Raw genomic sequence first — 121,136 nt, 5'->3', positions numbered from 1 at the left:
TATCCAAAAAGTACAATATATGACAAAAGGTCATGTGAAGGGGAGAAACTGGAGGTGCCACATCACAATGTGGTTCTGTTGGAGTATGTAAGTAAGGCCCAAATGAATCAGGAACGGAATAGACCTTAGCTTTGACGCATGTGAATAAATTGGGTTTTTGCTGACATCTTGAGGACATGTTTATAACAGCTTCTTCACTTGATTTTCAAACGCTCCTCAGTAAACCTCAATATTCAAAAGCGATTCAGTGTATTTGATTCAGCCTAAAAAGCACCAGCTTGTTGTCAGTGTGAACTCCCATACAAAAAAAGTATTTAAAATATATATTTGGGTGCATTTTAAGGATACATGTAATATTTAAAATTGGCCTAACATATTTTTCAAAAATATATTTAAAGGTCAAATGCAGCCATTTAAATATATATATATTTTTTATATATCAAATCATTTCTGGGTAACAATTAAGTACCTTACTGTGATTTTTTTCAATTAGCAAAGAGAAATTTCTCAAGCTAGAATTTTGCTGGGACTGTCTGGGAGTGGTCTGAGTAAGGAGGGGAAAACTCAAAACTAGCTATTATTGGCAGAGAGGTTTGGAACTATTTCTTATTGGTCTATTAACTAATTTACCTCCTGGTGATGTCACCAGGCAGGTCAAAGCTCCATCCCACCAAAACAGGCTAACATTTCAGGCGGTCTTTTCAAACAGCTTTTACACTAAACGGGCATTATCATAATTTTCACAATTTCACAGTATTATACCAACCTCATAGTGTGGAAGTGTATATTTCCACATCACATTTTTGACATACAGTGTATATTGCATATTTACATGTCCCTCCTTCCAGGATGCTACTCCTTCCTCCTTCCTCCTTGCATATGCGTCTTCCTCCTCCTCCCAGTGGGAGGAGATAGAGGTGTAGAGGTGTTAAGAACCCAGCATGTAGGGGAATGAAGAAAAAACAAGAAAAGACATTCTAAAATGCACACAGCACATGCGAGCGGTTTCATGAGCTAGGTTTCCATCCAATTGGTGACAGATTTTAACGTGAATATTCACAAATCTGCATAAAAACAGTCTGCACACTTTCCCACCAGAGATGTGTTTCCATCAACTGTCTTTTTGCAGATATAAGGCTGTGCATGATGACATGCACATAAAAATAACTTTTGGGGACCGAGTGGCGCAGCGGTCTAAGACACTGCATCGCAGTGCTAGAGGCATCACTACAGACCCAGGTTCGATCCAGGGCTGTATCACAACCGGCCTTGATCGGGAGTCCCATAGGGCGGCGCATAATTGGCCCAAAGTCGTCTGGGTTAGGGTGAGGGTTTGGCCGTCATTGTAAATAAGAATTTGTTCTTAACTGACTTGCCTAGTTAAATAAAGGTTAAATAAAGGTTAAATAAAATAAACAAATAAAAAATGTACCTGTTAAAAAATATGTTAAATGGGTTTCCATCATATTTTCAGCTGTTGGTGTTGTCACACAAAAAAGGAAGTGTTTTAAGCTATAGTGAATGTTCCCACTTTGGAATGACACCTTAGCTATCAGCTAACAGATACAGTGCGGGTATAGCCTACATCACATGTCAAACTCATTCCACGGAGGGCCGATGGTCTGTTTTCTCTCCTCCCTTGTACTTGATTGATGAATTAAGGTCACTAATTAGTAAGGAATTCCCCTCACCTGGTTGTTTAGGTCTTAATTGAAAGGAAAAACCAAAATCCAGCAGGATTGTAGGCAGATTGATGTACACTGCTCAAAAAAATAAAGGGAACACTTAAACAACACAATGTAACTCCAAGTCAATCACACTTCTGTGATATCAAACTGTCCACTTAGGAAGCAACACTGATTGACAATAAATTTCACATGCTGTTGTGCAAATGGAATAGACAACAGGTGGAAATTATAGGCAATTAGCAAGACACCCCCAATAAAGGAGTGGTTCTGCAGGTGGGGACCACAGACCACTTCTCAGTTCCTATGCTTCCTGGTTGATGTTTTGGTCACTTTTGAATGCTGGCGGTGCTTTCACTCTAGTGGTAGCATGAGACGGAGTCTACAACCCACACAAGTGGCTCAGGTAGTGCAGCTCATCCAGGATGGCACATCAATGTGAGCTGTGGCAAGAAGGTTTGCTGTGTCTGTCAGCGTAGTGTCCAGAGCTTGGAGGCACTACCAGGAGACAGGCCAGTACATCAGGAGACGTAGAGGAGGCCGTAGGAGGGCAACAACCCAGCAGCAGGACCGCTACCTCCGCCTTTGTGCAAGGAGGAGCAGGAGAAGCACTGCCAGAGCCCTGCAAAATGACCTCCAGCAAGCCACAAATGTGCATGTGTCTGCTCAAACGGTCAGAAACAGACTCCATGAGGGTGGTATGAGGGCCCGACATCCACAGGTGGGGGTTGTGCTTACAGCCCAACACCGTGCAGGACGTTTGGCATTTGCCAGAGAACACCAAGATTGGCAAATTCGCCACTGGTGCCCTGTGCTCTTCACAGATGAAAGCAGGTTCACACTGAGCACGTGACAGACGTGACAGAGTCTGGAGACGCCGTGGAGAACGTTCTGCTGCCTGCAACATCCTCCAGCATGACCGGTTTGGCGGTGGGTCAGTCATGGTGTGGGGTGGCATTTCTTTGGGGGGCCGCACAGCCCTCCATGTGCTCTCTGCCATTAGGTACCGAGATGAGATCCTCAGACCCCTTGTGAGACCATATGCTGGTGCAGTTGGCCCTGGGTTCGTCCTAATGCAAGACAATGCTAGACCTCATGTGGCTGGAGTGTGTCAGCAGTTCCTGCAAGAGGAAGGCATTGATGCTATGGACTGGCCCGCCCGTTCCCCAGACCTGAATCCAATTGAGCACATCTGGGACATCATGTCTCGCTCCATCCACCAACGCCACGTTGTACCACAGACTGTCCAGGAGTTGGCGGATGCTTTAGTCCAGGTCTGGGAGGAGATCCCTCAGGAGACCATCCGCCACCTCATCAGGAGCATGCCCAGGCGTTGTAGGGAGGTCATACAGGCACGTGGAGGCCACACACACTACTGAGCCTCATTTTGACTTGTTTTAAGGACATTACATCAAAGTTGGATCAGCCTGTAGTGTGGTTTTCCACTTTAATTTTGAGTGTGACTCCAAATCCAGACCTCCATGGGTTGATCAATTGGATTTCCATTGATTATTTTTGTGTGATTTTGTTGTCAGCACATTCAACTATGTAAAGAAAAAATGATTTAATAAGATTATTTCTTTCATTCAGATCTAGGATGTGTTGTTTAAGTGTTCCCTTTATTTTTTTGAGCAGTATATTATCTGGAACATAGGGGTCTATTAAGTCCACACCAGAGTGGATTCAGAAAATGAAGAACTAGCCTTGATGCATTCGTTAAAGTTAATACTGAGGGGACCAAAGCTTTGCCAATGAAGGAAGTGATGTCAATAGTATAGGATGCAAGCGAGGGCATTCAGGATGTGCGATGGTGCATTTAAAACTACACCGGTTGAGGCTTCACAAGTAGATACTGGGGAAATGCCACTATCCCTTAGAAGAGTTAAGCCAGCCCTGGCATACTGGTTGAAGGGTAGTACGGTATACCATCATACACTGACAGTACTGGAAGAGTGCTGGAAGAGTACTGGAAGAGTGCTGGGAATATGAACGATATCCTGTCTGGGTTGCCCCCCCCCCCCCTTGTCTGGGTTGCCCCCCCCCCCCCTTGGGTTGTGTCGTGGCGGAGATCTTTGTGGGCTATACTCGGCCTTGTCCCGGGATGGTATGTTGGTGGTGGGAGATATCCCTCCAGTGGTGTGGGGGCTGTGCTTTGGCAAAGTGGGTGGGGTTATATCCTACCTCTTTGGCCCTGTCCGGGGGTTTCATCGGATGGGGCCACAGTGTCTCCTGACCCCTCCTGTCTCAGCCTCCAGTATTTATCTGCAGTAGTTTATGTGTCGGGGGACTAGGGTCAGTCTGTCACATCTGGAGTATTTCTCCTGTCTTTTCCAGTGTCCTGTGTGAATTTAAATATGCTCGCTCTAATTCTCTCTTTCTCTCTTTCTTTCTCTCTCTCGGAGGACCTGAGCCCTAGGACCATGCCTCAGGACTACCTGGCTTGATGACTCCTTGCTGTCCCCAGTTCACCTGGCCGTGCTGCTGCTCCAGTTCCAACTGTTCTGCCTGCAGCTATGGAACCCTGACCTGTTCACCGGACGTGCTACCTGTCCCAGACCTGCTGTTTTCAACTCTCTAGAGACAGCAGGAGCAGTAGAGATACTCTCAAAGATCCGCTATGAAAAAACCAACTGACACTTACTCTTGTGTTACTGACTTGTTGCACCCTCGACAACTACTATGATTATTATTATTTGACCATGCTGGTCATTTATGAACATTTGAACATCTAGGCCATGTGCTGTTATAATCTCCACCCGGCACAGCCAGAAGAGGACTGGCCACCCCTCATAGCCTGGTTCCTCTCTAGGTTTCTTCCTAGCTTTTGGCCTTTCTAGGGAGTTTTTCCTAGCCACCGTGCTTCTACACCTGCATTGCTTGCTGTTTGGGGGTTTTAGGCTGGGTTTCTGTACAGCACATTGTGACATCAGCTGATGTAAGAAGGGCTATATAAATACATTTTATTTTATTTGATATCAAAAGAGAGGTTTTGGCCCAGAGATTGGAAAAAGGGTTGATGAATATGGACTCAGAGATGTTGTTATATGGCCATCTGTGGCAATAGGAAATGTTCCACCATGTTGATCTGAGCCTGACAGAAGAAAATAAACAGTGGTGGGAAGAAGATAATGTAGGAACAATAGTGGGTATAATATGATAGTAATACGTTTTATTCTTGTCTTGCAGTGTATACAGATGGTTCAAAGGATCCCATGAATGGGAAGACAGGAGCAGGTGTATTTATTCCTGATTTCAATATTAATCTATGCAAGAGACTAACTAATGATTAACTGTATATTCAACAGAAATGGTTGCGATAATTGTTGGATTCCAATGGATAGAGGAGGCACAACCAAGAAGACTAGTAATATGTTGGGACTCTGCATCAGTATAGTGTATCTTAAGATCTGGAACGTCAGAACTTGAGGATTTATGGGTAGAAATAATAATGCTGTTGTTTGGGTTACAAAGAAATGGTATTGAAATTCAGTTCGGTTGGATTCTGGCTCATACAGGAGAATGGAAATGATACAGTAGATATAATAGCAGAAAGAGCAGTGAGAAAGAATATTGTGGATATAAGGGTGCAGTTGGGTAGAGGGGAAAATAAAACATTCATTCTGGAAAATGGGTTAGATTGCTGGCAGAGACAATGGGATGAAAGTAGTAAGGGCAGACATTGTTATAATACAATGAAATCTGCACGGGAGATAGTGTCATATAATGGGAACAGAAGGGAGGAGGTTATGTTGTGTGGGATGAGATTAGGGTTTGCGGGATTGAATTCATCTTTGAAATTGATAGGGAAACATGGTCCTGGAATGTGTAATGGTTGTATGGTAGAGGAAACGGTTGATCATGTATTATTATTTTGTGAAATGTATGATGTAGAAAGGGAGAGGTTGTTTGATAGGGTCAGAGAGGTTGGACGGGAATGGGTGGTATTTTGGGTGGGAGTGATGGTCGTAGTGAGATTTGTAGGGAATTATTTTATTTGAAATTCAGGGTTAGTTATTAAGAGAATATGGGGGTATAGATAGGTCGTGACCGGCCTTACACTCCAGTACAGTAGGTGGCGGTGTACACACCTGCCAGTTGGTTGCGATTTGCCAAATGAAGAAGAAGAAGAAGAAGAAGAAGGAGAAGAAGAAGAAGAAGAAGAAGAAGGAGAAGAAGAAGAAGAAGGAGAAGAAGAAGAACCAGCAGCCCTCCATGGAATGACTTTGACACCCCTGGCCTACGTGATGAGATTATTATGGACACGGTTATTATAGTACGATTATTTATATTTGCTGAACGGCAGCCAAGAATTGATGATCATGTCACCAGAATAAACCCTCCATATTTATTGAAAAGGAGCATCAAGCTCATCCTCTTTCATTTTAACCACCCTGGGAAGTTCATCATAACTTTCATCTGTAGCCTAGTAAACTGCATGATTTCCCGAGTCGTAGTGGGAGGACCACACAACATGTCATCCTATTATGCTTATTATATCAATATTTGCTCATAAAAGCGTTTCCACTGACATTTCTCGCATAATTCGTTTTACCAACACAAAAAGATCCCATCTTGTCTAGCATATTTTGTTTTGTCGACATTTGGAAAGTTTAGCGACAAATTAGCTTTTTCCATTAGGCATGTTGTGAAGTTATTTAATCGGACGTACTTTACTCGCATAAAAAGGGTGGATGGAAACCTGGTTAGTGGAGGGAAAGTGGATGGAAATGCGCTTGTATGAAATGACTCTCCTCCAATCACACGTCATCAGACAAATGGAGTTAAGAGTGGAATCTCAAAATGAATGTATAAAGTGATAAAACTAATTTAGCTAGTTGTGCAAGACATTTTATAGATAAAGGGATAAGTTGCATATAATTTCATATCATGTCATAAGTAGCCTATAATTTCATATCATATCACAAGTATAATATCATTTCATATCATATCATAAGTAGCATATCATTTCATATCATAAGTAGTATATCATTTCATATCATAAGGAGCATATAATTTCATATCATTAGTAGCATATCATTTCATATCATATCATAAGTAGAATAGGGTTTCATATCATATCCTATCATAAGTAGAATATAATTTCATATCATATCATAAGTAGCATATAATTTCATATCATAAGTAGAATATCATTTCATATCATAAGTAGCATATAATTTCATATCATAAATAGAATATAATTTCATATCATATCATAAGTAGCATATAATTTCATATCATAAGTAGAATATCATTTCATATCATATCATAAGTAGCATATCATTTCATATCATTAGTAGCATATAATTTCATATCATAAATAGAATATAATTTCATATCATAAGTAGCATATCATTTCATATCATAAGTAGAATATCATTTCATATCATAAGTAGCATATCATTTCATATCATAAGTAGAATATCATTTCATGTCATATCATAAGTAGAATATGGTTTCATATCATATCATAAGTAGCATATGGTTTTTAAATGTTTGCATGCTTTTCTCCTTTGAGAAACCAATAGCTGATTCAAAGGGTGTGTGGCAGATTTCGAAACTCTTCCATGAAGGACTCAGTTAGGATACATTTGTGCTTCCTCGCCAAAAGGAGGCTATTGAGGAGGGATGGACCGTCTTCCGTTTCCCTACTAAATGAATTAACACACTCCTCGACCACCTATCGGTTTCTGGGTCACCGATGAGAGAGCACGGATTTCTGCCCAAATTAGAAAACCCCAGGGAAGGAAGGTTCCAAGACGCTGCTCCTTTTCCCCTGCGTCTTCTTCTTCTTCTTCTTCTTCTTCTTCTTCTTCTTCTATGGTATTATGGAGGTCTGCAAACAAGCTTAAGAGGTGCGTGCCACCACCTACTGTACAATCAATTATACTTGGTAATACAAAAACTATTAGCCATCGTAAGAAAACACCACTCCATTCCACTATGTATCTCTATCTAATCCTCATAAAAACACCACTCCATTCCACTATCTACCCTATCTAATCCTCATAAAAACACCACTCCATTCCACTATGTATCCCTATCTAATCCTCATAAAAACACCACTCCATTCCACTATGTATCCCTATCTAATCCTCATAAAAACACCACTCCATTCCACTATCTACCCTATCTAATCCTCATAAAAACACCACTCCATTCCACTATGTATCCCTATCTAATCCTCATAAAAACACCACTCCATTCCACTATGTATCCCTATCTAATCCTCATAAAAACACCACTCCATTCCACTATCTACCCTATCTAATCCTCATAAAAACACCACTCCATTCCACTATCTACCCTATCTAATCCTCATAAAAAACACCACTCCATTCCACTATCTACCCTATCTAATCCTCATAAAAACGCTACTCCATCCCACTATGTATCTCTATCTAATCCTCATAAAAACGCTACTCCATTCCACTATCTACCCTATCTAATCCTCATAAAAACACTACTCCATTCCACTTTTAATCCCTATCTAATCCTCATAAAAACACCACTCCATTCCACTATTTATCCCTATCTAATCCTACATCAGGCCAACTGCCTGGGAGGACAGAACACTACCACTACAACCTGTAACTCTTCTGCAGTAAAATCTGGTAATCTCAAGTATTTCTCTGCAGCTGCCACCACAACATCTATATTCTGTGACGTGCGTTCCATTTCTGTGGTACAGTTAATAACCATGGGTACGAATGCTAAGAAGCCAAACTTACTGAAGAACATGTTATTCCTATCACTCTCTATTGACCTCGGCCTACTCACAGGGATCCTCTCAGGATCCCTCGCCCTGGACTCATCTTCCTCTACTACTCTCTTCACTGCCTCAGCATACGACACCATCTGTACTACTCTGATTTTGCCAACCTCGACCTGCCCTTCTCTCACCGGATACCTCTGATCTCCAGCACCATGGGTACCCCTACAGTTTACACACACAACTTTTTCCACCAATACTACACATTCCTTTGTCTCATGCCCTCATGCACACTTCTCACATCTAGGAATCTCCCTCCTACATGACCATAAGCTTGGCACCTAAAACACCGTAATGGGTTCGGGACAACAGCTCTCACAGGATAATTGACACATCCTAACTTGACTTGGTTGGGTAAAGATTCTGGATCATCAGCCAAACAGACAGTGTCTTCTCTGTTACAGCACACTCTCCACCGGGTCTGCGTCGCACCAAACGGTGGAAGTCACATACACCGGGAATCTTCCATTTCAGTTGATCCTCCTCAACATGTAACGCCACTCCAGTTAACATTCCTTTCAATGGCGCCCTGCTCCGGAGAGCAAAGCAAGTCACAGTTCTTGTCTCTAGGTGTGTGGTTTGGAGCGCCCGCTCCCTCTGCACGGAAGAAACACAAGAAATCATCACGAGTCCCCTTCAAGTTACTTTCACTGACTCAACAGTCCACAACCTCTTCTCCACCCGACCTGACATCACATATGGATCCGCCAGAAGGCAAGGATCCATTCTCTCCAAACAACTTCACTCCCACTGGGCCAGAATCCTCTTCATTATCATTGGGAAGAGGCTCAACCTAGGCCATCTTCACCACACCTCCCACCGCAGGCAATTCATCCTCACTCTTGTCAGATTAAGTTTTGTCCGCCACCAAAGTGTTGTAATTTATCCAACATCTTCTCTTTGACTGAGAGGTTCCCTCTCCAAGTGGTACACAAAAGCCTGTGCCATAAAATATCTTGTCTTGTTGGCAACTAACTCCCTCCTCCTACCTCCATGCACACAGCTCCTCTGATGCTGCTTCTTCTTCTTCTGTGGTTTTATCGGCGGTTGGCATCCAACGTTATGGTGCATTACCGCTACAAACTGTACTAGAGTGTGGGCCAGAGACCAGTTGGGGGGGTAATCCAGGGGGCTCTGAGGTACCGGAACACATTGAGAGAGACCAGAGACAGGGAGGGACTAAAGCCTACCTGCCAGCCCCATTTTCATATATATATATATATATTTTTTTTTACAATGTTATACTCAATTCCTGTAGCCACTTCTCCCTCATACTGGATCTCAGTCTCTCTCTTTCCCTCTCATACTGACTACACTGTATCAGTCTCTCTCTTTCCCTCTCATACTGACTACACTGTATCAGTCTCTCTCTTTCCCTCTCATACTGACTACACTGTATCAGTCTCTCTCTTTCCCTCTCATACTGACTACACTGTATCAGTCTCTCTCTTTCCCTCTCATACTGACTACACTGTATCAGTCTCTCTCTTTCCCTCTCATACTGCCCACACTGTATCAGTCTCTCTCTTTCCCTCTCATACTGACTACACTGTATCAGTCTCTCTCTTTCCCTCTCATACTGCCCACACTGTATCAGCACATGTTCCACTGTCTCTGTTTCCTTGCAGTAATCACACCTTCCGATTGGATACTTTCCTATCACCGTAAGGCTCCTCCTTCCTCATTGCATGACTTAAGTGAAGCCAATGCAGCTGACCAGCCACTAAGGGCGCAAGTATTTACAACACATCAACACAGGGAAGGAAGGCTCCAAGATGCTTCCCCCTCCTGAAACCAATGTAGCCCAGCAGGTCAGGGTATAAGTAGCTCACAAGTATCTACTCCTCATAAAGAATGAAGGCCATGTTAGCATGGGCAGCGCCATTAATAGTTTCCACCATTTTAATGTAGTCAACAGGGTGGGACTTCTTACTTCATTGGCTGAAAAGGAGGGGTCAGCCAATCTTGAAGAAGAAGATAACTGACTACTTCAAAATGGAGATAGCTTCAATGGCGCTGCCCATGTGGTCACCGACGCTATAATGGCACGGATGCAAAGATGAGTCCTCTATCTATCTCTATGCTTCTCCTTCATCTCTGCGCGCCTCCTCCTTCTTCTTCCTACCCGTGTGAGCTGAGTGAAAGCAACGCAGGCGCTACATGAGCCAGCAACTCACTACACATCAACACAGGGAGGGAAGGCTCCAAGATGCTGCTATTCCCTCCCTTCGCAAGCGTTTCCCCTTATGACATTCTAATTCAATATTTGATTGCTCAGTAAATTCAATTAAGAGACTGTCAAATACACAGAATTACAAAAACCTTTACATAGAGATTGACAGATTCATAGTTTTTAAACAATAAATGACATACAATCCTGAGAACAATGTTAAGGGAGATAGACTAACTTAACCAAGTTGACCAACACAATTAGTGACATCACAACAATCAGCGGCACCTTTAGTGGACAGCGGCCACATTACATCATTTATTTTGATCATATTAGGATGGGGAATTAAGCACATACTGGCTACATTTAGTAAAATAAAAATACATTATATTATTGCTATTAATAAATAACAGCTGCCCCTTGATGAAATTCCGTTAGTTAATACAAGAATGCACTCTACTGGCCAAAAAGCTAACAGCACCTGGTATTCACAGGAGGTCTCCAATCAAAGCAGTCCCTACTAACCAGGCTCGACCCTGCTGCTTAGCCTCCAACAGCGGGCATATTCAGCCTGGTATGGTCGTAAACAAAGGGGAAACTCTTGGTACAATATATAAAGTCAACATGTTACCCACCACTTTGTAACACAGTTAGACTCTGCTTACATTTCCAGGGCATATGCCTTTAAATTTTAATATTTTGAAAATAGAAAGAGCATATGGAGGATTGGCCAATGATGGATGTGTAGGCCTAGTAGCAGAAGCCTATAAGTGCATCCTGAGACCTAGAAGTATGCCTGCTGTTTCCCCGGATCCAGAAACGCCTTGGTTTTTCTGGGTCAGTGGTAGACCTATTGATGATGTCTCTTGAGTGGGCCTATGCTGAGGGTTATGAGTTTGCGCGTCAGCTGTTGAAGAACTTCCACTTTATCACAGATGGAATAATGTTTGTGCACACTGCACTGTCAGGCCTCATGCCATGACATTGTTTTCATAGGCCTATTATAACAAATATAAACAATTATGCAAACATTCTTCATGTAGGCCTAGCTAGCGTTCTTCAAGCCTGCCCTGAGAAATTGGGATGCAGGCTTTTGTTGCAGCGTAAAGTTAACACACCACATTCAACAAAACAAAACAACTGATTCCCAACAAGAACACAAGGTCCTTCATTTCACCATCACCCATAAGCAGGGGTGGAAATTGAAACAGGGATATGGGAGTGAAAACCCCTGGGAAATCATTCAAAGTGTGAAATTGAGTGAAATCATTTTAACATAAAAAAATGCGCTGAATTCAAAGATTTTACATTGCAGGATTCCCAGAGAGTTTTAAATCCCTGCCCACGATAACGTTAGCTTTTCTTGTCTTATTTATCTTGCGACCTATGATCTGAAATGACACATTCCAGGGTGTGTAGTAGATGACTGCCAGGTGCATGCTGTCAAACAGTGCCATAGTCATCTATAAACACTTACGTTCAATTATTTAAAATAGACTGCGGGTTTGTTTCAGGTTTGTTTGTCTAGCGCCACACAGTGGTGATTCCTTCAAACTTGGCACTTCGTTTTGGCGCCGATGGAGGTCACTCCGACGGCGGCACTTCCGGTCGGCATTTTGTTCTAAGAGAGAAGTCTCACCGCAACAATCGTCATATTTCCCCCCCCCCCCCTACATACAAGCGAAATTGGCCACAGTTTTATCCATGTCGGTTTAGACCGACAGAAACTCCACCGAACGAATGTTTCCCAATATACTTCCGTTCAAACATTCACCCGCGTATGACGGAAGAAGAAAGAATCTGCCCAACCCAGATTATTGTTGACTGCTTGTTTAGCTGGACAGCTAACGTTAGCTGGCAAGTCAAGAACGGAGTTCTGTTGGAGGAGCAGCAAGAGAGAAGAAAGGGGGAGCTAGAGAGACACAGACCAGGACAACCTAGCGTAGCTAAAAAAAATCACAAGGTAAATGTAGATGTAAACTATGAATAATGTTTGATGTTCATAAGTCAATTTCTCAAAACAAAAGTCGCGTTGTTTGTTCACGGAGTTCGCTAGCTAGCTAACTGACGTAGCCAGGTAACGTTAGCTAGCTTCTCTCCTCGTCATGTTTATCATTACAGTTTCCTAGCTTGCTACTACTGTACGTTTTGCTCGCTTAGTAGGTAGGCCTCGAGCCCGAGTACTAGGTAGTTAACTAGCTTGCTAACGTTATACCCGAATTATAAAATCGCTTGTCTGGTAAAATAGTGGACTATGTCGAGATACTAGGCCAGCGCAACGGCCAAATGGTTAGCCAACTAGCTAGTTAGCTAGCAAGGACTTTACTGATTTTATGTTTAACTAAATACGTTAGCTAAAGTTAGCGTAGTTGATCAACGTAGCTAGTAACTAACTGCTAACCAAAATAGCAACGACTATTGTTTGCTAACTAGCTAACAAACGTTAATCCGACCTGCCACAAGTAAGGATAAATAGCTAACTAGTTAGCTAGGCTAACGTAATCTAACCCGATTATTTAATTGATTACAGTAACTAGCTAGACAGTTGGCTAACGATATATCAACAACATTGAGTTGGATAGTATTGTGTGGGTTGGTTAGCGTTAGAACAGAACGTTAACCTAGCAAGCTAACGTAAAATATGTTAATAATACTGAGGATTTTATTTAGCCACTCATATGTTTTCAATACGTAACGTTAGCTAACGTTACTCCTTTATAAAGTTCACCTTTGAAATGTGGGCAATTAGCTAGCTACTATTAAATTAGTTTGGTGAACATCAGCCTACGCGGTGCTGTTAGGTAGTTATCTATCGTTCATAAACATGACAAATTGAGCAAAAACATGTTCATTGATTTTATTGTAGTTTCAATGCATAACAAAAAATCCCCTAAAGTTTTCAAGCACTATTGCGTTGATCACGTAATATTATTGATGATGACGATTACACCCCCCCCCCCAAGTCCTCACTGTGCATCTGTTCCTTTGTGCTCTGGCCTGTCAGTCTCCCAGCTGTCAGTAGTATGGCAGGCTACTGACGACTGTCACTGTATAGGGAAGCTAGAGTCAAATTGTTTATTTTTAGTGTAATATTGAAATCACACACAATCAAATATATTTGTTTAAGTCAAATCATCGGTCAGTATCTTCTGAGGCTACACTACTTAGAATAAATACTTCAAGTTTAGAGTTTGAAGACAATCTTTCTAAATCCAAAATCACTGTAGAAAGTGTTGGACCAAATAAATAATATTTAGAATTTAACTGAGGAGCCCAGAGAGATTCCTACTGTTATAGTGGATGAATCATGACATTTATTGGTCGTTTGGTAGTTCAGCACAATCCTGGACTCAAGTAGATCAAATGTTATTTGTCACATGTGCCGAATACAACCTTATCGTGAAATGCTTACTTACAAGCCCTTAACCGACAATGCAGTTTAAGAAATATAGTTAAGAAAACATTTACTAAATAAACTAAAGTAAAAAAAAAAAAGGTAATAAAGTAACACAATAAAATTACATAACAATGAGGCTATACACAGGGGGTACTGGTATCAGTGTGCGGCGATACAGTATAGTCGAGGTAATTTGTACATGTAGGTAGGGGTAAAGTGACTATGCGTAAATAATAAACGGCCAGTTGCAGCAGTGTAAAATGCTTTTACTTCAGGTCTAGATCTACTTTTCGAAGTATGAAAAAGCTTAATAGATTTAGTATGGTCTGTTTGTAAGAGACATATGTTGTGTTGCATTTGTTTTGGTCCATTGTTTTGGTCTGATGGGTTTCTCAGCTCTGGGCTGTGAATGCTTTGATGAGTGGGTGGCAGTATGACTCAACACCTGGGCTAACATTGGGCCATTCATTGAGCTGTTCTGTTGATAATGAGAAGGCAATGTGTTGTTGTGATTAGAATGTAGCCTCTGACTGCAGTTTATTAGCAAACATAGCCAAATGTCCCACCAACACCACACTTATATACATTTTTCCACTATTGGTTTTAACATGAACTGCAACATCATGCCAAGTAGGAGTTTTGGAGCTAGTTGACACTTTTACATTTAAATCACTATAATTTTTTTGCTGAATTTTTATGCCATTTTTTCCCCTCACAGACTTGTGGACTTTTTCCTGAAATGTCCTTGGTTTCAATCCATACAGAACAGTGCCCTACAGAAAGGTATTTCAAATGGACTGCAATGATACGGTTTAGGACTCGCACGTATGGTCTATTTCTCGTATTGGGTTTAGGATTATATTTTTCATCCCCTCCTGTGTTTTGAAGTAGCCTACAGTGAATCCCTCGTCTTTTTCTCTTCCAGAACAAAGGAGATGTGAGTACTGGTCTGGCGGCTGTGACGCTGAGCAACCTGTGTATCGCCACACTGCCCCGCCCCCACCTTCAGCATGAATGGGGATATGCCTCATGTTCCCATCACCACTCTCGCTGGGATTGCTAGCCTTACAGACTGTAAGTCCTCCTGCTCTATTTCACTTCCACACAGAATGTACCACTAGATTAGTCATTTCCAGCTGTAACGTCATGTGATGAACTGTCGCAATAAAACACATATGTGTCTGATGTACTGTCGTCCCTCTTCTTTCTCTTGCAGTGTTGAATCAGCTGCCCCTGCCCTCTCCTCTCCCAGCCACCACCACCAAAAGCCTGCTCTACAATGGGAGGATCGCAGAGGAGGTCAACTGCCTGCTGGCCTGCCGGGACGAGAACCTGGTCTCCCAGCTGGCCCACGGTCTTAACCAGGTTTCCACAGAGCACATGTGAGTACTAAACCCCGAGTCATTAATTGTTCAACGATGCAGATATTTTGCGTCAATTGCCGTGTCTGTCTGTCTTTCCGTGAGCACACGTTTGACATGACCTGCTGCCTTTCCCCCACAGAGAGCTGAAGGACAACCTGGGCAGTGATGAGCCAGAGGGTGACGTGCCGGTGCTGCTGCAGACGGTGCTGTCCAGGAACCCTGGCATCTTCAGGGAGAAAAGTACACACACTTTGAAGGGCACTTTGTTTTGTAAACAAATGTTACTCTAAACAAACTGAAGACAGATATGGATTTGAGTTTTTTATTTTATTTCACCTTTATTTAACCAGGTAGGCCAGTTGAGAACAAGTTCTCATTTACAACTGCGACCTGGAGTGAGCAATGAAGAAGACAAAACCTTGCCCTTAATCTTAAAGTGAAAGGCTAATTTGGTGCTTTTTACTCTTAGGGGGAAGCTGTCATTTTAAGAAATGTATTTTCTTAAACAAATCAATTTCCTTTTTCTAAATCCTTATGGAAGCTTTCGATTGACAAATGGATTAAAGCAGCAGTATGTCACTTTCTTTGGGTGATCTGACCAAAATCACAGAAATGTGAGTTATAGATCTGTCATTCTCATTGAAAGCAAGTCTAAGAAGCAGTAGATCTGTTCTATGTACGCTATTTCTGTGCTTTGCATTTTTACATTTCAGTTTTGCCTCTTACTTTGTTTTGTACACCAGCTTCAAACAGCTTGAAAATACAGTATTTTTGTTTATGGAAAATATATTTCATTGGTTTAGATGATACAGTGATTCTCTACACTATACTTGATAGTTTGGTCACATTAACTGAAATTAGGTGAACTATTTTGAATTTTAGGAACCAGGAAAAAAGGCAGAGTGATTTCTGCGTAGTGCACCTTTTTTGATTTACTATTCAAACTCACCCTTAGTAGCTGCTGGTTGTCAACGCTGCATTTACCAATCTGTAAGAGGAACTGGGCGTAGAAATGTTCCTTTTAGTATATCTAACCAATACCCTATCTTCACCACCAATTTGTGTTTTATACACAAAACTGGACCGTTGAACTCTTAGTTCAAGTTACTTGGGTACTTAGAATTCAATCGTAGTGTCTTAACAATTTATTAGGGTTTATTTGTTGTCCTTTTTGTTTGCAGATGTCATGCAGCAGCCGATGGTGCAACAGTACAAACCAATACAGAATTCCATGCATGGCAGCCCAGCCCAGTCAGCAAACTTTCAGCAGGCTTCAATGTCTCCTAATCCATCCAAGTGAGTGATGTCTCTATACATTGGCGATTGTTATCTTGGACCCTATTCCATAGTTTTCCCCCACCATGCCACAGACCTCTGATATATCCTAGCAAATTGCATTCAATAGAATCTGATGTTTGACATGTTTTAGGTTGTCTTCACATAGCTAGTGAATTTCACATAGCTAGTGAAAAAACACTGGCACACCATCTGATCCTGGTCTCCTGCTCTTCTGTCTCCCATGGCAGCCGGGGATTTGTCTCCCCACAGTCGAGCTCAGGGAGTCGGTTCGTCCCCCAGCAGAACAGCCCTGTGCCCAGCCCGTACACTCCCCAGAGCCCAGCTGGGTTCATGCAGTACCCCCACCCGCCCAGCTACAATCAGCACCAACAGATACAGCAAGGTAAGCCTCGTGTGTGTTGGGGGGATAATTCACCATTGTTCAGACATTTGTTTGTGTACTGTTAGTAACTGTGACTGTAAGCCACAATAAATGCACCGATAATTGATACACGAGCAAAGAAGACTCAAAAAGCGTTAATTTGAACGTAATTCCATCATATCGACACGATTGAGTGATTTGAACTGTCACTTGTGTACTGTCTGTAGCCAGCCCCATGGTCCCTGGGGGCATGAGGAACATCCATGAGAGCAAGGGACCGATGACCAACGCTGCCCACCACCACTCAGACAGACAGGAGGACTACATGAGTATAGTCCAGAGACTGGGGAACGAGGTACCACCCGCACTTCCAAACCATGACTTAGATCCTGAATCAATAGTAATGGGGTCATTATGTTACCCTGTATTTCTGACTAAATGTTAGAGGGAACTTTTATAGCCCACAAAACAAAAACAAAAAAACGTTCATAGAGATTTTCTCACGAAGCCATGCCCTGTCACTAACTCTGCCGTCTCCTTCTGCAGGAGAGTGACCCCTCCATGAGAAACGCCTCATTCCCTCTGAGGTCGCCTCAGCCTGGGTGCTCGCCCGTGGGAAACGAAGGAACACCCAAAGGTACACAGGGACAGACTCCAGCTCCTTTCTTGGCAGCCCAACTCCCTCTACCTTTTCACGCTATTTATCAAAACTCCAGATTCTCGGTTGCAATGACTGATGCCTTTTCTGTTTCTTACAATTGTGGCGACCTTCATTTAAAACTTAATGACATAAATGTGAGCATCACCTTTGTCTGTCTTTTCAGCTGGTTCTAGGCCGCCGCTCATCCTTCAGTCTCCTCCGCCGTACATGTCTCCCCGGGAAGGCCCTCCGGACTTGCTACTGGAGTCTCCCGACCAGAGGAAGAAACAGCAGAAGAAGAAGCTGGTGGGCAAAGAGGACAAGGATGCGTACGACATCGTCACCTCGCCCTCCAAGGACACCACCAAGCTGACGCTGTCGCTGTCACGGGTCAAGTCGGAGGAGGTGGAGGACCCCTCTGGTGAGCTGCTGCCAGTCATGATGGATCAGAACTCTGACCTAGAGGGCGAGCTTGGCTACCAGCAGGTCCCTGTGCTGCAGAACGTGGGGTTATTAAAGGGCAGGAGGGCCCTCTCTCATCGCCTTTTGATGAGGCGGAGCTAGACGCCCTGGCGGAGATTGAGAGGATAGAGCGTGAGTCAGCCAGTGAGAGGGAGCGCTGCTCCAAAGAGGTGCAGGATAAAGGTGTGTATACTACCTATAACCCCCCCCCATAAGGTAATCACCCCCTGTATTTAGGCCCTGTTTGGCTGGTGCTCAGTCTCTAAAGTAATGCATTTCTGCATTTTCTTTACTTCTATAGAGTAATTGTACATCTTCTAGCTTTCAGAGATCTCTAAAAGGAGCTCTCACACCTTAAAATGCATGGGAGTGTATTTGTCAGTTTGAGTGTTTTCAAATGCATTCCAACATCATCTACTTGTCTTTTCAAAGAAAAGGATTTGTTCTTGTTGACTTCGTCTCGTAGATTTGCTTCAGTGCTATTCATCTGATTTCTCCATTTATTTTTAACTGTTGTACTTCTGGGGCTTTTGTAGTTTAATGGAGTTGTGTGCCTGTGATTGTTCCTTTCCAGACAAGCCCCTGAAGAAGCGAAAGCAAGACTCGTTTCCACTGGAGCCCGGAGCAGGGGGCACCGCAGGCACCACCGGTGCGCCAGGCAGCGGAGGAGGGGGCAATGCAGGCAAACTGATCCCCCAGGAGGCTACAGCAGCAGGAAACGGAGCTAGCAGACCAGCCCTCATGGTCAGCATCGACCTGCAACAGGCGGGCCGGGCCGACGGCCAGCTTGACCCTTGCATGGCAGCTCCCATCCCGGCCCTGGAGGCACAACGCTGGCCCGAGGAGCCTGCCGAGGGCCCTGCAGCCGAGGGATCTGACACAGCCGGGGTGCTCCGGCTCAAAGCCGACGATCGACCCGAGGTCATCAAGAACAGCATGGACAAACACGACAACCACCGTGAGCCATCCAGGCACCGGCATGACGGAAAGCAAGACCGGCGCCCTGACACACCTAAGTCATCGAGCAGAGAGCACGGGCGGGACAGAGACCGGGAGAGGCGGCACAGGAATGAAGACAAGCGCTCGCCAGAGGAGCGCTACCGGCCGGACAGCCCCAGGGTCAAGCAGGAGGGCCGAGGAGGTGGTTTTGACCCCAGCGGGCGACCTCGCAGCGACAGACCCGGCTTCAGGTCCCCCAGCGGAGGAGAGACTGCCAGAAACCGCCCAGATGGACACAAACAGCTACAGCCTGAGAGCAAGTCAGGAGAGTTCCCTGCTTACCTGCTGGGGGGGCAAGGGTCTGGGGGTCTGAAGAACTTTGTGATCCCCAAGATGAAGCGGGACGGCGGAGCTGTGGAGGTGGCAGAAGGCTGGGGCCAGCCCCGGGTCAAGCTGGAGCGGCTGGGGGTTCGGGGGCTAGTGGACCACATAAGTAAGAGGCCCAAGCCTGTCGTGGTGCTGCAGAAGCTCTCTTTTGATGAGGTGCAGAGGATCATCAGGGTTAAGGACCGTCACGGCTCCAAGTCTGGCAAGAACAGGCTCCTCTCAGGAAGGTCAGGCAAAGGTAAGATGGCTGCAGTTGTGCACTCATTCTCTCACTGTGATCACCATGTTTGAATATTTGGTGAATAATAATCTGTAGTCAACCCATCTACTGTATAAAGGAATTCAGACTTTGTTTTGAGGTTATTCAATGAATTACTCACATGTTGAAGGGCTATAGCTTGTCCCCTGCCAGCCTCTTCTACAATAAGACCCTATGACACCGTTTTCCTGTAGGTGGACTAGACCAGTCGGTGCTGGAAGAGCTTCCTCCTGAACTGTTGGCGGAGATGGAGTCCACCATGCCGCTGTGCGAGAGGGTGAAGATGAACAAGCGTAAGCGGAGTACGGTCAAAGAGAAGCCCAAGTACACAGAGGTCGACTCGGACGACGATTCCAACGGGGAATGTGAGTAAACTATAGACAATATGCAGTCCAGTCTCAGTCAGGGTTCTCAGTCAACAACACCATGTATAGAATAGTCCGTAGTGACTCCGTGCTGAGTTGACAGTGTGTGTGTCTTTCCACAGCTGCCAGGAAGCGCCAGAGGAAGAACCGGGGGGACAAGGCCTGGGAGTATGAGCCAGAGCGGGAGAGGAGGGGCTCTGGGGACCATAGGCGGAGTAAGGGGTTCCAGGAGGGACGCAGAGGCTCAGGCAGCTGCTACCGGGACTCTTCTGATGAGGAGTCGCCCCCACCCAGCATGAGTGACAGTGAGTTTCCCTCCCTCTAACCTGCATTGACTGACTTACGACTGCCAGTTTAGCTATTTGTAATTCTTAAATGCATTGTCCCATACGCTTGTGGAATACAGTAGGAGCTGTATTCTCCCATCATGCACTGCGAAGTTGCTTATGATGACACACTGCGAAAGGAGTCAGCTGGGGCAAAGAGGAATAGGTGAAGCTTTGTCTATCTAGCTAGCTGGATTCACTGTAGCTAGGTAGCTAATACAATCCCCAGCTACCTGCTTCGGATGGCAAACTAGCTAGCGATGATGCTATCACCAGCCAAGCACTTTTAGCTAGTTAGCAAGTTGGACTGCATTACACACAGCCAGTAGATGGCATAATATCTTTGTTAGAAGTAGCTATATGCAGGGGTGGAAAAACTACCCAATTGTCATACTTGAGTAAAAGGAAAGATACGCGAGTAGAAAATAACTTCAGTGAAAATTACCCAGTAAAATACTAAAGTAAATGTCTAAAAGTATTTGGTTTTAAATATACTTAAGTATCAAAAGTAAAAGTATAAATCATTTCACATTCATTATATTAAGCAAACCAGACAGCACGATTTGCTTGTTTAAAAAAAAATGTATTTACGGATAGCCATTGGCACACTCAAACTCAGACACCATCTCCAAACGAAGCACTTGTGTTTTAGTGAGTCTGCCAGATCAGAGGCAGTAGGGATGACCAGGGACTTTCTCTGTGCATGAATTGGGCCATTTTCCTGTTCTGTTAAGCATTCGAAATGTAACAAGTACTTCTGGGTGTCAGGGAAAATGTAAGGAATAAAAAGTACATAATTTTATTTTGGAATGTAGTGGTGTCAAAAATATAAATAGTGAAGTACAAATACCCTTAACTACCCAAGTACCGTAATTTCCGGACTATTGAGCGCACCTGAATATAAGCCGCACCCACTGAATTTTTTTATTTATTTTTTATTTGAACATAAATAAGCCGCACATGTCTATAAGCCGCTGGTGCCTACCGGTACATTGAAACAAATGAACTTTATACACGCTTTAACGAAACACGGCTTGTAACAAAAATAAATAGGCTTTAACGAAACACGGCTTGTAACAAAAATAAATAGGCTTAAAACGAAACACGGCTTGTAACAAAAATAAATAGGCTTTAACGAAACACGGCTTGTAACAAAAATAAATAGGCTTTAACGAAACACGGCTTGTAACAAAATAATAATAATTAGCAGTAAGCTTTAGTTGTCTTTTTGCACTGAGTCAATTCCTCACGCTGCTGTTTCCAACGTCTTATCATCAACTCATTAAGACCAAGCTCCCGTGCAGCAGCTCTATTTCCTTTTCCAACAGCCAGATCAATCGCCTTCAACTTGAAAGCTGCATCATATGCATTTCTCCGTGTCTTTGCCATGATGAGGGTGACAAAATGACTACCGTAATCAGAATGATGGGAAGTTTGAGAGCGCTCGATTTAATCTAAACAGTAAACAAAAAAGTTGTTTGACCTTAACCCGTTCAGCAATTTCATTGGTCTAATGAAAGCTTTATGCCGCCAAAAAACTGAGCACGTCACAGAATGTGTTTTTTTGGAGAAAAAAAAATTGAAAGCGGGAAAAATCCATATATTAGCCGCGTTGTTGTTTAAGTCGCGAGGTTCAAAGCCTGGGAAAAAAGTTGCGGCTTATAGTCCGGAAATTACGGTAGTACTTTTTTCCCTCTTTTTACGTTTTTTTATATCCCTTTTTCTCCCCAATTTCGGGGTATCCAATTGGTAGTTAGTCCTGTCTCATTGCTGCAACTCCCGTACGGACGGGAGAGGCAAAGATCGAGAGCCGTGCGTCCTGTGAAACACAACCCAACCAAGCCACACTGCTTCTTGACACAATGCCCGATTAACCCGGAAGCCAGCCGCCACCAATGTGTTGGAGGGAACACTGTACACCTGGCGACAGTGTCAGCGTGCATTGCGCCCAGCCTCCACAGGAGTCACTAGTGCGCAAGACAGGAACATCCCTGCTGGCCAAACCCTCCCCTAACCCGGACGACGCTGGGCCAATTGTGCGCTGCCACACGGGTCTCCCGGTCACGGGCGTCTGCGACCGAGCCTGGACTCGAACCAGGATCTCTAGTGTAGTACTCTAAGTAGTACTTTAAAGTATTTTTACTTAAGTACTTTACACCACTGGCTATCTGTTAGGCGTATGTCGATCTCGTCATTCTCGTCTTGTCGAAATTGTATCCGTTTTATCACAGTTGATACTTGTAATCGGATTTACTCGTGATCTGAAAACCCGGCAGTGCGCTTTAAATGTCAGTAAAGCCAATACCCCAAGTGCACATTACTGCTCTATCACTGTTCATCTCAGAGCACATCGTTATGTTCCTTATTAACTACTGCTCTATCACTGTTCATCTCAGAGCACATCGTTATGTTCCTTCACTACTGCTCTATCACTGTTCATCTCAGAGCACATCGTTATGTTCCTTCACTACTGCTCTATCACTCTGTTCATCTCAGAGCACATCGTTATGTTCCTTCACTACTGCTCTATCACTGTTCATCTCAGAGCACATCGTTATGTTCCTTCACTACTGCTCTATCACTCAGTTCATCTCAGAGCACATCGTTATGTTCCTTCACTACTGCTCTATCACTGTTCATCTCAGAGCACATCGTTATGTTCCTTCACTACTGCTCTATCACTCAGTTCATCTCAGAGCACATCGTTATGTTCCTTCACTACTGCTCTATCACTGTTCATCTCAGAGCACATCGTTATGTTCCTTCACTACTGCTCTATCACTGTTCATCTCAGAGCACATCGTTATGTTCCTTCACTACTGCTCTATCACTCAGTTCATCTCAGAGCACATCGTTATGTTCCTTCACTACTGCTCTATCACTGTTCATCTCAGAGCACATCGTTATGTTCCTTCACTACTGCTCTATCACTCAGTTCATCTCAGAGCACATCGTTATGTTCCTTCACTCATTCACACATTGTTCAAAGGTAAATGACCCTGAAAGATGACAATGTGTACGGGCAAATGTTGTGGCATAAATAATGCAAATAAATGTTTGTTTATGCATTTATGCCACAACATTTGTAATTTTATGTTCTAATGATCTGTCGCTCGGTAAGGTGCCTGGCTGAGAATAAATAATAATAGCAAACAAGCATGGGCTTGGATCACAACATAACAGACGTCGTCAGCAATGGTATCATTTTACTGTCAGACATAGTAGCCTAGGGCCTACTAAACAACACCAAGTAGACCAAAACAACCATATGACCTCAGCAAAGTCCACAGGAAATAACGATGTTGAACAACAATAACAAGCCACGGATTCTGATTCATAAACGATGTTTGGAGAAGGGGTGACTTGTGCCCTGAGACGAGTGAGTGAGATCAGAGGGAGAGCGGCTTGTTCTAATCCAATCGTTGCAGCAGGCTCAACCGATGCCCCCACCTGTTTCCTTACAGACGGAAGAACTAGCCAATAGCTGTTTGGAGCACACAGCGTTTCACATTGAGTGAAAGTGATGTGCGCTGGCAGATGAAAATGTATTTTTTTCCGGTGACAGATAATTAAAAAAAATACATGTCATAATCGTATTTGGAAAATGTTCCTTATTATACTCGTTTTGTCTGAGTACTTGGCACACCCCTACTATCTATGTTCCTCCTTGTTCTCCAGGCAGGCAGCTGTTTAGCACAGTGCTTGGCTTGTGCTAATTTGCCACATAGCCCAACCAAAGGCAGGTAGGTAGCTATCTACTGCCTATAGCCCGCCCGCAATTTCATAGAAACGTGAAGCTAGCTGTCCTTCTAGCGTCAAACTGATTACACATGAACTACATTTTAATAGCTTATTGACATTTCATGCGTACATTAGGTTGATCAAGGGACATAACTTGCTAACTGTAAACTACATAGCTAGCTAGATTTATGCCTAAGCTTAAACTTTTAGGTGTGTCCTTCAGTGAACATCATTAAAAAAAAATCAAAAGACATGACTCTTAAAAAGATAGTTAAACATTTGGACGCTGACAGTAACGTTACCTAGCTATCAGCAAGCCGCAGTCGAGGCACCCGTGGCCCTGTCCAGAGAGAGAGCATTGCATTGTGGGTTTGTGATTTTACTTGAGCTCCACAGCGAATTTCACATATTGCTTCCTAACTTATTATAACGACGAAATGCAACCTTTGTTCACTAAAATATTGTTTGCACATATTTGCATTATTTAACATTGTAAAACAACTAATTCCTATGATTAACATGTTTCTGTTGATGTGGTCAGAGCATTAACATGGTTAAGGGACTTTTTATTAATGAAATATTGTTAGAAATGAAGTGATGCTCTTTCTATCTCTTTCAGTTGCCAGGCAGATGAAGAAAAAAGAGAATCAGAAAAAGAGGAAAGCCTATGAGCCCAAGCTCACTCACCAGGGTAGCTGTTCATTGGTTTACCATTTTGATTGCAAACTATCATGTTGCTATACAATGATTAATTATGATGACCGATGACATTGACTTTCTGCCTTCTAGAACTGATGGACTCGTCCACATTCAAAAGATTCTCCTCCAGCGTTGACAACATCCTAGAGAATCTGGAGGATGTGGACTTCACGCAAATGGGTAAGTTAGATCTCTCTGTTGTTTCTCTGTTGTTCATCTACTTAATGTCCTCTAGCCAGTTCCCTGATTGTAGAGCCCTATATATTTGAAACCCTCCTCTCTCTGATCCTTAATCAATAGACGACGATGAGATCCCACAGGAGCTGCTGCTGGGTAAACAGCAGCTGAACGAGCTGGGCAGTGAGTCGGCCAAGATCAAGGCCATGGGCATCACCTGCAGGGTAGGCCTTTTTCTCTTCCACTTGTTCTTGATGTCATGGCCCTGTTCGAATACCTTTCAAATGCATCTCATTTCCTTGGATCTCTTCTTTGAAATCGATTGATTCACAGATACCGTCGGATAAGCTGGTGAAGGTACTGAATATCCTGGAGAAAAACATCCAGGATGGGGCCAGGCTCTCGACACTCATGAGCCACGTGAGTGTCTTCTTCCCACACTAATACATTACAACTTCGGGGATCATTTGTTCTCCACTACCGTTAAGCCTATACTCCGTAAGCATTTTGTTTGATCAGCTGAACTCTGCTCCTGTCTCCCACCCCCTCTTTGCTGACACACACACGCAGGACAACGGCGAAGATGAGGAGAAGCTGTGGCGAGACCTCATTATGGAGCGCGTGACCAAGTCAGCTGACGCCTGTCTGACGGCCCTCAACATCATGACGTCCGCCCACATGCCCAAGGCCGTATACATGGAGGACGTGATCGAGAGGGTTCTCCAGTACACCAAGTTCCACCTGCAGAACACCCTCTACCCCCAGTATGACCCTGTCTATAGGGTGGACCCTCACGGAGGTCAGCTAGCTTTATAACACACACACACACGTTCGTCTGAAACGCCCTCACCAATTTCCTCAGCCATTATTTCCGTCTTGTGACAACTACGTAGTCGTAGAGAATGTGTTCTGCTGTTTACAAACAGACCGTGGGTCACATTGAATGGAATTGTTTTCCATTTGATTTTCTAACACCAGAAGATGAACACATGAAAATAAGAATGAAAAAAACGTATTTCCAAAGTGGTCTATTATTGAGATGCAATTTGTTCAAGACGGCAGCGCATCACTCTCTCGTCCCCTGCAACAGGTGGCCTGCTGAGCTCCAAAGCCAAGCGGGCCAAGTGCTCCACCCACAAGCAGCGGGTCATTGTCATGCTGTACAACAAGGTGTGTGACATGGTCAGCAACATCTCTGAGCTGCTGGAGATTCAGCTGCTCACCGACACCACCATCCTCCAGGTAGCCAGCTCTCCCCCTTTCCTCAAACCTGCCTCTGATGTTTGGATCATTGCATTAATTAGTAACCCACATTAAGACAGGACCTCAGAAATAATGGTATTTTATTTTTATTTCCCCTCTCTCTCTGTCTCTCTCTCTGCTGTCTCTCTCTCTGCTGTCTCTCTCTCTGCTGTCTCTCTCTCTGCTGTCTCTCTCTCTGCTGTCTCTCTCTCTCTCTGCTGTCTCTCTCTCTCTCTGCTGTCTCTCTCTCTCTCTGCTGTCTCTCTCTCTCTCCCTGTGGTAGATCTCTTCAATGGGCATCACCCCTTTCTTTGTGGAGAGTGTCAGTGAGCTGCAGCTGTGTGCCATCAAGCTGGTGACAGCGGTAAGTGTTCCCTTCCAAGGCTCCAGAGTAAGAATTTTATATTTGTTTTATTGGTCGCTTCGGTGTGAGCTGTAAATTCTAGTAGGTCATTTCACTCAAAATGTCATTTTGTAGGTGGCTAAAAACATGATTTATTCAAACAAATCAGGGTTCCCAAATCTCTGTCCTCGGGACTCCAAGGGGTGCACATTTAGTTTTTTGGCCCTAGCACTACACAGCTGATTCAAATCAACTAATCATCAAGCTTTGATCATTTGAATCAGCTGTGTAGTATTAGGGCAAAACACTAAACGTGTACCTCTTGGAGTCCGGAGGACCGAGTTTGGGAAACGCTGTGTTAGATTGACCTTAACCTTGTCTTGTGTCCGTGGCTAGGTGTTCTCCCGCTATGAGAAGCATAGGCAGCTGATTCTGGAAGAGATCTTCACATCTCTGGCCAGACTGCCCACCAGCAAACGCAGTCTCCGCAACTTCAGGTAAATAGAACCATAGCCAAGCCCATATAACATAGGAAGGAGAGGTGCTACAAAATCATGTCATATAAACATTTCCCCACTGTGTCAAAACTCACCGTTGCAGTTAAAGGGAATTTGTCTTGAAAGACTTGGGGTGTATTCACTTGGAAACAAACGGGACAAAACAGGCCGGGACATACCTGAACTTATAATAAATGTTTTCGTTGCAAAGCGTTTTGCTATGGTGTGCACTAATGAATACACCCCCTGGTTAAATAAAGGGAGTAAATCAACTAATAACGCTGTTGGTTGTTTGGGCAGGCTGAACAGCAGCGACAGGGACGGCGAGCCCATGTACATCCAAATGGTTACAGCCCTGGTGCTACAGCTCATTCAGTGCGTGGTACACCTCCCAAACGACCGCGACGCCATGGAGGACGAGTACGACAGCAAGGTACGCAGAGAAATGTTGTGATCATGACCACTGTAAACTCGGGATTATACAATCTCACATAGTGATCTTTAGGTCAGAGAAGTTGAAGCTCTAGGATGATGCCAGAGTTTCCGACTTGGATTTCCCAGTTGTATGACCGTTTATAATTTTGTTTTGTTCCGGGGTTGTCTTGAAAGCACTAAAACACACAGCCGCCCCCAAATGTAACGCCATAGAGTTAGGAAGAGGGCCCAATTCAATGACGCCACCAATGTCCAACTAGGCTTTGTGGAAGGTGTACAGTCGTTGCCAAAAGTTTTGAGAATGACACAAATATTCATTTTCACAAAGTCTGCTGCCTCAGTTTGTATGATGGCAATTTGCATATACTCCAGAATGTTATGAAGAGTGATCAGATGAATTGCAATTAATTGCGAAGTCCCTCTTTGCCATGCAAATGAACTGAATCCCCCAAAAACATTTCTACTGCATTTCAGCCCTGCCACAAAAGGACCAGCTGACATCATGTCAGTGATTCTCTTGTTAACACAGGTGTGTGTTGACGAGGACAAGGCTAGAGATCACTCTGTCATGCTGATTGAGTTCGAATAACAGACTGGAAGCTTCAAAAGGAGGGCAGTGCTTGGAATCATTGTTCTTCCTCTGCCAATCATGGTTACCTGCAAGGAAACACGTGCACAAAAAGGGCTTCACAGGCTAGGATATTGCTGCCAGTAATATTGCACCTAAATCAACCATTTATTGGATCATCAAGAACTTCAAGAAGAGCGGTTCAATTGTTGTGAAGAAGGCTTCAGGGCGCCCAAGAAATTCCAGCAAGCGCCAGGACCATCTCCTAAAGTTGATTCAGCTGCGGGATCGGGGCACCACCAGTACAGAGCTTGCTCAGGAATGGCAGCAGGCAAGTGTGAGTGCATCTGCACGCACAGTGAGGCGAAGACTTTGGAGGATGGCCTGGTGTCAAGAAGGGCAGCAAAGAAGACACTTCTCTCCAGGAAAAACATTAGGGACAGACTGATATTCTGCAAAAGGTACAGGGATTGGACTGCTGAGGACTGGGGTAAAGTCATTTTCTCTGATGAAATCCCCTTTCCGATTGTTTGGGGCATCCGGAAAAAAGCTTGTCCGGAGAAGACAAGGTGAGCGCTACCATCAGTCCTGTGTCATGCCAACAGTAAAGCATCCTGAGACCATTCATGTGTGGGGTTGCTTCTCATGAAGTGAGTGGGCTCACTCACAATGTTGCCTAAGAACACAGGCATGAATAAAGAATGGTACCAACACATCCTCCGAGAGCAACTTCTCCCAACCATCCAGGAACAGTTTGGTGACGAACAATGCCTTTTCCAGCATGATGGAGCACCTTGCCATAAGGCAAAAGTGAAAGCTAAGTGGCTCGGGGAACAAAACATTGATATTTTGGGTCCATGGCCAGGAAACTCCCAATTGAGAATTTGTGGTCAATCCTCAAGAGGCGGGTGGACAAACAAAACCCCACAAATTCTGACAAACTCCAAGCATTGATTATGCAAGAATGGGTTGCCATCAGTCAGGATGTGGCCCAGAAGTTAATTGACAGCATGCCAGGGCGGATTGCAGAGGTCTTGAAAAAGAAGGGTCAACACTGCAAATATTGACTCTTTGCATCAACTTCATGTAATTGTCAATAAAGGCCTTTGACACTTATGAAATGCTTGTAATTATACTTCAGTATTCCATAGTAACATCTGACGACACTGAAGCAGCAAACTTTGTGGAAATTAGTATTTGTCATTCTCAAAACCTTTGACCACGACTGTACCCTCTCCAACTCTATGGTCACAGATATATTTTTGAAACTGAGAATCTCAAAACTGACATTCCTAGTGAAGAGCATCCTTATTTTAACAATCTTCTGTAAATGTTTGATTTGTTCTAGGTAGATCAGGACTTGCTGATCACCAACAACTACGAGACGGCCATGAGGACAGCCCAGAACTTCCTCTCGGTGTTCCTCAAAAAGTAAGATTGTCTTTCATCTCCAGACAGTTTGTCCTCTCTTTGTTTGTATCTCCTCATGACCACATCGGCTGTGGTTAGTGTAATGTCCACCTAACAGCCCCTCTCCCCCCCAATGTGCTGTGGTTAGTGTAATGTCCACCTAACAGCCTCTCGCTCTCTCCCCATCGGCTGTGGTTAGTGTAATGTCCACCTAACAGCCTCTCTCCTTCTTTCTCTTTCTGTGTTTTGTCGTGTCCAGGTGTGGCAGTAAGCAGGGCAGCGAGGAGGACTACAGGCCTCTGTTTGAGAACTTTGTCCAGGACCTGCTCTCCACGGTTAACAAGCCAGAGTGGCCCGCTGCCGAGCTACTGTTGAGCCTGTTAGGCAGACTGCTGGTGAGTCTTGGCTGGCTGCCTGTCTGTTAACTCAAAATGACACAACGACAAGGTTCCAGTTTAACAACGTTAACTCCACCGTATTCGCGCAATCCATGGTTGCCATTGCACTCAGGCCAGGTTCATCTACAACGAGACTCTTGCGCAGGCGCACTAATAAGAGCGATAGCACCGTAATAACAGAAATATAGTGATACTTAAAACATGGACTTAACAATCTCCCACTTTACTTTAAAGACAAATTAAACATCAGCAAAATATTTTAAGGTCCCAAGTATTATTTAAATGACCCATTACAGATGGGTTGTGTGACAGTATTTATTTGTATTTCTCAATCTACCCGAGAGAGTTTGTCAATAATAGCCACGGAGGTTTATATCCCCCCTCGAGCCGATACCACGACGGCCCACAAAGAACTTCACTGGACTTTATGCACACTGGAAACCACATCCCGAGGCTGCATTTATTGTAGCTGAGGATTTTAACAAAGCAAGTTTGAGGAAAACATATTGATTGTCGTATTCGCGCTGCTAAAACCCTCGACCATTGCTACACTACCTTCCAGAATGCATATAAGGCCCTCCCCCGCCCTCCAGTCGGCAAATCGGACCATGATTCCATCTTGCTCCTCCCCTCCTATAGGCAGAAACTCAAACAGGAAGCACCTGTGGTAAGGACTATTCAATGCTGGTCTGACCAATCAGAATCCACAATTCAAGATTGTTTTGATCATGCGGACTGGGATATGTTCAGAGTAGCATCAGAAAATAATATTGACACATATACCGATACGGTGAATGAGTTTATCAGGAAGTGCATAGGTGATGTTGTACCCACTGTGACTATTAAAACCTACCCCAACCAGAAACCGTGGATAGATGGGAGCATTCGCGCAAAACTGAAAGCGCGAACCACCGCATTTAACCAGGGCTAGAAGACTGGGAATATGGAAGAATGCAAACAGTAGTTATTCACTCCGCAAAGCAATCAAGCAGGCTAAACGTCGGTATAGGGACAAAGTTCAGTCCCAGTTCAACGGCTCAGACACGAGGCGTATGTGGCAGGGTCTACAGACAATCATGGATTAGAAAAGGAAAACCAGCCACGTCGCGGACACCGTCTTGCTTCCGGACAGGTTCAACTCCTTCGCTCGCTTTGAGGATAATACAGAGTCACCGACGCTGTCTGCTATCAAGGACTGTGGGCTCTCCTTCTCCGTGGCCGACGTGAGTAAGACATTTAAGCGTGTTAACCCTCGCAAGGCTGCCGGTCCAGATGGTATCCCTAGCTGTGTCCTCAGAGCATGCGCAGACCAACTGGCTGGTGTGTTCACAGATATATTCAATCAATCCCTATCCCAGTCTGCTGTTCCCACATGCTTCAAGATGTCCACCATTGTTCCTGTACCTAAGAAAGCAAAGGTAACTGAACTAAATGACTATCGGCCCGTAGCACTCACCTCTGTCATCATGAAGTGCTTTGAGAGACTAGTCAAGGATCGTATCACCTCCACCTTACCTGCCACCCTAGACTCACTTCAATTTGCTTACCGCCCCAATAGATCGCCACCATACTGCCTTGTCCCATCTGGACAAGAGGCATACCTATGTAAGAATGCTGTTCATTGACTATAGCTCAGCATTCAACACCATAGTTCCCTCCAAGCTCATCATCAAGCTCGAGGCCCTGGGTCTGAACCCCGTCCTGTGCAACTGGGTCCTGGACTTCCTGACGGGTCGCCCGCAGGTGGTGACGGTAGGAAAACACCACCACTTCACTGATCCTCAACACTGGGGCCCCACAAGGGTTCACGCTCAGCCCCCTCCTTTACTCCCTGTTTACCCATGACTGCGTGGAAGCACACCTCAATCATCAAGTTTGCAGACGACACAACAGTGGTAGGCTTGATTACCAACAACAACAGGACAGCCTACAAGGAGGAGGTGAGGGCTCTGGGAGTGTGGGGTCAGGAAAATAACCTCTCACAGAATGTCAGCAAAACAAAAGAGATGATGGCCAGCAGAGGGAGCATCCCCCATCCACATAGATGGGGCCGCAGTGGAGAGCTTCAAGTTCCTCGGAGTACACGTCACTGACAAACTGAAATGGTCCACCCACACAGACAGTGTGGTGAAGGCGCAGCAGCGCCTCTTCAACCTCGGGAGGCTCTTCAACCTCGGGAGGCTAAAGAAATTTGGTTTAACACCTAAAACCCTCACAAACTTTTACAGATGCACAATTGAGAGCATCCTGTCGGGCTGTATCGCCACCTGGTACAGCAACTGCACCACCCACAACCGCAAAGCTCTCCAGAGGGTGGTGCGGTCTGCACAACGCATTACCGAGGGCAAACTTCCCACCCTTCAGGACATCTACAGCACCCGATGTCACAGGAAGGTCAAAAAGATCATCAAGGACATTAACCACCAGAGCCACTGCCTGTTCACCCCGCTATCATCCAGAAGACGAGGTCAGTACAGGTGCATCAAAGCTGGGACCAAGAGACTGAAAAACAGCTTCTATCTCAAGGCCATCAGACAGTTAAACAGCCATCACTAGCACATCAGATGCAGCTGCCTATAGACATAGATTAGGAATCACTGGGCACTTTTAGAAATGGATCACTAGCCACTTTAATAATGATTCTGTATCTGACATTACTCATCTCATATGTATAAACTGCACTCCACACTATTCTACGGTTCCTTTGCTCTTAGCTTCAGGCGGAGGTCGGATGTGAATGTCCCTTGACAGCTCTGTTCCCCGCAGAAATGCAGATTTGATGTCAATGGATGACGTTTCAATTTTTTCTGGCAGATCACTGTCAGCAGCAATCTAAGTGACTGAGGTGAATGTCGGGTGGATTTTTGGGGAGTTATTTAGCAGCCAGCTCCTCTCAACCTCTAGTCGCTAGATGTGGTTTTAGGAGTTGTTTAGCAGCCAGCTCCTCTCAACCTCTAGTCGCTAGATGTGGTTTTAGGAGTTGTTTAGCAGCCAGCTCCTCTCAACCTCTAGTCGCTAGATGTGGTTTTAGGAGTTGTTTAGCAGCCAGCTCCTCTCACATTTTTGGCCAATGTCGTTGACTTCCTCAAACACTCAATTTTTCCTCCAATTACTGAGCTCATCTAGTTTAGCTGAGTCAAATGACATGTCCTTTGTTTCAAGTACATCATCATTTTGAATGTCATTCTGTTTTTCGCAATTTTCCATTGGTTCAATTCTGAGATCTACAAGTGTCAGGTCAGCTGACCCTGTTGTACCAGGAAGTGTAGCTGGTTCAGTGTACTGCATGTTGTACCAGTTCTGGTTTTCCTTTAGCTTTTTCTGCTCGGCCAATGACGGTTGTTGTATGTGGAATACCACTTTCTCTGTCCATGTATTTAACAGTTTGTCCAGTTTTCAGATTGGAACAACCATGTTGTCTTAACACATGTGGCTGTTGTTGAATGTTTTCCTATTTTGAACGCTCAACAGTATTACCTGTGTCATGGTTGAAGGTCTCTGCTCCATTTCCTGTTTGTGTTCATATCCTTGGATGTGACATCTGGTAGGTTTGTCTCTGTTAATGTGTCCTTTTTGTCATTTTCATTAGGAGACTGATTCTCACCAACAGTTCCACCGTCTTGTTGATCATCATTTACTTTCCTCAATCTTGAGTGATGCACCCTGACAATGGTGCCTCACATATCACCACACCATCTTGGCCAATGACTACTCCCGGTCCTTTTCCACTCTTGACAGTCGAACTCGTTTGTAGTACACTTTGTTTCCAGGCTCGCACTTCTCATCGGTGGGTTGAAGCTGTTTACGCAGAGCCCTGCGAATTCTCTCTGAACACTGTGCTTCAGTGAATGCTTTTCATGCTGCATGTAGTGCTGAAAGGTGCTGTCCCACCCCCGTGCACTCACACTGGTCACTTCCAGTGCTTGTGGCTTGTCAACCAGTACAGAAGGAAGATTAGGGTTCTGCCCGAACACTAGTTGCTATGGGCTGTAGCCATGAACATTGTGCATCGAGGTTTTTGCCATCAAAGCCCAATCGAGGGCTGTTTTCCAGTCACATCCATTATCTTGCTTCACTTTCAGCATAATCTCTGTGAGTGTTTGATTATGTCTCGCCAGAAGTCCATTGCTTCATGGACTCTATGCAGCAGTTGTCTTTACTTCCATATTGAATTTCTCAGACATTTCTCTTATTTCATTATTATTATTGAATCTCCTCCTTTGTCACGATACAATTTCTGGGGCGGGCCATGCACACTTATCCAGGAGTGAAGTTAAGTGCTTGATGATTTCACTGAGTTTCTTTGTATTCACAATGCTTCCAGCACTGAAACGTATGAAGTGGTAGATGTGAAGATACCACACACTTGGTCCTAGCTCATGTGGCTCTACAGCCACTGTTTCATTGTGCTTGGAAGCCAGCGGCAAAGCAACAGCTGGTCTGGGCTTAGGTTTGCTGTATTTCTGACATGTCTCACAACTGTTAACCATTTGCCGTAGAATGGAAGTACTCTCATTATTCCCAGAACTGCTGAGTGATTTTGTGAAGTATGTCAACTGTAGCATGTCCAAACTGTTTGAAGTTAATATTTTTTCCCCCTTTGTATTCATGTTCTCTGTGTCTGTCAGAATCTCATTTTTACATGGACTCTCTGTCTTTGTCTAAAATGTTTACACCGTATTGGCCTGAGGTAGTAAGTTCAAGGGTCACTGGTTGTTTAAACATCACTGCCTTGTAATTGTTATGTCTAGTACAGCCCCTGCCTTCTTGAGGGAAGCTTTGCTTAATAGTAGGGTTGCAAAGGGTCGGAAACTTTCTGGTCAATTTCTGCAATTTTTCCATGGGAAGTTAAGCCTGGGAATTTTGCTTAAATTCATCAAAAAGTTACCTTTTATAACAGTGAACCTTTTTTGTGGGATACACATGGCAATTCTAGGTCTTGTGGCATATTTTGGTTAAACTATCCCCAATTCAATGGAATTGCAACCCTCTGCATGCACAGTGCATTCTTCCATCACATATAGAGCTGATTCTCAAGATCTTGCACACCAATGAGATGCTTTTGAGCCCACACTACTACACTGTCTGAGCCAAAGACTACATGCTTTCTGGTAAGTTTCTATTACAATACTGGTTGGGGTGAATATATTTTATGACATACATGATTTTTTTTTTGTTAACTAGTAAATAGTAGCCTACAGCAAAGTCTGTTCAAATCATTTCTTACTTAACAATTTCTTTTAGTTAGTTTTTGCTAGAATGTGGGGTTTAGCATGCTTGAGCCTGCTAACTGAGGAGTGTTAATTCACCTGTTTCCATACATGTTTCATTTTAAAACATTTATCTTACAAAGGAGTTGTTTAGTTGTAACTAACTATTTATCTGTACATGGAATTGTATTTATTTATTTTTTTTTTAACTAATTTTCTTCTAATCCGAGCTGTGTATGCAACTGGTTCACCTCTGATGCTCACAGGCAATGTGTATTGAAAGATATTTCTGGATGTTCTTCGCCCAGCATACACCCTTCCAACCAGACATGCTTTATCTACTCATTTGCTGGATGCATAGTTTGAGTTCAAGTGAAGGTCAAGCAAATCATAGAGAAAGCACTCTATTACAATCATCTCTGATGGGCGGTCGAATGTTCGTGGGCAAGGAATAATTAACTACTTCTCCACCTCTCAACCAGTATTCTGCAAGAGCACAGACACAAGGGACAACAGACACACTGGTCTCTACATTGCAGATGAGCTGAAGGCAGTCATCAATGACCTTGGACCACAGAAGGTATTTGCACTGGTGACAGAAAAAGCTGAGAACATGAAGGCTGCTTGGTCTAAAGTGGAGGAGTCCTACCCTTACCCATTGGCTGTGCTGCTCACCATTGAATTTGCTCCTCAAGGACATCATGGCACTGAAAACAATATATACTCTCTACAAGAGAGCCAAGGAAATTGTTAGGTATGTGAAGGGTCATCAAGTTATAGCAGCAATCTACCTGACCAAGCAAAGTGAGAAGAATAAGAGCACCACATTGAAGCTGCCCAGCAACACCCGTTGGGGTGGTGTTGTCATCATGTTTGACAGTCTTCTGGAGGGAAGGAGTCTCCAAGAAATGGCCATATCACAGTCTTCCGATATGGACAGCCCCATCAAGAGGATCCTCCTGGATGATGTATTTTGGGAGAGAGTGGTAGGCAGCCTGAAATTCCTGAAATCTATAGCAGTAGCCATTGCACAGATTGAGGGAGACAATACCATCCTGTCTGATGTTAAGACTCTGCTTGCAGATGTAAGAGGAGAAATCCGTACTGCCCTGCCCACTTCACTGTTGCTCCAAGCAGAGGAAACATCAGTTCTGAAATACATCAAAAAGCATGAAGACTTCTGCCTGAAACCCATACACGCCGCAGCGTACATGTTGGACCCCAAGTATTCTGGCAAGAGCATTCTGTCTGGTGCAGAGATCAACAAGGCCTATGGTGTCATCACTATCGTGCCTCGCCACCTTGGCCTGGATGAGGGCAAGGTTCTTGGCAGTCTGGCGAAGTACACTTCCAAGCAAGATCTCAGTATCAGAAGCAGATTGGTTTGAAAACAGTGTAATGTTACACTGCTCTCTCTGTTTAGATTTTTCTGTTAGTTTAACTTGTTCATGTTTTATGAGGACAGTCTTCAACACAATAGTAAGTGCTTTGACAAATGGCACATTTTGATCTCCTTCCATATCCGTCCAGTGGATTTGTGCCGGGCAATGGTGCCCTCGTCTGGTTGACTTGAATAACTTTTTGGCGCCTTTTCTCTGCTGCTAAGTGTAATATGCTGCGTCACTCACTTGCATTCCATCTGTTATCGGCGCGACAGACGTCTTTTCACCAGAAATTATTTTTAGTGCCCGACTAAATTGACGCGAAAGTCAGCACAGTACAAGCAGTCAAAGCCAACTGTTTCTCCCTACCAGACAGACAGGCAGTATCTAGCAACTTGAAAGCTAACACTGCATCCGGGAGAACCATCTCGTACTTGAGCATCCTATTGTACATCTGTTCCAAATCAATTAGGTAGTCCGTCAACGCAACCGAAATGTCTTTCGTAACACTGTCAAAAGTTTGAGTATGTCTCATGGGCACCGTCTTTCTCTTCTTTAAAACGCACCGAATCCAGTGTTCTAGTCAAAGTTCTCATACCGTCATCCTTGTTCCAATCCTCAATGGATATTTCCACTGCTGTATCTCGCTCTTCCTTCGAGCGATAATACCACCACAATACTGCTTGACTTTTAATGTCCAGATTACTAACCATTGTCCAGATTCCAAGTTCATTTTTCAAACTTTATTAGGACCTCTTCTCGTCGAAGCGAGGTGCCACATTGGTAGCAGAGGATGGTTAATAACTACAATGTTAATTCAAAATGACACAACGACAAGGTCCCAGTTTAACAACGTTAACTCCACCGTATTCGCGCAATCCATGGTTGCCATTGCACTCAGGCCAGGTTCATCTACAACGAGACTCTTGCGCAGGCGCACTAATAAGAGTGATAGCACCGTAATAACAGAAATATAGTGATACTTAAAACATTAACTTTACATCTACCATGGGGCATTCCATATTTACAATGTTGCTGGATTTGTTAGGCAGAAGCCTATTTGTTGGTCTTGGAGTATTCGCTCTACTTTCCCTGTCAAAAGGTGGTGTATCCACCGCAGTAACCACAAACGCAGTAATACTACTATACTAGTCCAACTGTTCTGCTTGGTGCATCTACCTCATCAGAGTGGAGGCCTGACCCACCACCTCTCTCTCTCCCTCCATCCCTTCCGCTCCTCTCTCCCTCCCTCTCTGTACCCTTCTCTCTCCCTTCATCCCTTCCGCTCCTCACCCCCTTCTCTCTCTCTCTCCCCTCTGTACCCTTCTCTCTCTCCCTCCATCCCTTCCGCTCTTCACCCCCTTCTCTCTCTCTCTCCCTCTCTGTACCCTTCTCTCTCCCTTCATCCCTTCCGCTCCTCACCCCCTTCTCTCTCTCTCTCCCCCTCTGTACCCTTCTCTCTCCCTCTCTGTACCCTTCTCTCTCCCTCTCTGTACCCTTCTCTCTCTCCCTCTCTGTACCCTTCTCTCTCTCTCTCTCTGTACCCTTCTCTCTCCCTCTCTGTACCCTTCTCTCTCCCTCTCTGTACCCTTCTCTCTCCCTCTCTCTGTACCCTTCTCTCTCTCTCTCTCTCTCTGTACCCTTCTCTCTCTCCCTCTGTACCCTTCTCTCTCTCTCTCTCTGTACCCTTCTCTCTCTCTCTCTGTACCCTTCTCTCTCTCTCTCTGTACCCTTCTCTCTCCCTCTCTGTACCCTTCTCTCTCCCTCTCTGTACCCTTCTCTCTCCCTCTCTGTACCCTTCTCTCTCTCTCTCTGTACCCTTCTCTCTCTCTCTCTGTACCCTTCTCTCTCCCTCTCTGTACCCTTCTCTCTCTCTCTCTGTACCCTTCTCTCTCTCTCTCTGTACCCTTCTCTCTCCCTCTCTGTACCCTTCTCTCTCTCTCTCTGTACCCTTCTCTCTCTCTCTCTGTACCCTTCTCTCTCTCTCTCTGTACCCTTCTCTCTCCCTCTCTGTACCCTTCTCTCTCCCTCTCTGTACCCTTCTCTCTCTCTCTCTGTACCCTTCTCTCTCCCTCTCTGTACCCTTCTCTCTCCCTCTCTGTACCCTTCTCTCTCCCTCTCTGTACCCTTCTCTCTCTCTCTCTCTCTCTCTGTACCCTTCTCTCTCCCTCTCTCTCTCTGTACCCTTCTCTCTCCCTCTCTGTACCCTTCTCTCTCTCTCTCCCTCTCTGTACCCTTCTCTCTCCCTCTCTGTACCCTTCTCTCTCCCTCTCTGTACCCTTCTCTCTCCCTCTCTGTACCCTTCTCTCTCCCTCTCTGTACCCTTCTCTCTCCCTCTCTGTACCCTTCTCTCTCCCTCTCTGTACCCTTCTCTCTCCGTCTCTGTACCCTTCTCTCTCTGTCTCTCTCTCCCTCTCTGTACCCTTCTCTCTCTCTCTCTCTTACCCTTCTCTCTCTCTCCCTCTCTCTCTCTCTCTCTGTCCCTTCTCTCTCTGTACCCTTCTCTCTCTCCCTCTCTGTACCCTTCTCTCTCTCCCTCTCTGTACCCTTCTCTCTCTCCCTCTCTGTACCCTTCTCTCTCTCCCTCTCTGTACCCTTCTCTCTCTCCCTCTCTGTACCCTTCTCTCTCTCCCTCTCTGTACCCTTCTCTCTCTCCCTCTCTGTACCCTTCTCTCTCTCCCTCTCTCTCTGTCTCTCTGTGTGTGTGCCCTTCTCACTCACTCACAGGTGCACCAGTTTAGTAACAAGCAGACGGAGATGACCCTGAGGGTTGCCTCCCTGGACTATCTAGGCACGGTGGCCGCTCGCCTGCGCAAAGATGCCGTCACCAGCAAGATGGACCAGCGATCCATTGACCGCATCCTGAAAGAGGTAGGGAACAACATGACTGCTGTTTCTCAGATCCTACATTCAGAGGTGGACATGACTTGAAGGCAGCCAACCAAATAGGATGGCGGGGGGGGGGGGGAAACAGAGGCGCAGAAGGGGTGGAACATTTTTCCTTTTCCCCACACAGACCCAAGGTGACGACGAGACCCAGCAACTGCAGAAAGCCCTTCTGGACTACATGGAGGAGAACACAGAGACTGACCCTTCACTATTGGTCAGTTTGTTACACCACTGCGCTCAATCTTGTTATTTTATCAACTTTGAGATTATTTTTGGAATGAAAAGATGCTTAACAAATAATATATTAGAGATTTCCTTCTACTAACTGTGTACTTTGCCTTTGCCAGTTTGCCAGGAAGTTCTACATAGCACAGTGGTTTCGCGACACCACCATAGAGACAGAGAAGACCATGAAGAGCCAGAAACGGGACCGGGAAGAGGACTCGTCGGACGGCCCTGGTCACCACGCCAAGGACATCGAGACCATTGGGGAGGTCATGCAGCGGGCCGAGGCGCGCAAGAAGTTCCTCCGCAAGATCATAAAGACGGTCCCCTCCCATTTCACCACCCTGAGGTACTGCACGTTTGTGTGTCTGTCCTGTCCCGAGGTGTTTGGAAATCGTTTTTTTTAATACAGTCAGTACTGTTGAAACTATTTCTAGTTCAATACATTTGACTATTTGTAGCTACTTTTTAAGTTAACCTGCAGTCAACTAGTGAAATATTTTAGGAGATAAATCAGATCCCGTTCTTCAGTTCTCGTGTCACATTTATCTTTCATTCAGAGTATTTGAGCGGAGTTGTGTGGTTGGAAATCCTGGTCATCGCGTGCCACGTCCTTTCCAACCCCTCCGCTAACCACGCTCACAAGAAAGAAAACTGCTGCTCCATATTCACTCCATTCATTAAAATCCCAATTTAACCAACACCATCTATTGTTGTGACTACCTGGACCTACCATTTTGGTTTTCAATCCAAACCATATGATTTGAATGAAAAGTATTTGAATAAACAACATGAAAAGATGAATGGAAGAAGCACATAATTTCAAACAGGCTACATGTCATATTAAACATCATATAAACACTGTAAATAGGTCAAGAGACAGACGGGGAGCCTGAATGATTTAGGCTATATTATTTCAAGGCTATAACATACAAAGAAATACATTGTGAAGCATTTACCAATGTGACACAATATTCTGGTAGGGACATAAAGCATTTAAACATTTTGTTGTAGTCAATCATTATTGTCTATAAATGATGCATATAGGCTCTGAATGAATTGTTAGAACCACGTCTGGCCAGTCGGTGTCTTCAGGCTCGTGTGACGGTTCCTGGAGAGGCGGCCAGCAGCAGAGAACATCCTCTCTACCCCTGCAGAGCCACCGGGGATGATAAACACCCTTCGAGCCAGGCTGCGCAGGGATGCAGAGTTGATTTATTTATTTTATAGTTAGGCCTTAAGGTTTTTAGGCAAAATAACCCAATCAAAACGGAAAGCTCCTTGAACGTGGGAATATGCCAGGCCTATTGGGCCAACATCAGTTATGGCCTATAGTATTGATAATAGCACAAAAATGAACAAAATGTTTTAGTTGATAAATACTTTGCTACAATGACAGTGCGTGCTGTGTCAGGCATGTCCTGAGCTCGTGAAGTGAGCGCTGCGGGGGAGAATGCCGACTCTCCCAGCTCTGCTCCGCTCACATACTCTGAACTACGCTTAGATTTATAATATAAACAATCACAACAGTTTAGCCAGTCACGTGTTTGTTTGTAAGTACAACAGGAGGAAGTGGAAGCAGGTGAGACCAGCTGTTTTGTGTGGTTTAACTGGCTTGTCATCTCAGCGCAGCGCCTGTGCTGCTGTTCCATCAGAAAAGCATGCATCATAACTTTTGTGTTAATTTGCACAATGTCTCTCATTCACAAACTTGTAAATATCCAAACATGGGAGAAGGATGGCATTACGATATGAACATCTGTATTCCTGCACAACCCTAGGTCAGACCACCCAGTGAAAGTTTTAATCATTGTAATTATATATGTATTATATTTATTCATTTATGGATAGAATTCTATTTCGATGCGACCGACGCTCCTGGCTGAACCATCTCCGTAACACAGCTGTTGTATAGCCTGATGTGAAGGATCAGCTGTCTGAGCAGCTTACCGATCACTGTACCTGTACACAGCCAATCTGTAAATAGCCCATCCAACTACCTCATCCCCATATTATTACTTACCCTCTTGCTCTATTACACCCCAGTATCTCTACTTGCTCTTCTATCACTCCAGTGTTAATGCTAAATTGTAATTATTTCCCCTCTAGGGCCTATTTATTGCCTTACCCTCCCTACTCTTCTACATTTGCACACACTGTACATAAATAGAAAAAATATTTTATTTTATTTTGTGACTGTACGTTTGTTTATGTGTAACTCTGTTGTTTGTGTCGCAGTGCTTTGCTTTATCTTGGCCAGGTCGCAGTTGTAAATGAGAACTTGTTCTCAACTGGCCTACCTGGTTAACTAAAGGTGAAGTAAAGGAGATGGCCCCAGTGGTTGATGTAAATACTAAATCTGTTTTCCCAAACCGGTTCTGTGTTACCAGAATGAACTCTGACACGGTGGACTACGACGACTCCTGCCTCATCGTCCGCTACTTAGCCTCCATGAGGCCGTTCGCCCAGAGCTTTGATATTTACTTAACCCAGGCAAGAAACCCACAAGCATGTTGTTTTTATTCATCTGCTTTATTGCTTTCTGTTCATTTATTTACTTTATTCTGTGGTTTTACTGTATAGTGTTGTGATTTTAAATGTTTGATTTGAAGCTGTTAAATGAACTCGGGGCCCATAATCAAAATGCTTCTCAGAGTTGGAGTATAGATCTAGTTTCCATCAGTTTCACCTTGTAGATCATAATGAATACCATTGTATGGACAGAAGGTCGTACCTGATCCCAGATCAGCTCTCCTTCTTTATGATGCTCTGTCCTGCCAGGCAGTGAGTAACAATGAGCAACACCGTGGCTTTTCTCTCACTCTCTCCCCATCTCCCTTTTTCTTTCTCTTCGCTCTCTCTCTCTTTCCATTACCCCCTCTCTCTCTCTTTCCATTACCCCCTCTCTCTCTCTTTCCATTACCCTCTTTCTCTCTCTCTAGATCTTGCGAGTCCTGGGGGAGAGTGCAATCGCTGTCCGGACAAAAGCCATGAAATGTCTGTCTGAGGTGGTTTCTGTAGACCCTAGCATTCTTTCCAGGGTAAGAGTGTATTATGTGTGACCAGTCTTGTCCTGTGGCAGTGTGTAAGCAACATCATATGTTTTTTGCTTTGTATGTGTTCTATTTTTAAAACTTGACGGATGACATGGTGCGTTAACAGTGGATTGAATGAACAAAATACCAAAAAATATATTTTGTTGTGTGGTGTTCCCTTAACCCTGTCCTCTCCTGGCTGTGTGTGCAGTTGGACATGCAGCGCGGGGTGCATGGCCGTCTGATGGACAACTCCACCAGCGTGCGCGAGGCGGCCGTGGAGCTTCTGGGCCGCTTCGTGCTGAGCCGTCCCCAGCTCACCGAGCAGTACTACGACATGCTTATCGAGAGGATACTGGTGAGCCCCGAGCAACACACCGCAATGCACACACCGCAACACACACACCACAACGCACACGTCCCAAGTGTTTGAAAAAGCAATCTCAGCTGAAGAGTGTTGTTGCACTGGAATCCATCTGAGACTTTATGGATAGTTCACCTCATGTTCATGCACATCTGTCTTCCACTGCCACCTATTGGCTAAATAAAAGCATTGCACTCACCACTGGCGCTCAGTTAAAATGTACAGCCTTTACTTTTTGAAGTTGTATACTTGAGATACGAGACGGTCAGTAAGTTTCTGCATGCTCTTCCTCAGGACACGGGCATCAGCGTGAGGAAGAGGGTGATTAAGATCCTGAGAGACATCTGTCTGGAGCAGCCCACCTTCAACAAGATTACAGAGATGTGTGTGAGGATGATCCGTCGGGTCAACGACGAGGAGGGCATTAAGGTACTGTTCTTATCATTAGGACCCAGAGTTTTGATCCTGACCAGGAAAAACTACAGACCCTATTGTTTCTAGGCTTAAAGGTGCAATGTGTAGAAATATAACATTTTTAAAAAGTCTTAACATTTTCACGTTTGTCTAATTTCAGTTTGTGACACAACAAATGGTGTATTGTGTAGAGAATCATTATACCATCTAAACACAGGATATTTCTATAACCAAAAAAATAGTTTTTTTCAGCTGTTTGAAGCTGATGTACATAAACAAAAGTAAAAAGAATCAAAAAATGAACTTACGGAGGGGAAGCATAGAAATATGGCGCATAGAATGGATCTATCGCTTATCTGACTTACATTCAATGAGAATGACAGTTCTATAAGTAACATTCCTATCTGGAATCAGTCATATAATGGATCTTTTTAACTGAGGTATTGTCCGCAAGTTGAGTATTCTGAGAAGAAGCTGTCTACACAGTAGATTAGATGAGTTTATTAATCACATGCACAGCATAAGAATGTCACTGTACCCTACGTTTAAATCTGCATCGGGGTACAGTGACATTCTTATGCTCCAACAGTGCAGGTAAAAATAAAAAGTCAATGAGACAATAATATACACACTTACCTCCTGTAAGCACTTGAAGCTTCATTGTCTCCATGTGTGACGTATTGACTCAACTGTGATACTTGTCCCTATGACAGAAACTAGTCAACGAAACATTCCAGAAGCTGTGGTTCACCCCGACCCCGGCCCACGACAAAGACACTATGACCAGGAAGATTCTCAACATTACCGACGTGGTGAGTGCACGTCAACGCTGTTGTCATCAAGCTAAACTCAAATCATTTGATGTATTATTTACATGGGAGTCATTTTGCAGATGTTCTGATTTATTGTCCTACACCGACTGCATCTTGGATTGTGCGATCATTAACATGCTCAATGTGTTTTGCAGGTCGCGGCATGCAAAGACACGGGCTACGATTGGTTTGAGCAACTCCTTCAAAATGTAAGTATCTTTTTTCTTTTTTTTCTTGTCGGAGTGCTGCCGCCTTGTCGTATTCACCAGAATGCATCTCTTTGAGTGCCGTTGGGGCTACTAACCTCCTTGTCTTTCTGCTCTCGTCTCCTCCGTCAGCTGTTGAAAGTGGAGGAAGACGCTGCCTACAAACCGGCCCAGAAGGCTTGTGTGCAGCTCGTGGACAATCTTGTGGAGCACATCCTCAAATACGAGGAGTCTCTTACAGGTAACTTGCCTCAGTCTTGTTTTGACTTGTTTTCCCCCGCCAATTCCAGAGGACACTTTAAAAGGATAGATCACTGAAACTATCTAATCGCTCATAAACAAGTCCGTCAAAAACCCATCACAGTTTTTGCTCCATCTTGAGAACTTGATTGCTGACATGCACACTTTTGGGGTGATTGACCTCTGACATGCACACTTTGAGGGGTTGTATTAACAGTGGACTTATGAACAAAATACTAAAATCTAGTTTTTGAGTGAACTATCCCTTTAACCCAGGGCTCTCAAACTGGCGGCCCGTGAGTGGATTTCTTTAATGTAACGTGATTCTTGTCCCCTTTCAGAAAGTAAAGGGGTGAACTCAACCCGCCTGGTGTCCTGCATCACAACTCTCTTCCTGTTCAGCAAGATCCGGGCTCAGCTCATCGTCAAACACGCCATGACCATGCAACCCTACCTGACCACCAAGTGCAATGTGAGATTATCCCAAAGAGCCCTCGTGTCCCACCCCCCCAAAAAAAGTCACGATGCAAAACATATCAAATCAGAATCGCCTTTATTTGCCAAGTACATTTGCATGTACCAAGAATTTGACCTGGAAAATGGTGCTGACCACAACATTTTATTTATTTTATGTTACTAGGCAAGTCAGTTAAGAATAAATTCTTATTTACAATGACGGCCTACCCCGGCCAAACCCTAACCCAGACAACACTGGGCCAATTGTGCACCGCCCTATGGGACGCCCAATCACGGCCGGTTGTGATACAGCCTGGAATCGAATCAGGATCTCTAGTGACGCCTCTAGCACTGAGATGCAGTGCCTTAGACCGCTGTGCCACAATATATATATATATATATACATACATACATACATACATACATACACACACACACACACACACACACACACACACACACACACACACACACACACACACACACACACAAAATAATGAACAAGTAATGTATATACGATAGAATAATTCCACATATTGAGAGAGAACTGTGGTGTTATTGTAAAATGCACATTTCAGACCACAGTGTGAAGAAAGCCAGCTCTAGTGTTGTGATTGTATTAATTGTTGTTGTTGTTGTGATTGTATCACAAGCTAGGTTTTTATCCAATTGGCCACACATTTTCATGTGAATATTCTAAAATCTGCATACAAATAATATGCTAATTTCCCCACCAGAGATGTTTTTCCATCAAATTGAGTTGTTGTGGATAGAAGGCTTTGTGCCATGATGTAGGGCACATAAGAATAACCTGTGGTTAAATCCCCACGGACCGATGTTAAATGGGTTTCGATCACATTTTCAACTCTTCTGATGGTTTTGTCACTGAACATTTTCCTTTAAATAGTGAATGTGCCCACTGTGGTATTGGCACGTGCTCTCTAGCCAACAGCGTGCAGATACAGTGCAGGTATAGCCTACATGATGAGATTATTAAGAGCAAGATTATTTTAACCAGAACAAGACCCTAGGTATTTATTGAACGGAGCATCAAGCTCATCTTTCACTTTCACCACCCTGTGAAGTTCATCATAACTTATTTCATCTGTAGTTTAATAAACTGCATGTTTTCCTGAGTCGTAGTGGGAGGACAACGCAACATATCCCGTGACTCCCAAGTTTACTTTGCTATGATGGTTATTATATCAATATTTGCGCATAAAGGCGTTTCCACTGACATTTCTCGCATAATTAATTTTACTGACACGAAGATCCCAGCTTGTCTAGTGTATTTTGTTTTGTCGACATTTAGAAAGTTTTACCGACATATTTGCGGTTTCCATCAGGCCTGTCGTGACTTTCTTTTCTATCTGACATGTACTTTATGCGCATAAGAGATTGTATGGAAACCTGAGTATTAATGCTGTGTTGTGGTGCAGAACGCCAGCGACTTCATGGTGATCTGTAACGTGGCCAAGATCCTGGAGTTGGTGATCCCTCTGATGGAGCACCCTTCTGAGACCTTCCTCACCACCATCGAGGAAGACCTCATGAAACTCATCATCAAATATGGCATGACGGTGCGTAGAGTGCTAGTGTTCTGGATATAGGGTTGCAAAACTCCAGGAACTTTCCCAGAATTCCTAGCTTTTCCAGAAATATTTGTTGAACGATTTCTTGATTGCCTGCTTCATCTCCAGCTGGGATTTCTGGGAATTTTGAAGAAATTACTTGAATGTTGGTTCCCATGCCCTACACATTTAAAATGAGCTCATGCTTTTTACTAGGCTTGACGGTAGTGTTGTTGTTGCCAAACAACTGAACATATTCTCCCCCCCTTCCGGCCTCTGCCAGGTTGTCCAACACTGTGTCAGCTGCCTCGGCGCCGTGGTCAACAAGGTGACCCACAACTATAAGTTTGTGTGGTCTTGCTTTAACAGATACTACGGTGAGTTCACACACACACACACACACACACACCATCTCCTCAGCTTACTCCGGGTGTGTTCAAGCTCTGTCTGTGTTATGACTGACAAACAACACAATCCAGCCACACACGTTGTGGATACAATGCATTTCAAATCATCTAGAGAATATCTAGTATAACACAGCCGTGTTGTGTTCTGTGAAGGTGCTCTGACCAAGCTGAAGACGCAGCACCAGGAAGATCCCAACAGTACAGCTCTGGCTGCCAACAAGCCAGCCCTCCTGCGCTCCCTCTTCACCGTGGGAGCCTTGTGTCGCCACTTTGAGTTCGACATGGAGGAGTTCAAGGGCATCACCAAGGTAAAGGACTCCTTTATAATTCAAACCACACTCTGGAACTCCAGTCATATGGATGTATGTAAAATAACTGGGAATAAGAAGTAACTTTTTTAAGCTTCCAACGTGGGTTGACTACATCAATCATAACCTCTTTTCCCTCGGACTGTTATGTCCAGGTGGTGATCAAAGAGAAGGTGTTGGAGCTGCTGCTCTACTTTACCAAACATGAGGACGAGGAGGTGAAGACCAAGGCTATCATCGGCTTAGGTGAAATATCACGTCCACCTGCCCCCCCCATGCCCCATGGCCTGCTGGGTTCACCTTCTGATTCCTCCTCACCTCTTCTAAAATTGGACCGGGGCCATTATGCCAAACCAACATGTCTATTTGAACATTCTACAACGTTGTGCCTTTCTGAACGCAGTCCTGCATTGTCAATCTGTTGTATGGTAGCTCGTGTTAGCGGTTTTGTTCTGGGTCGCTATGAATTCCAGGAGTATATTCATTAGAAAGCAAACGGCATGAAATGGGGATGGACCTACCTGAAGTTGTTCAATAAGAACTGCTTGTTTTTCTTTTTTGTTGCAAAATGTTTTGCTATGGTGTGAACTAATGAATACACCTGTGGTCTTCCATCCTGTGCTCCATCACAGGCTTCCTGGTGATCATGCACCCTAGCCAGATGTTTTCCCCGGAGGTGAAGACCCTGTACAACGGCATCCTGGCCGACAGGAGCACCTCGGTCAACTTGAAGATCCAGGTGTTGAAGAACCTGCAGACCTATCTGCAGGAGGAGGACTCGCGCATGCAGGAGGCGGACCAGCACTGTGAGTAACCACCGCCTGCTCCGAAGCCAAACCAACCCACTCGCACACCCTCTTACAGCCTCACAGCTTTTGCATAGCTTTATCTGTTCAAACAACAACAGACACCCCGCCACTGTTTTGGAGAACAGTTTAGGGGTGGGGCTGGATAAATATAACCACTCAAATTCATAGGCGGAGCTATGGAAGCAAGGACTCAACCATACATGAGATCAAAAGGTTTTTTCAGATTTCCCCTTTTAACGTGACAAACGAATATTCCCAATTCTATGCCATACGTGTCAAACAGAGCATTAACGGTTTGGTAGCAGTCTTCTCTTTATCATGTGTGCTGCTCTGTCTCCAGCCGTTGGTGACTCTGTCTGTCTCGTCATGCAGGGAAGAAGCTGTCCAAGCAGGAGGACCTGAAGGAGATGGGGGACATCTCGTCGGGCATGAGCAGTTCCATCATGCAGCTGTACCTCAAGCAGGTGCTGGAAGCCTTCTTCCACACCCAGTCCAGCGTGCGCCACTTTGCCCTCAACGTCATCGCACTCACCCTCAACCAGGGCCTCATCCACCCTGTACAGGTAAACAATGCTTGTTTGAAAAAAATGAGGCCTTTTGGCAGTCTACAACCCTGTCTGTGACACTCTTTACTGGGAGAATAGTGGAATGAAGTGCCCATTCCATAGGATGTTTTCCTCGTACCAGTGTGTGTGTTAGCACAGGGGGTCTAAAACCTTTTCTTGCCCAGGGACCCCCTCCCAGGCAAACTGGCGTCCCAGGGACTCCATCATACGCTAGCAAAACTTTTTGATGATGGCAAGGAGAAGCGATCAACATTTTTAAAATGAAAAGATTTGGTAGATAATTGGAAGAGGAGGTGTATTATTATTAGCCAGTAAGGTAACTCCAAAAGCAACTGCTAAGAGCAGCTGTTTAGCTTGTTAAACAAAGGTTAGCCATACTGTATGTCCATGTCAAGAAAGCTTAACCAATAGCCAGCGGCACAGGTAGCCTATTCACGGGTGCTTTTTCAGTGTAATCTGCTCAATATTAGTTGAAGTTGACATTTAGAAAAAATATATCCTATTTTCTACAGTAGATATGTAATTCAAACTTTGTTTATTCTGTTGAAAGTGATATTCCTAAAAAAAAACTTTTTTTAAAGTAAGTTTTTGTATATATTTTTCTCGGACCCCTTGCAGTACCTAGGGATCCGCAGACACACGGTTGAATACCCCTGTGCTAGGAGGTTTTTGAAAAATGTTTTATACAATTCGCAATTGTTTATACCAATCTAAAACTACGCATAAGTCAGCAATGCTTTAGGCAAAAAAAAAGCTGTAAAATGACAGAGGAAGACGCGACTCTGATACACATGGGAATATACACTGCTCAAAAAAAATAAAGGGAACACTTAAACAACACAATGTAATTCCAAGTCAATCACACTTCTGTGAAATCAAACTGTCCACTTAGGAAGCAACACTGATTGACAATAAATTTCACATGCTGTTGTGCAAATGGAATAGACAACAGGTGGAAATTATAGGCAATTAGCAAGACACCCCCAATAAAGGAGTGGTTCGGCAGGTGGTGACCACAGACCACTTCTCAGTTCTTATGCTTCCTGGCTGATGTTTTGGTCACTTTTGAATGCTGGCGGTGCTTTCACTCTAGTGGTAGCATGAGACGGAGTCTACAACCCACACAAGTGCCTCAGGTAGTACAGCTCATCCAGGATGGCACATCAATGCGAGCTGTGGCAAGTAGGTTTGCTGTGTCTGTCAGTTTAGTGTCCAGAGCATGGAGGCGCTACCAGGAGACAGGCCAATACATCAGGAGACGTGGAGGAGGCCGTAGGAGGGCAACAACCCAGCAGCAGGACCGCTACCTCCGCCTTTGTGCAAGGAGGAGCAGGAGAAGCACTGCCAGAGCCCTGCAAAATGACCTCCAGCAGGCCACAAATGTGCATGTGTCTGCTCAAACGGTCATAAACAGACTCCATGAAGGTGGTATGAGGGCCCGACGTCCACAGGTGAGGATTGTGCTTACAGCCCAACACCGTGCAGGACGTTTGGCATTTGCCAGAGAACACCAAGATTGGCAAATTCGCCACTGGCGCCCTGTGCTCTTCACAGATGAAAGCAGGTTCACACTGAGCACGTGACAGAGACCATATGGTGGTGCGGTTGGCCCTGGGTTCCTCCTAATGCAAGACAATGCTAGACCTCATGTGGCTGGAGTGTGTCAGCAGTTCCTGCAAGAGGAAGGCATTGATGCTATGGACTGGCCCGCCCGTTCCCCAGACCTGAATCCAATTGAGCACATCTGGGACATCATGTCTCGCTCCATCCACCAACGCCACGTTGCACCACAGACTGTCCAGGAGTTGGCGGATGCTTTAGTCCAGGTCTGGGAGGAGATCCCTCAGGAGACCATCCGCCACCTCATCAGGAGCATGCCCAGGCGTTGTAGGGAGGTCATGCAGGCACGTGGAGGCCACGCACACTACTGAGCCTCATTTTGACTTGTTTTAAGGACATTACATCAAAGTTGGATCAGCCTGTAGTGTGGTTTTCCACTTTAATTTTGCGTGTGACTCAAAATCCAGACCTCCATGGGTTGATAAATTGGATTTCCATTGATTCTTTTTATGTGATTTTGTTGTCAGCACATTCAACTATGTAAAGCAAAAAGTATTTAATAAGATTATTTCTTTCATTCAGATCTAGGATGTGTTGTTTAAGTGTTCCCTTTATTTTTTTGAGCAGTATATTTGGTTTCTCTCTGACATTCAGAAGCTGAGTTATGACCTAAAGTCGAGGAATCAAAGAAATTGGACATTGCTTGGGAAGTAATTTTATGCAATGTGTGACTCGCTATCAATTGATTGAATCACTTTCTGTAAAATATTATGTATAATTAAATTGAGGGTTCATATAAATTATCATCATAAAACATTTGTTAGCTATGTAATATTTGGGGAAATCGGGTCTTTATTTTCCTTATCTATTATCGTCAAATAGCCTACCTAAAAAATGTCATAATTCTGGTTAAACTACATAGAATTTCAGGAATTAGGTTCAAATGAACATGCTCCAAGGTCCCTCAAATTAAACAAAATCAAGCTGGTGTTTTATTTACTATAGGCTATCACAATAAAAAAAGTTTTTTCTAATGTAAAAAGAGGACCCTCTGTGTTAGGATGTTTTTCCCTCAGACCCCTGTTAGGATGTTTTCCCCTCAGACCAGTGTCTTTTCTCCAGTGTGTACCATACCTCATCGCCATGGGAACGGACCCCGAGCCCAGTATGAGAAACAAAGCGGACCAGCAGTTGGTGGAGATCGACAAGAAGTACACCGGATTCATTCACGTGAGTCCATAATCGAAATGGTAGCACACCTCAAACGTTTAACCATTTTATCCTCGAACTCCTCCCATGCAGTTCAAAGGTGGTTAAACCCGCGTCTTGAACCCCTCACCGGGTGACCAAAGAATGCGTCATAAATGGCTGCCTATATAGTGCACGACTTTTGACCAAGAGCTCTATTGTCCTTGGTTTAAAGTTGTGCACTATATAGTAGAGGTTGCCCGATTACGATTTTTCAATACCGATACCGATTATTGGAGGACCAAAAAAAAGCAGACGAATCGGCCGTTTTTTTTATTTATTTAAAATATTATTATTATAATTATTATTATTATTATAATATTTTTTGTAATTATTATTTTCTTATTGTTATTAAATATTTTTTGTAATAATGACAATTACAACAATACTGAATGAACACTTATTTTAACTTAATATAATACATCAATAAAATCAATTTAGCCTCAAATAAATAATGAAACATGTTCAATTTGGTTTAAATAATGCAAAAACAAAGTGTTGGAGGAGAAAGTAAAAGTGCAATATGTGCCATGTAAGAAAGCTAACGTTTAAGTTCCTTGCTCAGAACATGAGAACATATGAAAGCTGGTGGTTCCTTTTAACATGAGTCTTCAATATTCCCAGGTAAGAAGTTTTAGGTTGTAGTTATTATAGGAATTATAGGACTATTTCTCTCTATACGATTTGTATTTCATATACCTTTGACTATTGGATGTTCTTATAGGCACTTTAGTATTGCCAGTGTAACAGTATGGCTTCCGTCCCTCTCCTCGCTCCTACCTGGGCTCGAACCAGGAACACATCGACAACAGCCACCCTCGAAGCAGCGTTACCCATGCAGAGCAAGGGGAATAACTACTCCAAGTCTCAGAGCGAGTGACGTTTGAAACGCTATTAGCGCACACCCGCTAACTAGCTAGCCATTTCACTTCGGTTACACCAGCCTAATCTCGGGGGTTGATAGGCTTGAAGTCATAAACAGCGCAATGCTTGAAGAATTGCAAAGAGCTGCTGGCAAAATGCACGAAGGTGCTGTTTGAATGAATGATTATGAGCCTGCTGCTGCCGACCATCGCTCAGTCAGACTGCTCTATCAAATATCAAATCATAGACTTAATTATAACATAATAACACACAGAAATACGAGCCTTTGGTCATTAATATGGTCGAATCCGGAAACTATCATTTCGAAAACGAAATGTTTATTTCGGTGAAATACGGAACCGTTCCGTTTTTTATCTAACGGGTGGCATCCCTAAGTCTAAATATTCCTGTTACATTGCACAACCTTCAATGTTATGTCATAATTATGTACAATTCTGGCAAATTACGGCCTTTGTTAGGAATAAATGGACTTCACACAGTTCGCAATGAGCCAGGCGGCCCAAACTGCTGTATATATCCTGACTGCTTGCAAGAGAAGTGACACAAATTCATGTTAGCAGGCAATATTAACTAAATATGCAGGTTTATATATACTTGTGTATTGATTTTAAAGAAAGGCATTGATGTTTATGGTTAGGTACATTGGTGCAACGACAGTGCTTTTTTCGCAAATGCGAAGTAGGGTGTGATTCGATGAGAAATTAACAGGTACCGCATCGATTATATGCAACGCAGGACATGTTAGATAAACTAGTAATATCATCAACCATGTGTAGTTAACTAGTGATTATGTTAAGATTGATAGTTTTTTATAAGATAAGTTTAATGCTAGCTAGCAACTTACCTTTGCTTCTTGCTGCCCTCGTGTAACAGGTAGTCAGCCTGCCATGCAGGCTCCTCGTGGAGTGCAATGTAAGGCAGGTGGTTAGAGCATTGGACTAGTAACCGGAAGGTTGCAAAAACGAATCCCCCATGAACAAGGCAGTTAACCACCGTTCCTAGGCCGTCATTGAAAATAAGAATGTGTTCTTAATCTGACTTGCCTAGTTAAATAAAGGTGTGTAACAAAAAAAAATATCGGCAAATCGGTGGCCCAAAATACCGATTACCGATTGTTATGAAAACTTGAAATCGGCCCTAATTAATCGGCCATTCCGATTAATCGGTCGACCTCTACTATATAGGGGATAGGGTGCCGTTTGGGCCTAGTGTTATCAGCTTTAGCTGACGATGTGTCTCCCCTCTACAGATGAAGGCAGTGGCTGGGATGAAGATGTCCTACCAGGTGCAGCAGGCCATCATGGCGTCCCGCAAGAGCATCATCCGAGGCTTCCGGCACGACGAGACCACCTCGGCCCTCTGCGCCCACCTCTTCTCCATGGTCCGAGGGAACCGGCAGCATCGGCGAGCCTTCCTCATCTCCCTGCTCAACCTGTTTGATGACAGCTCCGTGAGTCTCTTCATCCCAACCCCACCTCTTTATCAATCCACTATTTGCTTGCTAGTTAGATTTATGTTGATATTTTCTTACGGCGTTGGCCTCTTGGCCAGGTCTCCCTTTTTGATAGGCTTCCTGTGAAAATAAAGGTTAAGGAAAATTACTATTGTTTTAAGTCATGTTATTTGTCACGTGCAGAATACAACGGGTGTAGACATTACCGAGAAATGCTTGCTTACAAGCCCTTAACCAACGATGCAGAGTTAGATTTGAATTAAAATAGCAACACAAAGAATAAAATACACAAGAATGGAGTTATATACAGGGAGTACCAGATCAATGTGGAGCTATATACAGTGAGTACCAGATCAATGTGGAGCTATATACAGGGAGTACCAGATCAATGTGGAGCTATATACAGGGAATACCAGATCAATGTGGAGCTTCATACAGGCTATTTGAGGTAGATATGTAAATGAAGACAGGGTAAAGTGACTAGGCATCAGGATAGATAATAATAATGAGGTAGATATATACATGAAGACAGGGTAAAGTGACTAGGCATCAGGATAGATAAGAGTAGGATTAAATAAAAGAGTAGCGGCAGCATATGTGTGTGAAAGTGTGTGTTGGTATGTGTGTTGTCCGGTATGCGCATGTGTATGAATGTGCGCGTTTGACTGATGGTTTGTGTCTCTTGTGCCTCTACAGAAGACTGACGTGAACATGCTGCTGTTCATAGCTGACAACCTGGCCTGTTTCCCCTACCAGAGCCAGGAGGAACCCCTCTTCATTATGCACCACATAGACATCACACTGTCTGTGTCCGGCAGCAACCTGCTGCAGACCTTCAAAGAGGTCAGGCGCGCGCAGGCGCACACACACACACACAAACCCATTTGCACTCTTAACTAGGCTGGACAATAGAACGAGTCAAAATTCACCCAAGGCTGAAAATGGCGAAAGAAAGTTGGACAATAGAACGAGTCAAAATTCACCCAAGGCTGAAAATGGCGAAAGAAAGTTGGCTAAGCTGGAACACTAGCGTGGGCCCATAGCAATGGAATGGAATGTTCACAGAGCATGTTTTGACTGGAGTGATGCTTAAAATTCCATTTCTCCTAAATGGCACCAAAAAAATATAATTTTATTTTACCACTAAAATCTGTTCTTAGGAGGAAACTGAAAAATAACTTGTGTTGAAAGTAAACTTCCGCACCTCGATGATGCCATGTGAGCTTATGTCTGCATAACGAGGAAGTAGGGAAAAAAATTGCAACTTCTGACTATTTCTGGTCTAGCGTTTGATGACAACGGAATACACCGCCCAGCCTTACATAATTAGAAAGAGGACATTATCATTATTAAAATGGTGTCCGACTTGAAAAAATCTAAATATACACATTGTGAGATATTTGGCGAAATATACCAGCATGCCTCTCCATACGAAAACAATGGGAGGAGCTCAGCTTTCCAAGGGCAAAAGGTATTTCAGGGCTAGCGTTTGATGACAACGGAATACACTTCCCAGCCTTACATAATTAGAAAGAGGAGATTCTCATGATTAAAATGCTATCAAATGTAAAAAAAATATCTATACACGTATACACATTGCGAGATATTTGGCGAAATACAGACATGCCTATATTTCCCTATAGGAAACAATGGGACAACCATTACCCTCTTTTGTTTACATTTTAATTACAAAGTGGGCAGTTCTCATTGCCAACAATAGCAAAGCAGGCATTGTGACGTAGAACAATAAGCTGGGAATAGAATGTTTGGAAGGCAAGTTGGTGTCACACTGCTCAATAGAACTAATAGGAGCTGGCAGGGTGACAAATGCCCTGAAATAAGGCCTGTTTTTTCGTGATTACTTCAAAACTACGGCAGGCAGCTAGGACATATGGTAATATTATGAAACTGGGCTCCACGGCGGATGCAACTCGTTTTTATCAGAAAAAGCATTGTTAATGTAACGTATCCAGCCTATCTTAACATGATCAAATATACTTGTGAAGACACACACACACAGTACCCATTTTAGAATTCACACAAATAGACAATTTGCTGACAGATTCCGTGCTCTCATTCTCTCCCCAGTCTCTGTTGAAGGAGCCGCGGCGCCGCGAGCCCAAAGTTAAAAAGGAGCACCAGTCAAAGAACGGCTCTGGCGGGGAGGAGGACGAGGACAAGGAGGAGATCTGTGACTCCTCGAGGAGTGATGACAACTCAAACCCTGATGATGATGATGAGGTGGTGCGGCGGCCTAAGAAGTCCAAGAGGCCTGTGGCTGTGGAGGAACCCAGCTCTGAGTCGGATTTAGACCTGGAAGACCTGGACGTGGAAGATGTGGACCGGGTGATGCGGCGACTGCCTGAGAACTCCACGCCGCTCCTGGACTTTGCCAACGCCTCGCAGGGCATCCTGCTGCTCCTCGTGCTCAAACAACACCTCAAGAACCTTTACAGCTTCTCAGACAGGTGAATATAACGTAACATATAATACCAATTACAGGTGCCTCACACATGACATCCCTACTAAGGTTTATAGGTAGACGTGAGTTCAAATACTATTCTACATCCTTTCAAATACTCCTGTTAGGCTAAAGCAAACGATTCTGAGTGTTCAAATGCTCAATCTTTGAGTGTAAAATCTCATAAAAAATGAATTGATTGTCAACTGGCTATGACAAACCCCTTTTGAACTCCGTTTGATCACTAATTTGATTGATTTTGATGTGGCTATAGACTTCAGATAATTAATGCACAATGGACAACTCACTCACTTTCTCCTTGTCTGTAGCAAAATCCAGAAGTACTCACCGACTGAGTCGGCCAAAGTGTACGACAAGGCGGTGAACAGGAAGACCAACGTCCACTTCAAGCCCCGACAGACCATCGACTTCCTGTCCAACAACTGGGCCAACGTGGTGTTCACTCACGATATCAAGACGAGGATAGTCAAGCAGTACCTGGATGTGAGTGTTAGGCTTTGGCACCACCTGCATGTCCCAAACACGGACAGAGTTCTACTGCCTCTACTTTCTAGCTAGTCATTTTCAGGTCCCTTTTCAACATTTTCAAGTCTTCACTACTTTTGTAGCATGAATTTCTGAATGGGAAGAGAATGTGGATGGATGTTACAAAGAAAGGAGCACATGGAATGACCTGATAATCCTCTTCCTCTCTTGTCCCACTAGTTCAAAACCCTGATGGAACACTTGGACCCAGATGAGGAGGACGAGGAGGGCGAGGCAGCACAGGCCAGCGCCAACATCCGGAACAAAGCCATAAACGCACTGCTTGGAGGGGCCGGCCACGGGCATCTTGCACCAGTAGAGTACGATGAGGATGACGAGAGTGACGAAGATGAGAGAAACCCTGGGGTGAGACCCACAGCCAAGCTTTTCCTTTACCAGCCTTTACCACTAAATACATACAGTGCCTTCAGAAAGAATTCACACCACTTGACTTATTCCACATTTTGTTGTTACTGCTTGAATTTAAAATGGATTCAATTGAGATTTTATTTTTGTCACTGGCCTTCACACAATACCCCATAATGTCAAAGTGATACATTTTTAGAAATGTTTACAAAAGCTGAAATGTCTTTTAGTCGATAAGTATTCAACCCCTTTGTTAAGGTAAGCCTAAATAATACACCTTTTGAGCATAGTGAAGTTATTAATCCACTACAAAGATACAGGCGTCCTTCCAAACTCGGTTGCCGGAGTGGAAAGAAACCGCTCAGGTGTTTCACCATGAGTTTAAAACAGAGTTTAAATGGCTGCGACAGGACAAAACTGAGAGTGGATCAACAACATTGTAGTTACTCCACAATACAAACCTAATTTTAGTGAAAAGAAAAAAGCCTGTACACAATAACACATTTTTCATCCTGTTTGCACCAAGGAACTAAAGTAATACTGCAAAGGAATTAACTTTGTGCTGAATACAAAGTGTTATGTTTGGGGCAAATCCAATACAACACATTACTGAGGACCACTCTCCATATTTTCAAGGATGGTGGTGGCTGCATCATGTTATGGTTATGCTTGTAATTGTTAAGGCCATGGGGAGTTTTTCAGGATAAATTAACTGAATGGAGCTACTAGCACAGGCAAAATCCTAGAGGAAAACCTGGTTGTCTACTTTGCACCAGACACTGGGAGATTAATTCACCTTTCAGCAGGACAATAACCTAAAACACAAGGCCAAATATACACCGGAGTTGCTTACCAAGAAGACGGTGAATGTTCCTGAGTGGCCGAGTTACAATTTTTACTTAAATATGCTTCAAAATCTTTGGCAAGACCTGAAAATGGTTGTCTAGCAATGATCGACAACCAATTTGAGAGGTTGAAGAACTCTGAAAAGAATAATGGGAAAATGTTGCACAATCCAGGTGTGGAAAGCTCTTAGAGACTTACCCAAAAATACTCACAGCTGTAATCGCTGCCAAAGATGATTCTAACATGTATTGACTCTGGGTTCAATACTTATCTATTCAAGATATATTAGTGTTATTTTTCTGAATGTTTTACAAAAGTTAGAATTTTCCTTCTACTTTAAGAGTTTTTGGTATATATCGTTGACAAAAGACAGTTAAACTCATTTTAATCTCACTTTGTAACAACAAAATGTGCAAAAAGTCAAGGGGTGTGAATACTTTCTGAAGGCACTGTAAAGCATCCAAGATGCACTAAAGCATACTGTTTAGTAGCCTAATCTTGTCATTTGGTATCTTTAATCCCTAGATGAATATTTATAGCTCTGCAACCCAACCCATAAACTCCTGTATGTACCCAGGATAGAGCTCGAATGTAACCGCCTATATTCTCTTTCCTCAGTCCTCTCGGCGGGCGAGACGTTCAGGGGACCCCGGGAACCTCAACGAGAGCGTGGACTCTATGGACGTCATCGCCATCCATTGCCCCAAGCACAAGGACCGTCCGCAGCTCGCCCGGGTCATCCAGAAGATCAGCACAGGCTACAGCGTGCACTGGATGTCCGGCTCCTACTCTGGCCCCTGGGCCGACGCCAAGAAACGGGACGGACGCAAAACGGTGCCTTGGGTGGACACTATTAAGGAGTCTGACATAATTTACAAAAAAATCGCCTTGACCAGTAACCACAAACTGAGTAACAAAGTGGCGCAGACTTTACGGTCACTGTACGCTGCCAAGGAGGGGACTTCCAGTTAATGAACCCTGCATTGACCAATTTCTACGATCACATCCACCCACCGCCAAACCAGAGGGAAATGTTACTAAAACATTGTTGGAGGCTCCTTCGCTGTTGTGCAGCAGAACATAGTTGTTTCATTTCTACTCCCACTGTATTATAGGTTTAACACAGAAAACTACAAATGTTTATATCTCGGAAAAAAAACATCTGTAAAGAAAAAAAAATAGAATAAAATCTTATGTGAATGTTGGAAATTAGTCCTTTTGATGGTCTTATTAAAGTGTTTTTTTGAATTTAAACTAGTACCCGGTGGCTTTCTTTAGCTTAGATATTCTCTGAGATCTGATTTTTGTTTACTTTTAATTGTCCATGCTGTTAAATGGCAGTCTTCTGGGTATAATTTATTCTATTTCAAGCCACGCATGCAGTATCTGTGGGCTACTTGCAGGATGATATTTTGTAAAGGTAGATTTTGTTGTATAAGGTCACCCTAGTTGTAAGAGAACAATGGGATCCTAGTCCTTATGGTGGAACAAATACTGCAATAAATTTTCTACTTCTCTTTGTCACTTGTCTTGTTAAAGTGTTAAATACTTATTTAATTGTTTGAAAACGAAACGTATGCTCATTATTGTGTGCCGCTTGGAACCTTTAAAACGTAGCAAATCGCTTTGATCTTGAACGCACGTCTCATCTGAACCATTGCGCGTTCCGTCGAAACTCATGTCGTCACTAGCGTCCGTTGTGCTTAAAGTTTTTGGCGGATTTTTTTGACTGGTTGGCTACCTACGTAGAAGCAACATTTTTTAAACGGATTATTTTACATTTATAGAAAATGGAAAGGTACGTATTTATTTGAAAGACGTCTCAATAGGTTGTTGCATCTAATTTATAGCTAGCAATAATTATTTGTAATGCCTCAGGCGAATTCTAACAGGTTAGCTGGCTAACGTTAGCTAGTTTGTTAAATTAGCTTATGCTTTACAAGTCTTACTACGTTAATTGTATATTTCCCCAGTGGAATGTCATTCGTTGAACAATATAGCTAGCTAACGTTATATCACAGGAAATAAATTCAGTTTTTGCATGTGGAAGTGTCATGATGGTGTACATTTGCCCCACGAATGTCGACTGATGTTGTTTTAAGTTTTTGAGAACGTTAGAGGTAGCGTGACCACATCAAAAATACCCAAATGCGAGACAACAAGAGGATTTTGCGGGACAGTGTAGTTTCAAGTTTTAATGTCACATGCACAAGTACAGTGAAATGCTTTTATTGTAACTCTAACCCCAACAATGCAATAATAAATAACTATGTAATACACCAAGTTGTCTTAAACACGGATATTGTTAGGCATAAGTTATCTAATAATTAAATAAAAAAAATAGGCCATGGCATCACTGTCAAGCGTGAATGTTGATTATTCACGTTTTAGCAGCGGAATGTCCAAACTGCGTCTGCATGCTCGTCATTTGATATGTTTCATGAGAATTTGTATTTTCTTGAATTACTGTTTCTTGAGCAGATAGTGTTAAACTATACAGAACAAAAATATTATCGCAACTTGCAAAGATTTAACATAGTTACAGTTAATATGTAACCTTTATTTAACCAGGTAGGTTAGTGGAGAACAAGTTCTCATTTACAACTGCGACCTGGCTAAGATAAAGCAAAGCAGTGCGACACAAACAACAGAGTTACACATCAAATAAACAAACATACAGTCAGTAATACAATAGAAAAAGTCTATATACAGTGTGTGCAAATGAGGTAGGATAAGGGAGGTACGGCAATAAATAGGCCATAGTGGTGAAATAATTACAATATAGCAATTAAACACTGGAGTGATAGATGTGCAGAAGATGAGTGTGCAAGTAGAAATACTGGGGTGCAAAGGAGCAAAATAAATAACAGTATGGGGATGAGCTATGTACAGGTGCAGTGATCTGTGAGCTTTTCTGACAGCTGGTGCTTAAAGTTAGTTAGTGAGGGAGATAGGAGTCTCCAGCATCAGTGATTTTAATTTTTTTTGCAATACGTTCCAGTCATTGGCAGCAGAGAACTGGAAGGAAAGGAGGTCAAAGGAGGAATTGGCTTTGGGGGTGACCAGTGAAATATACCTGCTGGAGTGCGTGCTACTGGTGGGTGCCTCTATGGTGACCAGTGAGCTGAGATAAGGCGGGGCTTTACCAAGCAGAGACTTATAGATGACCTGGAGCCAGTGGGTTTGGCGACGAATATGAAGCGAGGGCCAGCCAATGAGAGCATACAGGTCGCAGTGGTGGGTAGTATATGGGGCTTTGCTGACAAAACGGATGGCACTGTGGTAGACTGCATCCAATTTGCTGAGTAGAGTGTTGGAGGCTATTTTGTAAATGACATCGCCGAAGTCAAGGATCGGTAGGATAGTCAGTTTTACGAGGGTATGTCTGGCAGCATGAGTGAAGGATGCTTTGTTGCGAAATAGGAAGCCGATTCCAGATTTAATTTTGGATTGGAGATGTTTAATGTGAGTCTGGAAGGAGAGTTTACAGTCTAACCAGACACCTAGGTATTTGTAGTTGTCCACATATTCTAAGTCAGAACCGTCCAGAGTAGTGATGCTGGACGGGCGGGCAGGTTTGGGCAGCAATCGGTTGAAGAGCATGCATTTAGTTTTACTTGCATTTAAGAGCAGTTGGAGGCCACGGAAGGAGAGTTGTATGGCATTGAAGCTCATCTGGAGGTTAGTTAAGACAGTGTCTATAGGAGGGCCAGAAGTATACAGAATGGTGTCGTCTGCGTAGAGGTGGATCAGAGAATCACCAGCAGCAAGAGCGACATCATTGATGTATACAGAGAAAAGAGTCAGCCCGAGATTTGGAGATTGCCAGAGGTCTGGACAACAGGCCCTCCGATTTGACGCACAGAACTCTGTCTGAGAAGTAGTTGGTGAACCAGGCGAGGCAGTCATTTGAGAAACCAAGGCTGTTGAGTCTGCCGATAAGAATGTGGTGATTGACGGAGTCGAAAGCCTTGGCAAGGTCGATGAATACAGCTGCTCAGTATTGTCTCTTATCAATGGCAGATATATCGTTTATGACCTTAAGCATGGCTGAGGTGCACCCATGACCAGCTTGGAAACCAGATTGCATAGCGGAGAAGGTACGGTGGGATTGGAAATGGTCGTTGATCTGTTTAACTTGGCTTTCGATGACCTTAGAAATGCAGGGTAGGATAGATATAGGTCTGTAGCAGTTTGGGTCTAGAGTGTCTCCCCCTTTGAAGAGTTTTCCATTCTTTGGAGATCTCAGACAATATGAAAGAGAGGTTGAACAGGCTAGTAATAGAGTTTGCAACAATTTCGGGGGATAATTTTAGAAAGAGAGGGTCCAGATTGTCTAGCCTGGCTGTTTTGTAGGGGTCCAGATTTTGCAGCTCTTTCAGAACATCAGCTATCTGGATATGGGTGAAGGAGAAATGGGGGAGGCTTGGGCAAGTTGCTGTGAGGGGTGCAGGGCTGTTGACCGGGGTAGGGGTTAGAGGTCGACCGATTAATTAGGGCCAATTTCAAGTTTTCATAACAATCGGTAATCGGTATTTTTGGCCGCCGGTTAAATGTTTTTTTTTTTTTACCTAACTAGGCAAGTCAGATTAAGAACACATTCTTATTTTCAATGACGGCCTAGGAACGGGGGTTAACTGCCTTGTTCAGGGGGGATTTGGGGATTCGTTTTTGCAACCTACCGGTTACTAGTCCAACGCTCTAACCACCTGCCTTACATTGCACTCCACGAGGAGCCTGCATGGCAGGCTGACTACCTGTTACGCGAGGGCAGCAAGAAGCCAAGGTAAGTTGCTAGCTAGCATTAAACTTCTTATAAAAATACGATCAATCTTAACATAATCACTCGTTAACTACACATGGTTGATGATATTACTAGTTTATCTAACGTGTCCTGCGTTGCATATAATTGATGCGGTGCCTGTTCATTTCTCATCGAATCACACCCTACTTCGCATTTGCGAAAAAAGCACTGTCGTTGCACCAATGTACCTAACCATAAACATCAATGCCTTTCTTTAAAATCAATACACAAGTATATATTTTTAAACCTACATATTTAGTTAATATTGCCAGCTAACATGAATTTGTGTCACTTCTCTAGCGTTCCATGCAAGCAGTCAGGATATATACAACAGTTTGGGCCGCCTGGCTCATTGCGGACTGTGTGAAGTCCATTTATTCCTAACAAAGGCCGTAATTAATTTGCCAGAATTGTACATAATTATGACATAACATTGAAGGTTGTGCAATGTAACAGGAATATTTAGACTTAGGAATGCACCCCATTAGATAAAATACGGAACGGTTCCGTATTTCACTGAAATAATAAACGTTTCGTTTTCGAAATGATAGTTTCCGGATTTGACCATATTAATGACCAAAGGCTCGTATTTCTGTGTGTTATTATGTTCTAATTAAGTCTATGATTTGATATTTGATAGAGCAGTCTGACTGAGCGATGGTAGGCAGCAGCACGCTCGTAAGCATTCATTCAAACAGCACTTTCGTGCGTTTTGCAGGCAGCTCTTCGCAATTCTTCAAGCATTGCGCTGTTTATGACTTCAAGCCTATCAACTCCCAAGATTAGGCTGGTGTAACCGATGTGAAATGGCTAGCTAGTTAGCGGCTGCGCGCTAATAGCATTTCAAACGTCACTCGCTCTGAGACTTGGAGTAGTTATTCCCCTTGGTCTACATGGGTGAGGGTGGCTGTTGTCGATGTGTTCCTGGTTCGAGCCCAGGTAGGAGCGAGGAGAGGGACGGAAGCTATACTGTTACACTGGCAATACTAAAGTGCCTATATATAACGGCTGTCCTAGAGAGGGGACCAAAGCGCAGCGTGTTGATTGCTCATGATGAATGTTTATTTTAACTCAGAACACTAAAGGGAATAAAATAACGAGAAAGCGCGCAGTTCTGTCAGGTACAGAAAACTAAACAGAAGACAACTACCCACAAACACAGGTGGCAAAAGGCTGCCTAAGTATGATTCCTAATCAGAGACAACGATAGACAGCTGCTGCCTCTGATTAGGAACCATACTCGGCTCAAAACAAAGAAATACAAAACATAGAATGCACACCCTGACCTAACAAAATAGAGAAATACCCGTCTCTCAGGTCAGGGCGTGACACTATAAGAACATCCAATAGTGAAAGGTATATGAAATACAAATCGTATAGAGAGAAATAGTCCTATAATTCCTATAATAACTACAACCTAAAACTTCTTACCTGGGAATATTGAAGACTCATGTTAAAAGGAACCACCAGCTTTCATATGTTCCCATGTTCTGAGCAAGGAACTTAAACGTTAGCTTTCTTACATGGCACATATTGCACTTTTACTTTCTTCTCCAACACTTTGTTTTTGCATTATTTAAACCAAATTGAACATGTTTAATTATTTATTTGAGGCTAAATTGATTTTATTGATGTATTATATTAAGTTAAAATAAGTGTTCATTCAGTATTGTTGTAATTGTCATTATTACAAATAAATAAATAAAATTAAAATCAGCCGTTTAATCGGTATCGCCTTTTTTGGTTGTCCAATAATCGGTCTGCTTCTAGTAGGGGTAACAGGGGAAAAGCATGGCAAGCTGTAGAAAAATGCTTATTGAAATTCTCAATTATCGTGGATTTGATATGAATAGGACATGAATGTTTGGTTGCAGGACAAAGGGCCAAAATGCGGGACTGTCTCGCACAATCCGGGAATATGTCTCCCTAGTAAGTGGGTGACCCCCCCACTTCCTGCTAGTATGCCCATCTTTCGTTGTTCATATGAAGGCATTTGCAGTTAGCTGACTGGTATGGGAAACATTTGCTATCCTATTTCAACATTAACTGGCCTGGCTATCCATCTATAGCCTACATGTATTTAGCTGCCTAAGTCTTTTCTTCATTCTTTCACCAGATCCAGGATGAACCGAGCATCCAGCAGTAGGCTCTCTGAGCTCCCTCAAAGAGTTGAAAGCAACAGAATGAGCATGGTTTATGCAACACCGCAGAGGTAAGTTGGCAAACGAACGTCAATGGAAGTTGCTTTAACTGCCTGTCATAAATATGGAATATATATTTGCTAATGCAATGAGCATATCAATATTTGTTCACAGCAAGCAATCCTTCGGAAAGTTGAACATTCCTAAACCCCAGTCTGTCACATCCGAGAGAAGAACCAGCTTTTTTGGTAGTCGGTAAGTCCCGACACTGAAGAAAATACCATTATACACCTAGTTCTCTATCACTGTCACCATGCGAGACAAAGACTATTCCTGTTAGTGAATCCATATGATTGGGAGCCATTTCACACTGCCAAGTTCAGTGGTTCCCAACTCCAGTCCTCGAGTCCCTCTGACAGTACACGTTTTTATTGTAGCTGTGGACATGTTCACACTGCAGGCCTTAATGCTAAAAATCTGATGAACTCTTTTCAGGACCAGTGGGGCTGGCATGGCTCGCAACAGCGCCTTTGGAGCCTTTGGAGGCGCAGAGAAGATGAAGGATCCCCGGCCCTTACACGATAAGGCCTATGTTCAGCAGTGCATCAGACAGTTGTGTGAGGTATGGATTCCTAATATACACAGATTTCTAAAACAGAATCTCACTGAACTTTTAAGTCTTTCAAGACCGGCCCGAATATTTATATAGTATCTCGGAGTAGGAGTGCTGCTCTAGGATCAGTTGTCACTTTTACATCCTCATGAATAAGATTATATGAACTGGGGGGGGGTCTAGTCCTAGATCAGCACTCCTTCACAAAGACACATAATTTCCCTCGTTCTCCTCTAGTTTCTGTCAGAGAAGGGCTTTCCGGGTTCAATGACAGTCAAGTCTCTCCAGTCGCCCTCCACCAAGGAGTTCCTAAAGATCTTTGAGTTCATCTACTGCCTCCTGGACCCAACCTTCCAGATGCCCACCTCCAAAGTGGAGGAAGAGGTCCCCAGGATTCTCAAAGACTTGGGGTAAATAGTGGTTAGAGTGTTGGGCCAGTAATCGAAAGGTTGCTTCATCGAATCCCCGAGTTGACAATGTAAAAAAAATAATAATCTGTCGTTCTGCCCCTGAACAAGGCAGTTAACCCACTGTTCCCCAGTAGGCCGTCGTTGTAAGTAAGAATTTGTTCTTAATAGAGGTCGACCGATTATGATTTTTCACCGCCGGTACCGATTATTGGAGGACCAAAAAAAGCAGATACCGATTAATTGGCCAATTTATATAAAATAAATGGGAAAAAATGTTTTATTTGTAAAAATGACAATTACAACAATACTGAATGAACACTTATTTTAACTTAATATAATACATCAATAAAATCAATTTAGCCTCAAATAGATAATGAATCATGTTCAATTTGGTTTAAATAATGCAAAAACAAAGTGTTGGAGAAGAAAGTAAAAGTGCAATATGTGCCATGTAAGAAAGCTAACGTTTAAGTTCCTTGCTCAGAACATGAGAACATATGAAAGCGGGTGGTTCCTTTTAACATGAGTCTTCAATATTCCCAGGTAAGAAGTTTTAGGTTGTAGTTATTATAGGAATTATAGGACTATTTCTCTCTATACGATTTGTATTTCATATACCTTTGGCTATTGGATGTTCTTATAGGCACTTTAGTATTGCCAGTGTAACAGTATGGCTTCCGTCCCTCTCCTCGCTCCTACCTGGGCTCGAACCAGGAACACATCGACAACAGCCACCCTCGAAGCAGCGTTACCCATGCAGAGCAAGGGGAATAACTACTCCAAGTCTAGAGCGGGTGACGTTTGAAATGCTATTAGCGCGCACCCGGCTAACTAGCTAGCCATTTCACATCGTTTACACCAGCCTAATCATGGGAGTTGATAGGCTTGAAGTCATAAACAGCGCAATGCTTGAAGCACAGCGAAGAGCTGCTGGCAAAATGCACGAAAGTGCTGTTTGAATGAATGCTTACGAGCATGCTGCTGCCTACCACCGCTCAGTCAGACTGCTCTATCAAATCATAGACTTAATTATCACATAATAACACACAGAAATACGAGCCTTTGGTCATTAATATGGTCAACTCCGGAAACTATCATCTCGAAAACCAAACGTTTTTCCTTTCAGTGAAAAACGGAACCGTTCTGTATTTTATCTAACGAGTGGCATCCCTAAGTCTAAATATTCCTGTTCCATTGCACAACCTTCAATGTTATGTCATAATTACGTAAAATTCTGGCAAATTAGTTCGCAACGAGCCAGGCGGCCCAAACTGTTGCATATACCCTGACTCTGCGTGCAATGAACGCAAAATGACACAATTTCACCTGGTTAATATTGCCTGCTAACCTGGATTTCTTTTAGCTAAATATGCAGGTTTAAAAATATATACTTCTGTGTATTGATTTTAAGAAAGGCATTGATGTTTATGGTTAGGTACAGTCGTGCAACAATTGTGCTTTTTTTCGCAAATGCGCTTTTGTTAAATCATCCCCCGTTTGGTGAAGTCGGCTGTCTTTCTTAGGAAGAAATAGTCTTCACAGTTCGCAACAAGCCAGGCGGCCCAAACTGCTGCATATACCCTGACTCTGTTGCAAGAGAAGTGACACATTTTCCCTAGTTAAAAGAAATTCATGTTAGCAGGCAATATTAACTAAATATGCAGGTTTAAAAATATATACTTGTGTATTGATTTTAAGAAAGGCATTGATTAGTGATTATGATTACTAGTGATTATGATTGATTGATTGTTTTTTCTAAGATAAGTTTAATGCTAGCTAGCAACTTACCTTGGCTTCTTACTGCATTCGCGTAACAGGCAGGCTCCTCGTGGAGTGCAATGTAAAGCAGGTGGTTAGAGCGTTGGACTAGTTAACCGAAAGGTTGCAAGATTGAATCCCGAGCTGACAAGGTAAAAATCTGTCGTTCTGCACCTGAACAAGGCAGTTAACCCACCGTTCCTAGGCCGTCATTGAAAATAAGAATTTGTTCTTAACTGACTTGCCTAGTTAAATAAAGTTATAAAAAAAAAACGGCGTCCAAAAATACAGATTCCCGATTGTTATGAAAACTTGAATTCGGCCCTAATTAATCGGCCATTCTGATTAATCGGTCGACCTCTAGTTCTTAACTGACTTGCCTAGATAAAGGTTACATTTAAATTTGTAAAAAAATGAGCTCATTCTGCCATACATGTTAAAAATGGACTGTGTCTCAAATGGCATCCCTATGGGCCCTGGCCAATGGTAGTGCCCTATATAGAGAATATGGTGCTATTTGGGACCCAGATGTGATCATTTGCTGTTTGCATCTGGTTTTTGTACACAAGCCCGTTCCTCATTCTAGGATACTGACTGTATATTTCTGATGGCAGGTATCCATTTGTTCTCTCCAAAAGTTCCATGTACTCTGTGGGGGCACCACATACATGGCCACAGGTCTTGGGGGCAGTTGTCTGGCTCATCGATACTGTGAAGGTGGGTATTAGTACAGCAGAATACTACTTAATCTCTAAACTCAATAATAACATTAACTGTCTTAATGAAGGTTAGAATAATGAGATGTTTATAATTAAAAAAAATGATTAGGGTCCCCATTAGACGACGCCAATGGCGACCGCTACTCTTCCTGTGCTTCCACATAAGAAAATACTTTACAATTTACGTTTACATTTACGTCATTTAGCAGACGCTCTTATCCAGAGCGACTTACAAATTTGTGCATTCAGCTTATGATATCCAGTGGAACAACCACTTTACAATAGTACATCTATCCTTTTGGGGGGGGGGGGGTTAAAAGGATGACTTTATTTACATACATTTAAAAACATTAACATGTATTGTGCGTGCATCTATTAGTTACACTTGTCAATACATGAACAAGAAAGGTAGGTCAGATGGGGCGGAGGCCTTGTGCCATGAACGGTTACTTTATTTTTGAAACCAGGTTTGTTGTTCACTTGCGCCATATAAGATGGCAGTTCCATGCAATCATGTCTCTGTATACTGTATGTTTCCTTGAATTTATTTTCCTTGAATTTGTTCTGGTTGTTTTGCAGATCTTTTGCTGTATGAGTGATCAGGACCTGCTCTTTGCTGATTTCTCTGACGGAAGCACTGAGATTGAGGACGGGGTGGCGTTCAACAAGGTACAGAGCCAACTTACTCACAACAAAACCATTTAGGATGTTAGGCCTCTATTTGACCCTGCACGCTCCCCTCCGTTTCTAGCTCTTTCTGGACTACACTGCTGAAACCTACAACAAGTTCATGCAAGGAGCAGATTCCTTTGATGAAGAGGATGCGGATTATCTTGCTAAACTAAGTAAGCAGTGACGACAAATGCATTGATTTTAATTGTGAGTTGTGCCTTTTCTTTCCAAATGAACATATACAAAAACCAGCAACAAGCGCATAAAACGTCAACTTATATTTACAGAGAGACTTTACAACGTTGACGAAGGGCTTCTCGCATCCATGGAGGAGAAGTACAGGATGCTGAGTGATGAGGTTGAGCGACTGGAGAAAGAAAGCCAAACGGTTAGTCTTTTGAATCTAAGGACTGTGTATACAGTGCATTCGGAAAATATTCAGACACCTTGACTTTTTCCACATTTTGTTATGTTATTGCCTTATTCTCAAATGTATAAAATATTTTCTCATCAGCTTACACACAATACCCCATAATGACAAAGATGAACATTTTTATATATTAACTTGGACTCCAAGTTGTGGTAAATTCAATTGATTGGACATGATTTGGAAAGGCACACAACTGTCTATATAAGGTCCCACAGTTGACAGTGCAAAAATCAAGCCAGGAGGTCTAGGGAATTGTCCGTAGATCTCCGAGACAGGATTGTGTCGAGGCACAGATCTGGAGAAGCGTACCAAAAAATGTCTGCAGCATTGAAGGTCCTCAAGAACACAGTGGCCTCCATCATTCTTAAATGGAAGACAAAAAAGACTCTTCTTAGAGCTGGCTGCCTGACCAAACTGAGCAATCAGGGGAGAAGGGCCTTAGTCCAGAGTTTCTCTTTGGAGATGGGAGAACCTTCCAGAAGCACACTCATCTCTGCATCACTCCACCAATCAGGCCTTTATGGTAGCGTTGCCAGATGGAAGCCACTCCTCAGTAAAAGACACAATGCAGCCCGCTTGGAGTTTGCCAAAAGGCACCTAAATTACTCCGACCATGAGAAACAAGACTGTGGTCTGATGAAACCAAGATTTGAAATCTTTGCCCTGAATGCCAAGCGTCATGTCTGGAGGAAACCTGGTACTATCACTACGGTGAAGCGTGGTGATGGCAGCATCATGCTGTGGGGTGTTTTTCAGCGGCAGGGACTGGGAGACTAGTCAGGATCGAGGGAAAGATGAACGGAGAAAAGTAGAGAGAGATCCTTGCTGAAAACATGCTTAGAACCTCAGACTGGGACAAAGGTTCACCTTCCAACAGGACAGAGCCAAGACAACGCAGGAGTGGCTTCGGGCAACAAGTCTCTGAATATTCTTGAGGGGCCCAGACAGAGCCCGGACTTGAACCCGATTGAACATCTCTGGAGAGACCTGAAAATCGCTGTGCAGTGATGCTCCCCATCAAACCTGACAGAGCTTGAGAGTATCTGCAGAGAAGAATGGGAGACTACTTAAATAGAGGTGTGCCAAGCTTGTAGCGTCGTGCCCAAGAAGACTCGAGGCTCTAATCACTGCCAAAGGTGCATCAACAAAGCACTGAGAAAAGGGTCTGAATACTTATGTAAATGTGATATTTCATTTTTTTTATTTAGCAACAATTTGCTACAATTGATAAAAACGTGTTTGTTGTGTTATTACGGGGTATTGTGTGTAGATTGATGAGGGGGGGAAAAACACTATTTAATCTATTTTAGAATGTAACAAATGTGGCAAATGTCAAGTGGTCTGAATACTTTCCGAATGCACTTTTTCCATGTACTGCGACTGAATATTGTACACATCTCACCTAATTTAAGGAGTCGATGAGCTGTAAACGTGCAAATTACGTTTGAACAGAGCCATTTGATTCACTATATTTGTAACCATTTTATTCACTTTGGAGCAGGACCGATTGATGGTCAAAAGAACAGAGAAAGTCAAACTTCAGACAGACCTGCAGAAGCTGCAGAGTTATCGCAGTAACCTGGAGTCTTTCAAAGCCAACCTGGAGAACAAAGCCTCTGGATTGGCCGAGGAGCTGGAAGCATCGGGTAAAAAACTATGACCAAACATTGCTATTCTCGTGGCTTGGCTGGTCTTGCGGTATTGATGCAGCCTCCAGGACACTTTTCTCTTTCTACAGTGTCTGTATATGTGGTCTACTACCCTTTGACACATCATCTCTCTATCTGTCCCCACTTCATCCTATCTGTTTAAATGAAATCTGAAAATCCCTTAAAATATTCGTTAAAATGAATTGTTACTGTCCTGGAAACCCTGAAATGTTAACACTCCCCCCACTACCTTTTTTGTCCTGTGTAGGACTGCAAGTGGAGACCCTAAAACAGGAGGAGTCCCGGCTCCAACACATCTTGTCCACCCAGAAGTTCACTCCCGCAGACATTGAGAGGATCAACTGGGAGAAGAGGGAGCTGCAGCAGACCATCAACAGCCTGAGCAAGAGCCTGGAGCAGGCCGAGCAGCACATGTGGAACGAGGAAATCGCTCTGGCCAAGGCCAAGGAGACGGTAAGGAATAGGATGCTGGCCTGATACGTCTGCATTCTATACTCATCTGTCTGGTAAATAAAGGTTCAATAAGTATTTTTTTAATGACTGGCTAGCTATGAGCCAATGCTGATCCGTCTGATTTAGGCCGAAGTGAAGCTGGCCGAGTACCACAAGCTTGCCCGCAAACTGAAGCTCATCCCTGTGTCTGCCGAGAACGCGTGCGGCCACGACTTTGAGATCAGGACCTCCACAGAATACGGACCGTCCACCATGGTTCAATGCAGAACACAGATTCAAGTATGGCGATTTAGTTCTCATTGAACAATCGCTTTATTACAACAGGTGTGTGTTGTATCTGGTCCTAATTCTGTGGCTTATTCTGTACAGCAACTACTGAGGAAACTGATCACTGATGTGGACGAGGAGTGTAGTCGACTGACAGACATGAAACTAAGCCTGGAGGAGTCCATAGAACAGGTACCTAGACATTTCACTGTTTCTTAGAAGTCCAAAGGTTTTGTCCAATTTTGTGGGTGCTTTTTTTTTAACATGGTCTCTTTCTCTTTCAGGTGAATTCCAATATTTCAGATAAAGCGAATGACTTGAAACAACTGAGAGAGCAAATCCGTAGGCTCGACGAGCAGCTCGAACAAGACATGCAGGTGGGTTATAATTTCAATATTACAAATGTTTGAATATTGTATACAGAAACCCATCTGAAATGATGTTACAGGCTAGTCATTTATTGGTCAGGAAGTGGTGTCTATGTGAATCATTGGTCCATCCAAGGTTTTCCTAGACAGCTCATTGTCTTGTAAGGACCATCATGGAAACAACTTTTCTTGTTCTCCTCAGTTATTTTAAATGTATTGTATCCACATCTGTGGTTAAATTGTGTTTTTTATCATTTAAAAAATGACATCCCTCTCTCTGTGTGTGTGTGTTGTGTGTGTGTGTGTGTGTGTGTGTAGGACATTGCCCATGAGGAGCAGAAGTGGTCTGCTGAGATGGAGTCTGTGGAGACCCACCGCAAGCTGCTGGAGAAGAAGGTGACCCTGGGCTATGACGAGTCTGTGGAGCAGCTGAAAGCTGCACAGCAACAGTGAGTAGTGCTCCTCCTAACAATTATTTTGGACCAAATCACAATGGTGAGGGCTACAGGGCTTAGTTTCAAGTTCTATTGTCACGTGCACAACTACAGTGAAATGCCTTTCTTTCCTGACATTGAAGTAATTCATATCAGTAGTAAAATATTATACTAAAGTAAAGTATGGAAAAAACACAGGAGAAATAGAAACATGAATAACATGAGACAGTAAGTTAGCTACTGTTTCTATACAGGGTCAGTTCCAATACCATATTTACAATGTGCAGAGATACAAGGGTTAGACTAGTGTCCTGTCCAGGGGGAGTACTTGTACATCAAGCTGCCTCATGCTACAGAAACATGAGATATGCTCCTGCCCTGCCCTATGAGCCCTTCTGGCCCGGACAATGATACTTTATTTGCGTACGGTATGTTTAGGGCTTTACAATTATTTCACAACCACATGAAGTTTGTTTTCATTGTTCATATCTAAAAATAGACCCCCCCCACCACCACAGTATTTGTCATTCTACTCCACAGGTACCATCTTGTCCTGCAAGAAACCAATGAGGAGCGGCGGACTGTGGTTAACAACCTTGCCAGTGTGTTAACCACGGCTGCCAACCACCTGTCCATTGTAGAGGTCAGTCTCCATCTTGCCCCTAACCTGTTGTTCACAAAGCCACTGACCTCGTGCTCATCTCGCCTTTATTTAAATACTTATTTTATTCCTTGCCTTGATATTCCCTTTTACAATAACAACTTCATTTGACAATGACTGTCTTTCTGAGCCTGAATTTCACATTGTGATCATTTCCAGAAATTCTTAGAGGATCAACACAAGCGAGTAGACAGGGTGTACACAGAAGCCTTCCGAGAGGACGAGGTGGACATTCAGAAGATGAAGGACATTATGGAGAGCTTCATCACTAAAGTGAACAGCATGTAGTTCCATGCTTTACTATAAAAGCTGACATGAGCTCTAACTCTTTACTTGGTTATTCCATTCATTCCATTGGAACCATCCCAGCGGGCAAAACTCGGTTTAGTGACATTGTGACAACAGAAACTAGTTGAAATGACATCATTGACAACCAGTTTTGCCTGTTGGGATGAATACAGCTTTACTTCTCTTCTAAGTGACGTCGTTACTGACCACAGTGAGCATAACATCAGTTCCAAAGGGCCGCGCCATCTTCTGCAGTTTCCCTGGTCACTGCTCTAAAGCATTGGGAACTTGTGAGACCAGATGGGCAGACTGTATTGGGTGCTGGTAGAAAACATGTTCCAATAGGAGTTTTATTTTGTTCAAGTACCCCTGGGTTAGATAATGGGGGTTAAACCCCTTTTTGTAAAGTATTTTATTGTCTTGTGGTGTTTCTCATCTGAGCCACTAGAGGGCAGTGTAAGGCTAGATTTACAGTACTGCAGTTTCTGGTTAGCTGAAATATTTTTTTAATTTAAATTTAACCTTTATTTAACTTGGCAAGTCAGTTTAGAAAAAAATCTTATTTACAATGACAGCCTACCAGAGAACAGTGGGTTAACTGCCTTGTTCAGGGCAAAATGACAGATTTTCACCTTTATCAACTCGTGGATTCGAGCCAGCGACCTTTCGGTTATTGGCTTAACGCTCTAACCACTAAGCTACCTGCTGCCAAATATACACTACTGTTCAAAAGTTTGGGGTCATTTAGAAATGTCCTTGTTTTTGAAAGAGAAGCACATTGTTTTGTCAATTTAAAATAATATAAAATGTATCAGAAATACAGTGTAGACATTGTTAATGTGGTAAATAACTATTGTAGCTGGAAACAATTGGTATTTTATGGAATATCTACATAGGCGTACAGAAGCCCATTTTGCGTAACCATCACTTCCAGTCTCAACGTCAACAGTGAAGAGGTGACTAGGATGCTGGCCTCCTCGGCAGAGTTCCTCTATCCAGTGTCTGTGTTCTTTTGCCCATCTTAATCTTTTATTTTTATTGGCCAGTCTGAGATATGGCTTTTTCATTGCAACTCTGCCTAGAAGGCCAGCTTCCCAGAGTCGCCTCTTCACTGTTGACGTTGAGACTGGTGTTTTGCGGGTACTATTTAATGAAGCTGCCAGTTGAGGACTTGTGAGGCGTCTGTTTCTCAAACTAGACACTCTAATGTACTTGTCCTCTTGCTCAGTTGTGCACCAGGGCCTTCCACTCTTTCTATTCTGGTTAGAGTCCGTTTGCGCTGTTCTGTGAAGTGAGTAGTACACAGCGTTGTATGAGATCTTCAGTTTCTTGGCAATTTCTCGCATGGAATAGCCTTCATTTCTCAGAACAAGAATAGACTGAGTTTCAGAAGAATGGTCTTTGTTTCTGGACATTTTGAGCCTGTAATCGAACCCACAAATGCTGATGCTCCAGATACTCAACTAGTCTAAAGAAGGCCAGTTTTATTGCTTCTTTAATCAGACAACAGTTTTCAGCTGTGCTAACATAATTGCAAAAGGGTTTTATAATGATCAATTAGTCTTTTTAAGTGATTAACTTGGATTAGCTAACACAACATGCCATTGGAACACAGGAGTGATGATTGCTGATAATGGGTCTCTGTACGCCTATGTAGATATTCCATTAAACATCTGCCGTTTCCAGCTACAATAGTCATTTACAACATTAACAATCTCTACACTGTATTTCTGATCAATTTCTGATCAATTTGTTATTTTAATGGACCAAAAATGAGCTTTTCTTTTTTTTTAAACAAGGACATTTCTAAGTGACCCCAAACTTTTGAACGGTCGTGTATATTATGGTTATTTGTTTATCGCTGCAGTTTGTGATGCTTTAAATAAAGATTTGTATCCCCAATATTGCCATATTTTTCTGTTATTGCCAGTCATGCTTATTCAGATATAGACACGTTACCCACTCAACAACAACAGTGTCTAGTCCATGCAATACAATGTAAACTACGACCTAAATAGTTTCTGTTGATTTGTACCTACATTTACTTCTTCCTTTAAGACTCACATACTCAGTCATAGACATACCCTAGGCTGCACCACATAATGAAACGGAACAGGACTATTATTTGGGGTCTCTATGACCTATACATGTGGTGTATTCACTAGAAACCAACGTAAAAAGAAATTGTCAAAACGTTTTGCTACGGTGTGCACTAATGAATACAACCCTGCTCTCTGATACATTTGCATGTGGCAAGTTCATCATTGTCTGCAGACATCTCAAGAAGACCACGCCACTGATCCAATCAAAGTTTATTTGTCACACAACCGGTGTAGACCTTAGTGAAATGCTTACTTACAGGCTCTAACCAATAGTGCAAAAAAGGTATTAGGTGAGCAATAAGTAAGTAGAGAAATAAAAAGACAGGCTATATACAGTAGCGAGGCTACGTACAGTCAATTCTGTTAAGCCCCCATTACAACGGTTAGCTATGCCTGTGAGCTGAGCACTCTTTAAAACAAAAATCCTCCGGTATGTTAGAAATGCCAAAGCTGATTTCTGGTCCCAGTTGTTTTTTGGGGTATGTGTACTTTACTATTTATATTTTTGACAACTTTTACTTTGCTTCATTCCTAAAGAAAATAATGTACTTTTTACTCCATACATTTTCCCTGACTAAGTTCTCGTTACATTTTGAATGGTTAGCAGGACAGGAAAATGGTCCAATTCGCACACTTATCAAGAGAACATCCCTGATCATCCCTACTGCCTCTGATCTGGTGGACTCACTAAACACACATGCTTTGTAAATGATGTCTGAGTGTTGGAATGAGCCCCTGCAACAAGAAGAGAAAATGGTGCGGTCTGGAATGCTTTATGTAAGGAATTTAAAATTATTTATACTTTTACTTTTGATACTTAACTATATTTTAACAATTACATTTACTTTTGATACTTATTTTTGATAGTATATTTAAAACCAATTACTTTAACTCAAGTAGTATTTTACTGAGTTTTTTACTTGAGTCATTTTCAGTTAAGTTATCTTTACTTTTACTGAAGAACGACAATTGGGCAGTTTTTGCACCACTGCCACTCTGGTTAACAACGTGAAGCTCATCCAAACACCAGGGATCTCAGTGAGTCATCCCACACGGCAGGCTGTTTCAGCTGCTGTATCTGGTGCGCATTGAGAAGGATAATGACACGTGCATGACTCACTCCTGTATTCACACTTCAGCCAACATAACATACATCCCAGGTCGGTGCCGTGGTCTGAACAACATGGGGTTGGGTTTCTAATCTGTTACCTACTTACCTGCCTGGGATGTGGTTCAGCGGGAGTAGCTTAATGTGAGGCTGTACAGAAGTGGGACCGGCTATATGGCAGACGATCCGGTCCATCTGTAGACTGGTCTAAATCAGGCATTTTGCACAAAAATTATAATTGTTTGGCTAATAATGGGGTCTTCAAGGCCCATTTCTGGTCCCAGTCCGTCTCTGTATAGCTACCTTTGAATGTTAATATTACAGCCTATATTGTCGTCAGTATAGGCCCGTCGTACTGAGCTTTATACTAAATATGTAGTATTATCCAAAATATTTTTCCTGTTTTTATATATATATATATGTATGTATGTGTGTGTGTGTATATATATATATATATATATATATATATGTGTATGTGTGTGTGTATATATGTATATATATATATGTATGTGTGTGTGTATATATATATATGTATGTGTGTGTGTGTGTGTGTATAGATATTTCTTCTAACACCTCTCATAGTATTGGAGGTTGAATAGATGCTTTGCATAAGGTGCTGTTGGTTGGTAAACAATGCCATGTGCTGTTACAACTGTAGCCAACCTACCACATCCTGTAGGAAGGAGAGATGCTCTGGGATACACCCTTGTGTTCATCCTGTAGGAAGGAGAGATGCTCTGGGATACACCCTTGTGTTCATCCTGTAGGAAGGAGAGATGCTCTGGGATACACCCTTGTGTTCATCCTGTAGGAAGGAAGGATGCTCTGGGATACACCCCTTGTGTTCATCCTGTAGGAAGGAAGGATGCTCTGGGATACACCCCTTGTGTTCATCCTGTAGGAAGGAAGGATGCTCTGGGATACACCCCTTGTGTTCATCCTGTAGGAAGGAAGGATGCTCTGATATACACCCCTTGTGTTCATCCTGTAGGAAGGAAGGATGCTCTGGGATACACCCCTTGTGTTCATGCTGTAGGAAGGAAGGATGCTCTGGGATACACCCCTTGTGTTCATGCTGTAGGAAGGAAGGATGCTCTGGGATACACCCCTTGTGTTCATGCTGTAGGAAGGAAGGATGCTCTGGGATACACCCCTTGTGTTCATGCTGTAGGAAGGAAGGATGCTCTGGGATACACCCCTTGTGTTCATGCTGTAGGAAGGAAGGATGCTCTGGGATACACCCCTTGTGTTCATGCTGTAGGAAGGAAGGATGCTCTGGGATACACCCCTTGTGTTCATGCTGTAGGAAGGAAGGATGCTCTGGGATACACCCCTTGTGTTCATGCTGTAGGAAGGAAGGATGCTCTGGTATACACCCCTTGTGTTCATCCTGTAGGAAGGAAGGATGCTCTGGGATACACCCCTTGTGTTCATGCTGTAGGAAGGAAGGATGCTCTGGGATACACCCCTTGTGTTCATGCTGTAGGAAGGAAGGATGCTCTGGGATACACCCCTTGTGTTCATGCTGTAGGAAGGAAGGATGCTCTGGGATACACCCCTTGTGTTCATCCTGTAGGAAGGAAGGATGCTCTGGGATACACCCCTTGTGTTCATGCTGTAGGAAGGAAGGATGCTCTGGGATACACCCCTTGTGTTCATGCTGTAGGAAGGAAGGATGCTCTGGGATACACCCCTTGTGTTCATGCTGTAGGAAGGAAGGATGCTCTGGGATACACCCCTTGTGTTCATCCTGTAGGAAGGAAGGATGCTCTGGGATACACCCCTTGTGTTCATGCTGTAGGAAGGAAGGATGCTCTGGGATACACCCCTTGTGTTCATCCTGTAGGAAGGAAGGATGCTCTGGGATACACCCCTTGTGTTCATGCTGTAGGAAGGAAGGATGCTCTGGGATACACCCCTTGTGTTCATCCTGTAGGAAGGAAGGATGCTCTGGGATACACCCCTTGTGTTCATGCTGTAGGAAGGAAGGATGCTCTGGGATACACCCCTTGTGTTCATCCTGATGTTTCTGTGTTGCCATGCTTTGTTATGTCTGCTTCTGTAGTTGTTTACTGTTTAGTCACTGTCCATTTGTGGTTCTGTAAATTGGATACTATAGCCAGTGTTTATAAGTATCGGTTGCGCATTACTGTTTTGACTAAGGGGTCAATCACTGACATGAAAAATGTATTAACCATTAAGTATTTTTAGAAGATTAGTCGTTTTTGACAAGACCTGGAACTTCGATGTTGGGACTTTTTGACATTTCTTTTAAAATAACTTATTCTGAAGCTATTTGAAGGCTTGACGGGTCAAACTGTACACAGCACCCAGAGAACTACTTTGGCAGACTTGATGAGGAGAGATGAAGTGAGTATGTGTCGAGCCGTCCTGTGATGGATAACTTCCACCCTTCCATAACTTCCATCCTGAAGTCCAGCTCCTCTGAAGGGAACAGCAGGATAGGGAGGCCAGGGAATTGAAGCAGCACGATAGGGAGGCCACAGAACTGGAACAGCAGGATAGGGAGGCCACAGAACTGAACCAGCAGGATAGGGAGGCCAGTGAACTGGACCAGCAGGACACCCCCTTTTCAAATCCTCCAGTGAATTAAATAAAACATTTACAAAGCTATCCTTTTTTTTTAGGTAAAACTATTCTAAACATATTCACGTCACCAAATAATTGATTAAAACACACTGTTTTAGGCCTCCCCAGTGGCACTGCGGTCTAAGGCCGCATATGTTTAGAATAGTTTCACCTAAAAAAAAAAAAGAAGGATAGCATTTTAAATGTTTTACAATTTAAATGTTTTATTTATCTAAAACAGACGTAGTCAATACAACTATTTGTTCAGCACTTTTGAAATGTACAGCGATAGAATTCAGAACATGGGCCATTCTTACAGTATTCTCCCTGTACACCAAGTCAGAATCGTATGATTAGTAAAGGGGCCATATAAGCAGACAATGAAAGCTCTTACAATATTTGATTTCATTTCACTTAAACAGGCTACATGTGCACCACCAAGTCAGAACAGTAGGCTAAGTTTTGAGTGGGAAAGGGACCAAATTATTAGGGTAAGGCACATGGGGGCTACAAACAGTTTACTACAAAACATAAACTCAGTATTACTTTCTTAGCTACAGTACACAGTGAGGGGAAAAAGTATTTGATCCCCTGCTGATTTTGTACGTTTGCCCACTGACAAAGAAATGACCAGTCTATAATTTTAATGGTAGGTTTATTTGAACAGTGAGAGACAGAATAAAAAAAAAAAAAAAAACACATGTCAAAAATGTTATAAATTGTTTTGCATTTTAATGAGGGAAATAAGTATTTGACCCCCTCTCAATCAGAAAGATTTCTGGCTCCCAGGTGTCTTTTATACAGGTAACGAACTGAGATTAGGAGCACACCCTTAAAGGGAGTGCTCCTAATCTCAGTTTGTTACCTGTATAAAAGACACCTGTCCACAGAAGCAATCAATCAGATTCCAAACTCTCCACCATGGCCAAGACCAAAGAGCTCTCCAAGGATGTCAGGGACAAGATTGTAGACCTACACAAGGCTGGAATGGGCTACAAGACCATCGCCAAGCAGCTTGGTGAGAAGATGACAACAGCCGGTGCGATTATTCGCAAATGGAAGAAACACAAAAGAACTGTCAATCTCCCTCGGCCTGGGGCTCCATGGAAGATCTCACCTCGTGGAGTTGCAATGATCATGAGAATGGTGAGGAATCAGCCCAGAACAACACGGGAGGATCTTGTCAATGATCTCAAGGCAGCTGGGACCATAATCACCAAGAAAACAATTGGTAACACACTACGCTGTGAAGGACTGAAATCCTGCGCGCCCGCAAGGTCCCCCTGCTCAAGAATACATATTCATGCCCGTCTGAAGTTTGCCAATGAACATCTGAATGATTCAGAGGACAACTGAGTAAAAGTGTTGTGGTCAGATGAGACCAAAATGGAGCTCTTTGGCATCAACTCAACTCGCCGTGTCTGGAGGAGGAGGAATGCTGCCTATGACCCCAAGAACACCATCCCCACCGTCAAACATGGAGGTGGAAACATTATGCTTTGGGGGTGTTTTTCTGCTAAGGGGACAGGACAACTTCACCGCATCAAAGGGACGATTGACTTCTCCAGACACGTCATGTACTGTCAAATCTTGGGTGAGAACCTCCTTCCCTCAGCCAGGGCATTGAAAATGGGTCGTGGATGGGTATTCCAGCATGACAATGACCCAAAACACACGGCCAAGGCAACAAAGGAGTGGCTCAAGAAGAAGCACATTAAGGTCCTGGAGTGGCCTAGCCAGTCTCCAGACCTTAATCCCATAGAAAATCTGTGGATGGAGCTGAACGTTCGAGTTGCCAAACGTCAGACTCGAAACCTTAATGACTTGGAGAAGATCTGCAAAGAGGAGTGGGACAAAATCCCTCCTGAGATGTGTGCAAACCTGGTGGCCAACTACAAGAAACGTCTGACCTCTGATTGCCAACAAGGGTTTTGCCACCAAGTACTAAGTCATATTTTGCAGAGGGGTCAAATACTTATTTCCCTCATTAAAATCCAAATCATTTTATAACATTTTTGACATGCGTTTTTCTGGATTTTTTTGTTGTTATTCTGTTCAAATAAACCTACCATTAAAATTATAGACTTGTAATGGCTGTCTTCTGAAATGAACCAAGGCGCAGCAGGTATGTGAATACTCATTTTTTAATTACCCAACAAAAGGAGTAAAGCATCCACAGGAAACAATAAACATGACAGCAACAGTTTTCAGGCTAAAAAACGCAGTGCAAAACAACCACCCACAACCCCAAAGAAAAACACACACCCCTATATAGGACTTCCAATCAAAGGCAACTCAACACACCTGCCTTCAATTGGAAGTCCCAATCAACAATACAAACATACCCAACACAAACATGCCACGTCCTGACCAAAACTAAAACACTAGCTTCATCTGCTGGTCAGGACGTGACAAGACTGATCATTTCTTTGTCAGTGGGCAAACGTACAAAATCAGCAGGCGATCAAATACTTTTTTCCCTCACTGTACATATCTCCCTGGCATATTTAATAATTTATGCAGCAGCAAGCAAGCCATGTTTGGACTCACCTTGTTGTGCTCACTTGAACAGGAAGGAGGCGCGGCGGTCCTTCTTGAGGGCAAATTTTGGCATCAAATTTTGGCATCAAAGTCTGTCATTATTTTCCCAGTCAGAGCTTTTTACATTGTTTGCACATGGATATGTGACACGTATTAATGCCAAAATAACATGCAAAACAGGCAACAACTAAACATATATTTTTTTTGCTGAACACCCCACATGCCCTGAATGACAGGTCACCACAGCACCTAACCACACAATGGAACTACATAGTGAAACAACGGAGTATCTCCTCAGACAAGTATAGATAGATACTGAAATGGATATAAAAATGTCAGAGCGGTTCATAATTTAAGACACATTTCAGCAAGACAAAATGTTACTCGAGGGCTTTTGTCAAGGGGGCAAAAAAAGAGAGTGACAATCGCTCAGGGTTGTGGCCGCACAGAGGCAGGTTAAGAAGAATTCAGAGTGTTTTCCTCTCTCCATCCGCAGAACACATCACTTCTGTCTGTCAGGGGACAGATGGGGGAGACGATTAACCCTAATAACATTCAACATCAACACATACTGGGATGCCTGTCATGAACATGACATAGTACCTGTTGAAAACCACAGATACCTCATGCCAAAATAGCAAAAGGATGACGTCATCAAGCTTCCTGTGTGTGTCTCTGTGTTCATGGTGCTTAAGAGGAAGAGACAGATCCCTGACTGCTCTCTGTGTCTCTAGAGAAAACTACTACATGAAAGAGCATTCACCATAGCGGTGCTATTGACTTCCCTGGTCGAGGTCAGCAACAGAGCATATTAATAATTCATGTTTCATGTCTTTGGCTCCAATGACCCAGGGAAGAGAGGCTAATGCATCATGCAGTGAGTGCTGTGCTGTTGGCCACAGCCCCATGAGGGTTCAGTGGGAAGGTGTTTCCTCTTTCCTCTCTAACGCAACCATAGCGGAGGACTTCCAGGTGGATATGTGTCTTTTTAGGGGGTAAACAAGGATGAAGAGCTGTTGTACCAGTGTCAAATAGAGGCTAACTAGGCATCGTGGCACTGTCTAAATCTATTAAATACACTCATTTACTGCAACGGGAGTGAAGCCTTTACCAATATTTCACTGAACGGGGCAACGGGGCCGCTGAATCCGATCTGACCCCTGACCTTTTGCATGCCTTAAACAACTTTGTTAGCGGGTGACTGAGAAGAAGTCTTTCACACCTACGTTATCCTCACTGTGCACTTAACATCTGCCCTGACATCTTCTACGACCACAGACAAACAGACAGCATAGTGCGAACACTTCGGAGGTATTCTTTAAGGGATTTGTTTTTCACTCACAACAGACATAAACTAAATGTCTTACATCCAGTAATAAGGTGAGGACAGCATTAGTCTGGACATCTCCAGTCCTATATAGCTAGAAAAGGCTTGTGATTAGGGACGGTAACACTTTATATGGAAAGTCTGTAAATGCTCTACAGACCATCTACAGACTACCAGTAACATTTCAAATAACTATCTACCAACCCTTAACCCTTATTCTAACCGTAACCTTAGCAAGCAGCTGCTTATCAACAGATGGTCATACTATCAACAAACTATCTGTAGGGCATTTCTAAATGGACTGTCCAAATAAAAGTTACCTTAGGGACTACTCGGATACAAAGCAAGAGAAGCAGAATTAAATTGTGGGATTGTTGGCAGAATGTTTTCAGCGCTATTGATACATTAGCACATGCCTTGGCCCTCCCCCCTCTCAGAGGAGCTCCAGCCTCTCAGAGGAGCCCACACCCCCCCTCTCAGAGGAGCTCTCCCCCCCTCTCAGAGGAGCTCCAGCCTCTCAGAGGAGCTCCAGCCTCTCAGAGGAGCTCCCCCCTCTCAGAGGAGCCCCCCCTCTCAGAGGAGCCCCCCCTCTCAGAGGAGCCCCCCCCTCAGAGGAGCTCCCCTCTCAGAGGATCTCCCCCCACTCTCAGAGGAGCTCCCCCCTCTCAGAGGATCTCCCCCCCTCTCAAAGGAGCTCCCCCCTCTCAGAGGATCTCCCCCCTCTCAAAGGAGCCCCCCTCTCAGAGGAGCTCCTCCCCCTCTCAGAGGAGCCCCCCCTCTCAGAGGAGCCCCCCCTCTCAGAGGAGCTCCCCCTCTCAGAGGATCCCCCCCCCTCTCAGAGGAGCTTCCCCCCCTCTCAGAGGAGCTCCAGCCTCTCAGAGGAGCTCCAGCCTCTCAGAGGAGCTGGACTGCAGCCACGGTGAAGGGTGGAATTTATCCATCTCAGGCCGGCTCCACTCATACTCACTTCATCTCTCCTCATTACGCCTGTCAAAGTAGTTCTCTAGATGCTGTTTACAGTTTCACCCGTCAAGCTTTTCAAATAGCTTCAGAATAAGTTATTTTAAATGAAATGTCTAAAAGTTCCAACATTGAAGATACAGTACACAGTGAGGGGAAAAAGTATTTGATCCCCTGCTGATTTTGTACGTTTGCCCGCTGACAAAGAAAGGATCAGTCTATAATTTTAATGGTAGGTTTATTTGAACAGTGAGAGACAGAATAACAACAAAAATATCCAGAAAAACGCATGTCAAAAATGTTATAAATTGATTTGCATTTTAAAGAAACGTCCTCCCACTGTCAACTGCGTTTATTTTCAGCAAACTTAACATGTGTAAATATTTGATTGAACATAACAAGATTCAACAACTGAGATATAAACTGAACATGTTCCACAGACATGTGACTAACAGAAATTGAATAATGTGTCCCTGAACTAAGGGGAAGGTCAAAATCAAAAGTAGCTGCATTAATGCAGCTGCCACCAGCTGCATTAAGTACTGCAGTGCATCTCCTCCTCATGGACTGCACCAGATTTGCCAGTTCTTGCTGTGAGATGTTACCCCACTCTTCCACCAAGGCACCTGCAAGTTCCCGGACATTTCTTGGGGGAATGGCCCTAGCCCTCACCCTCCGATCTAACAGGTCCCAGACGTGCTCAATGGGATTGAGATCAGGGTTCTTCGCTGGCCAAGGCAGAACACTGACATTCCTGTCTTGCAGGAAATCACGCACAGAACGAGCAGTATGGCTGGTGGCATTGTCATGCTGAAGGGTCATGTCAGGATGAGCCTGCAGGAAGGGTACCGCATGAGGGAGGAGGATGTCTTCCCTGTAATGCACAGCGTTGAGATTGTCTGCAATGACAACAAGCTCAGTCCGATGATGCTGTGACACCTCCCCTGACCATGACGGACCCTCCACCTCCAAATCGATCACGCTCCAGAGTACAGGCCTCGATGTAACGCTGGAAAGTCATTTTCAGTTAACTTCACTGAAGACAAACGCAAATCCGACCATCACCCCTGGTGAGACAAAACCGTGACTCTTCAGTGAAGAGCACTTTTTGCCAGTCCTGACGGTGGGTTTGTGCCCATAGGCGACGTTGTTGCCGGTGATGTCTGGTGAGGATTCCTGCATTACAACAGGCCTACAAGCCCCCAGTCCAGCCTCTCTCAGCCTATTACGGACAGTCTGAGCACTGATGGAGGGATTGTGCGTTCCTGGTGTAACTCGGGCAGTTGTTGTTGCCATCCTGTACCTGTCCCGCAGGTGTGACGTTCGGATGTACCGATTCTGTGCAGGTGTTGTTACACGTGGTCTGCCACTGCGAGGACGATCAGCTGTCCGTCCTGTCTCTCCCCACATTGCAATTTCTTGCCCTGGCCACATCTGCAGACCTCATGCCTCCTTGCCACATGTCTAAGGCACGTTCACGCAGATAAGCAGGGACCCTGGGCATCTTTCTTTTGGTGTTTTTCAGAGTCAGTAGAAAGGCCTTTTTAGTGTCCTAAGTTTTCATAACTGTGACCTTAATTGCCTACCGTCTGTAAGCTGTTAGTGTCTTAATGACTGTACCACCGGTGTATGTTCATTAATTGTTTATGGTTCACTGAACAAGCATGGGAAACAGTGTTTAAACCCTTTACAATTAAGATCTGTGAAGTTATTTGGATTTTTACGAATTATCTTTGAAAGACAGGGTCCTGAAAAAGGGACGTTTCTTTGTTTATATGTTTAGTTTATATGTTTAGTATAAAGCTCAGTACGACGGGCCTATACTGACGACAATATAGGCTGTAATATTAACATTCAATGGTAGCTATACAGTCAGAGACGGACTGGGACCAGAAATGGCCCTTGAAGACCCCATTATTAGCCAAACAATTATAATTTTGGTGCAAAATGCCTGATTTAGACCAGTCTACAGATGGACCGGATCGTCTGCCATATAGCCGGTCCCACTTCTGTACAGCCTCACATTAAGCTACTCCCGCTGAACCACATCCCAGGCAGGTAAGTAGGTAACAGATTAGAAACCCAACCCCATGTTGTTCAGACCACGGCACCGACCTGGGATGTATGTTATGTTGGCTGAAGTGTGAATACAGGAGTGAGTCATGCACGTGTCATTATCCTTCTCAATGCGCACCAGATACAGCAGCTGAAACAGCCTGCCGTGTGGGATGACTCACTGAGATCCCTGGTGTTTGGATGAGCTTCACGTTGTTAACCAGAGTGGCAGTGGTGCAAAAACTGCCCAATTGTCGTTCTTCAGTAAAAGTAAAGATAACTTAACTGAGAATGACTCAAGTAAAAAAACTCAGTAAAATACTACTTGAGTTAAAGTAATTGGTTTTAAATGTACTTTTGTATCAAAAGTAAACATAATTGCTAAAATATAGTTAAGAATCAAAAGTAAAAGTATAAACAATTTCCAATTCCTTACATAAAGCATTCCATCACTCAGACATCATTTACAAATGAAGCATGTGTGTTTATTGAGTCCACCAGATCAGAGGCTGACCAGGGATGTTCTTGATAAGTGCGTGAGTTGTACCAATTTCCTGTCCTTCCAAGCATTCAAAATGTAATGATACATGTTAGTTGTCAGGGGAAATGTATGGAGTAAAAAGTACTTTACTTTCTTTTGGAATCTAGTGAAGTAGTACTTTAACGTATTTTTACGAAAGTACCTTACGCCACTGCAGAGCAGTAAAGGATGGTGCACACAGCACAGTCCTTAATCAAATTTGTAACATCAGAAACTCTCAAGCAGAAAGTTGGTTATGGAGTGATATTAGTGCCACCAACAATGGAATCTGAATTTACTACAACCCACTAGAATCCAGAGTTAAGTGGACTTGCTCTGCTCTGCAGTGGTCCTTGTTGCTGTAATTTAATGAAGACCACAGCCAGGGATGGACTGGGAATTCGCTTTGACATTTCTAACACATCAGAAGAATATATACTGTATATGTATGTTTTTTTAAAGAGTGCTCTGCTCAGAGGCATAGCTAACCGCTGTAATGGGGGCTTAACAGAATTGACTCATCGGTGGCGTGGTCTTCTTGAGATGTCTGCAGACAATGATGAACTTGCCACATGCAAATGTATCAGAGAGCAGGGTTGTATTCATTAGTGCACACCGTAGCAAAACGTTTTGACAATTTCTTTTTACGTTGGTTTCTAGTGAATACACTCCATGTATAGGTCATAGAGACCCCAAATAATAGTCCTGTTCCGTTTCATTATGTGGTGCAGCCTAGGGTATGTCTATGACTGAGTATGTGAGTCTTAAAGGAAGAAGTAAATGTAGGTACAAATCAACAGAAACTATTTAGGTCGTAGTTTACATTGTATTGCATGGACTAGACACTGTTGTTGTTCAGTGGGTAACGTGTCTATATCTGAATAAGCATGACTGGAAAAAAATAAACATGGAAATATTGGGGATACATATCTTTATTTAAAGCATCACAAACTGCAGCGATAAACTAAATAACAGTATATATATATATATATATATATATTTCAGCTAACCAGAAACTGCTCTACTGTAAATCTAGCCTTACACTGCCCTCTAGTGGCTCAGATGAGAAACACCACAAGACAACAATAAAATACTTTACAAAAAAGGGTTTAACAGTACCCCCATTATCTAACCCAGGGGTACTTGAACAAAGTAAAACTCCTATTGAAACATGTTTTCTACCAGCACCCAATACAGTCTGCCCATCTGTTCTCACAAGTTCCCAATGCTTTAGAGCAGTGACCAGGGAAACTGCAGAAGATGGCGCGGCCCTTTGGAACTGATGTTATGCTCACTGTGGTCAGTAACGACGTCACTTAGAAGAGAAGTAAAGCTGTATTCATCCCAACAGGCAAAACTGGTTGTCAATGATGTCATTTCAACTAGTTTCTGTTGTCACAATGTCACTAAACCGAGTTTTGCCCGCTGGGATGGTTCCAATGGAATGAATGGAATAACCAAGTAAAGAGTTAGAGCTCATGTCAGTTTTTATAGTAAAGCATGGAACTACATGCTGTTCACTTTAGTGATGAAGCTCTCCATAATGTCCTTCATCTTCTGAATGTCCACCTCATCCTCTCGGAAGGCTTCTGTGTACACCCTGTCTACTCGCTTGTGTTGATCCTCTAAGAACTTCTGGAAATGATCACAATGTGAAATTCAGGCTCAGAAAGACAGTCATTGTCTAATCAAGTTGTTATTGTAAAAGGGAATATCAAGGCAAGGAATAAAATAAGTATTTAAATAAAGGCGAGATGAGCACGAGGTCAGTGGCTTTGTGAACAACAGGTTAGGGGCAAGATGGAGACTGACCTCTACAATGGACAGGTGGTTGGCAGCCGTGGTTAACACACTGGCAAGGTTGTTAACCACAGTCCGCCGCTCCTCATTGGTTTCTTGCAGGACAAGATGGTACCTGTGGAGTAGAATGACAAATACTGTGGTGGTGGGGGGGTCTATTTTTAGATATGAACAATGAAAACAAACTTCATGTGGTTGTGAAATAATTGTAAAGCCCTAAACATACCGTACGCAAATAAAGTATCATTGTCCGGGCCAGAAGGGCTCATAGGGCAGGGCAGGAGCATATCTCATGTTTCTGTAGCATGAGGCAGCTTGATGTACAAGTACTCCCCCTGGACAGGACACTAGTCTAACCCTTGTATCTCTGCACATTGTAAATATGGTATTGGAACTGACCCTGTATAGAAACAGTAGCTAACTTACTGTCTCATGTTATTCATGTTTCTATTTCTCGTGTGTTTTTTCCATACTTTACTTTAGTATAATATTTTACTACTGATATGAATTACTTCAATGTCAGGAAAGAAAGGCATTTCACTGTAGTTGTGCACGTGACAATAGAACTTGAAACTAAGCCCTGTAGCCCTCACCATTGTGATTTGGTCCAAAATAATTGTTAGGAGGAGCACTACTCACTGTTGCTGTGCAGCTTTCAGCTGCTCCACAGACTCGTCATAGCCCAGGGTCACCTTCTTCTCCAGCAGCTTGCGGTGGGTCTCCACAGACTCCATCTCAGCAGACCACTTCTGCTCCTCATGGGCAATGTCCTACACACACACACACACACACACACACACACACAACACACACACACACACACACACACACACACACACACACACACACACACACACACAGAGAGAGAGGGATGTCGTTTTTCAAATGATAAAATACACAATTTAACCACAGATGTGGATACAATACATTTAAAATAACTGAGGAGAACAAGAAAAGTTGTTTCCATGATGGTCCTAACAAGACAATGAGCTGTCTTGGAAAACCTTGGATGGACCAATGATTCACATAGACACCACTTCCTGACCAATAAATGACTAGCCTGTAATATCATTTCAGATGGGTTTCTGTATACAATATTCAAACATTTGTAATGTTGAAATTATAACCCACCTGTATGTCTTGTTCGAGCTGCTCGTCGAGCCTACGGATTTGCTCTCTCAGTTGTTTCAAGTCATTCGCTTTATCTGAAATATTGGAATTCACCTGAAAGAGAAAGAGACCATGTTAAAAAAAAAAGCACCCACAAAATTGGACAAAACCTTTGGACTTCTAAGAAACAGTGAAATGTCTAGGTACCTGTTCTATGGACTCCTCCAGGCTTAGTTTCATGTCTGTCAGTCGACTACACTCCTCGTCCACATCAGTGATCAGTTTCCTCAGTAGTTGCTGTACAGAATAAGCCACAGAATTAGGACCAGATACAACACACACCTGTTGTAATAAAGCGATTGTTCAATGAGAACTAAATCGCCATACTTGAATCTGTGTTCTGCATTGAACCATGGTGGACGGTCCGTATTCTGTGGAGGTCCTGATCTCAAAGTCGTGGCCGCACGCGTTCTCGGCAGACACAGGGATGAGCTTCAGTTTGCGGGCAAGCTTGTGGTACTCGGCCAGCTTCACTTCGGCCTAAATCATTAGCGGTGGTTAAGACTGAGAAGACGGATCAGCATTGGCTCATAGCTAGCCAGTCATTTAAAAAAAATACTTATTGAACCTTTATTTACCAGACAGATGAGTATAGAATGCAGACGTATCAGGCCAGCATCCTATTCCTTACCGTCTCCTTGGCCTTGGCCAGAGCGATTTCCTCGTTCCACATGTGCTGCTCGGCCTGCTCCAGGCTCTTGCTCAGGCTGTTGATGGTCTGCTGCAGCTCCCTCTTCTCCCAGTTGATCCTCTCAATGTCTGCGGGAGTGAACTTCTGGGTGGACAAGATGTGTTGGAGCCGGGACTCCTCCTGTTTTAGGGTCTCCACTTGCAGTCCTACACAGGACAAAAAAAGGTAGTGGGGGGAAGTGTTAACATTTCAGGGTTTCCAGGACAGTAACAATTCTTTTTAACGAATATTTTAAGGGATTTTCAGATTTCATTTAAACAGATAGGATGAAGTGGGGACAGATAGAGAGATGATGTGTCAAAGGGTAGTAGACCACATATACAGACACTGTAGAAAGAGAAAAGTGTCCTGGAGGCTGCATCAATACCGCAAGACCAGCCAAGCCACGAGAGTAGCAATGTTTGGTCATAGTTTTTTACCCGATGCTTCCAGCTCCTCGGCCAATCCAGAGGCTTTGTTCTCCAGGTTGGCTTTGAAAGACTCCAGGTTACTGCGATAACTCTGCAGCTTCTGCAGGTCTGTCTGAAGTTTGACTTTCTCCGTTCTTTTGACCATCAATCGGTCCTGCTCCAAAGCTGAATAAAATGGTTACAGATATAGTGAATCAAATGACTCCATTCAAACGTAATTGGCACTTTTACGGCTCATCGACTGCTTAAACTAGGTAAGATGTGTACAATATTCAGTCGCAGTACTTGGAAAAATCTATAAATACAGTGCATTCGTAAAGTATATTCAGACCACATCTCTACAGCAGTCCACCAATCAGGCCTTTATGGTAGAGTGGCCAGATGGAAGCCACTCCTCACTTAAAGGCACATGACAGCCCACTTGGAGTTTGCCAAAAGGCACCTAAAGGACTCTCAGACCAAGAGAAACAAGATTCTCTCATCTGATGAAAACAAGATTGAACTCTTTGGCCTGAAAGCCAAGTGTCACATTTGGAGGAAACCTGGCACCATCCCTACGGTGAAGCATGCTGGTGGCAACATCATGCTGTGGGGATGTTTTTCAGCAGCAGGTACTGGGAGACGAGTCAGGATCGAGGGAAAGATTAACAGAGAAAAGTACAGCGTGATCCTTGATGAAAACCAGCTCCATAGCGCCCAGAACCTCAGAATGGGGCGAAGGTTCTCCTTCCAACAGGACAACAACCCTAAGCACACAGCCAAGACAACGCAGGAGTGGCTTCAGGACAAGTTTCTAAATGTCCTTGAGTGGCCCAGCCAGAGCCCAGACTTGAACCCGATCATACATCTTTGGAGAGACCTGAAAATAGTTGTGCAGCGATACTCCCCATCCAACAGGATCCGGCACCTCTCAGGTTTGACTTTGTTTGTTCCGGCATCTACAACAACCACCCGAGCCACTGCCTGTTCACTCCGCTATCATCCAGAAGACGAGGTCAGTACAGGTGCATCAAAGCTGGGATCGAGAGACTGAAAAACAGCTTCTATCTCAAGGCCATCAGACAGTTAAACAGCCATCACTTACACAAAGAGGCTGCTGCCTACATACAGACTTGAAATCATTGGCCAATTTAATAAATGGATCACCAGTCACTTTTATAATGCCACTTTTTAATAATGTTTACATATCTTGCATTACTCATCTCATATGCATTTACAGTATTTTATACCATCTATTGCACCTTGCCTATGCCGCTCTGTTGTTGCTCATCCATATATTTATATGTATATATTCTTATTCCATTTCTTTACTTAGATTTGTGTGTATTAGGTAGTTGTTGTGGAATTGTTAGATATTGTTAGATATTGCTGCACTGTCAGAACTAGAAGCACAAGCATTTTGCTACACTCAATTACATCTGCTAACCATTACCTCTCGTGGCATGATTTATTAATTAGTTCACTGTTTGCACTGTAGACATTCTAATAAACGGGAATTCTAATAATCAGAATGGCATCAAGTTGCCTCCCAGAAAGACCATCATGTAAATGCTTAGTGATCCTTCTACATAATCATCCTATCCTGCCACACTGATTCCAGACCTGCTCTCTTATTTGTACATAGAGGTTATGGGGAGGGCCAGTGGGGTATATAAACTGATATTGACACAGGTCTTGGTAGTGGTGGTCAGCTTGTGAAGAGGTCCCTACATAATCACATCACTTAGCCTAGTCCTTTCCCTGCTGAATTTGAATTGTGGGAAAGCCAAATAAACAAATGATAAGAAAAGGTAGCCTACATTGATTTATTTTATTTGAAGTTATATTTAGATATTGTGATATTCATTCTGCTGCTACATTGATGTCTTGTAAATGATAAGAAATTCGGACTTGTGTAAGCCCCGCGGCTATACTCAAGTATGTGGGCATTCTGCAGTGACGTCTAAAGTGCTTTGAATTAATTAGCACCTTGGAGAGTGCTGTCTGTTTTACCACCATAGATTGTAGGCTATTTGGCTGCTACTTTGTGTTTGACACAATTTTTCTCAATCTGTTCTGGTATCCCAGAGCCCCCTGGACAACCACCTCAACCTGTCTCTGGCCAACACTCCACTACAGTAGGTGGCGGTAATGCACCATAACTTTGGATGCCAACCGCCGATAAACCCTTCCGAAGAAGAAGACCGTCCGTTTTGTTTAAATTTGCAGGCGTATTTTTAAAAACGTTTTAGTTATTTATGTAGAAACAGAAGTTTCTAAACGGATTATTTCAAAATTATCGAAAGTGGAAAGGTACGTATTTGTTTGAAAGACGTCTCAATGGGTTGTTGCATTTCATTTATAGCTAGAAATATTTAATTGTAATACCCCAGGCAAATTCTAAGAGACTAAGTAAATTAGCTTTAGTTAGTTGGCTAAATTAGTTGTATTTTAGTTTATGGTTTTCAAGTCTAACAGTAGTTTTTAATTGTATGTTGCCCCATTGGAATGTTATTCGTTAAACAATATAACTAGCCAACGTTATCACAATAAATAAAGTAGGACGTATTTGCGAGTGAAAGTGTCATGATGGTGTACATTTGCCCTTCTGATGTCGCGTTGCGTTTTTGAGAACGTTCGCGGTAGGGTGACCACGTTTAAAATACTCAAATGCGACACAACAGGAAGATTTTACGGGACCGTGTAGTTTTAATGTCACATGCACAAGTACAGTGAAATGCTTTTATTGTAAACGCCAACCCCAACAATGCAGTAATCGATAACAATGTAATACAAAAAACACACCAGATATAAAACTATCTACACTACAATTTTAGTGATGGAACTGTCTCGTTAGAGGTAGATATGTTAAGGTGATTTATGCATCAGGATATATAGTACCAGTCAAGTTTGGACACACCTACTCATTCAAGTGTTTTTCTTTATTTTTTACTATTTTCGACATTATAGAATAATAGTGAAGACATCAACTATGAAATAACACATTGAATCATGTAGTAACCAAAAAATTGTTAAACAAATCAATATATTTGAGATTCTTCAAAGTAGCCACCCTTTGCCTTGATGACAGCTTTGCACACTCTTGGCATTCTTTCAACCAGCTTCATGGGGTAGTCACCCGGGATGCATTTCAATTAACAGGTGTCTTTTTAAGTTAATTTGTGGAATTTCTTTCCTCCTTAATGCGTTTTAGCCAACCAGTTGTGTTGTGACAAGATGGGGGTGATTTACCCAGTAAGGTCATCTTCTGTATAAGACCAAGTCCATATTATGGCAAGAACAGCTGAAATAAGCAAGAGAAATGACAGTCCATCATTACTTTAAGACATGAAGGTCAGTCAATCAGGAACATTTCAAGAACTTTGAAAGTTTCTTCAAGTGCAGTTGCAAAAACCATCAAGCACTATGATGAAACTGGCTCTCATGAGGACCGCCACAGGAATGGAAGACCCAGAGTTACCTCTGCTGTAGAGGATAAGTTCATTAAGTTTCCAGCCTCAGAAATTGCAGCCTAAGTAAATGCTTCATAGAGTTCAAGTAAGACACTTATCAACATCAACTGCTCAGAGGAGACTGCGTAAATCAGGCCTTCATTATCGAATTGCTGCAGAGAAACCACTAAGGGACACCAATAATAAGAAGAGACTTGCTTGGGCCAAGAAGCACAAGCAATGGACGTTAGACAGGTGGAAATTTGTCCTTTTGGTCTAATTTGTCAAAATGAGATTTTTGGATACAACCGCTGTGTCTTTGTGAGACACAGAGTAGGTGAACGGATGATCTTCGCATGTGTGGTTCCCACCGTGAAGCATGGAGGAGGTGTGACGGAATGCTGGTGACACCGTCTAATTTTATTTTTGAAGTCACACTAAACCAGCATAGCTACCACAGCATTCTGCAGTGATACGCCATCCCACCTGGTTTGACTTAGTGGGACTATCATTTGTTTTTCTACAGGACAATGACCCAACACACCTCCAGGCGGTGTTAGGGCTATTTGACCAAGCAGGAGAGTGATGGAGTGCTGTATCAGATGACCTGGCCTCCACAATCACCCAACCTCAACCCAGTTGAGATGGTTTGGTATTAAAAAGAAAGGAGGACCAAGGCACTCTTCATATAATTAGTTAAAATGCCTTTATTAGTATGGCATGTTCAATAGAAACAAAGTATTAAAAAAATCCCGACGCGTTTCGGCTGCATGGCCTTCGTCAGGGAGTACAAAAAAATAATACAATGTCCTCTTTTGAACAGCTTTTCCAATTAGCCCTAATTAGAAGAGGGAGTGGTTACAAAATTGTTTGGACACACCTAGTAAGCAATACTATACACAATAAAAAGTTTAATACTGTAGCTATGTTATCATAAAAATACAACTCCAAGCTAGAAGTATCAGGACACTTAGAAAGGTAGTTCTAACCTTAAATATGACTGGGAGAAGTGTCAAGAATAAGAAAGCAATATATTCCATAGTAGACTAGAACACAGCAAAACATGAACAACAAAAGTCTAAACATAGCTGAGGGCAATTGAGCAAAATGTCCACTAGATGACCTATCACGACCCTACAGGAAGGGTGAGAAATCCATATCTTCATGTAAACCAGGGTATTTAGTGGCCTGTAGTTTGTAAATCCAAAAACTTTCCCTTTGGTTTAACTGTTTAAGACGGTCCCCTTTTCTAATAGAGGCCGGAACATGATCAATACCCATAGCTTGTAGGGAGGCAGGCTGGCCATGGTGTAAGGACTTGTAGTGCCTTGCCATGGGGTAGTCTTCATTGCCTACCCGTATGGCGTACTTGTGTTCCGCCAAGCAGTCTTGAAGTCGTCTTTGTCCGTCCAATGTAGAACACCTTGCACTGTGGACATTCCAATCTATAGATGCCATGAGTGGTTTTGCAGTTGAGCTAAACATTTTAGCAGCACCCCTTGTGACAAATGATGTTAATATCCTTCAATTCTACACATTTTGCCATGGGGTGGAGGCAAATGTTTGCAGTTTCTGATAATTCAATGGACCCCACCAGGGTTGGTAATTGGACCATGCTTACTACCAGTTTGGTAAATTAGCTGGCTGGTAGATAATCTAATCTAAAACATTTTGCTGACATGGACTTGTTGAGTGACTGTTTTGGCGCTGAAGACTGACGTTTTACATGCTCCTAACCAACTGTTATTTAAGTTTAAATTTTTTTGTTGTTGTTGTAGTGTTTAACTTATTTTGTACATAACGTTGCTGCTACCGTCTCTTATGACCGAAAATAACTGCTGGACATCAGAACAGCGATTACTCAACTCAAACTGGAAGAATATTTGTTATTTTAACGAGTCCGACATGAAGGATATACCGGTTTCTCGGTAAGGGACCCAAATCCCAGTCATTTGCGTGAAGGAAAAGGGGGCGGAGGTCAGGCTGCCTTCTGAGAATTCGTAGGCGAGTGAGAACCTCAACTACCATCAGTTCTATTGGCCAACGTGCAAGATTATACTACCAACGGGACATTAACTGTAATATCTTGTTTCACTGAGTCATGGTTGAATGATGACACGGATAATATAGACCTGGAGGGATTTTCCATGCACCAGCAGGACAGAAGCTACGTCTGGTAAGGGGCGGGGGTCTATTTATCAATGGCAGCTGGTGCGCTGTGTCTAATATTAAAGTATTGTGGTATTGCTCGTATGAGGTAGTCTACAGCTTATCATGAGGTAGAATATCTATCAAGAATTCTCATCTATATTATTCGTAGCCGTCTATTTACCACCACAAACCACTGCTGGTACTAATACCGCACTCAACCAGCTGTATAAGGTCATAAACAAACAAGGAAATGCTCATCCAGAAGCGGCGCTCCTAGTGGCTTGGGACTTTAAAGCAGGCAGACTTAAATCTGTGTGCAACCAGAGGGGGAAACAAACTCTAGATCACCTTTACTCCACACACAGAGACGCAAACAAAGCTCTCCCTCACCCTCCATTTGGCAAATCTGGCCATAATTCTATCTTCGTGCTTACAAGCAAAAACTAAAGCAGGAAGCACCAGTAACTTGCTCAATACGGAAGTGGTCAGATGACGCGCATGCTACGCTACAGCACTGTTTTGCTAGCACAGACTGGAATATGTTCCGGGATTCATCCAATGGCATTGAGGAGTATACCATCTCAGTCATCGGTTTCATCAGTAAGTGCATCAACGACGTCGTCCCCACAGTGACCGTACGCACATATCCAGAAGCCATGGATTACAGGCAACACCTGCATCGAGCTAAAGGCTAGAACTGCTGCTTTCAAAGAGCGGGATGCTTATAAGAAATCCCGCTATGCCCTGAGACGAACCATCAAACAAGCAAAGTGTCAATACAGGATTAAGATTGAATCCTACTACATCGGCTCTGACACTTGTTGGATGTGGCAGGGTTTGAAAACTATTACACACTACAAAAACAAACCCAGCCACGAGCTGCCCAGTTGACGTGAGCCTACCAGACAAGCTAAATGCCTTTTTTATGCTCGCTTCGAGGCAAGCAACACTTAAGCATGCACGAGAGCACCAGCTGTTCGGGACGAATGTGTGATAACGCTCTCGGTAGCCGATGTGAGCAAGACCTTTAAACAGGTCAACGTTCACAAAGCCGTGGGGCCTGACGTATTACCAGGACGTTTACTCAAAGCATGGCAGACCAACTGGCAAGTGTCTTCACTGACATTTTCAACCTCCCCCTGACTGAGTCTCTGTAATACCTACATGTTTCAAGCAGACCGCCATAGTGCCTGTGCCTAAAGAAGCGAAGGTAGCCTGGCTAAATGGTTACTGCCCCGTAGCACTCACGTCGGTAGCCATGAAGCTTTAAAGACTGTTCATGGCTCACTCGGGGGCTCCCGATGCTTCTTTGCTAGAGGCGTCACCACAGACACCCTGGTTCGAATCCAGGCTGTATCACAACCGGCCGTGATTGGGAGTCCCATACGGCGGCACACAATTGGCCCCGGGTTTGGCCGGTGTAGGCCGTCATTGTAAATAATTTGTTCTTAACGGACTTGCCTAGTTAAATAAAAAAAAACATCAACAGCATTCTCCCAGATACCCTAGACCCACTCCAATTTGCATACCGCCCCAACAGAGCCACAGATGATGCAACCTCAATCGCACTCCACACTGCCCTTTCCCACATGGACAAAAGGAACATCTATGTGAGAATGCTATTCATTGACTACAGCTCAGTGTTCAACACCATAGTGCCCTCAAAGCTCATCACTAAGCTAAGGACCCTGGGACTAAACACCTCCCTCTGCAACTGGATCCTTGACTTCCTAACGGGCCGCCCCCAGGTGGTAAGGGTAGGCAACAACACGTCTGCTATGCTGATGCTCAACACTGGGGATCAGTCCCCTCCTGTACTCCCTGTTCACCCAGGACTGCGTGGCCAAACACGACTCCAACACCATCATTCATTTTGCTGACGACAAGTGGTAGGCCTGATCACCGACAACGATGAGACGGCCAATAGGGAGGAGGTCAGGGACCTGGCAGTGTGGCACAAGGACAACAATCCCTCCCTCAATGTGAGCTAGACAAAGGAGCTGATCGTGGACTACAGGAGAAGGCGGACCTTAACTTGGGTCCAGCCTGAAGCTGGTGTTTAAACTAGTCCCGAGTCAGTGCTCTCCAGACAGACACACAGCTTTAGGCTATTTGCTCAAGGGATAAGTAATCCGGTAGGTCTTTTTAGACATTTCTACCAGATCAGAGCATGACATTTTTTCTTCCTTTTTTTCACGCTGAGTGGTTATGGAAAGGGAGAGCTGGACAGATTCTTCCAATGGGCTACGTTGAGGAACTATTGTCATTCTCAGTGGCTGTAAAAACACTTATTTTACTTGCTTTTTGAGGTGAAGAAAAAATGACTTTGAGAAGCTCCACAGAGATGGTGAGTTACGACAATCAGAAACAGTATCAAATCCCCAAATGGGAACATTTATAGGCCTACATTTGCGCGCAGGCCAGATAGCATATATTTGCCACTGCTCGATTTAAAAATAAAAAATCTTGGTCCACCAACAGATTGGCCAATCGACTGAATGGGTCAGCCCTGATACATGCTATATACATTTTACAGACACATTTAGTTATTTTTAGTCCCACCCTTCAGTTATCCTCAACCCTTCCCATCGTTCTCTGAATACCATCCAATTTATTTTTGCCATATGTTCTGAACCTTTCTATTCTCAGTGTTTACAGTTTGTAAATTAAAGAAACATTTTTGCTAACAGTATTATATTATTGATCGATATTTAAAAAAAAAATTTGACTGACTTTTCAAATCACCCATCAGTTAGCTCCACTTAAATGTTGCAATTCATCAGCCATTCCTGAATCTGTGACCAAAAACAAGCTACATATGGACAGTACCTAAACAAATGATCGAATATTCTGTCTCTTCGCAGCAAAATTTGCCGGGATGGTTGTATTCCTAATATCGAACATTCTATTGGTTGCTAGAATTTTGTATAATTGAAATCCTACAATTTGAATCTGGTGTTTTGTATCAGTTCATAAACCATGTGGCATGGAATTGGAACATCAATCTCTTACCAACTATTTTGCAATCTATGGCACTGCTGTACATTTCTTTTGGTCTTTAAATGAAATTGGTATACTACTTTTATTCATCACAATTTTCTTTTAACCAGTTTTTGTCTTTAGTGGATGTCAAACAGACAAGTTCCTTCCTTTCTCCCTCCATTTTTGCATTAATGCTGGTTGTGATTTGGGCTATAGCAGACATTTTCATATTTTTGTTAGCCGCATGTGTGACAACTTCACCAGTCCTATTTATGATATAATTTAAAAAGATTATGCTGTTTAATCCCCCCCCAAATGTTAAATTTATCAATTGGTATATTTGAGTTTAACAATTTGGGGATTATTTCAGTTTCAAATAACCGAAACTGAGAGGTTGTAATCTGAATGAAGGGGGAGAACCAGTTTGGATTTAAGTATAACTTTTGTATGACTGAAACCTTTAGTGAGAGGTCGAATGCTTTAATAATTTCTGAATTCATATTCATTATAATAAATAAGCCCAGTTAATTTTGTTTGGCTTGCCGTGAAAAATCGCATTGCTTGGTGTAGGCAAGGCCATAAGTAAAAAGTTAAACTGGGATATGACTAAATAGTTAATCAGGGTGATTTCTCCAGAAATACACAGGTATTTTCCTTTCCATGGTAACAAGATCTTGTAGAGATCATTTTCTTTCAGGATATGAATTTTTGGTTGCGGGACAAAGGGACAAAATGTGGGACTGTGTCAATCCGGGACAATGTCAGCCAATTAAGTGGGTAACCCCCCCACTTCCTGCTAGTGTGCCCATCTTTCGTTGTTCATATGAAGGCATTTGCAGTTAGCTGACTGGTATGGGAAACATTTGCTATCCTATTTCAACATTAACTGGCCTGGCTATCCATCTATAGCCTACATGTATTTAGCTGCCTAAGTCTTTTCTTCATTCTTTCACCAGATCCAGGATGAACCGAGCATCCAGCAGTAGGCTCTCTGAGCTCCCTCAAAGAGTTGAAAGCAACAGAATGAGCATGGTTTATGCAACACCGCAGAGGTAAGTTGGCAAACGAACGTCAATGGAAGTTGCTTTAACTGCCTGTCATAAATATGGAATATATATTTGCTAATGCAATGAGCATATCAATATTTGTTCACAGCAAGCAATCCTTCGGAAAGTTGAACATTCCTAAACCCCAGTCTGTCACATCCGAGAGAAGAACCAGCTTTTTTGGTAGTCGGTAAGTCCCGACACTGAAGAAAATACCATTATACACCTAGTTCTCTATCACTGTCACCATGCGAGACAAAGACTATTCCTGTTAGTGAATCCATATGATTGGGAGCCATTTCACACTGCCAAGTTCAGTGGTTCCCAACTCCAGTCCTCGAGTCCCTCTGACAGTACACGTTTTTATTGTAGCTGTGGACATGTTCATGCTGCAGGCCTTACTGCTCCAATCAGTTTTGTTTTTCAAATCTGTTTTGGAATAGTGACTGTCCAAACAGCAATTTAAGTGTCCAAATTGGATTTGTGTGTTCAGACAGCCTTCATTTGCTGACAAGGCTATGCTAGTTGTCATAGTAATGATGGTTGTACGCAGTGGTGTAAGCTGATTGGTGGTGGAGCTCGTGCTTCCTATCACTTAGAAGTTATGTATGGAATCAATATCATGCCAAATGTAAATCACTATCCACAAACACCTTTTGATTTGTATTTGTAAATCGATAAATTGCATTAGAATTATTTTATGACTGCAGATATGCAGGTAATTTCCAAGGGCCTTAAGTAAAATGACTGCCATAAAGATTTGCACATAGGAGAGATATGCGCAAACATAACAGATATGGCAAACCTGCAACTCCATATTTGGAGAAAAAAAGGAAAAAAATCACCTGATTTTTGGCAGAGATTTGACAAGAAAAATAACGTTTTCTCATGCATAAGAAAAAAAGTTCTCACACAGAAAGTGTTTTGTATTCCTAGAAAAAACGGTTTGTACCCATAGAAAGCGATTTATGTACATCGTTGGCAGCCTCTCGTTCGGCAATGTTGATGCCTGCCTTTCAAGGCTGCAGAAATGGTAGTGTAGTAACCATAATATATTAACCATAGTATGTCCAACGTAAATAATCGAAGCCCTAGATTACTCTATTTGCAACACTATTGCTGTGTACACCCGTTTGTCACCCATATAGTTGAATTAGCTGGCCAATGTGATAGCACCACTAAATGTGAAGGATATGTCATATATTGTAAATGATTATAATCCATCCGCTGTCTTATGCTGCACAGACGATGAGCATTAAGGAGACATAAGTGTTCCTGAGGCCTCCAGCCATTTCTCCAGGAGAGGCATGCGAAAGATGGAGGGGAGGTGTAGGATATGGGATCAGACTTTGTAACAATATTGCTTTCTTCCCCCACCCCAATCTTGGCTTGAACAAGGGACCCCCTGCACACATCGACAACAGTCACTCTCGAAGCATCGTTACCTATCGCTCCAATAAAATCGCGGCCCTTGCAGATTAATTGAAACAACTACTTCAAGGTCTCAGAGCGAGTGACGTCACCGATTGACACGCTATTAGCGCGCACCGCTAACTAGCTAATAGCCATTTCACACCGGTTACACTCAATCCCTTCACTGGCTCCTTTTCCACATCAACCAGTGATCTGTGTCAACAGCATCAATAGGATCAACTTTTTTTCTACGACTACATCGCTTTCTACGCGTGAGAACTTTTTGTCTTTATGGCAGTAGTTTTGGAAATGACCTGCATATCTGCAGTTAGAAAAAAAATGCTACTGCAATATATTGATTTACAAATCAAAAGGTGTTTGTTGGTGGAATGGTGACTTACATTTGGCATGATATTGATCCCATAGTTATGTAGCAAAATCTACGGTGAAAATAATGCCTGCCAGGGATGTTTCACAGTTGCTTTGAATGTTCAAAATCATAGTGTCAGAACACCTTTTTAAAGCCTCAAAGAACAAGGTGATCCAACTTTCAAAACAAGTCCTTTTTGGCTAGCCACAATATTCAACTAACTTGTTAGGTAGTGTTAAGGCTGCATGTGTTCGAATCTGATATAGGAACAAAGAGTCAATTATATTTTATATTAATGTCAATATTTATTCAGCAGTTAATAAATGGCAAATGCAAATTCCGTATATACGGGTTCACTGTAACACCTCGCAGGGCAAACAGAGAACTGAAAATGACATCATAAGTTCTTCATTAAATACTCTGACAGAGATAGTTCCAGCTCACTGCTGGCCTGTCAGAGGGAGGATGAGCGTGGTTTAAACTTACTCATCCTATCGTTGGCGTGCAGGCTGGTCCCAGCCTCTAGACGCATCTTTTGTTGCCAAGCATAGTTGTCTTCTAGCTTATCTTCATGTGTGTACCCGAGAGTCAGACACCCAAGGACAGTGCCTGTTTTTATGCTACAGTTAGGACAGTTTTCTGCTTCCATTCTACCAGCCCCTCCCGTACACCTGTCCTTGAGCGGCCCCACAACCAGGCATTGTGTGTGTGTGTCACGAGTCTACTCAGCCTACACTCCTACTAGTCAGCAACCCCCCAGTTAGTCATGTCTATTATATGTTGCTCAATCTATGTTAATACAATATAAACCTCTTAGTGCATTACAGTCCGTTCATACTTAGGCCTACATCTACTGTAAATGGTAATGCATCATATCTAATAAGTGAAATAAAACCCAACAATACTTATTAGGTTAAAGGTATAGGTTAAACTTTAACACCCCATTATGCAGGGCCAAATCTCACAGTAGATGTTAAGCGCTATAGCGCGTTCACTAATTTGTTTGTAAACAATTAAAAAGCTAGTTAGCTACCACATGTTCTTGTCAAAACTGTCAAGACTAAATAGCAAATAACAAGATATGCCAAACAACAGTCGTAAAACCACGAGGGCAAATCAATCAGATTTGACCATTCAGACACGTCATGGTCAGGAATCACATTTGGGACTTGAAATGTCTGCTACCATGTGCTGTTTGACTGTTCAGACTGCAGGAAAAAGAAGATATTTGAATCAGATATGCAAAATGTTTTGATTTGAGTCACTTCAATGTGAACGAGGCTTAAGTAGTACCATAAATGCTAAAAATCTGAACTCTTTTCAGGACCAGTGGGGCTGGCATGGCTCGCAACAGCACCTTTGGAGGTACAGAGAAGATGAAGGATCCCCGGCCCTTACACGATAAGGCCTATGTTCAGCAGTGCATCAGACAGTTGTGTGAGGTATGGATTCCTAATATACACAGATTTCTAAAACAGAATCTCACTGTACTTTTAAGTCTTTCAAGACCGGCCCGAATATTTATATAGTATCTCGGAGTAGGAGTGCTGCTCTAGGATCTGTTGTCACTTTTACATCCTCATGCATAAGATTCTATGAACTGGGGGGGGGGTCTAGTCCTAGATCAGCACTCCTTCACAAAGACACATAATTTCCCTCGTTCTCCTCTAGTTTCTGTCAGAGAAGGGCTTTCCGGGTTCAATGACAGTCAAGTCTCTCCAGTCGCCCTCCACCAAGGAGTTCCTAAAGATCTTTGAGTTCATCTACTGCCTCCTGGACCCCACCTTCCAGATGCCCACCTCCAAAGTGGAGGAAGAGGTCCCCAGGATTCTCAAAGACTTGGGGTAAATAGTGGTTAGTGTTGGGCCAGTAATTGAAAGGTTGCTTCATCGAATCCCCGAGTTGACGATGTAAAAAAAAAAAAATCTGTCGTTCTGCCCCTGAACAAGGCAGTTAACCCACTGTTCCCCAGTAGGCCGACGTTGTAAATAAGAATTTTTTCTTAACTGACTTGCCTAGATAAAGGTTACATGTTAAATTCGTAAAAAATTTGCTCATTCTACCATACATGGTCTGTGTCCCAAATGGCATCCCTATGGGCCCTGGCCAAAGGTAGTGCCCTATATAGAGAATATGGTGCTATTTTGGACCCAGATGTGATCATTTGCTGTTTGCATCTGGTTTTTGTACGCAAGCCCGTTCCTCATTTTAGGATACTGACTGTATATTTCTGATGGCAGGTATCCATTTGTTCTCTCCAAAAGTTCCATGTACTCTGTGGGGGCACCACATACATGGCCACAGGTCTTGGGGGCTGTTGTCTGGCTCATGGATACTGTGAAGGTGGGTATTAGTACAGCAGAATACTATTTAATCTCTAAACTCAATAATAACATTAACTGTCTTAATGAAGGTTTGAATAATGAGATGTTTATAAAAACATTTTTTATAAGGATCCCCATTAGCCGACGCCAATGGCGACTGCTAGTCTTACTGCACTTCGACATAACAAAATCCTTTACAATTTACATACATTTAAAAACATTAACATGTATTGTGCGTGCATCTATTAGTTACACTTGTCAATACATGAACAAGAAAGGTAGGTCAGATGGGGCGGAGGCCTTGTGCCATGAACGGTTACTTTATTTTTGAAACCAGGTTTGTTGTTCACTTGCGCCATATAAGATGGCAGTTCCATGCAATCATGTCTCTGTATACTGTATGTTTCCTTGAATTTATTTTCCTTGAATTTGTTCTGGTTGTTTTGCAGATCTTTTGCTGTATGAGTGATCAGGACCTGCTCTTTGCTGATTTCTCTGACGGAAGCACTGAGATTGAGGACGGGGTGGCGTTCAACAAGGTACAGAGCCAACTTACTCACAACAAAACCATTTAGGATGTTAGGCCTCTATTTGACCCTGCACGCTCCCCTCCGTTTCTAGCTCTTTCTGGACTACACTGCTGAAACCTACAACAAGTTCATGCAAGGAGCAGATTCCTTTGATGAAGAGGATGCGGATTATCTTGCTAAACTAAGTAAGCAGTGACGACAAATGCATTGATTTTAATTGTGAGTTGTGCCTTTTCTTTCCAAATGAACATATACAAAAACCAGCAACAAGCGCATAAAACGTCAACTTATATTTACAGAGAGACTTTACAACGTTGACGAAGGGCTTCTCGCATCCATGGAGGAGAAGTACAGGATGCTGAGTGATGAGGTTGAGCGACTGGAGAAAGAAAGCCAAACGGTTAGTCTTTTGAATCTAAGGACTGTGTATACAGTGCATTCGGAAAATATTCAGACACCTTGACTTTTCCCACATTTTATGTTACAGCCTTCTACTTAATCTATTTTAGTGTTTTTTTTTTTTTTTTCCCCTCATCAATCTACACTCAGTACCCCATAATGACAAAGCAAACAGGTTTTTATCAATTATAGCAAATGCTAGCAAATTAAAAAACTGAAATCACATTTACATAAGTATTCAGAACCTGTACTTAGTTGAAGCACCTTTGGCAGCGATTACAGCCTCGAGTCTTCTTGGGTATGACGCTACAAGCTTGGCACACCTCTATTTGGGGAGTTTCTCCTATTCTTCTCTGCAGATCCTCTCAAGCTCTGTCAGGTTGGATGGGGGAGCGTCGCTGCACAGCTATTATCAGGTCTTTCCAGAGATATTCGATCCCGTCCAGGTTCTGTCAGGCCACTCAAGGACTTTCAGAGACTTGTCCCGAAGCTACTCCTGCGTTGTCTTAGCTGGTTTGGAGGAGGAATGCTGCCTATGACTCCAAGAACACCATCCCCACCGTCAAACATGGAGGTGGGAACATTATGCTTTGGGGGTGTTTTTCTGCTAAGGGGACAGGACAACTTCACCGCATCAAAGGGACGATGGACGGGTCCATGTTTGTACCGTCAAATCTTGGGTGAGAACCTCCTTCCCTCAGCCAGGGCATTGAAAATGGGTCGTGGATGGGTATTCCAGCATGACAATGACCCAAAACACACGGCCAAGGCAACAAAGGAGTGGCTCAAGAAGAAGCACATTAAGGTCCTGGAGTGGCCTAGCCAGTCTCCAGACCTTAATCCCATAGAAAATCTGGAGGGAGCTGAAGGTTCGAGTTGCTAAACGTCAGCCTCAACCTTAATGACTTGGAGAAGATCTGCAAAGAGGAGTGGGACAAAATCCCTCCTGAGATGTGTGCAAACCTGGTGGCCAACTACAAGAAACGTCTGACCTCTGATTGCCAACAAGGCTTTTGCCACCAAGTACTAAATCATGTTTTGAAGAGGGGTCAAATACTTATTTCCCTCATTAAAATGCAAATAATTTTATAAACTTTTTGACATGCGGTTTTTCTGGATTTTTTGTTCTGTCTCTCACTGTTCAAATAAACCTACCATTAAAATTATAGACTGATCATTTCTTTGTCAGTGGGCAAACGTACAAAATCAGCAGGGGATCAAATACTTTTTCCCCTCACTGTTTGTGCCTTTCCAAATCATGTTGACTCAATCGAATTTACCCCAGGTGTACTCCAAGTTGTAGAAACATCTCAAGGATGATCAATGGAAACAGGATGCACCTGAGCTCAATTTGTAGTCTCATAGCAATGGGTCTGAATACTTATGTAAATGTATTTCAGTTTTTTATATTTAGTACATCGTTTTCATCTCTGTCATTGTGGGGTATTGTGTGTAGATGAGGGAGAGAATATTGTAGCCTTCTTAGAATAAGGCTGTAACAAAATGTGGCAAAAGTCAAGTGGTCTGAATACTTTACGAATGCACTGTATTTATAGATTTGTCCATGTACTGCAACGGGAATATTGTACACCTCACCTTGTTTAAGCAGTCGATGAGCCGTAAAAGTGCCAATTACGTTTGAATGGAGCCGTTTGGTTCAGTACATTTGCAACCATTTTATTCACTTTGGAGCAGGACCGATTGATGGTCAAAAGAACAGAGAAAGTCAAACTTCAGACAGACCTGCAGAAGCTGCAGAGTTATCGCAGTAACCTGGAGTCTTTCAAAGCCAACCTGGAGAACAAAGCCTCTGGATTGGCCGAGGAGCTGGAAGCATCGGGTAAAAAACTATGACCAAACATTGCTACTCTCGTGGCTTGGCTGGTCTTGCGCTATTGATGCAGCCTCCAGGACACTTTTCTCTTTCTACAGTGTCTGTATATGTGGTCTACTACCCTTTGACACATCATCTCTCTATCTGTCCCCACTTCATCCTATCTGTTTTTAAATGAAATCTGAAAATCCCTTAAAATATTTGTTAAAAAGAATTGTTACTGTCCTGGAAACCCTGAAATGTTAACACTCCCCCCACTACCCTTTTTTGTCCTGTGTAGGACTGCAAGTGGAGACCCTAAAACAGGAGGAGTCCCGGCTCCAACACATCTTGTCCACCCAGAAGTTCACTCCCGCAGACATTGAGAGGATCAACTGGGAGAAGAGGGAGCTGCAGCAGACCATCAACAGCCTGAGCAAGAGCCTGGAGCAGGCCGAGCAGCACATGTGGAACGAGGAAATCGCTCTGGCCAAGGCCAAGGAGACGGTAAGGAATAGGATGCTGGCCTGATACGTCTGCATTCTATACTCATCTGTCTGGTAAATAAAGGTTCAATAAGTATTTTTTTTAATGACTGGCTAGCTATGAGCCAATGCTGATCCGTCTGATTTAGGCCGAAGTGAAGCTGGCCGAGTACCACAAGCTTGCCCGCAAACTGAAGCTCATCCCTGTGTCTGCCGAGAACGCGTGCGGCCACGACTTTGAGATCAGGACCTCCACAGAATACGGACCGTCCACCATGGTTCAATGCAGAACACAGATTCAAGTATGGTGATTTAGTTCTCATTGAACAATCGCTTTATTACAACAGGTGTGTGTTGTATCTGGTCCTAATTCTGTGGCTTATTCTGTACAGCAACTACTGAGGAAACTGATCACTGATGTGGACGAGGAGTGTAGTCGACTGACAGACATGAAACTAAGCCTGGAGGAGTCCATAGAACAGGTACCTAGACATTTCACTGTTTCTTAGAAGTCCAAAGGTTTTGTCCAATTTTGTGGGTGCTTTTTTTTTTAACATGGTCTCTTTCTCTTTCAGGTGAATTCCAATATTTCAGATAAAGCGAATGACTTGAAACAACTAAGAGAGCAAATCCGTAGGCTCGACGAGCAGCTCGAACAAGACATGCAGGTGGGTTATAATTTCAACATTACAAATGTTTGAATATTGTATACAGAAACCCATCTGAAATGATGTTACAGGCTAGTCATTTATTGGTCAGGAAGTGGTGTCTATGTGAATCATTGGTCCATCCAAGGTTTTCCTAGACAGCTCATTGTCTTGTTAGGACCATCATGGAAACAACTTTTCTTGTTCTCCTCAGTTATTTTAAATGTATTGTATCCACATCTGTGGTTAAATTGTTTATCATTTTGAAAAATGACATCCCTTCGTTGTGTGTGTGTGTGTGTGTGTGTGTAGGACATTGCCCATGAGGAGCAGAAGTGGTCTGCTGAGATGGAGTCTGTGGAGACCCACCGCAAGCTGCTGGAGAAGAAGGTGACCCTGGGCTATGACGAGTCTGTGGAGCAGCTGAAAGCTGCACAGCAACAGTGAGTAGTGCTCCTCCTACCAATTATTTTGGACCAAATCACAATGGTGAGGGCTACAGGGCTTAGTTTCAAGTTCTATTGTCACGTGCACAACTACAGTGAAATGCCTTTCTTTCCTGACATTGAAGTAATTCATATCGGTAGTAAAAATTGTCTACTAAAGTAAAATAGGAAAAAAAACACAAATGTAAATATGAATAACACGAGTAAGTAAGCTACTGTTTATATACAAGGTCAGTTCCAATACCATATTTCCAATGTGCATGGATACTGGAGTTGTAGGGTTAGATGTGTAAGGGGTAAGGTGACTAGGCATCATGATGCGTGTTAGCCAATTACGTGAGTGTGCATAAAAGGTATCAATGCAGATAGTCTGTGTATCCATTTAGTTCGATATTTAGCGGTCTTATGGCTTATGGAAGCTCTTCTGGAGCCTGTTGATGTTGCTCTGATACTGCTTGCTGTGCGGGTAACAGCGTAGTCTATGGTTTGGATGCCTGGAGTTTTTTTTCCCTCCGGGCCTTCCTTTCACACAGCCTGATATAGATATATCTCCTATCTATCTCCTGGATGGCATGGAGCTCGGCCCCAGTGAACTACTGGGCTGTCTGCGCCATGAGATCAAGGGCAGTGCAGTTGCCATACCAAGCGGTGATACAGCCAGTAAAGATGCTCTCAATGGTGCAGCTGTATAACTTTTTGAGGGTATATGCCATCTTCTCAACCTCCTGAGGAGGATGAGGCTGTTGTTCCAGGATTGAAAGGTCAACCTATTTTCCCTATGTCCAGCTGAGCTGGATGTAGGGAGTAGCCATTTAGTTAAACTTCCTCCTCAATTTAAGTTCTACCGGATGGGTGTCCCTATACCAGGACGTTTGAGCTAATGTGATTAGCATGACAGTTGTAAGTAACAGCAAACTTTTCCAGGACATAGACATGTCTTATGTGGGCAGAAAGCTTACGTTCTTGTTAATCGAACTGCACTGTCCAATTTACAGTAGATATTACAGTGAAAAAATACCATGCTATTGTTTGAGAGTGCACAACAAAACTCTTATCATGGGAACTGGTTTGATACATTCACCCTTTGAAGGTAAATATATTTACTTCAGTAATCTTGCTCTAATTTGTCATCCTCAGGCTCCCAGAGATAAAATGTAGCATAGTTTTGTTTGATAAAATCCATTTTTATATTCAAATTTAGGAACTGGGTTCTACAGTTTGAACCCCTACTGTCTCTGGCTCCTCACCCACCCTGACTGGCCATCTAGATGTGTATAAGCTAATGCTCCATCATGTATGACATTCCTGGGAGTGTGTTAACTTAAATGTTGTATTACCATATCATTTTTGTATGTTCTCTCTAGTTATGTACTTGAAAATGTATCAATTGACCAATTCGGCACATTTGGCCAGACTTGATACAAAATATTGTCCAGTAGTGCCATCCTTCACTGAATCTGCTGTTATAGACCCCCCCCTCAGCTTCCAGCTGTGCCCTGGTTACCATATGTGACTTGATTGCCCCCCATCAATCTTCAGAGTTCGTTCTGTTAGGTGACCTAAACTGGGATATGCTTAACACCCTGGTAGTCCTACAATCTAAGCTAGATGCCCTCAATCTCACACAAATTATCAAGGAAACCACCAGGTACAACCCTGAATCTGTAAACATGGGCACCCTCATAGATATTATCCTGACCAACTTGCCATCTAAATACCTCTGCTGTTTTCAATCAGGATCTCAGTGATCACTGCCTCATTGCCAGCATTCGCTATGGGTCCGCGGTCAAACGACCACCCCTGATCACTGTCAAACGCTCCCTAAAACATTTCTGCGAGCAGACCTTTCTAATCGACCTGGCCCGGGTATCCTGGAAGGATATTGACCTCATCCCGTCAGTCGAGGATGCCTGGTCGTTCTTTAAAAGTAATTTCCTCACCATGTTAAATAAGCATGCCCCTCTCTGAAAAAATGTAGAACTAAGAACAGATATAGCCCTTGGTTCACTCCAGACCTGACTGCCCTCGACCAGCAGAAAAACATCCTGTGGCGGACTGCACTAGCATCGAATAGTCCCCGCGATATACAACCTTTCAGGGAAGTCAGGAACCAATACACGCAGTCAGTCAGAAAAGCAAAGGCTAGCTTTTTCAAACCGAAATTTGCATCCTGTAGTTCTAACTCAAAAGTTTTGGGACACTGTAAAGTCCATGGAGAATAAGAACACCTCCTCCCAGCTGCCCACTGCACTGAGGTTAGGTAACACTGTCACCAAAAATACACGATAATTGAGAATTTCAATAAGCATTTCTCTACGGCTGGCCATGCTTTCCTCCTGGCTACCCCGACCCCGGCCAACAGCTCTGCACCCCCTGCAGCTACTTGCCCAAGCCTCCCCAGCTTCGCCTTCACCCAAATCCAGATAGCAGATGTTCCGAAAGAGCTGCAAAACCTGGACCCGTACAAATCAGCTGGGCTAGACTATCTGGACCCTCTTTCTAAAATGATCCGCCGCCATTGTTGCAACCCCTATTACCGGTCTGTTCAACCTCTCTTTCATATCGTCCGAGATCCCTAAAGATTGGAAAGCTGCCGCGGTCATCGCCCTCTTCAAAAGGGGGGACACTCTAGACCCAAACTGTTATAGACCTATATCCATCCTGCCCTGCCTGTCTAAAGTCTTTGAAAGCCAAGTTAATAAACAGATCACTGACCATTTCGAATCCCACCGTACCTTCTCTGTGCAATCCGATTTCCGAGCTGGTCACGGGTACACCTCAGCCACGCTCAAGGTCCTAAACGATATCATAACCGCCATCTATAAGAGACAGTACTGTGCAGCCGTCTTCATCGACCTGGCCAAGGCTTTCGACTCTGTCAATCACTGTATTCTTATCGGCAGACTCAACAGCCTTGGTTTCTGAAATGACTGCCTCTCCTGGTTCACCAACTACTTCTCAGAGTTCAGTGTGTCAAATCAGAGGGCGTGTTGTCCGGACCTCTGGCAGTCTCTATGGGGCTACCATAAGGTTAAATTCTCGGGCTGACTCTTTTCTCTGTATATATCAACGATGTCGCTCTTGCTGCGTGTGATTCCCTGATCCACCTCTACGCGGACGACACCATTCTGTGTACATCTGGCCCTTCTTTGGACACTGTGTTAACTAACCTCCAAACGAGCTTCAATGCCATACAACGCTCCTTCTGTGGCCTCCAACTGCTCTTAAACGCTAGTAAAACCAAATGCATGCTTTTCAACCGTTCGCTGCCCACACCTGCCCGCCCGACTAGCATCACTACTCTGGACGGTTCTGACTTAGAATATGTGGACAACTACAAATACCTAGGTGTCTGGTTAGACGGTAAACTCTCCTTCCAGACTCACATTAAGCATCTCCAATCCAAAATTAAATCTAGAATCGGCTTCCTATTTCGCAACAAAGCATCCTTCACTCTCGCCGCCAAACATACCCTCGTAAAACTGACTATCCTACCGATCCTCGACTTTGTCGATGTCATTTGCAAAATAGCCTCCAACACTCTACTCAGCAAATTGGATGCAGTCTATCATAGTGCCATCCGTTTTGTCACCAAAGCCCCTTATACCACCCACCACTGCGACCTGTATGCTCTCATTGGCTGGCCCTCGCTACATATTCGTCGCCAGACCCACTTGCTCCAGGTCATCTATAAGTCTATGCTAGGTAAAGCTCCACCTTGTCTCAGCTCACTGGTCACAATAACAACACCCACCCACTGGTCGCCCCCAAAGCCAACACTTTTTTTGGCTGCCTTTCCTTCCAGTCTCTGCTGCCAATGACTGGAACGAATGGCAAAAATCGCTGAAGCTGGAGACTTACATTTCCCTCACTAACTTTAAACATCAGCTATCTGAACAGCTAACCGATCGCTGCAGCTGTACATAGTCCATCTGTAAATAGCCCACCCAATCTACCTACCTCATCTCCATATTGCTTTCATTTACTTTTCTGCTCTTTTGCACACCAGTATTTCTACTTGCACATCATCTGCCATTTATCACTCCAGTGTTAATTTGCTAAACTGTAATTACTTCGCTACTATGGCCTTGTTATTGCCTTACCTCATCACGCCATTTGCACCGACTGTGTATAGACTTTTTTTTTTTTTTTCTCTATTGTGTTATTGACTGTACGCTTGTTTATTCCATGTGTAACTCTATTGTGTCGCACTGCTTTGCTTTATCTTGGCCAGGTCGCAGTTGTAAATTAGAACTTGTTCTCAACTAGCCTACCTGGTTAAATAAAGGTGAAATAAAATAAAAATCAATCTTTAACTTTTCACACACACGGCTACCATCTGGTGGCCAAAATCTAAACTGCAATACGACATTATGGGTTTTCTCTTGCATTAAAAAGATGATTTAACAAACAACAACTTTTTATCTTTTACCAGATCTAATGTGTTATTCTCCCACATTAATTTCACATTTCCACAGTGTTTCCTTTCAAATGTTATCATCCTGAGCTACAGGCAGTTTGATTTGGGTATTTCATTTTAATCAATATTGAAAAAAAGGGTACGATCTTTACAATGGCTTGCTTTGTGCAATGCCGCTGTTGTGTGTGTCACGTGAAACCCACTGAAGGGGGTTTACATACTTAGGCAGGAGTGCAGTGAGATAGTCAAAGGCAGACACGGCATAAAAAAAAAAAAAAAAGGATTGGGGATAGACTAGCGTCCTGTCCAGGGGGAGTACTTGTACATCAAGCTGCCTCACGCTACAGAAACATGAGATATGCTCCTGCCCTAGGCTACTCTTCATTTGTGTGAGGTATGTTCTGGGCTTAACAATTATTTCACAACCACAAAGTTTGTTTTCATTGTACACAGGTACCATCTTGTCCAGCAAGAAACCAATGAGGAGCGGCGGACTGTGGTTAACAACCTTGCCAGTGTGTTAACCACGGCTGCCAACCACCTGTCCATTGTAGAGGTCAGTCTCCATCTTGCCCCTAACCTGTTGTTCACAAAGCCACTGACCTCGTGCTCATCTCGCCTTTATTTAAATACTTATTTTATTCCTTGCCTTGATATTCCCTTTTACAATAACAACTTGATTAGACAATGACTGTCTTTCTGAGCCTGAATTTCACATTGTGATCATTTCCAGAAATTCTTAGAGGATCAACACAAGCGAGTAGACAGGGTGTACACAGAAGCCTTCCGAGAGGATGAGGTGGACATTCAGAAGATGAAGGACATTATGGAGAGCTTCATCACTAAAGTGAACAGCATGTAGTTCCATGCTTTACTATAAAAGCTGACATGAGCTCTAAGTCTTTACTTGGTTATTCCATTCATTCCATTGGAACCATCCCAGCGGGCAAAACTCGGTTTAGTGACATTGTGACAACAGAAACTAGTTGAAATGACATCATTGACAACCAGTTTTGCCTGTTGGGATGAATACAGCTTTACTTCTCTTCTAAGTGACGTCGTTACTGACCACAGTGAGCATAACATCAGTTCCAAAGGGCCGCGCCATCTTCTGCAGTTTCCCTGGTCACTGCTCTAAAGCATTGGGAACTTGTGAGAACAGATGGGCAGACTGTATTGGGTGCTGGTAGAAAACATGTTCCAATAGGAGTTTTATTTTGTTCAAGTACCCCTGGGTTAGATAATGGGTGTTAAACCCTTTTTTGTAAAGTATTTTATTGTTGTCTTGTGGTGTTTCTCATCTGAGCCACTAGAGGGCAGTGTAAGGCTAGATTTACAGTAGAGCAGTTTCTGGTTAGCTGAAATATATACTGTTATTTAGTTTATCGCTGCAGTTTGTGATGCTTTAAATAAAGATATGTATCCCCAATATTTCCATGTTTTTTTTTTCCAGTCATGCATATTCAGATATAGACACGTTACCCACTCAACAACAACAGTGTCTAGTCCATGCAATACAATGTAAACTACGACCTAAATAGTTTCTGTTGATTTGTACCTACATTTACTTCTTCCTTTAAGACTCACATACTCAGTCATAGACATACCCTAGGCTGCACCACATAATGAAATGGAACAGGACTATTATTTTGGGTCTTTTTGACCTACACATGGGCTGTATTCACTTGAAACCTAACGGTTGTTGCTAATGAATACAACCCTGCTCTCTGATACCTTTTTAAAATAAAAAATGGTGGTATCCAATTGGTAGTTAGTCTTGTCTCATCGCTGCAACTCCCTTACGGACTCAGGAGAGGCGACGGTTGAGAGCCGTGCATCCCTTGAAACACAACCCAATCGAGCTGCACTGCTTCTTGACACAATGCCCGCTTAACCCGGAAGCCAGCCGCACCAATGTGTCGGAGGAAACACTGTGCACCTGGCGACCGGTGTCAGCGTGCACTGTGTCCGGCCGCCATAGGAGTCGCTAGTGCACAATGGGACAAGGACATCCGTGCCGGCCAAACCCTCCCCTGACAGCTGACTTTAAGCATCAGCTGTCAGAGCAGCCTACCGATCATTGCATCTGTACACAGCCCATCTGTAAATAGCCCACCCAATTACCTCATCCTGTATTATTGAATTTTTTTTTGCTCCTTTGCCCCCAGTATCTCTAATTACACATTCATCTTCTGTACTTCTATAACTCCAGTGTTTCATTTCTATATTGTAATTATTTTGCCACTACGGCCTATTTATTGCCTTACCTCTGTAATCTTGCTACATTTGCACACACTGTATATAGATTTTTCTATTGTTTTATTGACTGTACGTTTGTTTTTCCCATGTGTAACTCTGTCGCACTGCTTTGCTATATATTGGACAGGTCGCAGTTGTAAATGAGAACTTGTTCTCAACTGGCCTACCTGGTTAAATAAAGGTGAAATAAATAAAAAAAACGTTCAGCACTGGGCCAATTGTTTGCCGCCCCATGGGTCTCCCGGTCACGGCCAGCTGCAACAGAGCCTGGACTCGAACCCTCTCTCTAGTGGTACAGCTAGCACTACAGCACCTTAGACCACTGCACCACTCGGGAGGTGCTCTCTGATACCTTTGCATGTGGTCATTTCTTCATTGTCTGCAGAGATCTCAAGAAGACCACGCCACTGATAAGTAAATTCTGTTAAGCCCCCATTACGATGGTTAGCTATGCCTCTGAGCAGAGCACACTTTAAAAAATAGAGTTAAATGCCAAAGCCTATTTATTTTTTTGGGGGGGGATTCTAGTGGGTTGTAGTTAGAATTGCAGTAAATTCAGAATCCATTGTTGGTGGCACTAATATCACTCCATAACCAACGTTTTGCTAGAGTTTCTGATGTTACAAATTTGATTAAGGACTGTCCTGTGCGCCATCCTTTACTGCTCTGCAGTGGTATAAAGTACTTAAAGAAAAATACTTTAAAGTACTACTGAAGTAGTTTTGTGGTATGTGTACTTTACTATTCATATTTGTGACAACTTTTACTACTTTATGCCTGAAGAAAATAATGTACTTTTTTTTCGCCATACAGTTTCCCTGACAAAGTTGTCATTACATTTTGAATGGTTAGCAGGAAAGGGAAAATGGTCCAATTCACACACTTATCAAGAGAACATCCCTTGTCATCTCTATTGCCTCTGATCTCACTACACACACACTTTGTAAAAAGTGAGGATTTTATAATGTAAATCTTGGTGGGGCAAAAAAAAAAAAGTGGGATGCGTGCCAGCAAGCCACTACACTACACTAAACAATGCGTTAGTTGTACTATAACGGTGACAAACGGTGCCCACAAATGGCCTACATAAAGCTGTCCCAACGTCTTACCACTACACCTGGCTATCAGCGGAGATTTCTCTGGCAGCGAAACAGTTCATTCAGCCTCATTTGCTGCCTTTTAAAAACAGCTGATTTGACTGACATGCTTAACAAATGTGGTTTCTAATGACAATTGAGATGTACAAACTATGGCATAAGTGGATGACAAGCGGATAAGAGTCAGAACATGGGCCGTTCTCAGTGTTATCCCTGTACACCAAGTCAGAGTCGTAGGATAAATAAAGGGGGCATATAAGTAGACAATGACCGCTCTTACAATATTCGATGATTACGTTTCTCTAGAACAAGGTTGAATCATGATGATGTCAGTGATCTTCAGTTCGGTCGGAGCTTGTTTATTCCATACTCAAGTTTTCGTAGTTCCGAGTTGTTGTTTTGAGCGAGGCACAAATCATGCTTCATTGACAGCATGGCCAATGTTGAATTTTTATCATTTTCAACTTGGAAAAGAGCTCCTTAATCCCAGATATGGGACCACACAGCCACTCCACTGAATAATAGGCTAGTGATTGCTTTGCAATGCTTGCAGTTAGCCACTGTCACTGATTCCTTCTAAACCACTCATTGTTGAATTTGCAATTTCCAACTTGTGTAATGTTTGTCCAATGGCTGATGAGCACTGATACTTTTTATCTATAATTTCTCTTCATATGACAAGGATTGAAAAGGATTTGTCAGTAGATTGTTGAATTAATTCATGATGATGACTGCTAGCTAAGATTTTGTAAGTATGATGTTGACATGATCAGTCCAATCAAAGCTACTCTACGTATAACGTGATTTGACATTTTATCTGTGGCCAATGACTTTGAGCCTTCTTGGATGGGCACTTCTAATGTAACTCTATGGCAGCACCCAAGGTGGCTAGAGTTTTGTAGCTCTCCCCTTAGATTTTGCGGTGACGTAGTGTTCTCACGAGTGACAGAACCCTGAGCCAATCACGGCGCAATGCTCTGTATATTCCGCTGGCTGCCCCACCACCACAGAAAGCACTAAGTTAGGCTGAAACACCTGTATTTTGGAGCTGCTTTACTCAAGAAAACAAAAAAGAGACCATGTTTGTATGCGGCTTTATTAACATTTTTACATTGTTTACAAACTGATATGTGACACGTATTAATGCCAAAATAACATGCAAAACAGGCAACATATATAAAGTGTTACCGTCCCTAATCACAAGCCTTTTCTAGCTATATAGGACTGGAGATGTCCAGACTAATGCTGTCCGCACCTTATTACTGGATGTAAGACATTTAGTTTATGTCTGTTGTGAGTGAAAAACAAATCACTTAAAGAATACCTCCGAAGTGTTCGCACTATGCTGTCTGTTTGTCTGTGGTCGTAGAAGATGTCAGGGCAGATGTTAAGTGCACAGTGAGGATAACGTAGGTGTGAAAGACTTCTTCTCAGTCACCCGCTAACAAAGTTGTTTAAGGCATGCAAAAGGTCAGGGGTCAGATCGGATTCAGCGGCCCCGTTGCCCCGTTCAGTGAAATATTGGTAAAGGCTTCACTCCCGTTGCAGTAAATGAGTGTATTTAAAAGATTTAGACAGTGCCACGATGCCTAGTTAGCCTCTATTTGACACTGGTACAACAGCTCTTCATCCTTGTTTACCCCCTAAAAAGACACATATCCACCTGGAAGTCCTCCGCTATGGTTGAGTTAGAGAGGAAAGAGGAAACACCTTCCCATTGAACCCTCATGGGGCTGTGGCCAACAGCACAGCACTCACTGCATGATGCATTAGCCTCTCTTCCCTGGGTCATTGGAGCCAAAGACATGAAACATGAATTATTAATATGCTCTGTTGCTGACCTCGACCAGGGAAGTCAATAGCACAGCTATGGTGAATGCTCTTTCATGTAGTAGTTTTCTCTAGAGACACAGAGAGCAGTCAGGGATCTGTCTCTTCCTCTTAAGCACCATGAACACAGAGACACACACAGGAAGCTTGATGACGTCATCCTTTTGCTATTTTGGCATGAGGTATCTGTGGTTTTCAACAGGTACTATGTCATGTTCATGACAGGCATCCCAGTATGTGTTGATGTTGAATGTTATTAGGGTTAATCGTCTCCCCCATCTGTCCCCTGACAGACAGAAGTGATGTGTTCTGCAGATGGAGAGAGGAAAACACTCTGAATTCTTCTTAACCTGCCTCTGTGCGGCCACAACCCTGAGCGATTGTCACTCTCTTTTTTTGCCCCCTTGACAAAAGCCCTCGAGTAACATTTTGTCTTGCTGAAATGTGTCTTAAATTATGAACCGCTCTGACATTTTTATATCCATTTCAGTATCTATCTATACTTGTCTGAGGAGATACTCCGTTGTTTCACTATGTAGTTCCATTCCGTGGTTAGGTGTCCTGTTCTTCTGAACTCTATGTCCAGATTTCTTGGAAACACTCTCTCAAATGTCTGTGTGAATAGAAGTGTTAATTTTATGCCTGTCTTCAACATGTTTCCTGTGTGTTGTAGACAGCGGTTCCCTTTATGTCTCGGTGAATGTGTGTGATTAGGTACTGAGCCTGACCCTGTCGGGAACAAAACAAGTGATGAATGACACCTCTGTGGAGTTTTCCATTCATTTTAATTACAAGTTGGTGTAAAGTTAGAGGAAGATAACATTACAGTCGTTGTTGGTTACTGACTAGATGTACAAACCGGAGCGCCAAGTCTAGGTCCTAAAGACTCCTTAACAGCTTCTACCCCCAAGCCAAATGGCCCCTCGGACTATTTACATTGACACCCCTCTTCCCTTTGTTTTTACACTGCTGCTACTCGCTGTTTATTATCTATGCATAGTCACTTTACCCCTACCTACATGTACAAATTACCTCAACTAACCCCCGCACATTGACTCGGTACCAATACCCCCTGTATATAGCATCGTTATTGTTATTTTGTTACTTTTTATTCGATTTTTTTAACTTCAGTTTATTTAGTAAGTCAGCCTCAGGAGGCTGAAGAAATTTGGCTTGTCACCTAAAACCCTCACAAATTTTTACAAATGCACAATTGACAGCATCCTGTCAGGCTGTATCACCGCCTAGTATGGAAACTGCACCGCCTTCAACCTCAAGGCTCTCCAGAGGGTTGTGCGGTTTGCACAACGCATCACCGGGTGCAAACTACCTGCCCTCCATGACACCTACAGCACCCCATGTCACAGGAAGGCCAAAAAGATCATCAAGGACAACAACCACTTGAGCCAATGCCTGTCGCATGTGACAAATAAAATGTGATTTGATTTGAATCAGACAAAGTTAAACTTGACCCCATTTTAAATGTCAAGTAGTGATATTTTATCTGTCATTTGTATTCTGAACAACTGGGCGTCAGGGTGTATGCTGTACTGTGCTGCTGTTGATGAGACTATGAAAATGGTATTTATTGATGAATCGATTTTGGATCATTCCATGTGAAATGAACACAGAGATTTTGACACTATACCATCACCACAAAATGAAAATATACACTTGATCACCAAAAAAACATGCAATAGTGGGATGCTATGGCTTGTTGATTTGACGTGGAATGACTCCATCTGTTAGTCAGAAGCCACTGGCCATGTTAGTGTATGTTGTCTGTTGGTTAAAGACCCATATTAGTGTATGTTGTCTGTTGGTTAAAGACCCATATTAGTGTATGTTGTCTGCTGGTTAAAGACCCATATTAGTGTATGTTGTCTGTTGGTTAAAGACCCATATTAGTGTATGTTGTCTGCTGGTTAAAGACCCATATTAGTGTATGTTGTCTGCTGGTTAAAGACCCATATTAGTGTATGTTGTCTGTTGGTTAAAGACCCATATTAGTGTATGTTGTCTGTTGGTTAAAGACCCATATTAGTGTATGTTGTCTGTTGGTTAAAGACCCATATTAGTGTATGTTGTCTGTTGGTTAAAGACCCATATTAATGTATGTTGTCTGTGTCTGTGTTAAATACTTCATTTGTCTTACCACTGCAGCCTTGGCATGACAGGATAGAATGGCACTCTATTAGTCTCCCTTCTCACAGGCTAAATATTTCCCCCAGTATGCTACTGGTGCCAGGCTAAATATTTCCCCCAGTATGCTACTGGTGCCAGGTTAAATATTTCCCCCAGTATGCTACTGGGGCCAGGCTAAATATTTCCCCCAGC

The 121,136-nt window shown here is 43.2% G+C and overlaps 4 protein-coding genes across 6 annotated transcripts; 3 read left to right on the top strand and 1 right to left on the bottom strand.

Annotated features, from left to right (window-relative positions):
- Window positions 1-12,246: 12,246 nt before the first annotated feature.
- nipbla (NIPBL cohesin loading factor a) lies at window positions 12,247-59,719 on the top strand. Its single transcript, XM_014172664.2, is given in 49 exon segments — window positions 12,247-12,590; window positions 14,743-14,807; window positions 14,950-15,098; window positions 15,241-15,406; window positions 15,528-15,628; window positions 16,570-16,684; window positions 16,915-17,069; window positions 17,276-17,403; window positions 17,595-17,685; window positions 17,873-18,205; window positions 18,208-18,333; window positions 18,725-19,714; window positions 19,930-20,100; window positions 20,223-20,405; window positions 24,787-24,858; window positions 24,957-25,046; window positions 25,167-25,267; window positions 25,377-25,463; window positions 25,614-25,842; window positions 26,134-26,285; window positions 26,569-26,649; window positions 27,025-27,125; window positions 27,426-27,558; window positions 29,477-29,559; window positions 29,798-29,933; window positions 39,256-39,399; window positions 39,545-39,631; window positions 39,765-39,991; window positions 42,033-42,135; window positions 42,585-42,683; window positions 42,889-43,035; window positions 43,336-43,470; window positions 44,169-44,267; window positions 44,423-44,476; window positions 44,606-44,714; window positions 45,055-45,185; window positions 46,609-46,749; window positions 47,024-47,117; window positions 47,301-47,455; window positions 47,611-47,701; window positions 48,088-48,261; window positions 48,637-48,827; window positions 51,513-51,620; window positions 53,773-53,973; window positions 54,673-54,819; window positions 56,065-56,444; window positions 56,767-56,941; window positions 57,164-57,349; window positions 58,814-59,719. Coding segments are annotated over 47 exon segments (7,620 nt in total). The 5' UTR covers window positions 12,247-12,590; window positions 14,743-14,807; window positions 14,950-15,034; the 3' UTR covers window positions 59,168-59,719.
- Window positions 59,720-59,935: 216 nt separating this feature from the next.
- On the top strand, window positions 59,936-73,920 carry ndc80 (NDC80 homolog, kinetochore complex component (S. cerevisiae)). Its single transcript, NM_001173803.1, is given in 17 exon segments — window positions 59,936-59,993; window positions 65,116-65,211; window positions 65,315-65,395; window positions 65,636-65,762; window positions 65,991-66,163; window positions 68,536-68,638; window positions 69,220-69,309; window positions 69,392-69,485; window positions 69,600-69,700; window positions 71,244-71,388; window positions 71,660-71,865; window positions 71,992-72,144; window positions 72,235-72,324; window positions 72,417-72,509; window positions 72,819-72,949; window positions 73,475-73,577; window positions 73,755-73,920. Coding segments are annotated over 17 exon segments (1,923 nt in total). The 5' UTR covers window positions 59,936-59,985; the 3' UTR covers window positions 73,884-73,920.
- A 14,634-nt stretch (window positions 73,921-88,554) lies between these two features.
- On the bottom strand, window positions 88,555-97,135 carry LOC106600321 (kinetochore protein NDC80 homolog). Its single transcript, XM_045706821.1, has 9 exons — window positions 97,129-97,135; window positions 91,166-91,321; window positions 90,687-90,892; window positions 90,383-90,535; window positions 90,203-90,292; window positions 90,017-90,109; window positions 89,525-89,655; window positions 88,898-89,000; window positions 88,555-88,720 (listed from the first exon to the last, which is right to left on the bottom strand). The coding sequence occupies exons 1-9, from the start codon at window positions 97,133-97,135 to the stop codon at window positions 88,592-88,594; spliced, it is 1,068 nt and encodes a 355-aa protein (XP_045562777.1). The 3' UTR covers window positions 88,555-88,591.
- LOC106585867 (kinetochore protein NDC80 homolog) lies at window positions 93,317-115,042 on the top strand. 3 transcript variants are annotated; one of them, XM_045706978.1, is made up of 17 exons: window positions 93,317-93,448; window positions 100,677-100,772; window positions 100,876-100,956; window positions 103,874-103,991; window positions 104,221-104,393; window positions 104,790-104,892; window positions 105,323-105,412; window positions 105,495-105,588; window positions 105,703-105,803; window positions 107,498-107,642; window positions 107,917-108,122; window positions 108,250-108,402; window positions 108,493-108,582; window positions 108,676-108,768; window positions 109,060-109,190; window positions 114,067-114,169; window positions 114,347-115,042. In XM_045706978.1, exons 2-17 carry the CDS (start codon window positions 100,684-100,686, stop codon window positions 114,473-114,475), a joined length of 1,899 nt encoding a protein of 632 aa, XP_045562934.1. In that variant the 5' UTR covers window positions 93,317-93,448; window positions 100,677-100,683; the 3' UTR covers window positions 114,476-115,042. The 3 variants fall into 3 exon arrangements, with proteins under 3 accessions (XP_045562934.1, XP_014028058.2, XP_014028059.2); XM_014172583.2 differs by having other exon boundaries at window positions 114,047-114,169; window positions 114,347-114,512; XM_014172584.2 differs by lacking the exon at window positions 93,317-93,448 and adding an exon at window positions 98,974-99,085.
- Window positions 115,043-121,136: the final 6,094 nt, after the last annotated feature.

The sequence above is a fragment of the Salmo salar genome, chromosome ssa24 (genome assembly GCF_905237065.1).
Source record: "Salmo salar chromosome ssa24, Ssal_v3.1, whole genome shotgun sequence".
NCBI classification, from domain to species: domain Eukaryota; kingdom Metazoa; phylum Chordata; class Actinopteri; order Salmoniformes; family Salmonidae; genus Salmo; species Salmo salar.
The sequence above is the reverse complement of the archived record's forward strand: the minus strand, read 5'-3'. Positions and strand labels throughout refer to the sequence as shown.

What these genes read in the sequence shown, in the direction of transcription:
- LOC106585867 (XM_045706978.1), top strand. Translation starts at nt 100,684, where the DNA reads ATGAACCGAGCATCCAGCAGTAGGCTCTCTGAGCTCCCTCAAAGAGTT. An exon ending in AGCTCGAACAAGACATGCAG is followed by an intron (nt 108,769 to 109,059) that starts GTGGGTTATAAT and finishes GTGTGTGTGTAG; the next exon opens with GACATTGCCCATGAGGAGCA. An exon ending in CTGAAAGCTGCACAGCAACA is followed by an intron (nt 109,191 to 114,066) that starts GTGAGTAGTGCT and finishes CATTGTACACAG; the next exon opens with GTACCATCTTGTCCAGCAAG.
- LOC106600321 (XM_045706821.1), bottom strand. An exon ending in AATGCAGAACACAGATTCAA is followed by an intron (nt 90,293 to 90,382) that starts GTATGGCGATTT and finishes TATTCTGTACAG; the next exon opens with CAACTACTGAGGAAACTGAT. An exon ending in TGGAGGAGTCCATAGAACAG is followed by an intron (nt 90,110 to 90,202) that starts GTACCTAGACAT and finishes TTTCTCTTTCAG; the next exon opens with GTGAATTCCAATATTTCAGA.